Here is a 103,863-nt window from a genome sequence, read left to right as displayed (position 1 = left end):
GAGAGGGAGAGTGGCAGGAGGAAGGTGAGGGGGGGAAAGGGGAAGGAGAAAGGAAGGCGGAGGGGAAAGGTGGAGGGAGGAGGGAAGGGAAGAGGAGGAGGTGGGTAAGGGGAGATGAAAGTAGAGGGAGGGGGAAGTGGGGGAGGAGGATGGGGGGAGAGTTGAGAGGGGCCCCTCCCCTCCCTTACTTGTTAGTCCCTGGGTGATGGGTGTTGTTTTCTCCCCACCCACCTGCAGGCGGGGCCCATTGTCTCCAGCCCAGGGCCCATTGTGTGGGGAAGGGAGCCTCATTGGCAGGATATCAATTTGTGAGGATCTGCTCCCTGCCTCTGATTGGCTGGATGAGAAGGGGCTCTCCCAGGGCCCTGGGACACAGAAGTTTGTGCTGCAACTTTTTCCAGCATGAAGTGACGGAGTGTCCAGGCTTCAGAGTGGAGGTGTGCCCACCGAGTCAGGATGACGCTCTGCGGGACCTTCCTGGGTGCGTACCTCCCCCAGCCTTGCACACCCCTCCCTGGGCCTGCTGACAAGTTTCTGCCATGACGCCAAAGGGGCTAATTAGCTGTGTGTTCCCGTCAGCACTCAGTGCTCTTTTCTGGGCAGCAGAGGAGGTGACAGACACATGCTCCTTCCTGAACGAGGCCAGGGCCCTTGGAAGCCAGCCTGCCACCTCCCCTTCCAGCTGATCCAGTGCTCGCCTTCCGTAGGTTGGAGGTGGGGAGGGCAGCGGGCATGGGGTGTGCAGCCAAGGGGCTGACTGGCTGTGGGGGCAGATGGGGTGGAGGGGAGACCTGCGTGCCCCCCACATCTTTGTGTGTGTGACCGGAGATGTGCAGCTGGAGTAGGGGCTTTGGCTGGGCCACTGCTGCTTGTTCCCTGCTATGCAGTCACTCTGTGTGTGACGTTAACAGTGTTAGAGCAAGCGTTAGTGTGTGAGCCCCACAATGTCCTCCCAATGTGCGTGTGTCCACACAGTATCCAAGGGTTGGTGTGTTTCATGTCTCAGCATGAACAGTCTCACAATATGTCCCGAGTGTGTGTGTGTGTGTGTGTGTGTGTGTGTGTGTGTGTGAGAGAGAGAGAGAGAGAGAGACCCACAGTCAGCCCAGGGTGTTGGTGAGAGTGGCTGTCAGTTTTGTTTGCTCCATCTGCCAGAGCCTGCCTGGGGCAGCGCCCCCCCTCACGCTCAGCTGTTCCTATACAATATTAATGCTGACCATCTCGGCTCCACACACAACGGCCCTAATTGTCGTCTGCAGCTTTAAGGCGGGCGCCCATCTGCAGGGAGGCTTTCAGGAAAGAACAAGAAAACCCTCACCCCCAGCTGGTCACCGGAGAAGGTGGTGCCAATTACAGATGCAGAAAGTTTAGACCAAAATTACTTGAAAGAGTTTTTATGAAGCAAATGAACTGACACTTGGAATGTCTGTGCAGATTTGCACACGTAATTACACTATTTGAAATGATCATTAGCCCCCTGCCCCACAAAGCACTCTCTTAGCAAGGGCTCCGCCACAAGTTCGGTTTTGCAAGTGTCCGCCCCCCCCCCCCCCCCCCCCCGTGTGGAGTCCCAGGCCTCTCCCGTCAGACAGAGATCGGTAACCTGGGGATCTCCCCAAACTTAACGGTCACTTGCGATGTCCACACAGATTTTTATTAAATCTTGAAGGAACAATCTCAATGCTCGCTTATGCAGAAACAAGTCTTTTAGGCTAAAAATGCTGACTGTTTTCACCCGTGTAAGGAAGTTTTCGGTTACCCCGTGCGGTTGTCACTTAGGCGCAGGCTGGGAGCTGGGTCTGGAGTCGGCTCTCCCAGCCCGCAGTTCCGCCCACGGTGGCTGAGCGTCAGTCCCAGCTGCGGCCGAGAACAAAGGGCCGGGCTCCGGACGCGGCGCTGTCCGAAGTGCTGACCGTACCGCCGGTGCTTGGGCCACCCTGACGCTCAGGCTGAAGGAGGCCGCTAGCCCTGGGGACCTGCCGGCGAAGTCCCCTCCCTGCCCCTTTCTTGTAACTGCTGCTTTGTTCTCTTGACGGAGTCAGCTAAAGATTTTGAACCTGTGCTCCTCAAAACCACCTTCAAAGACAGCGTCCAGTGGGCGCTCTCAGGGCTCTTCTCAGGCGCTGAGCAGAAGTTTCCAGCACAGTTGGAATGCTCACCCAAGCTACCTCGTTGGGTCCGGGGGCCCGTTGCTGACCACACAGCTCGGGAAGCCCAGCTCAGCGGGTGAGGTGTGACAGGCTGACACTTAGGTTTGTGCAAATCCCGTTTCTGTCACCTGAAACAATAATCATGCCATTCCGGCCTTTTGTACATATTGATCTCTCCCTGTTGTTACCACTGTTTGTTGCTGTTCCTAGAGTCAGACTGTCATATATCTGAGCTAAGTACTTTCCTCAAACGCGGGTGATTGTTGGGAATAAGGCTGATTCAGCTGCGGCCCTCCCTTTGATTCTATCTTCCCACCGAACAATGGCCTGCAGCCTGCAGCCTGCCGATAAGAGTTTAATAGAATTTCTGAATGCCAAAGGTTTGGGATGTAAGCTATCCCAGCACTCACAGCATGTCCAGAGGAGACAGAAAATGGCTTTTCAGGAGAGCTCTCAGCTGACTGTCCTGTGCTAATGGATATGAGCTTGCGAAAGAAGGAAAACAATGGCAGGCAGTCATTGCAGGAGCCTGCTCTGCTCTCGTTTGGCTAATTAATATTTCATCCTCAGGTTGACCAGTGAAGTCTTGCGTTTATTTCCTTTTGCTCGATCTAAAAGATTGCCCTCAGCACATTTTGTGTTTTATTTGCTGAGAACAGTGTGTATGTGTAGGATGTGAACATACTTGCTTTCAGGATGAAGCTCCTTGGTTTGTTTACATGTAGTGTGGACAGCAGCCCTGCGTGTTAGGAATAACTGCTCATGGAAGTTTTAGCTGATTTTCAGTGCAGAAGGCTGATGTTTTAGTTCCATCTCATTCATTCTTTTGGTTGCCTGAGACTTTAGTGCCAAATAAGTGGGGGGCGTTGTGTTCCAGAATAAACTCCCAAGAAATGGTATTTGCCATCTGCTGAAATCTGTGCACTGAACTTCTGAGCTGTGACACATGGGCCGCGACCATCGTCCTTTGCAGGGGTCTGAACTTCAGTTTGTGTCGCGTTTCACAGAATGGTTTCTAACAACCTGAATATGATGGTGGACAACCGTTGGCCTGATTTATCATTAAGAAAAGGGCCCTGGAATAGTAAGCAAGAATACCTTGGCCCCTGGGTGCCCTCACTGAGGACACCCCTACTTTTATTCCTGTGCGTGGAAAACAACCGCAAACTGACAGATGAGAAAGCAGGTAACTGGGTTGCCTAGAGAGTGGGTGGGCACTTCTATTGTGTGTGTGGTGGGTTTTTCTCCTCTCAGTTTTCATTGGACAGCTCCTTGCAGGCAGTTTTAAAAAGACTCAAAAAGAGCAGAGAACTCAGCAGCAGCGTGTGCGTCCCTCTGGCTGGGACAGCCCTCGTGGTCTGAGGGCTCAGAATGCGCATGCCTCAGGGAAGTACCCACGCTCTCTTGGAGAGGGTTTCACTGTTTTAAAACTCAAAACAAAAGGGGATAGTGTGATAAAAGAAAGATCTTTTTTCCTGATCTATTCTTTGTGTTTATGATTGTATTTTCTGGTCTGGGCCATAGGTATTATTTATGTACTTAAAAAAAAAATCCATATCCATTTAAGTCACTGACACTTGAATATGCAGATGAGCCCATGGATAGCCCCCCCCACCCCCACCCCCGCTTCCTCCCCCTTCCCCCCAACCTGCATGACAAATCCTGCAGTCCGTTCTTTATGGCGGTAGGTCACATCCTAACCACCAATAAATATTGTGAAGTACTTTGGCTGCAGCCGTGCTAACCCAGGGCATCTGTCATCCCGGTTGCTGCTATTAGAAATTATTGGACTGAACCACCGGTGGACAAAGCAGAGGGGGGTGAGCATAACGGTTCTGACGCTCTCTGCCCTTTTGTGTGTTTTGCACTAAAAAAACCCCAGTCATGCTGCATATCAATTATAAATCAGTGTGGGCAAATACAGGCACCTTCTTTTGGCTGAGTCTCTGAGCAGGACACAGGGGATCTGCCAGCCTGGGCACCGCTCACTCCCCAAGTCAGCAGATCCATCTTTCTGATGCCGTACTGTAAATTTATTTCACCTCGGAGAGTAAACAGATATATTGGAGCCCCAAGGGTTCATGGGTAGCGTATTTACAAAGGAGCCTGTCTGCCAGCCCGTGCCACCGCTGCTAATGAGAGCGGTCATTAAGTAAATGAGACGGCGCCTTGAGCTGGCTTAGGAGTTCGCACACCAAGGGGAGAAGATATTTAATTGAAACCCGCACACAGGCTTCCCCACATGTGACCGCTGTGAGGAGGCAGCTGCCTTCCCCCTCCTCCGCGGTCCACCCTGCACCCCCCATGTAAATTTCATGATTGCTTTCCGTGATGTCATTTGGAAAGAGGACAGACAATAGCAGTGGGGAAAGGTAAGTCAGTGTTATGTTCTTTCGCTGACAAAGGCAGCTGTCCAGTGTTTGGCTTTTGCCCTTGGACGGAGACAGGGAGAGGGCATGCGAGCAGTTCATTTCTAGGATGAAGGCTTTCTTTGCAGGAAAAGCAGGTCTGGGGATGGCTTTTTAAAGCTGCTCTGTTGGACCGAGGCTTTCTTCTCCTCCTGGCTCTGCCTGTGGCTGTTTCCTCCTCCTTCTCTGTCCCCCCCTGGCTTGCTCACCCCCTTGGCCTGAGAGTCTAGTGGACGTGGTGTGCGTCTGACAGAAAAGGCATCTTGTATCAAGACGAGAAACTTTGCGTGCATTTCTGGAAGCAACACAGACATATCAGCAGCTGTAGGACCCAGCGGCTACATGCTTGGGGGTTCGCCGGCACTGTAAGCAGAAGACCTCTGGAGCGGGGATCTCGGAGCCGGCACCTCGTGTGCGGCCCCCCGCCCGAGACACGGAGTGGAGATGGTCATGTGAGCATTTTGTCTTTGCATGTCACATATTTCTAACCTTAAGGGACGACACCAAGGGTGCATGTGTCTGTGGGATAGGTGTGCAGAACTAAATCGCGTTCCTCTCAGTTCCTTTCTTGCTACGTGGTGGGGTCACGAGACAGAGTGGTTGTGTATGAGTGTAACTGGACTTGCGTGTTTAACCCTAAAAATCAGGGTTGGCCAAGCCGTTGGTGTGAGCTTTCAGCCCCGTCATGTTCTTGCCTGTAGGGTAACGTGTTTTAGGCTGTGGACTTTGTTCTGTCCACTGGATTCACTTCTTTGTGAATCAGGAAAATAAAGGAGCCCACAGGGATTCTTGTGTGTGGAGTGCTGGGTTCTCACCACGAGGGTCCCACCTGCTCTTTCTGAGTCACTATGGGCTTCCTTGTCTCAGCATCCATGTCGTCGATGGACATTGCTGGCTGTAAAGTTGTGTTTAATTTCTGGAATAAAACATCTGTGAAGTGGGTCTGGTAGCAGGGTGTGGGCTCAGTCTTGGACCATCTCACTGTGTCACTTTTATGGCGATGATGACATCAATTATTATTATTATCCTTTTGGGAGACAGAGGTGAAGAATTTTGCCCCGGTGGTTAAAAAAAAAAATCAGAGAAACCTGAGAATGTCTCTGAAGCTAGTGGCTCAGTGAACAAAAGGCAGGCGGGTGTCGGGCAAGCCCAGAAGAGGTGAGCTTGGTCTCTGCCTCCCGGAAATAATGCTGGCAGAGCCCATGCTCTGTCCCTGGCGGGGGGATGGGGGTGTGCTCGCCACCAGGGCTCCCCTCCCATTGGTCCTTGGCTGTGATTATCACCTCCTTCCATATGGTCTGTTAATTAATGGTAAACAAAAGAGTGGGAGAGCAGGGATTGGAGTTTTGTGGTGCCAGTGGGGAGGGTGTCACCCACGGGCAGGCCCTGCCTGTCTTCCCAGAGTTGTTTACTGTGCAGAGGGGGCCAGGTCAGGGTTTAGAGCACAGTTTGTTTGCAAAGAGGAGGAGGATGTTTCCTGAACTTGCTGCCCTGTGGAGCTGGAGGCCCCCACAAAGTGTCCCCAGCCCCTGGGCTCCTGGCAGCACTGGACCTCACAGGTGTGTCTGCTGACCCAGGGGGCTGAGCAGGGGCCTTGGAGGCCTTTCTGTCCTGGAACCACTGGGGCTCCAGGGGACCCACGTGTGGGCTTGGGAGCTCGTGCAGGGCAGGATGCTGCTTCTGACTAAAGTGTGACTCAGGGGTGTTGAGGGACCCCTGGACATTGCCCACAGGTCTGGAGGCAGCCCCAAATACCGAGAGCCAACATGCCTTCGTGGAAGATTCTGGCAAAGTCAGCAGTCACCCGCGCTTCGAGTGCTCCTGGTGCCTGAGGGAGGGAGATTCCACTCAGAGACGGCCCCACAGTGGGCAGAACCTTTGTGGCTGCAAGGTTGCTCTGCCTCGGGTGTCACGGCAGCTTTCACTGGGAAGCCCTGTCCGTGTCCCGAGAGTCCCGGAGAGGCCTGGAGACAGAGCTGCTTCTGGCCGGAGCTTGGCCCTCTGTGCGGGTGCTGTCCCTGGTGCTGCCCAGAGCCAGGGACGCGTCTCTCTGGGTCCCACTGTCCTCTGGCCTCGGGTCCCTAAATGTGCCCATGAGGGCCTGGGTGACTCTGTGTGAGCATGTGGGGATGACAGGAGTCTGTGCCAACTCTGGTCAGGAATCTGGACTGTGCAAGCAGTCCAGAGCCCTGCTGACCTGCCTCGCAGTAGCGCACACGCCTCAGAGATGGCTGCACAGTTTGGAAAGCTGGTTAGCATGGCCCTGCACTGGGCAGGAGAGCAATACAAGGGGTCTGCAGACTGAGCACGTGCAGCTGCCCTGGTTGCGGTGCGCACGCAGGTGGGGCCAAGCTCCTCCTGGATGGACTCGGTGATGCGAGAGGCTCATCTGCTGTGCTGAAAAGTGAGCGAGGTGGAGCTGCTGCAGCCCCCACCTGGGTGGGAAGGGTGAGACCAGGAGGGGCTGCAGGAGGCAGGGGACTGGTGGGGGGGGCTGCCGGCAGTCACCTGATCTGCGGGCAGGCAGGGCACTGGGCAGCCAGTCAGACTTGTATGTCACTCGGGCTTGCTGGAGAGAGAAACCTGCGTGTATCCCAGCCCTGGAACACTTGGTCTAGATCCTTTGTTGGCTTTCTCATGTAGGAAGCTGGGCAGGAGAGCCCAGGGCGGTGCCTGCCCGAGGGCCTCCCTCCATGTCCCCCAGGTCCTAGCCCCTCCCCATGCTTTCTTTGTGGTCACTCATGAATAAACCAGAAGTTGAGTGTACAGATGTACTTTTAACGGGAATTTTGTGGTGTGAGTTTACAGGAAAATGGTCTTTGGGAGCCAACCTCGTTAGATTAGTCAGCCTGGAAAGTGCTGTTTCCCAGAGGGGATGAGGGCAGCTGCCCCTGGTCGGCTTCCTGCTCCCTGAAGACCCCACAGCCTGTCCTGTCTCGAGAGCCCTCTCCGGGCAACCCCCTGCCCAGCCCAGAGTGCTTGTGGGGGCTTTGGGGTGGTGTGTGTCCTGGTTCTCAGCATATTTTCTGTCTTACATGGACATTCTCCACATGTTGCTTAAAAAAACTCAAAACGAGAGAGACAGAGAGAGGATTTTCACCTGACTTGAACACTTTTGCGACTGCCGTGGAGGCCGCTTTGGAGAATAGAAACACTCACAGTGGAGATCTTGTGATCAGAGACCAAAGTTGGTGCCCTTGTGCCCTCATGGGCGTCAGGAGCAGGCGGGCTCCACTCATCGCTTCACCCCTTTTCCATTTTTAAATTTGCACTTGAAAAATGTAACGTTATTTTAATCGGAGGGAGTGAGTACTTCAGAGTACATGTTTAACCATCCCTGCCAGGCTGTGAATAGAGCTGCCTCTGTCGGATTAGTGGGGCTGCAGGGGAGAGGTGGTCCAGTGGGGGGGGGGCGTCTGTGGCCTGGTGGCCACCCAGGCCCCTCGCTCAGGGCTCTGCGTCAGCAGCCCCACCTTCAGGCACCTTCTGGCAATTGCAGGCGCTGATTTGCCCAGGGGTGGCTGGTTTGAAGTTGTTGTGAGGTGGGGTGTGCTGTGGGGTTCATCTGGGATTGTGGCTGGAGCGGGTCTGTAAGGAGGGTGCGTGTGGGATGGGCCCTGATGGACTGGAGTTCTGTGTCGCTCTGGGCGCCGGGCCAGGTGCGCATGTGCATGTGGGACCTCGGTGTTAGGAGGAAAAGCGGCGCTGCATCTGGCCAGAGCTGCTGACAGATCAGCCTGCCTACCCCACCCCATCCTCACACCTGGCTTCACCCCTTGCTCACGATGGACATCCGTCTGAGGGCTCCAGCAGAAGCCATCTGGGTCCTTTCCTTTTTTCTTGTTTTGCTGCCTAAAAGCTACGTTAGAGGAACAGCCAGAGTGACCGCTCCGGAGCCCTGCGGCCACAGCTGCTGCAGACTCAGCTCATACACCCTGGGCTGAGCTGCCCCCACTTGGGAGGGATGAGGGTCCCAAGTTCTCTGTGCCAGGCGGGAGCTTGCACACTCTGTTACACCCCTGTCTGCTTACAAGGTCCGAGAGACTCCCGGGGTCCCAGACCTCAAACCCACAGCAGCAAGTGCCTCACCACCACAGGGGGCCCGTGCTGGGCCCACTGCTCCAAGGGCCCCAGGCCTCCCTCCTCCCCGGGCGTCTTGCTGAGTTGAGTTCTTGAAGCCTTTGTTTTCACCCTCAGGGTTTGTTGAATTACGGAAGTAAAATGTTTGCAGTCGTCCTCTCTGGGCAACCAGGTGGTTCCAGGTGGAGGTGCTGTTGTCCCCCATGCGGCATTTCAGAGGCTTGGGCTTCGCCTGTGCCAGGTGAGGGGCTTCGGAACGAGGGCCCCCCCAGCCCTCCCTTTCCAGGAGCAGTAATTGTCCAGGCCCCCTGCCCTTGACATGGTGGTTCAAAGTGGACTGTCAGTCACCAGGCTTAGCTGAACGATTAGCTGGTGTGCCAATCACAGGTTTGCACCTGGAAATGTGTGATTTCTCACACGTTCCACCCTCACCAATGCTTTGTATCGGCAAAAACAGGGACTAGAAATTGGGAGGGCTTACTACATTCGACGTTTTTCCCTGACACTGCGCCATCACCTGCAAAGGGGGACGAGAAATGTGGCTCTGGTCGTGAGGGGCAGATGGATACATTCGACGCTGCTGTTTCAAACACTGTGCCTGGGTGCCGCTGGCCCCTTTGGTGCCTGTGAACAGGCCGTGTGGACACACACCGCCACTGCCCAGTTTCCTCAGGCCCACAGCCTCCCAGGTGAGAGGTGCGGCAGGGACACGAAATGCTTCCAAAGGGGCTGCCCTGCATGGCCCCGAGACCTGCTGCCGGCAGCCTGATGACGCAGAGGTTGCCCTTGGGCTGCAGTATGACCCTCTCTGTGCCCTGGCTACCTGCTCACTGCCCGGGAGATGTGCTCCATCTGTGTCCAGCCGGCCTTCCACGTTCTCCATCCCCAATGTGCAGCTCCCTGACCTGCCTCCTGGCCCCTTTCATCTCCTGCAGCTGAACTTTTCTTGTCTTTCAAGGCTCCTCGGAGCACGCCCCACGTGTCACCCTCACTCTCCTGGGCACTTCACTCTCAAACACCTCATCCCTTCAGCTGGTGGGTCACCTGTCAACAGGCGTGGAGTTTTGAGTGCTGGGAGGGGTGGCCAGGGAGGGCTCTCAGTTTGGGTTCTGAGGTAGGAAGAGGGAGGGGTTCGAAAAACAGCTGAACTCTTGGCCGAGTTTTCCATTTTCCATCCACAGCGTCTCCTGCTGACGCTGAGCTCCGCCTTCAGGGAACAGAGATCCATGCACAGTCCACGGGACAGACTCAGACCCAAAGAGCCCTGCTGTCACTTTTTCATGGCCCGAGTCTGTTCACTGGAGTTCGGGTTTCTGTGTGATCTCCTGTCCTCAGCCGAGCCTATGCGAGTTGTGCCATCTCCCGTTCAAGGGTTCTGACACTTCCAAGAAAAGCCCAGAAAACCCTGCCGCTCCAGTGGTCAGCCCCAGTGGTCAGCCCCAGTGGTCAGCCCAAGGGCAGAGGGCAGGGCTGTTACCCGAGTGGCTTCCAGCAGAGCCTGTGGGCCTGGTTGTTGGTTCCAGGGCTCCCCCACCCCCACTCTGCTGTTCGGCTGCCAACCTACATGCAGTTTCTAGCTCAGAACCTGCTGGGGGCGTGGGGCTCCCCACACCTCTGGCACCTGGAGGACCCCAGATGGGCTCTGATGGGAGACTTAAGGTGCAGCCCTTCTTGTGATGTGGGCTGTGTTCCCAGGGGCCTGACGTCGGGACTGTGGGGACCTCCCTTCCCCACCCGTCTTGGTGAGCTCTTTGCTGCCAGTCACTCAGGGGCTAAAAAGGCAGCAGACTGTGGTGTTGCTGGGCAGGACCAGGGCTGACAGGAGCCCCCCCAGGGGCCACTCTGAGCCCCGGAGCCAGGTGACAGGGAAACTCACCAGCGAGCAGCTGCCTGAGTCAGCCCCTGGGGCTCAGCTCGTTCTTCTCCCCTCAAACATAGATGCGTCCATGTCTTGAGTGAGAGTAACTGAGGGTGGGAGAAGCGCAATGGGCTGGTTGTCCACTCCTCCCGGGGCTTTGTGGCCCGGAGCTGCCTGGCCTGGCTGGAGTGTCCTTTCTGAAGTGGACCTGAGCAAGGGCACGGACAGACCCTACAGGCAGCTTTTTAAATTCTGTTTGTGTGCGAGAGCCCATTCTAGTCTGCTCACCTTGAGGGGCCTCAGTCAAGAGTGGTTTTGAGGCAGGAGGAAGTGGCCATTCCTTCTTACTGGGCCTCAGAGTCCTGATAACGGGTTTCTACGACAAGTGGCACCGGAGCAGAAGTCCAGAGAAGGCCCCTCCTGGTCACAGGAGGTGCATGTGTCCTCTGATGACCCCAAAGACCTGCAGAGAGGGCCCTACAGTAGCCCTTGGACGGCTCCCGAGCTGCTGGATGAGGCCTGCCAGCCGTGTCCCACCCACTGCCTTTCTTCTCCTCTGGGCTCTGCTCTGACCAGCGTGTCTGCCACTGGCTCAGCGAGGCATGCGGGTCACCTGGCCATCCACCGCCCTGCTTTCCTGGGGTAGCCCAGGCTCTGGGCCTTGGGGGCAGCAGCCTTGGTCACAGGAGATGAGTGGGAATTGCAGCATCCCTGGGAGCTGTGGGCTGTGCAGGAGACGCCTGGTCTGTGGCCTGACTTGGTCAGTGGCATGGGTCAGGGGAGTGTGAAGGAGCCCCCCACCCTAATGCCTTCTGCACACATGGTAGCTGAGGCCATTTTTTCTTGGGGCACCCCCGGCTTCTCCTAGCCTGGGTGGTTGCCTCTCCCACTTGTCTTCTGAGCTCTGAGTGTGAGCGCGCTGGAGCCTCACCAGCCCAATGCAGTTCCTGATTGGGGTCAAGGTGTTGAACCCCACTGGGGTTGACAGTTCTCTGTGGAACTCTGTGGGCATGTGGGTGGAGTGAGCAGAGCGTGCTGATGGTTTGCACCTGCCTAGGCACTGGAGGCCTTGCCCTGCGCCTCTGAGGTGGAAGCTGCTGCCACTTCTGTGGCCCTCCCGGGACCCGACCCTTGGCTTGGCCTGGGGCTGAGCACCTTCTCCCCCATCAGGCTGGGACCCTCCCTCCCCTGCTGGCAGACTCGGTGACAGGCCGCCTGGAGAGCCGTCCTGTGATTTGGTTTGGAAAGTCATTATTACTGCTGAGCAGTTTAGCTGTGGTTTTTACAGCATTGAGGAAGGTTCAAAGAAATAATAATAATCATATAAGAAAGACTGCACACTAACTGCCTGCAACATGCTATTTGCATTTTTAAGGAAACACTTCTTTGAGACAGCCTGGGTGGAAGGTCACTATTTGCATATAAATGGAAAAGAAAGTTGGAAGTTACATCTGTATTATTTTCTCAGCGGAGAGCTGCTGTTGGAGCCGTAAAGGACAGAGCTTGCATTTGGCTTTTATTGAAGAGAGAAAGTACCAGCCAGGCTGATTTAGGAGCAAAATAATGAGAGAAATGTGCAAAGCTATAGAATTGCCAGTTCCCCCTGCCCCCACCTCTCTCTTTTCTCGTTTTCACCTAAACTCAGCAAAAGCAGGTCTGTCTTTGCTCCACTCAGCAAGTCTTCGTTTTACTCCTCACTGAATTCCAGATCTAAAAAAACAAAAAGGAAAGAAAAAGAGCAAAACGTGCCTTCCTTTGCCCCTCGGCCCGGTTTGCGTTTCTTTCCAAAAGCTGGTCCATGGGTGAGATGCCAGTGCTGCCGAGACCCCTGAAACCCAGGAAGGCAAATCCCCGCAGCCGCTGTATATTCCAGGGCAGTGGACAAGGGCATGGAGGCCGGGCTGGAGGGCACCAGGTCCGGGAGCTCCTGGCCTGGAGGAGAATCTGGGGATGCATGTGGGGTCTTGAGTGTGCCCCACCTCCCCTGCAGCCCCTGCCTGGGACCTGCCATGTCCAGGGCACAGGTGCCACTTCCTTTTGGACTGTGGCCATCAGACTCTCCTGAGGGCAGCACCACGCAGGATGTCCCCCCCCCAGGTGGAGCCACGTCCCGGGGGGAAGCCAAGGATAGCTGGCTAGTGCTGGCTATGGCAGACCCTGGGCTTCCAGGAACAGTCATGGGACTGTGGAAGGTAAGGAGCTGCAGCCAGAGGGGCCTGCGACCTCCACTGACCACTCTTGCCGAAATCACACCGCCATGTCCCATTATATTTAAAAATATCTTTTGAAACAATCTCAAGCTTACAAAAATGTTTCAAATACAGGACAAAACTGCTTTTCCCTGAGCCACTTGTGGGTCCATTTGCCAAGGCTGTGCCCGAAACCCAGAACGCTTGTTTGGGTATTTGCTCCAGAACCACCTTCACCAGCTCTGCCGTCTGGTCCTCGGTGGCATTCGGTTTCGTCAAGTCGTGGCCTTCCGTTTTTGTAGAACCTCAGTTTGGATTCCTCAGCTGTCCCTGCGACTGGACCCAGGTGTGAGGTCACTGGGTTGGATGGTGGCAGCCCGCAGCTCTGGCTGCAATGATACTCCCTTCGCCAGCAGTAAACACGCGGGGGCGACGCGGTGAAACCACCTTGTTTTTCATCAAACTGCCGGTTCATTCCTTGTTGCTGATATCTGTGAGGACATGATTTACTTATCCAGGGGGTTATAGTCATGATTTGGATGTCAGATTGTCCCTGCTGACCTGCGAAAGCCGCCAAAGCTGGCTCCACGCCCTTCTGATGCATCTCGCACCTCAAATGCTCCCTTGCTCTCCCCACAGCCACCCACTTGGGCTGCTCCTCTGTGGGGGCCTGGTACTGGGTGTGCCCCCGCCTCTCAGGGAACGTGCTCACATACGTGCATACGTACACCAACGTCTGTATTTATTTCTCAATTTCTCAGTACATTGAAACCTCAAGTTCACACTGAAACCTCTGATTCTAAAGCCCCCATCAGGCATATTCTAGATCTCTCCCTTTCTGTATGTATGACTTCTTCCCCCAACAGTGAGAAACCTGGTATATTTACTTATTGGCTCCCCCTCCTTTCCTCCACCCAGGTGCTCACAGCCCTGGCGGACCCTCCTCCCCTTGCTGGGCCCACACCTACTCTTCATGGGCTGCCCTCACTCCACTCCAGGCCAGGCGTTCGTGGGGACACCTTCTCCCTCTGCTTGGGGTCTGGCACTAGGGTGACCCACAGGCTGTGGGGTTCACAGGATGTGGGACAGGACAGACCCAGCTGGGCACGCCCTGGGCACTGGGTTCTGGGCTCTCGATCCATCACAGCAAACTGCCTCCTTCCTGGCACTGAGTCTCATCCTTGCTCATTGATTCCCACTGCTGGCCGGGTACCGTGTGTCCCCGAAAATAAGACCTAGCTGGACAATCAGCTCTAATGAATCTGTTGGAGCAAAAATTAATATAAGGCCTGGTATTATAGTATATTATATTATATTATTACTAAAGACCCGATCTTCTAGTAAAATAAGACCAGGTCTTATATAAATTTTTGTTCCAAGAGACGCATTAGAGCTGATTGTCCAGCTAGGTCTTATTTTTGGGGAAACAGGGTGTCTGGACCCGGATTCTTTGGTACCATTTTGTGTTCCTTGTTGATAATTATCCCCGCCCCTCCTGACTTACTTTGTGCCCTGTGGGTGGGTTTGAATAGTCTCTCTGGAGGGCTTTTATTCTGTTTCCCTTGATTGACATTTTGTCCCATGTTGATTTTCAGGCGTGTGGCTTTGGAAGTCTTGCTTCGCTGTTGAGAAACCTGATACCATTACAATAACACCTTTCCTTTGTAACCTTTACCTGTGTAAACTTTTAGGACTCTCTCGCATTCTTGGTGTCTCAGAACTGTGAAGAGGGTCTTTTTTGCATTCACTGCGCTGGGCACATAATGGACCTTTAAATGTAAAAATACAACTTTCTTTATTTCTGGGAAATCACTTCTCATTGTTTATCCATACTTGTCTTCTTGTTTTCTTGGTTCTCTCTTTCCGGAACTCAGGAGTCAGAGGTTAGCTCCTCCTGAGTTTTTTTTCCTTATTTCCTATGTCTGTGTTTTTCTTGTTCATTTTCTAGTGTATTTCTTGGACTCTATACCCCAACTCTTCTATTACATTTTTAATTTCAGTTTTATATTTTATTTACAAATCGGAGAAGAAAGATGTGAGGGGTTTAAGTCTTCCCTAATAACTCCCACGCCAACCTCCACTGCCCGCCACATCTGCTCTGTCATCTGTCACCAGTTCTGTCCTCAGTCCTGCCCACCACTGTCCAAAAGCAGCCTGCCAGGGCCTCCCGAATCGTCCCCAGACAAGACCTCACTGACCAGGCCCTGGCCTCGGGGCTCACACAGCACGGCAGGAGGCCGTTCACTCTTGTTGGGCAGCTCCTGTTGTCAGGAAATGACTGCTGGACGAGGGCACCCTCTAGACAGTTCTCCTGAAGCAACCGAGATGCCCTGAATGCCCCTCCTGGTTCAGGTCCCTCAACACCTGTGCTCCAGTTCCTGGGTGGCTGGCTCTGGAAGGAGCAGCCTCTGGGCTGAGCAGGACACTGCAGAGGCGTCTGACCTGCAGGCCACTTCCCTCTTTCGAGCTGGATGTGGCCCCTGTTCCTCCCGGAACTGAGCGTCCGCAGTGACACTATGTGGGGAGCACGCCGTGACACCCTCACACTTAGGTCCCTTGTGTGTACCACTGACTTAAAAACAGCTTTATTGAAATATAATGTACCCATCAGAAGTACACATTTCAGTGGTCCCACATGTTACAGAGCTGTGCGTCTGTCACCACAATCTAATTTCAAAGCACTTTCATCACCCCTCCCTCAGCCCCACAGCCCCCGGTGCACTTCCTGTCAGCCTGTTTGCTGTTCTAGACGGTCCATGAATATGGGACTGCTTCACCTGCCTTCTTTCACTGAGCATGACGTTTCTAAGGTCCCCTCACATTGAATCGTGTAGCAGCGCTGTAATCCTTTTACTGCCAAGAACAGGTCAGTTGTATTTTGTACCAAACTTTCAGCCCCTGCTGGACATTTAGGTTGTGCCGTTTTGGCCGTTAGGAATAAAGCTGCGATAAACAGTGTCTTGGGTGCAGTTGTTGGGTCGTGTGGTCAGTCTGTTTCCTATCTGAGGCAACGCCAGACTGTTTTCCAGGGTAGGTACCATTTTGCTTTCCCATCAGCTGTGTGCGAGGGTTCCAGTGTCTCCACGTTCTCTGCAACACTTGTTATTGTTTGTTTCTTTCAAAGAATTAGAGCCACTTCAGCACCTGTGTGTTGTGCTTTTGATTCGCATTTCCCTGGTGACGAGATGTGCAGCATCTTTCATTGTGCCATGAATATGTGGTCTTTGCAGAAACATCTATTCAGACCCCTTTGCCCATGTTAAGAATGGGTTGTCTTGTTATGGGGCCCTAAGAGTGCTCTGTGAGTTTCAACACCAGCCCCTTATCAGATACATGACTTGCAAATATTTTCAATATGGGTTGTGTTTTCACCTTATTGATGGTATTTGATGTATATAATTTTAAATTTTGATACTGTTCAATTTATCCAGTTTTTCTTTTATTGCTTGTGCTTTTGGTGACATATCTGAGAAACTATCACCTAACTAGGTGTCAGGAAGATTTACTCCTATGTTTTCTAAGAGTCTTAACTCTCATATTTATTATTATTATGTTTTTAATTTTTTTTTTTAGTTTTTTTAATGAAGTCTACTTTTATTTTTCTTTTGTTGTTTATGCTTTTGTGTCATATATATATTTTTTTCTTGGGGACTATTGGGGAACAGTGAGCTTTTTCAGGACCCATCAGTCGCTGTCCTTCAGTCTAGCTGTGGAGGGCGCAGCCCAGCTCCAAGTCCAGTCACCGTTTTCAATCTTTAGTTGCAGAAGGCGCAGCCCATCATCCCATGCGGGAATTGAACCGGCAACCTTGTTGCTGAGCTGTGCTCTCACCAGCTGGTCCATCCGGCTGCCCCCTAGCTCTCACATTTAGATGTGAGATCCATTGTGTTAATTTTTGTGTGTGGTGTGAGAGGGGTCCAACTTCGTTGTTTTGACTACTCTATGTTCCTTGAAATGTCATTATAGAATCGGTTTGTCATCTTTTGCAAACAAGACAAAACAGCTGGAGAGGCAGAAGTGGTCAGATTCCAGTGAGACTCACAGTGGCATGACCTGAGACGATCCTGTGTCTGGGCTCCAGGTGGCTGAGACAGGGGAGGAAAGCTCGAGTCCTGTGAGAAGCCAACCTGCTGAGCAGGGACGTGAATCAGAAGAGGTGTCTGTGGGGTGGTGGGTGGCACAGAAGGAGCCTGGGCTCTGGGGAAGCAGGGAGCGAGTGTGCAGTGGGGAAGTGACCCGTCAGGAATGCCTGTTTTGGTGAAGGCCATTGGGAGTGGGGAGTGAGAGTAGAGGCAGCAAGCTTGGGTCCCTTAAGAAATATGGTTATGATGGCGGTGAGCTGAGAAGTTGTGGGGCTGGGTGGGCTCCACACAGATGGTATTTTAAACGTGGATGTCTGCAGCTTGTCGGAGAGCCAAAAAGCCCCAGGAAAAGTCCAGTTGAGAGGAACGTGGGGAATGGTAGATGCCCCTGGGACCCTTTAGTCAGAAGTAGGAAGGAGGGGGTGTCAAGCCTGAATAGGAGAGGTCGGCTCAGCCAGGATGCAAAGCCCCCCCCCCCCCCCGTGGGGACAGAGGGGCAACAGGGAGGGCTGGGCTGAAGGGGCTCTGGGTCTCAGCCTTGCTGGGTTGGTCTTGGGTCTGCAGTGCCTCCCAGGGGGAAGGCAGGCTTGTTAAGAGGGTCATAGCCTGGGCCTTCAGGAGACGTCCCTCCCCTGGACCTGCATTGCTTTTCAGAACTTGTCTGCAAGCCAGAGTCTTGTAAAAGTGAGTTTTGGGCCTCTGAGGGGACAGATGGGTCAGGGCCTGCACCCCCGTCTACACCACCTGCTCCTAAGCGGTTTTTTGCTGTTTGAGTCCATGAGCAGGGATTCAGATGAACTCGTGAGAGACCTAAGAGCCCAAAGCAAGGACTCGTCTCCAGGAAAATGTCCCCCTCACTTCAGAGTGCTGTTATAAAAACGGCAGTGACGTCCTCGCACACCTACTGTGCTCCGGAAGCTGAGCGGACAATGTCCCCACCTTCTCTAAGTCTTCCCTTCCACTTCCTGCTGAAGAAGGTGGCAGGTGGGTCGGGGTGAGAGCTCTGCCCCCCCCCACACCCCCCAGGCAGCATCCAGTGGCAGCGTGACTCCTGGATGGGGCATCTTGATGGGACCCCCAGCCTGGGGAATCGGCACTTGTTTTGGTGTGTTGGGGCTTCCTGTGCTCCCTCTGTGCAAGCCGGGTGTGGCCTGTTCCCCAGCCAGGGGGTGAAGCACTCGTGGTGACGTGGTGACGACAGTTTGCTGCCAGAAAGGTCCCAGGAAAACAGAGGACTCACCTCCAGGTGGAGCCGGGCCCGTCAATGAGGGTCTGGTGTCACTTGATGGCGTTCAGCACCCAGGGGCGTGAGGTCGGTCACCGAGTATGCGGGGGAGGCAGGAGGGGTCTTTGAGGTGATGATGCTCTTAGGGCCCAGCAGCGGTGGGGAGCCCAGGGCGTGGGGGGATCCACAGGGGCGAGAGCCCTGTGAGCGCATTGTCATCCATGACACAGAACCAGAGGCCCCTCCGCTGGGCTTCCCTGGGAAACAGGAGAGACTGCGAAGAGAAAAGGCTAAGGGGTCGCAGAGGTGGGGGGGCTTCAGGGCACCCTGCTGGGGGGCGGGGGAGACAGTCTTGCTGGTGGCACAGATCCCAGGATGTTAGGTACGTTCCTCCAGCTGTCACTGACACATGCCATCGTTATGTCACGTGGTTACGTATGTCACTGTGACAAGAAAGCCACTTGAGCCTTGCAAACCAGCCCAGTGCACAGGTTTCTGTGGTGTCTTCTCTCCACAGAGGTGCCTGTGAGAAGTTAACCCCATGTGCTTTGCAGCTGGGGGTCTTCCAGCCTCTGCTGTCACCACTGTCACCATCCAGCAACACAGCTCTCACCTGTGCCTTCCAGTGACTAGTCCCCTGAGTCACCTTCCTCCATCCCTCCTTGCAGCCTCGACCTTGTGAGCTGTGACTCCCGCAGTTCTACCCCCACATAGGTTTGGAAATTTGAATACCTATGGGTGGGTCTGGCCCCATTGAGAGCTGATGACCTGTGGGGACGGAAGCCAGAAGAGTCCAACAGCTCACAGCTCCCTAGTGCAGGCCGGTCCTCACAGGGGTCCCCAGCACAGTGCGGGAGGCGCTCGGTAGGTACCAAACTGCTTCTTTGAAGACCTTGCATTTGGCGTCTCCTTGACAACCAGTCTGCTTCTCGGTGGTTGTGCCCTGGAGGTCACAGAAGGTCTTTAAGGGCTTGGAGGCAATTCCAGACAGAGGAGCTGTGGCTGTGGAGCCCCAGGGCTGCCTGGGGCAGGAGTGGTGGAATTCTAGAAACACAACCTTTGGGAATGCACGTCCAAAACGAGGGGAAGGAAGATAAGGAGCATAAAACTGTGCCTGACCTGGCCCTCAGCACAGTGCAAATCACTTCCAAGGAAAAGCAGAGAGCTGAGTGCGGGAATTTTCATTTCCTGTTTTTATTGTTGGTTACTTAATGACCTTCCTGCTGCTGCGGTGGTAGAAAGCTGGTTGTCATGGAAACGGGGAGTGCCGAGCAGGGAATAGGTACACAATGAATTTCTTTGTCATGTCCAGCTGATGCCTTCAGCCTCTGTGTAGACATGTGAATTCATAAGAGGAACTGAATATTAACCGGAGGCCTCGCCCTGCAGAGAGGCAGAGACCCAGAGAGGAAAGGTGCTGGGAGCCAGGGCAAAGGGCAGCAGAGTGCCGGACCTAACCGGCCTGTGCCAACTCTCCGAGGTGCTGCCGGAGGCATAGCTGCCAGAGCCCCTCTGCAGGGTGCTCTTCCTCAAAGGGCTCCAGTCTCTCGTCCCTGAACTGCCAGGGGCCAGACCTGGTGTGCCTTTCTGTGGATTCCAGAAAAGGGGGGATTGCACACTGCCATGTAAAGGAGTGACCCACGGCTCTCAGCCTCTGCCCTCCGGCTGTGTAGCTGGCACTCATTACGTTTCTTTTCCGACCCTCAGAAAATGAGTTCCGGGGTGAGCTGCTGAGTCAGAGGTGGACATACGGAGACAAGGCCAGCAGCTGCAGGACCTCGAGCCTCTTGGACGGACGCGGCAAGGTGAGGAGCTCGGAGCGCAGCCACGCCCTGGGCCCAGGTCTGGGCAAAGGTCCTTGTCACTGCAGGCATGCAGCACAGAGATGCCTTTTGGTCCAGGCAGCGTCAGTCTAGATTAGGCAAAGCACAGGAGGGCTAGGAACATCAGTGATCTGGTCATTTTAAAATGAAAGGGAGGAGAGCGAGTGAATGGAGTAAATCTACAGTGTGACAGTGGAGTCTCACTTCTGTCAGGTCCCTGCTCTGAGGTCAGGTCACACCAGTGCCTCAGTCACTGTTGTCATTCTCCCCGCTGTGACCTGGGCAGGCTGCCAATCCCTAGGGACTCGTGAGTTCTGATGACCTTGTTTATTTCGATCTCCCCAAGTGGAGGCAGATGGTGCATGCCTGTCACTCACTGACGGTGGTGAGTCGGGGCCCCTCCCAGCGCTGCTCCCAAACCCAGGAAATCACACGCGCTCACAACCACGCCAAACACTCTGGGTGAAGCCAGGTCCCCAGAGTCACGTGATTCTCAGAGATGGAAGTGGAGGTGACAACACGTTGGTGGGCATCCGTTCTCAGATCTCAGAATCTGGACTTCCATTTTCCTGACATGCAGACACTCACCGTGAAGGATTCAAACCGTGACCCAGGGCATGGCCAAGATGTGACCGCCCAGGGTGCAGATGGGAAGGGCTATAGAGTTTAGGCAGCAGCCTCATTTGAGGGTGCTTGTATCTTACTCTGGAAGCCCTGCGTTTTTCTCTCTAATGTGGGGACTGTTATGTGCATTTTGGTGGGTCTGGGGAATCAGATTGCCAAGCAGCACCACCCATCCCCTTACTCCTGTGGGATTGTCAGTGTTCTGCCGCCATTCTGGGGCCTGAGGCACAGGAAAGGCCAGTGATACGAATCACATCTTTATTTAAATTTTTGGCATTTTGTTCATCATGGATTTTTTTTGCATTAATTTTGATGTTTTAAGGTATTGCATTAAACTCTTGTTTAATCTCGGTCACTGAGTTCTTGTTTCCCCCTTAAATTTGCACCTGGGTGAGTGACTCACTTGCCTTAGCCCAGCCCAGCCCTGAGCATCTAAACAGAGATCCTGAAACCGAAAAGTTTTGGTTAGACCCCAGTGGTGTTGTGGGTCCAGTTCCAGGGCAGCACAATAAGGCAAGTCTCACAATAAAGTGAGTCACATGAAATCTTTTCACAGTCAGGATGCACATGACATTTATCCACTGAGTTTGCTGTCTTATGTGGGCGAAGTCCACGACGCCCAAAACAGTTATAGCACTGACATCAAAGGTCACTGACGCACATCACCATGACAACTATAATAACAGTGAACGAGTTTGAAATATTGCGGGCATTACACAGAGACACAAAGTGACCAAGTGCTGTAGGAAAAACGGCGCCAGAGGACTCACTGACGCAAGTGCCACAGACCTTCCAGCTGTGAAAAGCGCAGTGTCTGCGAGGCGCAATAAAAGGCATGCCGTACCCGATCCATGCGGGCCTCTGGGTGTTGCGTGTGTGCCATTGTTAGAGCTGGGTGCGGGTGGGCAGGAGTGGCTGTCTCCTGTGGCTCCAGCGCGATGAGCTCCAAGGGTGTAGGGCCTGCCACGAACATGTCGGTGGCCACGCTCAGGTTTCCTGGCAGTGTCGCCCTCACAGGAGCCCCACTGGGGAGTCACGCTCCTTTAGTCTGGGCAGACAGGGGCTGAGGTGCTGTTCTGAGCAGAGAAGCTGAGATGAAGAGTGGGTCAGACTAGGAGGGAACGTGTGCCTGTTGAAAGTGTTGCTTCCCAGGACTGCAGGGCTGGGGCAGCTGGTGGCTTCTGACTGAGGATTCCGAGAAGGCCGCAGCCCAGAAGTGCTGGCATGGACAGCGGGTCTCTCACAACAGCGGCAGAATGGCTTGCACGGCCTTGGACAGAGTTCTGTGGGAGGTGTCTGTCCACAGGGTCAGCCTTGCATTCAGCACCAGGCATGTGGACAGCTCAGAGGTGGTTCAGCAAGGGCCCTTAGAAGAGATTAGCAGGGAGCGCTGGGTGTGTGTGTGTGGACATGTGTGTGTCAGTGTGTGTGCGTATTTGTGTGTGTGTGTGTGTGTGTGTTTGGGGGTTGTGCTGGGTGTGTGTGTGTGGTGTTTACACTTAGGAGAACAGGACTATGCATTGATGGTAGGTCCTTAAATCTCTTCTTGACCTTGAACAATGAAACACGTGGGCCCAAGTCACAAAATATTCAATGGATGACCAGAGAGATGCAATTGAAGGAAAGGCTGACTGCAGGCTGCTCGGCCAGACCTTCTTCCTGCTGCCTTGACCAGATGGTCCTGATGAGGGAAGGAGGCAGTACCGGGCATGACCTTCCTGGTCTATCTCACCTGATGTGGCCAGGTTCCTACCTCTGGGTAGGTAGAAATTCTGTTTATGTTGGAGTTTCAAGATGGCCCCACACATGGCTGCTGTATCAGGGTGTCATTATGTAGCTCTAATGTTTAATTTGGGGGTTGCATGAGCCATGCAACCCATGCAAGCATGATCTCGTGCTTGCAGATGTTAGGAGAACCCTTCCCAAGACACGAGTTAAATAATGCTCCGTGGGTGTCCTTTCTACAACCCAAGGAGGAGGCTGGCATATTCAGCTGCCGGTAGGTTGAACAATGGGTGGGATGTCAGGAGAATTTCAGACACACAGTGGGACGCCCCCAAAGTGGGGACAGAACTGTCATTGCAGGAACCATGCTGTGATGGTTGTCATGGGTGCAGGGGGTGGAGGGGGGGGTGGTATAGCCCCAGACACCAGGGAATGGGAAGTAGGGTGTTTGCTCTACATCCCTAAAGCAGAGGCTGCCAGTGGGGCTGACCCATTTCCGGTGTGCAGGGACAAGCTCAGAGGAAGGGAAGCAGGAAGCTCTGCAGGCTGCAGCTGGGCCTGGGGTGGGGGCTCTGAAGGTTTCCATGGCAACATTTGGTGGGCGAGGAAGCAAGGAACATAGTGAGTGCTGCCCTCAAGTCCCTCAATGGAGCGTTTGCCAGTGTTGGGGACATGGCTGTACCCCAATACACGCAGTGTGGCCATATCTGCACAAGTGAGAGGACAGAGCCAGCCCAGACTGGCTCCCTCCCCCTCTCCTCCCATCTCCTGGACAAAAGGGAGACTGGGCAGGTGCTGTTGGAGCTAAGAGGACGGGTGGCAGCTAGTTCCCTGCCACCTCTTGTTATGTCCCCATGTCACTCTTTCCTTCTAGGCAGGGCTGCCTGTGGTCTCGTGGGAACCAGCAGATGACCTCCTCCTTCCTCTCTGGGAGGAAAAGCACCTTCACTCTCCCACAGGGACTCTATAATCCATATAATCTTGTGGATTTAAACAATTGTCCTAAGTCCATTCTAATTCTGCAGCATTGCTCGCTGTTGGAACAAATTCTAAATAAATGAAACACTAACATGTCTCCTCCTCCAGCTCAGCGCTCAGGGGCCTGGACCCCAGCCCAGCTGCAGGCTGTCAAGAGACGTCTGTCCGTCCACCCATCCTTACATAGTCTGCACTGAGCAGTGATGAGGCCATAGCAATTCACTTTCTGCAGGAGACACAGTTACCTCGGAACAGGAACAAACGAGCTTGTTTCAGATCAAGGTGGGCCGTGAGTGAAAGGAGCAGGTGCTGGCCACCCAAGGGTGCTCCTTGCTCCCAGCCTGAGGTGGCCCTCTCTAAATATCCTCTGTTTTCACTCACCCGTGGAGCCTCCTCAACCTCCACCCGCCCCAGGCTCCCAAATCTGGGCTGTTCCCTGACATCCCCCTTCCCTGGAGTGAGGGACCCTTGGGCACCAAGGATAGTGCCACTTGAGCAGGGGCCAGGGCTGCTGCACAGACTCTGTTCTTTGTCCAACCCTTAGCCACCTGTGCCGACGAGGGAAGGCCTGGGCAGAACCAAGAAGAAAAGAGAGTGCAGGGAGGGGCACCCCTCCAGTGAACGCCACAAAGCCCCTGAACTTGGGCAGAAGGAGGGCAGCCCTGGCCTCTGGCAGTAAAAGTAAAGGTTGGTGCAAAGCCTGTTGGGCGTGGTTGCACCCTCATGAGAAATGTCTGAGTGGACATTTTCAGACACCGAAGTCCACCCCCCCACACACTTTGTCCCTGGCTGTGTGTTGGGTTCTGAGTGTGTTTCTCACCACCACAGACAAATCTACAGGTTTTGAGGCTGCTGACCACTTTCGTTGGCTGTTTTGGTTCCTGAGTCTGTAAACGTCCCAGCCAGGGATCTCGGGTTTGGCAGTGGTGCTCTGCGGACGGGTCTGAAAAGAGGCTGGTTTTTGTAGCTTGTTGTCGCGGGAACCGCTCATACTTAAAAAGAGCTCGTATGGTTGATCCTGAGTTTACTAAGACACAGAAAGTGGAACAAAGCCTCTGGAGTGAGACCACCCTTATGTGATCTAATAAAGCAAGTGCAATGGAGGGTGGGGACACAACTGTCTCTGGTAGGAGGTGTGTATTTGTGTTTGCGAATTATTCTCCACCCCATCGTTTCTGTACCGAGGACGAGGACGGGACTACTGAATACTGACAGAGTGAAGAGATGCGTGAGGCGCCAGGGAGGGTGTGACACGCCTGTGGCAGGATATGACAGGACTGGCCCAGATGGTGATCTGGAGGGAGCTCCAGGCCCTTAGTGAGAGTGGGGATTGAGGCGGCTGGGCTGTGACAAGGGGGCTGTTTCACCCTCAAGGTGAGAAGACACTCACTTACTTGTGTGCTGTCCAAAAATAGGGATTTCAGTAGCTTGTGCTTGGAGCAAATGAAAGGCTTTTAAAAATTAATCAACGAAAACTTGGGAAGTGCCTCCTAGTCTTGGCACAATGTGGTGGGGGCTGCCAGGCCGCCCTGGACTCCCTCTGGGACATGGAGCAGGGACGTGCAGGGCAGGAGGGCGGCAGAGAACCCCCCTCCGACGTGCTCCGTGTTCTCCGAGGAGAACCGTGTACATTGGCGTGGTGAGTTTTATCCCAGCTCTGCTCAGAGCTTCCGAGGCAGCCTGAGGGCTGGTTTCAAACGGCTCAGAAATCAGTGTCCTGCTGTGATGCTGACGTCCTAAGTTAACAGGCTCTTACAAAGTTACTCGTGATAAAGAGCTAACCTGTTTTTCCTCCGCAGTTTGGTGTTTTCCCTTTTAAAATCAGGGCCACGTGCACTGCAGAGGACGCCTCACTTACTGATCATTTGGTGCAGATAAATTGCCAGAGGGAGGTGCTCAGCAGCACAGCTGCAGCTGTCGGTCTCTTGGGGGAGGGCTCGCTGCTCACAAGCCCCGCCCATTGCAAGCCCTGCCCACCACCTACCCTGTGCCTTCCCATTCTCAACTCTTTGAATCATTAATCTGCGGGGAATCCAAGTTGCCAAGGGATGCCTTAACCTAGCAGAATCCTGGCAGCTTCCTTGGGAAACTGACATAAATAAGTAAATAAATAAAGCTGTAGATTGCATTTCAGCTGGAAGCAGGCGCCCAGCAATCAGCCACAGCACCTGCATGTACGTCCTGCGCCTCCGTGCGCTGTGCATAGGGCGCCGGCAGCCCCAGGATGCAATGAGCCCCTCTGACAGCTGCTCCTCTCTTCACTTTAAATTGAGCCATCAGTCCAGGGGAACCACCGATTCCAACATAGAAATTGTAGCAATTCTCTTCTGTGCTGTTGGAAGGTTGTAGCAAATGCACTGCTCATCTCCCCCGCGGGAGACAGGCTGCATAAATCACCCCAGGCCTTGGTTTTTCTCCCTGAACAGATCACAGAAATCAGCCTATTTTAGCCCTGCCCATGAAGCAGTTTCGCTTTGCAAATTCCGTCTTACTAATTGTGGGAACTCCTTTTGCATTCTTCCTGGGCAGTGCCTTACACACCGGCTGTCCCTCTGGCAGCCTCAGCGATGGCCTGGGATGGAAGGGCCTGCTCCCACCTCCCCCTGGCCACTGGGACAGGTGGTGAGCCCCTGCTCTCCTGGGGCCTCCTGGGGCGTAGGGCCCAGGCAGCAGTTCTGCCAGCACAGGCCTCTCTCCCTGGAGAGTCGGGGCTCCCACCACCTGCATACATAGTCGTCACCTGCCTGCCCAGCTGTGTCATGGGTGACACAGGTCAAGGATTCTGTGTGATGAGCTGTCGCCCATGGGTCATCCCTTATCCCCAGGCTTCACCCTCTTGGGGGCTGTCCCTCAACTCCCTTGAAGGGCAATGTGGCAGTGTCCCCCACAGAAATGGGTGAGGGGCAGGGAGTGTCGGTGGGGAGGGGTGACGGATGGGCCAGTGGGGCAACCAGAGGATGGTGGGGTTAGGGTTAGGGTTAGGGCTGTGCGGGGTGCCTCATCCCCCTCGGGGACTCCACTCACCTGCTCCTGGGAGAAGTGACCGCCCTGGGAGAGTGGCCTGTGGGTCCAGATGACCATTGGGCTGCATTCCCGCCTTTGCTTGGCTCTCACCTGACATGCGTCCTGCCTCTGGAGCCGTGCTGTCCAGCACAGTGGCCACGGCACTGGCATGTGTGGCTGGTCACGCTCTGGTGTCACACTGGTCACATCAAGGCTTCTAGGTTATCACAAAACAAAGTGATTCACAAAAAGTGTTCACAGTTTTTTATATTAATTATAGAAATGATGATGTTTTAGATAGATTGGGATAAGTAAGTTGAGTATTAGAGCCAAGTCTAGCTGTTTCTTTTTACATTTTCAATGTGGCTGCTAGAAAATCTAAAGCGATCCTGTCAGCCCTGTGTCTTTGGGAACACACGCACTAGGCAGCCGTCTCACGTTGGGCATGGCCCTCAGCTCAGACCACCTCTCCTTGGTCTCTCCCTTGAACAGTGCACAATGGAAACCGAAGCCGTCCCATCTGTGGGCAATTCGTGGGGTCCGTTTGGGCTCCAGCCACCTGCTTCTAACAGGGCTACCCTAGCATGTGACTCCCTTTCCGGGGCAGCTGGGCTCTGGGGTGCCCGCATCAGCAGAGTCTGCGGTGACCACCTTCCCGGGGACCTTATGCCCAGGGCCCAGTGGGCAGTGGGTGGAGCAAGGGGGGGGGGCCCAGGGGCGGGCGGTTCTGCCCTGATGCCTGGGTCCCTTGTCTGCTGCTCCGAGTCTCAGGTCTCTCCTGCCCTGTGATCCCGGTCCTCGTCATTCTCTGTCACTAGCAATGCTTGAGCTAGAAAATGGCTGGAGGTCCCAGCAAAGCCCTTCACGTTCCCGTTAACATGGCCATTGTGTTGCTTACAGATGAGCTTGGAGACTGAGGACAAGCGAGCTCGCACGCGATCCAAGGCCCTCCGAGGTGAGTGCGCCCTCCCCTCCCGCCCTGTCAGTCCAGGCGTCTTGGGCGGGTGGCAGGTGCGCGAGCTGCGGGTGTCGCTTCCCCAGCAGTTCTCCTTCAGGGAGCAGAGCCCCTAGCAGTGTGTAGCCCTGGCCTGTTCCTCCTACGCTCGGCACCTGCCCAGCGGCCTTTGGCCCAGATGAACCTGTGTGGGGCAGAGATGAGGAGGCAGACACAGCTGCATGGAAGAAAACTCAGTTAGACACCATCTGCTTGGAAAGGAAAGGCTGCCAACCTTTCGTCACTAGCCTCTTTGCCTCCCAGGGTGTCAGCCTTGGTGCTGGTGGGGACCAGCAGGTTGCATGGGCTGAACTGCAGTGAAGTGGGGAGAGAGGGGCCTGTGCAAGGACCAAGGCCCGTCCCCTGGGCCAGCTTCAGCTCCTGGACACCACAGGGCACACACCGGGGGACTCCTGTGGCCCCATCACTGAGGGGCCAGGCGCTTGACCCGTCTTCTCTCCTCTTCATCCAGCCTTATCTGCTCAAATCCAACTTCTATGTGCAATTAGACAGAGATGGCATCCCAGCCCTGGAGGCCCAGAGAGCCTGGCTTAGGTGGGGCGTCCATCCCTCCCCAGGACCGCCAACCCCCTATGGGGAGGGTCTGGTGTGAGCCCTGGTTGGAGGAGGCTGCTTGCTCCACTAGACCATGGAGGCGTTGCAGGCGCCAGGAGTAGATGGGTTCAGTCCTCGGTGCGGGGGCCTCCACTGTTCACTCCATCCACGTGATCAGAGCGGTGTGGCTTTGCAGAGCTGACTCCCACATGTGTGTCCCTGTCTCTCTTTCTCTCCCTCAGCACCTCCAGAGCCTGTAGGCGCTGACCTCAGGTAAGAAACCCGTTAGCACCTGGCACTGTGTGTGTCTGTCACCCTCGATATCCTAAATGTCCCACACTGGGCACTACGGATTGACCAACTGTGTCCCCTAGGCCCCTGCTTTCTGTAATGAGGCCACCTTTCTCCTTGTCACGTGCCTCTGCCCTCTCCCCCCTGTGCTGTCCCCACCATGCAGCCAGCCTCACGACAGGGACACAGATGTGTGCATACCTGCTCACCCCCAGGACCTGACTGTCACCACAGTCTCCAGCCAGCAACAAGCTGCTGGATTAGTGGGCTGTCACAAATGCTTCTGTGCTGGCCACTCCCAGCCTGACTCTCACTGACACGAACGCAGGCGGGGGCTATGCTGGTGATTCTGCAGTGGCTGAGCCCTGTGACTTTCCAGGTTCCAGGCCACGTGTCACAAGGGCTGAGGTCCTGGGGAGGACCTCCCACAGCAGCGACTTGCTGGGTTGAAGTAGGAGGGGCCAGGCCCTCCACCCAGAGGCAGACTTGTCCTGCCTGCTGGCTTCTATCCTGGGCGCCGCCAAAGCCTTTGCAGGTGTGGGAAGGCCAGAAGGAAAGCCATCCAAGGCCCATGTTGGGCTGTCCATGCAGCACCCCACATGGCTCTGGAGTTCAGACTCTGTGGCCTGGGCTCTTCTTGGGTCTCCAGGGCCAGCCCCTGGTGCCATCATGCTCTGGCAGCTCCGATGAATGGTGTCAGGTAACCAGCAAAGAAAGCTGGCCCCCAGGTGCCCTGTTTTCTGAGGAGGGGTAGTGCTGATGTGTTCTTGCTCAAAGCACGAGAGGAGGAGGGGAGGCGGTGCTTGCCGAGGGTCCCCAGTGTAGCACGTGGGCATCAGGTGCCCACTTAGTTTTCATAACTTCCCTGAGTGACAGGGCCAGACTTGAACTGCAGCTGACACAAGCTATCCAAGACTCCTCCCTGGAAGGAAGAAAGGGTTCTGCCGCCCACCCCCAGTATCAGCTCTGGTACCCCAGCCCCCGGTGCCGAGGCAGCTGACAGGTGGGCTGCGTCAGTGGGGGCTGTGCCCATGCGCAGGGTCAGGTGACAGCCCAGAGCAGCTGTCCACATAGTCCACGGTGCCAGGGCCTTGGCTGCTTCTTAATACTGAGGGGTAAAGACTCTCACTAAGCTGTGAACAAACCTGGGGCCCCAACTGTTGAATTTTTCACCAGATATTCGTCAAATGGATGGCTTTTGCCAATCGGGAAACGAGAGGACCCCAAAGTATCCCAGAGTCCCTCTAACCTGTGAGGTTGGAACTTGGAGATGGAAGGGGAAGGGGTGTGAGTGGGGGGCCGGAGGCTCACACCCTGGGCATGTGGCCTCACAGCTCAGCCTTGATTTTGGCGACCCTTGTGGAAGCACTGCCTGGTGGTATTGTCCCACTGTGAAGTGGGGAAACTGAGGCAGAGAGGGTTAAATTTTATCCAACCAGAAGAGCGAATCACACGCTGAAAGCCCAGGCCTAGGTCACGGGATGGGGGTGGGGTGAGGGGTGAGGGTGGACTGGCAGCCAGACCAGGTCAGCTCCCTGGATAGAGGCGCCTCCGACAGGCTGTCCCCAGGTCGTGTGATTCTCAGAGCGGTGGGAGCGCAGGGCAGAGAGAGGCTTCCAGGAGGGGGTGCTTCTTCCCCTGGGCTATGTGATGTTTTGGGGACATGTCCCACCTGGGGCCAGCCTGGGGACAATGAGGGGGCGGGTCCTGGGCACTGACTCCAGGAAGCTCCATGCTTTGATAAGAGCAATTAATCCTGGCGACATGATGCTAGGATGAAGTTGGAAAGATAAACCCAAAGGGCTAAGCATTCTCTTTTAACTGAAACATCAGAAGCAAAAATGATTCTCAAAACAGATTTCTTTGAAATATTCTAAGAGAGGACCCAGCCAGTGTAAGCGAGGGGCTTACGTGATCATCTGGATTTTGTCCACCTTCATTAATCTTTTTGGTCAACCTATGTACTTGGTGACAGTGAGACCCTTCTAATCTGTGTGGGGAAACTACGGACAGACCATGGACACCTAATGTTCCAGCTAACAGTGTCTTCATGTGTCTGAGTTGAGGCTTGGAGGAAAATGGAACAGGAAATCACATTCCACGGAAGGTGCTATTCCTGCCTGTGCTGTGAGCTGCACGCGGGGACCTGAGCTGTGGCTGCTCGTGGCTCTGTCTCTGCGGCGGCCACTGTGGGTGCATTTCCACCACACGAAGGGCAGACCCTGCAAGCCAGGACTTCCCTTCAGGTGCAGCCCAGGCTGTGGTTAGTTACGCCAGTGGACGAGACCCTTGAGTGCCAGCACAGGGAGAGTGACCCAGAGGGAATGCTGCTGTGGCCAGGGAGAGGGACATCATGGTGTCACACAGCTCCCGTGGAGTCACCCAAGTGGCCAAGTGCTATGTGCACGACTGACTTCATGGATGGAGGACTGACACCCCATCGTCCCAGAGCCCTGTGGCCACCCTGCCCCCGCCCATCCCATCCCAGCTCAAGCAGAGCTCCCAGGAGCCCCTGTGCTCTGGGCAGCGGCATGGCCACTGTGACATGGTGAACTAAGGACAGGAAAGGCTGGGACAGTGCGTCCCCCAGTTGGTGAGTTCAAGCGTCTGAGAGGAAACAAACGCATCTGGGGTTCTTCCCTTCGCACCGCTGAAGAAGCGTCAGACGCCTGCACCGCATGTTAGCCTGGCCCGTCTGCTGTCACATAACGTACTGCTTACATTTGGGTCCCTCACAGTGGTCACCAGGCCCTGCTCAGCGCTGCGTGCAGGCCCTCTGGGCACCTTCCTGCCCAGCTAGGCATCCCTGTTGAATGCTCCCTGGGCTGCTGTGTGGGGAGCAGGGACCCAGGGGCTTTCGTCTCCCAGAGTGGCCCTCACACGTGGGCTCACAGCTGTCCTGCCTCCCTCCAAGGCCGGCTGGAGGCCAGGAGGTGTGTCTTGGAGCAGGTGACATGATTGGGGGCAGTGCCAGTGCCCCACAGGCCTCCACAGCAGCTGTCACCTAATTGCCTGATTAACTTGGTGATTAATCGACTAATTGGGACCTCAGCTTCAGATCCCCACCAACAAGGAGCTTTTGTGAAAAGTCTCAGAGCTGCTTCTTGAGAGAGTGAAGGCAAGTGTAGGACATGGACCGGAGCCACAGGCCGGGTACAGCGGCAGCCCTGCCTGTCTGGAAAGGAGACCTGCGGCAGGGAGCCGCGTGTCCTCCCTCTCTCCTTTCCTTCTTCTTCGTAAACACAGTGCAAGTCAGCACAGAGGCCAACCAGGAAGCCCCCACACGGAGGCTGCAGGGAGTGTCCCCATCAGACACCCCTACCTCGAAAAGGTCACTGCTGAGCTGAGGGTGCTGCTTTGCCTCCATAGCCTGTTCTGTTCTCCCTGACGGGTCAGTAAGTGTGGCCTGCACGGCCAGCTGGGCACACAGCCTGCAGGACCCTGACCCACACCCCACACAGATCCTTGCTGCCCTGGGAGCCATCCTTGGAAGGTGGGCTGGGTGGCATGGCCCGTGGCCATGACCAGAAGTTTGCAGAGCCACCCACGGCTGGCTCTGTGGGAGAACAACAATGGTGAAGGGTGAGGGGCTCCTGGGGTCTCGCCCCATTGCGGTCTCACTGGCAGCCGCTGGCTTCACCTCCCTCCATGGGAAGCTGGGACACACACGAGGTCATTGGCTCTGGAGTGGGGTCTCTGTCAATGCATTGCGCCCACCTCCTGCTGGGGAACTGTGGCTCTGGCCAGGTCTGCGTGTCACAGGGTTGCACATTCCTGGCACTGGCCTGGTTTGCCAGGCGGAGGCACAGCTGGCAGGGCTTAGGGTCATCAGTAGGACCCACACGGAGTCCGGTGTTTTGCTTCTTCTTGGGCCAGCCTCAGGCAGTGGTTCTGAGGACCCCAGAGTGGCCTGTGTCCCAGCTCCTGGCAGCCTGGTGGCTGTCTGCCTGCAGTGGGCACACTTATCTGAGCAAAAAGGGAGCCATCCAGATGCTGATGTTGGGAGCTTTGTCTTATACATACAGATCTTTAATTAAGCACACTCGTAAAATTGTAATGAACCGTTCATTTATTTAAATGGGGGAGTTATTTCATTAATTTTTAGCAAACTGCACGCAGCTGTTCTGAGGTGAATTGTTTGGAGACAGTTTTCTGCTCCCCAGGGTGAGGGTGTGGGGTGGGTCCTGATGTGAACCCTGTCCCCACCCGGGCGGAGCCCATGCCCCAAGTGACCGCGACTGCTTGTCCCCCCAGCTGTCCCACCCCAGGATGCACGGGCTCGGGACACGTCCGAGGCAAGTACTCCAGGCACCGAAGGTAAGGAGGCGTGTGGGTCCCACCAAGGTTCCCGGGAGCGAGGGTGCGCTGCTGGGGCACTGGAGCCCCCCTCCCGCTCTTGGCCCTTTGTAGATCTAGAACCATCCGTGTCTGCCCACGGCTGCCAGGTGCAGGGTCATCCCACATGACCCTGTTACCACGGGGACTTCACTGCTGAGGCCGAGTGGCCGTGGCGTGCGTCCTGGGAAAGCCTGGAGCAGACCTGGTGCACAGTGGGGAGACTCAAGAGACTTTGTCATCCCGGGGGGGGGGTCAGCCTGAGCTCAGGGGCCCCCACTGCAGTGCCTGGTTCAGATTGGCTGGGCTGTGAAGGGCCTGGGGGTGTGGCTCTGCCCGGACCCACTTGCTGGGCCAGGCCCCACACTCGGGGCTACTGTGGTGCGGGGGCCCCTGAGGGGAAGTCTCAATGAAACAGGAAATGCCGTCAAGGCACAAGCAGCATCTGGAGACGTGCACAGTCCGTGTAGCACCTGAAACACATCAGCTTGCCATGTGTCTGGCCTGCGAGGGAGGGATGCAAGGGGACGCGCAGGGGAATGGGGGCGGGCAGGAGGGGGACCCCAGGAGGTGCTGATGGGGTGGCCCCGGCCTGGGCTCCTTCCTCCCAGTTTGCAGAGCTGCCCACTGGCCAAGAAGAGGAAGCTGGAGGGCGCCGCGGCCCAACGCCTGGTGTGCAAGCGGAAGTCACACCCCCTGAAGCTGGCTCTCGACGAGGGCTACAGCGTGGACAGTGATGGCAGTGAGGACGCCGAGGTGAAGGATGCCTCTGTTTCGGATGAATCGGAAGGAACTCTGGAGGAGGACGAGGCTGAGTTGTCAGGACAGGACGAGATTCATCGCCCTGCGGCAGCTGAAGGTGCTTTGTTGCTCTTTCCTGCCCAATAAAGGCCGCTTAGTGCTCCTGGTGAATCAGCCTGTGAGCAGGGGCCCCCCTCCCACCCAGAGAGCCCTTCCTGAAAACAAGTGACATCTTGTCCTGACACCGGCAGGGCTTCCTGGAGAGGGGTGGGCACAGCGAGTCTGGGGCCTGTGGGTGCGTGTGACACAGAAGGACACGTGGGCGTGGGTTGTGTGTCAGCCTTTGGGAAGAGCCTCCTGGGCCGGGTGAGACCATGGAGCCACCCAGAAAGCCAGGTGTGGGGGGCACTAGGGGGTCCCCCGGCCTGCTCTTTGTCCCTGTGGGGCCCTACAACCCGTGGTGAATGCTGGTGTGGAGGCCCGAGGTGCAAACCTGCCAGCACCCCCTGGCTTCTGGTATCTTCTGATCTTGCAGGGTCTGAGGTGCATTTTTATTTTATTTTGGAGCCAGTCCAGGGGGCCCCTCACACCTGCCTACCTGCCTCCCTCCTGAGGCCCTGGTGGTGCCTGAAGCCTCCTGGGCTCCAGGTAGAAAGGTCCGGCTCTCCTGCTTCCTCACATAGGGTCCGTCTGGGGCTCGGCTGACGGCAGGGCTGACGGCAGGGCTGGCTCCTGCGGCCTGAGTGCTTGTCGAGGACCCACGACATCTTAGTCATGGCGGATAAAAGTTTTAAATTTGAGTGTTTACTGCTTTTCAATTGTGGAACAATCTTTTAACATCTGGTGTATTCTTTGAGCTCCGTCATGTGGAATGCAGGTTTGCCCGACTCGAGGTGCATAATGGCTGTGAAATGCAGCAGCAGTGGCCCATCTGCCTCCTAAAAATCAATGCCCGTGGCATCCACTTCCAGGCAGAGACACCTTTCCGGGGATTTCAGTCCCCTCAGCTGTAGAGGGGTAGGGTCCAGGGGCCAGAGGCCTGTAGACCCGGCTGTCTTCTCACGTGCTCCTGCCATGTGGCACTTCTGATTTTGTGCAGGAAGAAGCCCCATCAAGTCTCATTTGGGACCTAACCCCGTCAACAGCTTCACGGGCCCCTGCAAGGGCGTCTACAGCAGCTACCAGGAAAGCATCGCGACTTCACTCCTGAACTTGGGCCAAATCGCTGAAGAGACCCTGGTCAGGGAGGAAGGCAGACCGGGCCCTGACGTGGTGAGTCTGGTTCAGGGTGAAGCTGAAGAAGGGGCCACAGGCGACGAAGGGGACAAGGACGTCTTTATCCAGCCAGAGGACGCAGAGGAAGTCATCGAAGTCACCAGCGAGCGCTCCCAGGAGCTGTGTCCCCAGTCCCTGGAGGATGTGACCAGTGGGGAGTCCAGCGAGCGGAAAGTCACCCTGGGTAATGAGGACGAGGACGAGGAGGACGAGGAGGACGAGGAGGACGAGGAGGAGGACGAGGACGAGGCCGGTCCCAACGTGCTCTGCGAGGAGGACGCCCCCCGCGGCCCCGCCCAGAACGCCCCCGAGCCTGAGTACGCGGTCATAGTGGAGGTGTGCTCTGACGACGGCAAGGACGAAGACTCGCGCTCCCAGAAGTCCACGGTCACAGACGCGTCTGAGATGTACGACATGATGACCCGCGGCAACCTGGGCCTCCTGGAGCAGGCCATCGCGCTGAAGGCCGAGCAGGGGCAAGCCAGCTGTGAGCCCGGCTGCCCATCCACCGAGCAGGACCACCTGAGCCTCGGCGAGCCGGCCAAGGTGACAAGGTCCCTGGATGCCAGCAGGAAGGCCTGCTGCAGCAAAGGTAGGGCCGGTGTTTGGCACCCCACCTGCCCGTCACCCAGGCGTGGGGGTGAGGCCTGCGAGACACAGCCTGAGGCCCCTTCCTGCTGGGCACAGACGCAGGCCAGAGACGAAATAGCACCTGGCCACAGACTGGTCACTGAATCCAAGGAAATTGGCTCACGCCTCTCACGTAGGGTGAGCAGGGAACTTGCACAGCTGAGGCACCCAGTGAGAGGTGGGTGGTGGAACAGTGAGCTAGGCCCGTAGCTCAGTCACAGCCTGGGGGACCCACCTGGGGCATGGAGGGAATTGAGGGAGCTGCTGCTCAGGAGACCGCCTAGCTGATGGGGACACATACCCACATTTTCTGGGAACATGGACTCACATGAGCCCAGCTCAGTGCAGATATTCAGGGACACAGCTGAGGGAACACAGATGGGCCAATTTTAACCTGGAGGGCAGCTACTGAGGGGAGCCCCGTCAGGGTGGCATAGATTGGAGGGATGCTGTTTGGGGCTCATATTCAGACCAACACAGCCTCAGGCACAGGCCTTGCAGGGACCCCAGTGTTGGAGCGTGTGTGGGGTGTCCGCCAAGGGGTGGGCTTGGGGCCCAAAGATCAGTGGGACACTGTTGGAGAGAGGCATGACGGGGACATGGGGACATAGACAGAGTGATAGCCCCAGGCCAGGTGTTCAGGATTCCTACCTGTGGGACAAATATTAGGGGACCTAGATGCAGGGTGTCTTGCCTTCAGGGATAAAGTCGAGGGCATGGCCCTAGGGGGCAGAGCATCGGGGCGATGCAGGGCCCGAGCTGGGAGCATGTGGGCCTGACACTGAAGTGCTGACATGGAGGGTGCCCTGGACAGTGGCCCGGTGGCAGGTGAGCACACAGGCCTGGGGAAGGACTTATGAGCCCCTTGGGGCAGGCCCTCCCCATGAGTGTGGCTCTGTGACTTCTGGGCTCTCCCAGAGGGGGCGGCTCCATCCAGGACATTCTGAGGGACATCAACTGTGCTCTGTGATCAGCGGCCTGACAGGTGTTCCCTCTGTCCCCACACTCACTGGTGACCGCGCTGTGCCAGACAAGGCCAGTAATGGATCTGCCCAGGCCTTTCTCAGTCACGTGACTTTGGCAAGTTACTGAAGTTCTTTGTTCTTATTTTGTCCAATCCAAAGGATATGTCCTGGCAGGGACCTTGTCACGTGCCCTCACTTCTCTATGCAGAGGCCAGACCTCGAGGCGTGGGGCTGTTGGAGGCGCGCCCTCGTACGGAAGCCAGCAGGAGGGCAGACAGGGCACCAGGGACATGTGGGTGAAAACGCTGTACCTGCTGCTATTCGGGGCACCTTGGGCAGTCTCTTGGCAGACGACTGGTGTGGACCAGTTTCTCCAGGGTCACCTCACTGTCCAGCCCCTGGTCCTGCTCGGGCTCTTGGGCTGTCTGGCCACACTCCTTTCTGGACAGCAGAGTGAAGGACCAGGGCCTTGTCACGTGCCCCACAGCTTCCTGGCCACCCACTGACCTGTCCATCTTGTGTGTTCAGATTCCTCGAGAGCTGAGAAACGGGAGATCAAGTGTCCGACCCCTGGCTGCGACGGCACTGGCCACGTGACTGGACTGTACCCTCACCACCGAAGCCTGTCTGGCTGCCCCCACAAGGACAGGATCCCTCCGGAGAGTGAGTCGGTCTGCGTGGCTCGGGCAATCTCTGGTGTTTGGATGGTGTCCTCACGGAGGAGTGGCCCCTTGGGGACAAGTGCCTTCAGACTCACACTGTCCAGATGCCCAAACTTGAGCCTTACAAGGCTGGGGACACGGAGTGTGCCCGGTCATCCACCTTGAGATCGCAACTTGGGTCAGGGTCCCTGCCGCAGATGCAGGCGTGCAGGAGGGCACCCAGCCCGCCAGCTGGGGAGGGCTCGACGGAAGCCTGCCTCAGCTTCTCGGCTGCAGGCAGTGACTGTGAACATTAGGTGACAGGAGTGAGTCCCAGAACAACGAGAGGTTATAAACCTGCATTGGTTTCCACCCCAGGGAGGCAGGGGGCCATGGTGGGAGGGGTGCCTTGCCCACAAAACTGCAGCCTTCAGACAGGGCTCGCCCACCCTGCTTGGCTGTGCTCACTGTCCCCTGTCCTCCTGCAGTCCTGGCCATGCACGAGAATGTGCTCAAGTGCCCCACCCCCGGCTGCACAGGCCAAGGTCACGTGAACAGCAACCGCAACACACACCGAAGGTACTTGGGCTGCCGGGCGTGGTGGGTGCTGGTGCTGGGGCCGGGGCATGGGCCTGCCGTGCCCTTTGGGGCTGGGGCAAGATCAGAGCTCCTGGACATGTGGACCCTGGTGGTGTTCCCACTTGTGCCCTGTAGTGAGGTTGCCAGAGATCCATGGGCACACAGGCTTCCTGCCATGGGGACAGTGGGGGAGACGGCGTGCTGCCATCACTGGGGAAGCCTCTATGCATTTGGGCTATGGGCTGCTCTGTGGGAGCCCTTGGACCTGGTAGGAGCGAGGTTTCCAGCTCACTGGGCTTTACTTGTTTGTTGCCTTCCACGGTGACAGGTGAACATGTCTGCCACCGTCACCTGGCTGCCATGGATGGCCGTGATGGGGTGTGTCCCTGCTTCTGCAGGCACACGCTGAGCTGAAGGCATGGTCAGAGCTTTCAAGGTCACACCTTCTAGGAGAGGCTAGATTCTGAGCACTGCTGTGGTTCTGTCACCTGTCCAGGCTGGCAGTCGACTCAGTTCTGACAGAGGAAGCTTCCTGGGGAAGGGCCTCACCCTCCTGGTGTGACCCTGGGGCCAGCACCCTGGTTGTGGCCTGTGTGTCCTGGGCTTCTCCGAGTCAACTGCCAGAACTAGAGCTGGACGGGTCCCGAATACATCTCTGGTTGGTGGCATGGGGACAGGGAGGTGAGAGGCAGGCTGGTTGTCAGACCCCCCCAGACCCACACAGACCCATCCAGACTTGCTCAGATCCACTCAGAGGCGGCGCCTTTGCTCAGAGCTCTAATGGCCGTTACAATCTCGTCTGTATGTCATTGGCTTAGAATTTCCTCTCTCAGAAGCCGCCTGAGCTGCCGGGACAGTCAGGGCTCCACACAGAGCAGAGAAAACCCAGAGGTGACGGCCTTCCTGGGCTCCTGCTGGTGCCAGTTCCCAGCTCCCACTGGCACGGCTGGAAGAGAGGGCTCAACTGTCCTTGTCCTCTCCCTAGTCTGTCTGGGTGTCCCATTGCTGCTGCAGAAAAGTTAGCCAAATCTCACGAGAAGCAACAGCCGCAGACGGGAGACCCTTCTAAGAACGGCTCCAGTTCAGACCGCATACTCAGGTGAGTTGCAGGGGCCGTGGCACAGAGGCCGGTCCGTCTCTCTGGGCTGCATGTGCGTGTGTACATGTGTGTGTGCGGTTTGCACATGTGTGCTGAGGCCTCAGGTTGCCATGAGGCCCCCAGGCACACAGCACAGTCATGTCTGCCGCCTCTGCCAGAGGCGCAAGGTGCACCCGGCCGCCCGCCTTGCTCACCCTCGAGGTTGTCGGGGTGTTTGTATAGGTGCTGGCCTGGCTGGAGGGGGCAGACTGCCCAGCTGAGGGCCACCGCCGTCCAGGAAGCACTGGGAACTGCTTGTCCCTCCTGTCCAGCATGCTGCCTCCGTGGCCCCTGAGGTCGTGAGACAGTAGCAGGTGTGTGTGTGCTTAGCTGCGTGTGCCTGTGTGTGAGTACATGTGCATACGTGCGTGCTCACGTGTGTGTGAGTGTAGACGTGACTCATCGATAAGGGGCCTTTTCAAAGAGCATTCAGAATGCATCTACTTGGCGTCCCCTCCATCCATGTGACCCTGTGAAGTGGGTGCCACGAGGAAGGCCAGAGGCTCAGGAGCTTGGCCAAGGCCACACTGACCAGGCCAGGGAGCCAGTGTCCGCATCACCAGCTTGGCTTCAGAGTCTTGCCCCCGACCCCGACTCTCCAACCAGCAGAGGCCCTGGGGCACGCAGTGCCTACCTGGCTGGGGACACACTCGCCCTCTCCTTTCCCTGCTGTTGTCCTCAGTCAGTAGACACCCTGCTCCCTGTTTCTCCAAGGAACCGGAAGTCACCATGTCTGCCCCTCCCGTTTCCCACTCCCCTGGCCCATGTCTCCCTCCCGGAGGACAGTGTGGGCCACGGGGCCACTGTCCCCGCCCAGGCCCAGCACCTGCAGCCGTGAGCATGGGTGCTGCCACCTGCCTCCTTTCAGGGCGACCCCACCCCGGTCCCTTTCCTGGCGTGTGCCCGGGAGTCTCAGCTGGAGGAAGTTGGCCGCCCACCATGGCCTGCTCCAAGGGTCCCACGGTGGGGTTTGGGACGGGGTCTTGCCTTCCTGCACTGGGGCCTGGGCTGCACCCACAGCCTTGTTCACAGGGCGTCTGTGTATCCTATCACTTCCTCCACCAGCTAGATGTCATGATGGTTGGAAGCTGCTTCTTTCATCTATGTTATTACTGTCCCTTCCAGCTTCCTGTCCCCAATTCGGCCCCTTTCCTGTCTTGATCTAAATAACTGATAAAATGTGAAGCCACCCAGCAGGTGAGGCCCAAACAGGCTCCAGTGGAGGCTATGCCTGGGAACTGTGACCTCAGTTTGTAAAAGTGGGACAGCGATATCATCTGATGGGCTCCGAAGTTTCTCACAAGGCTGGAAGGAGCCCGTGACATTTCAGGCCCCTGGGCAGCTGGTGAAGAGCCCAGAATGGCCATGACTGTGGCCAGGGTGTAGAATCCTTCTGTTCATGTTCTGTCCATTCTCTGTGGCCAAGCTTCTGGGTGTGGGAGTCTGTGTGACACTTTGTGGCATCACGGACACCATGCTGCTGGCTGAGGAAGCCGTCATCACAGGGTGCCGATGTTATGTCTGGGTTTGTTTTCCTGGTGCCTCCCCAGCACCATGTGCACACGCCGCTGCCCTCCCCCCTTCTCAAGGAGGAGAATGTGGCAGCTCTGGTGCCATCTTGTTCTCATGGCCTCTCAGGGAGGCCTCGCTGTGGTGCAGGCTCTTTCCTCACAGCGCCCGGCACTTTGGGACACTCACCCATGACCCCTTCCTAGCCAAACCCTTTCCAGACTGAAGCCATCACTTGCCTCAGAGATGGAGCAGGGGGGCTGGGGCGGGGCTGGGGCTCTCCTGCCTTCTCCCCTTTGTTCCTTCTCTCTGAGCTGTCCCCTGGGTGGCTTTCCTTCTCTGTGTCTTGTGTTGTCGGCGGCGTCTTCATGCCACCTCTTGTGCATTTAAAAGTCTGAACTCTTCCAAGAGCTTTAGTAACAGGAAATGGAGCGCCTGCGCTGGCCTTTCCACGCCAGTGACTAACCCTCAGCAGCCCCTCCAGGGCCCTCTCAAAGGTCCCTGCGGGCCAGAGGGGCTGCCTTGATGCCTGTTCTCAGAAATAGCCATGTCCCTTCTGCGCACCCAAGCCCCCTTGCTGGGAAGCTCTGCCTTGGAGAGGCTGGATAAGGGCTCCCGCTAAGTGTACCTGAGCTGTTGGAAACCTGCTCTCCTGAGTTCTGGGGGAGAGTCTCTGGCCCTTCTTCCTCTGGGCCCTGCTGTCTGCAAGGGGACATGCCATTCCTCCTGACACAGATCAGGCCCCGGCACCCTTTGCGGGCACATGGGGGCGGGTCCCCCAGGTCTCTGTCCACACTGGGTTCTCAGGGGTCGCTGTACTCGCTGGGACAGGGCGATGGGGATGACCAGCATGGGGTCCCTGGGCCCTGTCCTCATGGTTCTGTATCTCTCTCCTGCACCCCAGACCTATGTGCTTCGTGAAACAGCTTGAGGTACCTCCATACGGAAGCTACCGGCCCAGTGTGGCCCCCTCCACACCCAGGGCCAACGTGGCCAGGGAGCTGGAGAAGTTCTCCAAGGTCACCTTTGACTACGCAAGTTTTGATGCTCAGGTTTTTGGCAAACGCATGCTTGCCCCAAAGATTCAGACCAGCGAAACCTCACCTAAAGCCTTTAAATGTAAGTTGGGGACAGTGGCTCCTGGGAGGTGTGGCCTGAGGAGCAGTGCAGGAGGGTCCCCTGGTCAGGAGCATGTGGGGGTCTCGGCCCCCTGACCCCAGGGCCCTAGCTGTCCCAGTGTCCATCGTGGGGCTTTGTTGGAATCTGTGTCTTGCCCATGTTGCCGCCTCCATGTTCGCCATCGTGCCTGAGGGAACCCGTCACCATTTGTGACATAAAAAGGGTCCTTTGTGGTGTTGGTGCCCAAAGGGTTCAGAGTGACTGGGCCTCTCCAGGCCACCATCTCCGACGAGGGTGTGTGGTTTGTGGGGTGGGTCATGCAACCCTGTACTGAGCCTGGCCACCTGAGGGGCCCATTGTGCTGGAGGCAGTGTGTTATCTGACGTTAGCAACGCATTTCCTGAGTACTTGTACTAACAAAAGTGAACCTTTGAGAACAATCCTTCCTGTGCCTTTTGTCACTTACTGCACCAATTTGTGGGTTGCAAGCCCATGAAGCCAATAAATGCATTTGAAATGGAAAAGCACCCTCAGTGCACACGTGGCGGGAACTGGCATCTCCTGCTGTGTATCAGCCCCCAAAGGCAGCAGCGAACAAGTTCCTGCATGTTAATAATAAAAACACTGATGACACACTTGCCAGCTGGAGAGCGAGCACCTTTCCCACTTGCTGGGGCCTCGTGCACAGGCACCCACTTCCCAGGTCCGGACATTTTCGGGTGGTGCTGTGATTGCGCAGCCAGACCAGCATGAGCCATTTATGGCTGCACAGTCAATACAGTAGATAACATTTTATGCCTTCACTTGTCACGTTTATTTGAACAATGATGCTACTTTATTAAAGATGGACTATTACGGGGGCACCCAAACCAGCCTTTGGAGAGCTGTTCCACAATTGTCCTACGCTCGTGCTGTTTACAGAATTCTTTAGTCTTTCCTTAACTGTTTGCCGGCAGACAGCTTAGTTAGGTTTGAAATCTCAGGGATGCTGGAATGTCTTCAAGGGCTTTGCTCTTCACAAATTTTTGTCAGGCCAGAAATAGCCTCCCCAGCACCAAACAGGGGCGAGTGGGAGTGGGCTGAGTGACGGATCCCTGAGCCCACCTTCCATGCAGTCCTGCCCTGTGCGTCCCAGCCGTCCTGAAGTCCCCGTGTGTCTGCGTGGCTGCGTTCCGGTCCACCTCTATAGCAGCCTGGTGTTGTTCCCTTTTTGCAGCCAAACCTTTCCCAAAGGCCTCTTCCCCCAGGCACAGCTCCCGCACTGCATCCTCTCCCGCAGGCTTCGATTACACACATGACGCTGAGGCTGCCCACATGGCCGCCACCGCCATCCTGAACCTGTCCACGCGCTGCTGGGAAATGCCGGAGAACCTCAGCACGAAGCCGCAGGACGTGCCCAGCAAGGTCGGTGTGCCCCAAGGAGCCTTCTGAGTCAGGGATGGGTGGCCTCCAACCCCCAGACCCGATGTGCTGGGAACTCCCAGGGTCTACTTGGTGCTTGGCACTCTCACCTTTCCTCCCCCTGCCCATGGCCTGATGCCCAGAGAGCTCTGTGGGCTGTGCCCAAAAGGACACATGGCTGTGCACACGCACATTCCCTGCATCTTCCCAAATCTGAGGGTCATGCACGTACGCTCGTCCCACCATGCTCACCGCCTCTCCAGGAGCTGGTTCGTGGGTTTGGGGAGACTTGCAGGAGAGTCTCAGGACTCCTCCTGGAGGCTGTCACGTCTTGTTGGCTCTGCTCTGTCCGAGGGACAGTGTTCTGGACCCTCGGCCAGCTGCCCTCAGTCCGGGGCACCGTGGGAGGCTGCGGTCACGAGCACAGGCCCCCACACCACAGGCTGCAGACATCGAGGTGGACGAGAACGGCACCCTGGACCTGAGCATGCGCACTCACCGCAGGCGGGAGCACACCCTCCCCGGTGGGGGCGGCGGCGGCGGCAGCCCGGGCGTCAAGTCCCCCGATGCCTCCCAGCGTCAGGGCGGCACCAGCGCCCCCAGCAGCTCCATGACCTCGTCCCGGTCCAGCCAGGCATCCCGCCAGGATGAGTGGGACCGGCCTCTGGACTACACGAAGCCCAGCCGCCAGCGAGAGGAGGAACCTGAGGAGGTGGGTGGTGGCCGCAGGTCTGAGGGCTGGCGTGGACGCACCTCCTCCCCAGGCAGCCTTGGGGTCACTTGGATGAGTCCCGGGGCTGTGACTTGGTGTTAGGCCCCAGAGCAGGGGCGCCTCCCAGTCTGAGCCCCAAGTGCAGGGAGGCTAGCCTGTCGCGCCTGCCTGGGGCTGTGGGGGCGGTTTCCTCTGGTTGGCGGGAGCCCCGTCTGCCGCAGGTGGGGCCACCGGGGCACTGTCTCCATGTCTGCTGTCATCCTTGTTTCCGCCCTTGTCCCAGTGATCCCCCGGCTCCTTCCCTGCCCCTTTCCTCATCCCCCAGCTCAGGCTGGTCTCTGTGGGCTGCATTGCCCCTCCCCTTCTCCCTTTACTTGTCCTCTGAGTATCCTCGTCCCCTCCCAGGACTGTCACCATCATCTGTGGGGTGACCTGGGTCTCAGAGGTTTCCGTCCCCTGCAGCCTGCCCTCATGCTCCACCCTGTGGTCAGCAGTCCAGTCCCCAGTAGTTGCAGCTCCCTCCCAGACCCTTCCTGTCCTTCAGTCCCCTCTCCAAAGCATCGCTGCCCCTGTCCTATTGGGCCACCCCCAGAAGTGCCTCCTGAACAAGGCCCTTTCCGTCCCTGCACCACAGCCCTGGATTCCCGACTGAGACCCTCCTTCCAGCTCTGCCTGAGGCTCGTGACCCCTCCTGGGTGAGGCTGCTGCCCGCACCATTCAGCCTCACCTCCCAGCCTGGCCTCACTGTCCCGTGTCCCAGGCCTCGGGGATGCTCTCCCTGCTCTGAGCTTCTGGGAGCCCCTACACATCCTGGAGCCTCAGCTGAGGTAGAGCAGCATCTTCCAGCTCGTCATGAGTTCATAACAGTGACCCATAGAGCCATCCTCATTCTGGACTGTGGGTTCCCTTTTGTCCTTTGATCTCCAGACATCCTGATGGACTGCCATTGTCTCCAGTTTCAAAGTGGCACTTGGGCCCCAAGAGGTTGAACAACCTGCCTGGGGTCTGAACTGTGACCCTCCCTAACTGCCTGTTAGGGACCAGCCCAGGGCATCGGCCTCCATGACTCTTGTAGACCCCCCGCGCCCCACCTCAGTAGCAGGGACTGTTCTTGTTCTTCCCTGCGTCCACAACACCCTGCACTCGGGCGGTGATTGAACCCCTTCAGACCCATCTTTCAAGTTCAAAGAGCTTATTATGTGCCTGCTCACACTGGGTGGGGACGTGCGGCCAGGTGGTCCCAGGTCACTGGGATTAGTTGCATTACGCTTTGTACGTTCTTCCTGTCTTGTGCCATTTCGTCATCATAGCTTTTTGACAAACACTTTTTAGTGCCCGCTGTCTGCGGAGTGCCCTATGCAGAGCTGCACTGTGTGGCATGCTTGTGTTTAGAAGGTGGCCCAGCGGCTGTTGGGTGGAGGTGACCACGTGCCCGAGACTCCCTGCGTTCCTAGGGCAGCTCTGGTGAGGTGGGGGCCCTGCAGCCCCTCGGTGTGCTGTCTTCTGTGTCTGGGGCACTAAGTCCTCCTCCCTCGTCCAGAAGACAGGAGACTGCAGAAACGCTTCTGTGGACACTGCCCTGAAGGGTCCCTCGCCCTCAGCCCCGGGTCGGGCGCCCGGCCCACCAGCGGTTAAAACATCTCCCTGCTGGTTTTTTGCAGTCAGAGCCAGCAGCCCATTCTTTTGCTTCTTCTGAAGCAGATGACCAGGAAGTGTTGGAGGAGAATTTTGAGGAGCGGAAGTACCCCGGGGAGGTTACCCTGAGCAACTTTAAGCTGAAGTTTCTCTCCAAGGACATAAAGAAGGAGCTGCTCACGTGAGTCCCCACCTGGGCCGACAGGCCTGCTCGGAGAAGTGCCGCAGTGTTCCCGGAGCGGGTCCTGGGCCAGGCCTGTGAAGACTGGGTCTGCTCAGTGCGGGGCCTGCCCCTGCCCCGGCCCAGCTCTGACCATCGTCCTGGTCTGACCGCCGTGGTGGGCAGAGGTTGGGTGTCCTTCACGGGAACACTTCTGAGCCAGGCAATAGGGGTCAGGTCCTGTCATCTGTGCACTGCACTGGGCTCTAACATCACCCTCTGAAGTGATTAAGAACGAGGAAGTGCCCACAGAGCAGGAAGAGGGCTGCAGGGCGCTGACCCTGTCCAGCCACAGCTGTGTGCCCAGGCTCTCAGCATCCAGGGCAGGTGTGCACGCTGCCTCAGGACTCAGGCCCTCGCTTCTGGCAGCCCGGCAGCCCCTTTGAGCCAGTCCTCGTAGGGTTCAAGCAAACGTCATTGGAGAACAGGGAGCTGCTGGTAGATGTGAGCCATCCCAAAGCCTTCTGGTCAACCCCCATTGAGAACCACCTCTGTGAGAGGCTGGTCCTGGCACCTGCAGCACAGGTGATCCAGCCCTCACCTGTGATCAGCGTTTGTTCCTGGGGTTCCCTTTTTCTTTGTCCTGAACCCCACTAGCTTTCTCCCACTCTGTATATCCTGCCTGTCCATGGGCACACACAGATGCACACACAACATGTGTACATGGGCACCCTACAGTCCATGGGCATGCACACGTGTACCCACAACACGTGTGCTTCCAGAGCACCCTACATGTTCAAGGGTATGCACATACTCGCACACACAGCATGTGTGCACAGAGGCAACATACATGTCCATAGGCATGCACAAGTGTGCATACACATGTGTGCACAGATATCCTACATGTCAATGGACACACAATATGTGTGCACAGGGGCATCTTACATGCCCATGAGCACGTACACGTGCACACACCCCACGTGTGCACAGATATCCTGCATGTCAATGGGCACACATGTGCACATACAACACATGTACACAGAGGCATCCTAACTTGAGTTTGAGCTTTAATTTCGTTCCTTTTTCCTTCTTGAGTTAAGTTGTATGGGAGAAACTTGCAGTCCAAGAGGCAATGGCTGTGCTCTGAGGACTGAGCATGGAGGAGTAGCCTCTGGCTCATGGGTGAGCCAAGAGCAGGTGCTAGCACCCTCCCTGAGTAGGCTCGGCTGGGGACAGGCCCGGCAGGTGTGCGTTGCTCTCTGTTCTGACGCTCTTTTTCCTTTGTCCAGCTGTCCCACCCCCGGCTGTGACGGCAGTGGCCACATCACCGGGAACTATGCCTCCCACCGCAGGTTCGTCCCCCTCTTGGGTCCGGCCTGGCCGGGGAGCTGCGTGGTGGGTCTTCCTCTTCTTCTCTGCTCCCCTCTTTGGCTTACCCCGGTGTCCCATCTCTTCTCTTTCAGCCTCTCTGGTTGCCCTCTTGCTGACAAGAGCCTCAGAAACCTCATGGCTGCCCATTCTGCTGACCTCAAGTATGTCTGCCCTCCTGGCCTCCCATCTCTTGGGTGGCTCCCTTGCTCTGCTCTCTCCCTCCATGAGGCTCCAGCCAAAATCGGCTATCTCCGGGCTCCAGCCTCAGGCCCCAGTGGGGCCAGGGAGGAGCCGGTTCTGCTTGGCTGGGGCCGCTGCTGCTTGTGTCTCCCTGCTCTGAGTGCTGCCATCGCCTGTCCTCTCTGGCTGGAGGCTGCTCTAGGCTCTCGTGCTGCCGTCTGCCCTGCCCGCCTTTCCGAGGGCCATGGGCCAGGGGAGAGGGGAGCAGGACCCGCCTCTGGCTGCTGATGGCCCAGCCCACCCTCTGTCTCCGGCGACCCCTTGGGCTGCCTGGGCCTGCTCTCCTCACCACCCTTGAGGTTTGGGAGAGGCCCAGCATTGGCCCCGCCTTATAAGTCTTGCTGCAGCTCTTACTGAATGAGCTGGATGCTGACGACGAAAGACAAAACCCTGTGCCCTGCCTTCTCCTGCACCCTTGCAGCTGCTTGTGCCTTGGCCCTGGAGCCTGCCCACGTGCCTCTCCTCCAAGCTCAGCCCCTTGCTTTGCTGAGCACTCCTCTTTCTGCTTCTGCTCCTCCCTGCCCCTAGCACACGGCAGGGCAGGTGCTGTGGGCACCAGCTTGCCTGCTTGGCAGCCCTGCTCGAATGACATGCAAGCACCCAGAGGTTTCCCAGGTATCACTGTCCTCTTGGGGCTGGAGTTGGTGACTGTCGTTGCCTTTGGTTCTCACACTTTCTGTTGAGCTGTGACTTGCAGTGCTGGCCCTGGGCTCCCAGGCTAGGAAGGCGGTCACCCCTCTGCAGGGGGGTCCCTCCCTGCCTCAGGCCTCTGTGTTGGGAGTCCCTGAATTCAGAACACGCTCAGTCCATTCTGGGCCCAGACAGGAGCTGGGGCCCTGGTGCCTGTAAGATGAGGAGCTGTTGTTCTGAAGGCTTCCAGAGAGCCAAGCTGATTCAGAAACAGGGAAAGGGGGCTCTGGGGGCACTTCTGGTCCCAGCAGCCAGGAGAAGAGTGTCTGCCCCTCATTAGCTATGGGCCTTCCATTCCTGCAGACAAGGCCGGGGTTCATCACCAGAATGGTCCTTCCGGGAGTCAGCTTTTCCAGAAGCGTTTCTTGAGGCTCCGCATATCACGGCCCAGTCCATTTCACTCGTTCATTCATGGCGTCCAGCCCCAGAAATCCAGCGGGAACACTCAGTCCTGTTGGGACCTTACTCTTCAACCTGCCCTCTCTCTTTCTTTCCTCTTTTCTCTTCCCTTCATTCTCGTGCTCCTTCCTCCTGTTTGCTTCCCAAATCTACTTGCCTTTCTTCCTGTGGATTTCCAGTTTGAAGCCTGGATGATTTCAGAGCCCTAGATGTGACCACATGTGCGCAGGGGTCCTTCCTTCTTGCAGAGCAATGCTGAGGGCTGCCGGATGGAAAATGTGGGCTTGTTCGAGGTCCAGAAACGTGGCTGTTGGGGAGGGATAGCAGACTAAAAGCCCGTGAGGGACTTAACTGAAAGCACTTTTAGAAATGGCAACTGAAAGCCTTCCTTGTGCTAAAACCAGTCACTCGTCAGCCTCAGCAAGGTGGCCGAGGTGTCCCCAACTCCTTCTGACGCTCTTCTTTCCCTGAGGGTCTCCCAGGGGAGCTGCTACTTGCCCCTCAGGCTGCAGCGCGGGCGTGGCTGGGCACCACCTCTGCCTGGTATACCCACGCTCCCCTCTCCCTCCTCCTGTCCAGCGGCCATCTGGTATGGGCTGCTGCTGACCAGGCTGTGGCAGCGCTGGGTGAAGGTGGCCCGTCCCCAGGGGCAGACACGTATCCTCCGTCTTGCAAACGAGGCTTCTGGTCTCCCTATCATACCTGGGAGCAGCAACAGTCTCGTATGATGTGTTTTCTGTACTTTAATTAAATCTCATGGGCATTTGCTCCTCCCTTTCATGTGCAAGTGTGGTCAGAGGCTGTGACACTGCCACTCAGCCTGCTCTGTGTGAGGACGTGGGGTGCAGCCACACACCCTGCAAGGTGTGCCAGGGGCCTCTGCACAGGGTGGGGACTGGATGGGGCTCAGAGGCCGCCTGAGCTGCAGCTCGCTCTGCAGCTGAGAAGAATCAGAGCCCCAGGTGGTCGCTGAGCAGCTGCCACCCCAGGAAGGAAAAGCCCCACCCTCGCTCACCTGGGGGAGCCTGGGGTGCATGGCGGCGGCACCCACAGCTGCTGTGCCTGGAGGACCCTGGGAGCTGGGACGTTGCAACCACAGCGTCAGGGCTGGTGTCACAGCTCTTGGGCGGCGCCCACCCAGGTGGTGGTGGGGGGTGGTTCCCATTAAAATGCAAAACCTCCTGCTCCAGATGTGTATAGTTGAAAATGTGACACTCATGAGTGGGCCAGGAGCCATCGAAACCGCAGTGGGGTTTGAGGTTCCCCAAAACCCGGCCAGAGGGTGATTTGACCGGTTCGTTGGCTGACAGGCCAGGGAGGTGTTTGATCTGTGGCCCACGAGGTGGTGATGAGGGGACTGCAAGACAGCCCCTGCGGCCAGAGAAAGCTGGGGGGCAGAGCAGGCCCCTGGGCGTTGAGCCCCCCACATTGCCGTGCAGACACGGGGGTTCTCGGATGGGGACCAGGCAGTGCCATCCTGCAGGGGTCTGGGAGGTGGTCCGGACGCTGCGGCTGCTTCTGTCCTGCCCCAGACGCCACACGTGAAGGAGGGCACAATACAGGGATGTGAGCACCTCTGCCGCTTGGGAGGCAGAGTCCGCTGTCATGTTCCAGCTGGGCTTGTCCCCTCCACCCTCTTGGGGCCACTTTGGGACAGAACGGCCTTGGCTCGCACGGTTCTGTCTGTGAGGATGAACCGGAAAGAGCAGATAAGCACTCTGTGAAGGGCGAGCTTTGTACATGCAAGCGGCACGGTGCTGCCCGGTCCCCAGGCTCAGAGCTGCGCCCTCACGAGGGGCACGGCGTGGAGTGGCAGGAGGAGGAGGCCTCCTGTGGCCCCACCTGCAGAGCCGGGCACACCTCCCACAACGACACTAGCAGGAGCACACCGCCTTTTCTCTGGACTTTCAGGAAACAATTTAAGGAAACCCGCTCATATATTGAAGTGGAATTTTTACCTTCTATGTGACTCATTTGTCAAACAATGGGTGTTTGAAGTTGGGCTTTTGTATCTTGTGGCTCGTCTCTCCCTCCGGCTGCCCCTGGAAGCCTCCAGGCATGCCGAGGGGGCCGTCATGGGTGCTCAGTAAACGTGTTCATAGGCTCATAATGGTGACCATGCTCCCTGGGACACGCCCTCTCCCTCCCAGAGAAAGCGCAGAGGGGGACCCAGTCCCAGGTGTTAGGTGGCCTCCCAGAGCAATGTTTAAGGTTAAGGGCCATGTGTGTTCTGGAACCTTCCAGTTCCACCTAGAACCCTGCAGTGGGGCTGTGCTCTCTGCGTGGCACTCCTGGGCCTCCTGAGGTCTGGCTGGCAAAGTTCTGCAGCTGGACGTAACAGCAGAAGACAGGCCAGGCCGGCACTGCATCTGAGAGACCTGGAGGGGGGGAGAGGGGAGGGCAGGCGCTCCTTCTGTGGCCACACGTCCTTAGGGCTGGTCCCAGCTCCGCTGTCCTCCGCAGGTGCCCCACGCCTGGCTGTGACGGCTCCGGCCACATAACAGGGAACTATGCTTCGCACCGGAGGTGAGCCTGCCACGCCCGGGGTGTTTGGGCGCCTTCTCAGGTGGAGCTGCGAGCTCCAGAGGAGACGTCAAGGTTGCTGGCATCCCTGGAGTCTGGTTGTTGGGTGTCCCAGAGCTCTGCCTTCACAGCTGGGGCTCACGGGGACACGTTCTGTCTGTGGCCCCACCGCCCAGCAGAGGGTGCACTGGTGGAAGGCTCCCTACGGCTCCCTACGGCGCTCAGGGCTGGGGAGCCCAGACTTGAGAGAAGGGGAGGCAGGTGGCGTGAGGAACTGTGTTCTGGGCTACAGTTGTGTTTTTTCCTCTTCCACAACTAGCTTGTCAGGCTGTCCTCGTGCCAAGAAAAGTGGAGCCAAGGTGACACCCACGAAGGACGACAGGGAGGACCCCGAGCTCATGAAGTAAGTCAGGCCGAGGGGCCCCCGTCGCTTTGCAGAACGGGGGGCTTCTGTGTTTTACAATGTAGAAAAGTTCCTTCCAGACTTCCTTTCCATTAATACAGCTGACCGATGACAGTCCCCGTCTTTACAGGAGCTCTCCTACCAGGCACGTGGGTGCATGGAAGGCGTGGGCCGTGCAGGTGGAGAGCACACACAGGCCCTGGGCCCTATCTGGCCCTCTCAGTCAGGTGCTTGATGGGCTGGGAGGGCAAAGCACCTGGCAGCCCATGCACCTGGGGGCGACCTTGGCACGGGCTCAGGGCGTGGGGCAGCCCCACAGGACTCTCGTGGGTACTGGTGTCTGCATGACTCAGTCAGGTGCAGGGTTTGAGGAGCAGAGTGTGTTCAGAGACGGCCCGTCTGTGAATTGTGTATTGGCACACTCACACGCATTCGCTGGGAGCTGTTGTGGCGTGAGAGAGCCCTAGAGTTTCACCCTGACCTGGGACCTCAGCCCTGCTGTGGGGAGGACAGAGACTATCCTGGGCCTTAAGTAATTGAAGTCTCAAAGCCTCTTCTGGCCTTCTCACTGGGGGTGCCTGACGTGTCACTATGGGCATGTAGATGCACTCTGAGCATGTGCCCCACTCAGTGGGGGCTGCTATCCTGCATTGCAAGCTTATCCTTCCAGATGGAACCTGTCCCCTGAAGCCCCCTCCCTTGCAGGTGGGGATAAAGACACAGGTGCAAACAGGGTGACCCACCATCCAGTTTTCCTAGGACTTTCGGAGCTGACACGGGGCAAAACTGGCAATGGGTCCTCCTGGCAGGTGAGGACTGTCTGGACAGCTCTGGCTTTCTCGTGGCCCGGTGCCTATGGCTGGCGTGGTGGGGGCAGGCCCGTCAGGTTGAGGGGGAGAATGTGTACCCTGACCTGTGGGCCAACAACAGCCAGACACCGCTGCTGAGGGGAGCGGCCTAGCCCAGGATCTGGTTGCTCCCTGGAGCTCGCACCAGCTGTGCCTATACACCTGCCTGGCACAGAAGAGGGCCTCACTGGGCAGCATTACATCCTTCCAAGGGGTGGTCCCTTGCGCTGTTTGGTGCAGCAGGCTGCAGCTTGTTTGTTCATTTACATTTTACGGTAACACTGTAAGGAGTGCAGAGTTAAGAATGCAAATACATTGTTGCCCATGTGGTGAGTGCTGCTTATTAAGCTCTAGGGTAGAGGAGAGTATTTTCTTCCTGAGAGTCCAGGAGACGGCCCATGAGCATGGAAATGCAATGCTGTGATGGATTTAGTAAGGGTCCTGCTGGTAGGGACGTCATGAGTGAATTGTGCTACTTCTGCAAATAATTAAAATCAAGGTCAGCATTTTTCAAGGTAAAAACGGTTTTCCTCCTTCTAATGTGTTGTCAACTTTGCTTCTAATAAAACAAGATTTTTGCAGCCAGGTGGAGACGAGACTTTAAGAAACAGCTCAGCATTTATAGGACACACGTGTTCCTAGTGACTCTGTGGCGAGGGGAGACCGCAACTCAGCCTCTGGATTGCAGGCTCTGCTTCGGTCACCAACTGTAAGCTTATCTGTAACTGACCAGTGTCTTCGCACAAGTGACAATTGACGGCAGCAAAAACCACAGGTGCTGAGGTCCTGTTGCAGGCGTGATGGAATTTCGTCAGCACGCACAGCTGTGACTCTGGATTGGCTGGTGAAAGAGGAAATCCCATTTCTGACATCTTGTGTCCACACTGTGGAGATTAAGTCCCATCAGCACTTTGTGCTAAATCCCTTTGGCCACAACCAACTAAGTGGCCATCAAAGTCTGTGGAGTTTCCAGTTTGGAGATTGGGAGCTGAAGGCCCATCGCCTGTGGGGAGGCCCCCACTGTCCTCGACCACGCTGCCTCTGAGAAGAGATGCTCCTCTGACCCTGGGGTCCTGGGGCATGTCGCTCTTGCACCCCAGCACAGGCTTGCCCGGGGAGCACAGAAGCCACCCAACTTGGCACCCCGCCCACGTGCTGATGTGAGGTCTCCCAACAGTCCTGAAGTCTGGACACTGGGTGTGGGTGGAAGGAAAAGCAGTGCTACTGTCGACAAGTCTGAATCTCGCTTGTGGGTCGCTGGGAAACTCAGAGGGCCCTCCTGATGCGCATGCTTAGGGTTTTGCAGAGAAAGTGGGAAATCAGAGCTTAGACTCATGTGCTCAGCCGCAAAGTGCTGCCTCTCATTTGGCCTGTTGATCTTGTGCTGCGGCCTTACGAGCATGGAGCCTGTGGGGTCCCCCGGGAGCCCACAGCCAGGAGGTGTCGGGTTTGGTGGCAGAGTACAATGGAACCTCCCCAGCCCTGCAGGGGCCCCGGGCAGTGTCTCTACACTGGACTCTGGGCTGAGATGACCTTTGACTGGCTCAGTGGACGTCCCACACATCTGAGGCCCATGTGGGTGGGACGAGTAAGAAAGAAATGAGAGCCAGCAGAGGGGGACACGTAAGCATGGGTCCTGGCGAGGTGGCCAGGAAAAGTGTCCACAGTGGCCACCTCTCATATGAATACAGGGTCTGAGGTGGCCTTGCTACTGGGCAGCACAGCCGGTCCCTAACCCCGTTGCCACAGCAGGAGTCCCTGGGACGGCCCTGCCCTCCAAGGGCTCCCGGCTTCTCAGTGCTGTACCCAGGATCCTCTCTCTACACTGGGCATTGTGTCGCCTCTTGGGGTCCCGTGTGTTTGCCGCGTGTGCACGTAGAACGTGGGTGACAAACAGCTAAATGAGTCTCATTTGTTGGGGGGAGAGGACGGAGGACTTGTCCCCTGTCACGGGTTGGTTCCAGGTGAGCCTGACGTGTCGGGGAGCTCAGAAGGCCCCGCTGGGAGCTCTGGGTCCAGGTACCTCCCCACAGCCGTGACGGGGATGCCCAGAGCTCTGCACTGGCATTTCCTGTGACCGCACAGATGCTGATGGCAGCATGGGGAGCAGGGACTGTTAACCTCTCTGCCACTTCCCTGTCCCCGGGGAATTTGTTATTTCCATAGGGGACCCTCTCCCTCCCCTCGAACAGCCTGAGCAAAGGGGAATGCCGCCCCAGGCCCCTGGCACAGGAGTCACTGTGGGGGTCCAAGTCCCCTCTTTCCCGCCTGAGCTCTGTGGCCTCGCGTTCTTCTTTCCAGACCACACATTTCAGACGTGGCAGAGCTGGGACATCTGCGGGCATCATGCCATGACCAGCCTCACTCTGGGATGCTGTGGGATGACAGGACCCCCGCTGTCCTGAGCTGCCTGGCTCATAGTGCACTTCTGACCTGTGACTCCTAGGCCCGCAGACCCCATACTTGTGGAAGCTCAGCTGACACCTTAATTCCACGTTGCTGGAGTGACACAGCAGTGACGCTGGCAGCAAGGTCTAGGTGTGGACCCAGAGGTCCCTACGAGCCAGCCCCAGGGCCCCGGGGGGGGGCATGCTGTGGACCAGGGAGAGAAGGCGCTGCTGAGCCTCCATCTGTGCAGGGGACATGAGGCCAAGGCTTGCGAGGGAGTGTGGTGCCTGCCAGCCTCGGCTCCCAGAGGCTCCAACGTTGGCAGTCTATGTGGGAGCCTCCAGCTGATCTCAGCGCCTGGCTGGGGAGGGTCTCTGGGCCTTTCCTCCCACCCCCAGCACCCTCGCTCACCTCTGACGTCTTTGCGCCCAGGTGCCCAGTTCCAGGTTGCGTGGGTCTCGGTCATATCAGTGGCAAATATGCCTCTCACAGAAGTGCGTCTGGCTGCCCGCTGGCCGCCCGGAGGCAGAAAGAGGGTTCCGTCAACGGCTCCTCATTCTCCTGGAAGTCACTGAAGAACGAGGGGCCCACCTGCCCCACTCCGGGCTGCGATGGTTCTGGCCATGCCAACGGCAGCTTCCTTACCCACCGCAGGTAACGGCCCCTGCCCACCCTGCCATCTCCGTGCCTCCAGTGGGGAGTCCAGGGAGGGCCGGACTAGGGCTCAGGTGTGACATGGCGCTTCTTGAGGGAAAAGCGAGGTCTGATTGGTCGCCGACTGCAGAAGGCTACTGGAAGTCTGTTGGGACCAGATGACGGTGTTTGTGACGTGTCACCCAATGCGTCTATTGTCATAAGCCTCCCTGCCCCATCCGATGCAGTCCCCTGACAAGAGGGTGCCCTGTGCCCAGCGCACGCATTCTCGTAACAGGCTGCCAGCTTTTCGTGGAAAACTTTTTCTGTCAAACCTCGTGCCCTGCCCCTCCCACAGGGCTTCTTCTTTGAAGTTTGGGGCCAGGCCTCTGTCTGTTTTGCAAGGGACCTGGTGACAAGACTTTCCCTGTCTGAGCCGTGGGCCTGCGCAGCACCGACTGGCTCTCACCTGCCCAGGGCGGGGGGCCTTGCCTCACCAGCCCTCTGCCTTTCTGTGCCAGGCAGCCAAGGTGATGGCTGACATGCACGGGCCACCACCGGGTCCTGCCAGAAACTGTCTTTTTCTTCTTCTTTTTGCCCTCATCTCTCCTCCTCTAAGATTAACTAACTCATTGGCTCCACAAGCCTTTACTGAGAGTCCACCGAGCACTGGCTCTGGGAATGGAGCAGAAAACGAGCATGACAACTGGCCCTCCTCCAGCAGACGTGGGCAGGGTGGGTGGGGGCCAGACTGCAAGCCAGCAAACAAGTAGAGCGTCCAGTATGGCGAGGGGTGGTGGGCGCTGTGGGAAAACAGCAGTGGGAGGGTGAGGACGGCCCCCCAAGAAGGAGCTAGGAGCTTGCCACAAGACGTGTGGGAGACAAGCCTTCAGGGCAATGGCCTGGGCTGCCGGATGAGGAGTGAGGAGCCGTGGACTGGCCCCAGGGTCAGAGGGCAAAGGGAAATGAGCGAGAAAGTTCCATCCAGGATCCTACCAGGCTGCCGGATGGTGAGCACTTGGCTCTCATCGTGGTGTGTGACCTTTGTTTCCAGCTTGTCTGGCTGTCCCAGAGCGACCTTTGCTGGAAAGAAGGGAAAACTCTCAGGGGACGAGGTTCTCAGCACAAAGTTTAAGACGAGTGATGGTAAGGACACTCCTCCTGCTGTCTCTGCTTGGGACCCTTACAGCCTGGGGTACTGAGCATTCCCTGTGGCTCGGGCCTCGGGAGACACCCGGCCCTGGAGCGAGTTGTGGTGGACACACCCCTTGGCCCGATCCCATGGGTCTCCCGACCTCGGCTCTGACCCTGTGGTGGCCCCATGTCTGGGCTCCCAGCCCTTGAGTGGCGGTGCCTGCCCTAACCCGGGCATTGGGGAGTGCTCTCAGGGTTTGTGGAGCTGTGAACTCACTCAGTCACAGTGAAGCAGGACGCTGAGAAAACCCAGCACCCTCTGAAGAAACTTCCATTTTTATCTCAGCAATTAATACCTGCCAAGGAGATTTATACTTTGCCACCAATGACCCAGGGCTAGGAGGCAAACCGCAGACACGGCTTGTAGACTCTAAGACCACTTTCCCAGCATGAAATGTGGGCTTAGAGCCACCCACGTAGGGGAGCTGGGAAACGGCCTGGGGCCTCTGCTGGGAGGGGCCCCTAGATCCATCTAGAACCCAGGCCTCTGCTCACCCCACCTGCGGGACTGGGTTGGAGGGAGCGTGCCACCGGGTTTCTCCCTGGGGCAGTGCTGGAGAACGACGAGGAGATCAAGCAGCTCAACCAGGAGATTCGGGACCTGAATGAGTCCAACTCGGAGATGGAGGCCGCCATGGTGCAGCTGCAGTCCCAGGTGGGTGGAGCGCTGGGTCCAGCCTGAGGAAGTCCTCGTGTCCTTGGCCGTTGGCCTCCTCCTGTGGGGTGGGAGCAGAGTCTGCTGTGCGCTCTGCCATCAGGGTTGGTAGCTGTGCCAGCGCTCGCGCCTGGTGCTGGTGGCTGTTGGCACGAGTCGTCCCGGGGCGCCACTCGTCCTGGCAGTGGGAGCTGTAGCTCTGTGCGTGTTCTAAGAGCCTGGCTGCAGCCGGCTTCCATTCCTTCACGGCTACATTCTGGCGAAGTGACCTGGCCAACCTCTTAATCAGTGTGTCCTCCCAGTAAAATGGACACAGCAGTCGCAACCAACTCCATGTGGTTGTTGTAAGAATGCGCTTCTAGAAAGAAAGCGATTAGCACAGATGTCTCAGCCAGAAGGAGCTGCTCTTGAGGAGTGATGGGCTCACAATGCACTCTGAGTGGATGTGTCATGTCTCTGCTTCCCAAAGGGAACACCTGTAGTCAGAACAAAGCTGTAAAAGTCTTTGGAAAAGACGACCCTCGCCCACCCTCAGCTGCTGAGTGGGGGCCAGAGCTGAGCTGGGCGCACACACAGTCAAGTCCTTATGGCTGTAGGGACAAGGGGACAAGGAGGTGATCAGGCCCTGCAGTATTTGAGGGCAGAGAGGACCATGGGAAGGTGGTGGGGCTTCTGTCCAGAGGCTGCAGTGTGATGTGTTATGCTACGCTTCTGCCAGCTAACAGGCTGTGATGCCGGCCCCGTTCCTCAGAAACCTGTGTAAGAACAGCCTCAGCCCATGGAGCTCAGGAGGGCTGTGCTGTGTAGTGTCCCCCCAAGTTCACAGGCAGTAGAAGCAGAGAGGGAGTGTCCAGCGACTCAGCGCCGAGACACATGGCTGTGTGCCTGCCACCCTCTGTCCCCTGACCCTGCCCTTCTCAAAGCCCAAGGGCCCTCCCACAGTCAGAACTGTGGGCCAGTACCTCGGATGGTTCGGTATTTGCCAACGCCCACCTGTTTAAAGACAGATTACTCACCAGCATCCTTTTGCATGGACCCCTTTCCCCTTGAGGGAGCTTTGGGTCATGGGCTCTGCAGAAAGGCTCAGAGAGGCTCAAAGAGAAGACAGATCCCCCAACCCATACTCAACACTTTTAAAGCCAAAGGCTTGTCACCGGGTGACAGAAGCGTGATGTTCGTTAGACACAGATCCCAGAGCCACGTGGTCAGAGGAAAGCACGCTACCTGGTCCACAGCCCCCTAAAAGGCGGCTGCCCATTCCACACAGGGCACAGCTCACTGTGTGGCAGACACTGAACTGCGTCCGCCCCAGGCTCCTTCCAGCCATAGTCCAACTGGGGGCTGCCCTCCAAGCACGTCTTCTCCAGTCCAGGTGGCAGGGCAGGCTGCCCACCCTTCCTGCACTGGCTGTGGACCTCGGTTCAGGGCTATCGACCCTGGTGACCTGGGCCATCCAGAGTAGGCAGGACTGCCTCGGCTGCCAGCCTTGTCACCATCCTGTGGGATCCCACTGTGGGGCCCTAGAGCCCCCTTGGTAGAGGCGTTTGGGCTTCTCTCTGGGACTCTTGCTTGCGGGTCTAGAGCAGGTGTGTCTGTGCTGGGAACTCCAGGGCAGGGCTGGACAGCTACACTCGGCTGTGTTAGGCACCCCGTTGGTCTTTCTGGGGGGACCCAGAGGCAGCCGGACATCCCACAAGGTATTCCCATTAGAGACACGGAATATGGAGCATGGCTGCTGGGGGGGCCAGGATTTGAGCTTGGATTTTGGGCCTCTCCCCAGCCCTGTGGGAGCCCCTGACTCAGTCACCGTGTCCCCGCCTCCACCTGGGGACCAGGGCAGGACCAGCCGTCACTGTGGTAGTGCCCCCGCCTCCTCACTTGCTCTGAGACGTGGGATGGGGCACAATGAGCGTGCCCGCTGCGCCAGGGAGGACATGGGCTGGGCCTCCCATGTCTGTCCGTCTGTCCGTGCAGATCTCGTCCATGGAGAGGAGCCTGAAGACCATCGAGGATGAGAACAGGCTCATCGAGGAGCAGAACGAAGCCCTGTTTCTGGAGCTGTCGGGCCTGAGCCAGGCCCTGATCCAGAGTCTTGCCAACATCCGCCTTCCACACATGGTAGGCGGCCAAGGACGGGCTCAGTGGGCGGGCGGGGGGTTAGTCCTTGTGCTTACTGGGCACAACTGGGACTGTGTGCTGCTTCGGCCCAAGTGCTGCCCCTGGACCTGTGGGGCGGCCTCAAGTGGCCTGGGGGGTGCAGGTGGCGTGGGGGGTGCAGACGGCGTGGGGGGTGCAGGTGGCCTGGGGTGGATACAGGTGGCCTGGGGGGTGCAGGTGGCGAGTGGTGGATACAGGTGGCCTGGGTGGTGCAGGTGGCGTGGGGGGGGTGCAGGTGGCATGGGGGGATGCAGGTGGCGTGGGGGGGTGCAGACGGTGTGGGGGGTGCAGGTGGCCTGGGGGGGTACAGGTGGCCTGGGGGGGTACAAGTGGCGTGGGGGGTGCAGATGGCGTGGGGGGTTGCAGGTGGCATGGGGTGGATATAGGTGGCCTGGGGGGTGCAGGTGGTGTGGGGGTGCAGGTGGCCTGGGGGGGTGCAGGTGGCCTGGGGGGGTACAAGTGGCGTGGGGTGGATACAGGTGGCCTGGGGGGTGCAGATGGCGTGGGGGGGTGCAGGTGGCCTGGGGGGGTGCAGGTGGCATGGGGTGGATATAGGTGGCCTGGGGGGTGCAGGTGGCCTGGGGGGGTGCAGGTGGTCTGGGGGGGTGCAGGTGGCCTCGGGGGGTGCAGGTGGCCTCGGGGGGTGCAGGTGGCCTGGAGGTGTAGGCTGTGTGGGGGGGTGCAGGTGGCCTCGGGGGGTGCAGGTGGCCTGGAGGTGTAGGCTGTGTGGGGGGGTGCGGGTGGCCTCGGGGGGTGCAGGTGGCCTCGGGGGGTGCAGGTGGCCTGGAGGTGTAGGCTGTGTGGGGGGTGCAGGTGGCCTGGGGGTACATCTGCTGTTTCCCACTGTGGCCCCTTATCTCTGGGAACGTGGGGCCACAGCCTGGTCAGGACTGGCTAAGCCACTTCTTACTCCAGGAGCCCATTTGCGAGCAGAACTTCGACGCCTATGTGAGCACCCTCACCGACATGTGCTCCAAGCAGGACCCCGGGGACAAGGACCTCCTGGACAGCATCAAGCAGGCCGTGCGTGGCATCCAGGTCTAGGCCTGGCCTCGCGGATCGGGGGTGCCCAGAGCACCCCACTTGGCTCCAGCATTTACCTCCCTCGCCCTGCCTTCCCGGTGGAGAGTCCCCGCTCACAGAGGCAGCCTGGCAGCCTGGGGTGGCCTTGGGCGCCTGCAACCCAGTATGTTCCTCTGCGCTTGCCAGGCTGGGGGCCTCGGCCTCCCGTGCGTGTGTGGGCTGCCAAGAGACACAAACCGACTTATTTTTGTTTCCTGGAAATAACCCGAAGAGCAGCTCGAAGTCTCCAGGGGAAGCTGATGGACAAGGTCTCAGGGAAGTTTTGGAGTTTGCAGCCACAGTATTCCTGTCTGTCGGGCTGGGTGGGCTGGGGCACAGCCCGGCATCTGCTCAGCCAGGCCAACGCGGCACTGTGCTTTCTGTTTTCCCTCAATTCAGTTAAGTGTGAAGATGGAAAAAGGTACTGTTCCAGGGATGTTAGGAATGTCAGCTCCAGGGGTTGCAGCTGGGATGCCCCTGAAAGTCAGCGTTGCCTGTGCATTGTAGCCCAGGAGACTGGGCAGTGGAACCCCCGAGCCTGCAGACACGTGCGGCCTGGGGTCAGGCCCCTCCTGGGGCCGTGGCCTTTAGACCCAGGTCGGGTCCATGCTAGGGCCTCTGGCTCTTTGCGTGCCCACCCAGGCTCGTGACCCTCACTGCCGAATTACTGTGTCACAGCCGAAGCGAGGACAGCACCAGCGAGGTCGGGGGCACATTCCTAATGGGATACCACCAAGGTTTCACTTCTTTTTAGATCTAGTCAAGATGCGAAAAAAGGTAAATTTTAATTTGATGTGTTAAAAACACAACGTTCCTACATGTAAATAGAGTCAAAATTGATTGTGACTGCAATTCCAAGTTAGTATTTAAAAGTAGAGAAATTGCTCTTCCTGGAAGAAAGTAGTTAGTTCAATTATTCTGTAAATTATTTAATTTTGTCAAGATGTAAGTATTTATATTCACAACCTCTTATGTTAATGTTTGCTATTTATTTGACATTTTTATTTATTAATTTTATACTATTTCAACTAGACCCCACACCAGGACACCATGAGAAAGAAACAAAATGTAAGCAAAACTATGTGACTATGAGACAGGCCACACAGAAAACTCTTGCTGTAACTTCCAGTTATAATTTTGATGCAACCAAGTTATTTTTTATATATTTTGTTATTTATTCTTTTACTACTGGAATTTTTAAAAAAGTATTTTGTAACAGGAATTTTGATAATGTGGGGACATTCTCCCCTTGGTCCGATGGAAAGGAAGGTTTCTGGTTCCTTTTTCTTTATCCCTGTGGCCCCTTGTTTCAGGCACGGAGAACAGCCGGCAGCATTGTGGCCGTGACTTCTGTATGTGTAGCGCAGTGGTGTGTGCCCGGGTGTTTCTCGTGTCGCGTTGTGTGCTGATCGCAATGGCTCAGTCTTGTTGCTGGGGGAGTGCTGGCCGCGCAGCACCGAGCCCTCGCCGCTCACCAGCTCTGTCCCCTGGCAGCTCTGATACTGTGACCCTCCTTCCTCAGGAAATGCGTTGAACCCACAGCACAGCGTTTCTCGGTGTGTTTGCAGGGAGATTTCCTAATAAAAGTCCACTCTGACTGTGACGGAGCCGTGTGTTGTGGGGCCGCCGTCTCTGTCACCGAGAGAGCTAACAGGCTGCCGAGCCGCCATCCTGGGCAGTAGGTGGGTGTACACTTCCCTTTCAGGCCTGGCCCTGACTCCACATTAGGAACCCACATCTTTTCCCTGAATATGACACTCAGAGCGGTCACAGCTAGGAACCTGTTTGCACCACTGAGGTCCTGAGCAACTAGCCTCTTGGTATGTTGTTTGCTCACGGTACAAGGAGCTTGTGTGTTCACTGCAGTGGGGACCAGGCAGTTCTGAAACGTGTGGACGGACACCCCCGCCCTCCCCGCAGCTCAGGGTTCCTGGGAAGGTGTCCCAGAGGCCTTGGTGCGAGGGATCCCGATGTGGCTGGTCGGCTTCAGGCCCCAAGGCCCACTCACTGCCCACAGCGCTCTGCCTTAAATGCCATCTCCACCCCCCCAATCATGCTGGAGGTGCCCTGGGTCAGCTTTCAGCAGTGTCATGGTGCCCCTGGGTGGCCAGTGGCATGGGGGAAGGGGCTGCTCCCTGCATGTTAGAGCCCAGGGTCAGGATTGGGGACCTTCAAAGATTGTTCCAGCACCAAAGCCCTTTAAGTGGAACGTGTCATGGGATCTTCACCCTTGTCTGGTGAGGTTCAGGGTCAGAACTCTGGCCTTGGGCAGATGCCCAGCACCTTTGAGCATGTCCAGGTGTACCCTTCCCAGCAAAGCGTCCCTAGTGGCTCCTTGCCAGCCAAATGCAGAGCCTTGGAGACCCTAAGGGGACATTTAGCAAAGCACAGGATGTGTGCTTTGTAGGATGGGCGGATCTGTAGGGATGGGGGTGGACCCAGAAAGTGTGTCTGGACGGGGCTGCAACCCGATCTGAGGGAGACACACGGATGCGAGTTAGGGGTGTTGGTCGAGGTCCCCCTCATGGGGTCTCCTGGTTTCTGTGCAGAGGCACAGGTGGCAGCGCTCTGGGCTTGAGCTGGCCGTTCTCATATCTGTGGACCTTCCGCAGGTCACTTCCAGCCTGGGTGTCTCAGTTTCCTTCTCTAAAAAGGGTCCACAGCACATGCTAATGAAGGAGGGAGGGGGAACCCAGACCCCACGTCACGTACCCTCCCTGACACTCTGGGAGCATCGTGGAACCTGCTTCCCCTCCCTTGCACCTCCCTGCTTGTACTACCTATCATGCCTGGTTCTGAGACTTCTACTACCTACCATGCCTGCTCCTGGCGGGTCACCAGCCACCTGATGTCTGACTCAGCTGCTATCGTGTTTCCCCGAAAATAAGACCTAACTGGAAAATAAGCCCCATCATGATTTTTCAGGATGACATCCCCTGAACATAAGCCCTAATGCGTCTTTTGGAGCAAAAATTAATATAAGACCCGGTCTTATTTTCAGGGAAACACGGTAGCTGAGCCCTGGGTTTGGAGGTGCCACCCAGGGCCCTCCTGTCTGCATCCAAGTCTAGCTGCCACCCACCTGGTGCCCACAGAATGCGTATTTCTGCTACTGCCACCTCCCCTAGTGACTGGTCTGGTCCACCAATGCTGTAGCCAGAAGTTCCGGGGTTTGCTCTTCCCTGACGGGCCCCACTTCTCCGAGGCTGCTACCCTCTCCTGTTCTTCCGTCAAGCTTTTCCTTTTGTAAGTCACAAGAGACAGTGAGGAGTAGCTGAGCGGCTGGCTAAGGGAGACGGGACCCTTGAACTGTGGGATCTACATGCTCAGAAATGTGGTGTCAGCTCCTCAGGGCTTTTCCACCCCAGGTGTCCTGTGGACAGACCTCTGGACCCTAGTATGACTCCACTTCTTTGTAAGGGCCCTGTATTAGGGTTCTGCAGAGAAACAGAATCAGTAGATGATTGATGATAGAAATAGGGAGGTAGATAAATAGATGATAGATAGATAGATAGATAGATAGATAGATAGATAGATAGATAGATGATAGCTAGCTAGCTTTACTTTCACGAGCTGGCTTGTGTGACTGTGGGTCCTCGGTCTGAAATTGGCAGGGCAGACTGGGGACCTAGTAAGGTTCATGCTGTAGGGACATCTGAAGGCAGAATCTGCCCCCCCCACACACACACATTATGGAGGATAATTTTCTTTACTCAAAGTTGACCGATTTAAATGTTAATTATGTGCAAAAACACGCTCATAGCAATCTTGTCACTGCTGTTGCCTTAACATCTGGGCGCCATGGCCTGACCAACTGGATGTGTGAAATTAACCATTGGGCCCTTCTGTTCCTGTGTGTTGCTCACTTCTTATTCAGGTGGTTTGTTCTAAGTTGAGGAATTGTTTGCATCAATCCCTTCCCAACCTCTTTATAAGACTGTAGCTGAGTTCAACAGTATTTCCAACCCAATGTCAAACTGCTGTCACCAGGGCAGTACAAAGAGCAGGGCCACTCTGATACCCACATCTGAACACTTGTGAATTCTCTCTGGGGTACAAATGCCTTAAATGAGGATGAGGTATCTGTTCCCTTTCCAGAGGACCTGGGTTGGACCTGCGACACCGCAGCTGAGCTGTGGCGACGCTGGGCCCCCGAGGCGGATGCTTCCTGGCTAATTTTATGCTTGTCAGAGGCAGGAGAGAGGGCCCGGTATCAGGCCACCCATTGGGGACCCACCAGCCAGCTCCTGGCCAAATGGTGTTTGGTGGGCCTGTGGGCAAGGAAGCCCAGGACACTAACAGTGGGTGTGAGACTGTCCATCCACTGGAGATGTCAGTGTGAGGGGGGCTGCCCAGGGACTGCTGTCCACGCACCCTCCATGTCCTCTGCGTCAGGGACTGAGGGTGGCTTTGGCAGCACCTCCTGCCTGACATGGGAGCAGAGACCCCCCCATCATGCAACATCCAATAAGGAGACAAAGAAAGTAGTTTTGTACAGCTGTACAATGTGTTGCAAGCTAAGTGTTATTACCAAAAAGCCAAAAAGTTAAAAAAATTAAAAAGTTTATACAGTAAAAAAGTTAAAAGTAAGCTCAGGTCACGTTATTGTTGAAATTTTTTTTATAACTGGAGTGCAGCCTAAGTGCACAGTGTCATAAAGTCTACAGAGGTACCCGGTGGTGGCCCAGGGTCACGTTCCCTCACCCCACCCACTGACCCACCCAGGGTAGCTCCAGGGCTGCAGCCTCCGGTCACGTGAGGCCCTGTGCAGGTGAGCCGTTTTAACCTTGTATAAATGCTATTCCCGTGCCCCTTCTGTGCTGAGGGGGGTTTGGTTGCCCGCACTTACCACTGTGCTACAATTGCTACAGACCAGCACAGGAGCCCACTGTGCACGTTGCAGTGTGTTTGTTCATTGGAACTGAGGTCAGTGTCAGTTCTGGGTCAGTTTCACTTGACTGATTTTTCTCCTCATTATGAGTAGGAGTTTCATCCTTCTTTGTATTTCTGACAATTTTAGATCGGATGCCAGACACTGAATTCTATCTTGTTGAGTGCCGAAAATTTTGTATTCTTATAAATATTCTTGGGCTTTGTTCTGGGACACAGTTACTAGGAACAGTTTGATCCTTTCACGTCTGTCTTTGATTTGTTAGGTGGGGTTTGAGCAGTGACCAGTGTGGGGCTAATTATTTATTCCTGACGCCTGTGAAAGACCCTCTGTGTCCTCTGCACTGTCAGGTTTCCCAGTCTGGCTGGTGGGAAGCGGCACCACACTTCTGCCTGTGCGACTGCAATCAGTCCATCATTTCCGGTGGTTATTCCTGGGCCTGGGTGTCCCCTCTCACGCATGTGCTGATGAGTGCTCTGCTGAGTACCTGCTGCAGTCTCCAAGCTCTTTCACACCAGCATGCTGCTCTGTGACTGCTGGCTGCAGTGACCTCATTCTGTTTGGTTTCCTCAACTCAGGGAGTTCTCCAGGCTCTGCTGGGTTTCCTGTCTGCACTGTACCTGGAAAATCCCATAGCAGTAAGATGGGGCAACCCATTGGATTCTCATTACACAGGGGTCACTGAGCTTTGCTACATAATATCCATTGTTCTATGACATATTTTGTCCATTTCTTGGTTGTTTCAGGCATGAGAGCAAGTCCATCACCAGTCCCTCCATCTTGGTCAGTTTCAGAGGTTCTTGGTATAGTTTTAGTTTCGGATGATGAAAAAAACTTCTGGAGATTGACGGTGGTGATGGTTGCACAACCATGAGAACGTACTTAATGCCACTGAACTGTAAAATTAATAATGGTTAAAATGGTAAATTTTGTCACCTATGTATCACCACAATAAAGAGAAACTTAAAAAAAGGGTTACCCGAACCAAAGGAAGTCTTAGTGCTGTACTCTGAAAACACCACCACCCAGACTGATGTCCCACAGAGGTACCTCAACTGTCACGTGTGAGGGCCCATCAGGCAGCCTATGCAGGGTCCTGCCTGGTCAGGAGCGTCCCAAAGCCTGATGCTGTCCCACAATTTCCCTACCCTGAGATCAAGTCTATGGTCAACAGTCAAGGCTCGGCCTGCCAAGGGGTGTCCCACAGGGCACCAGAGCTTAGGCTGGCCGGCTTCACCAGGGCGCCCTGACACACCTGGAGATGAACCAAGTGGGCACGCCTTGCGCGGGACCTTCTGTGTGGGACCTTCTGTGTGGGACGTGCGCAGGCACGTGCGCATACCCCCGCCCCTCTGGCTGTCTTCTAACCCACTGCCACCCAGAGGCCACGCTGCAGCCAGCTTCCTTCTCCTTCCTCCTGTGCAGCTAGGGGCTCACATCCGCACATCACTCCTTTGCATATCACTGAAAAAGTATGACCCAAATAAATTTGGCCAGTTTGCCCCCTTGCAAACCCCACCACGCCCCATGTCAAAATTAATGAGACTTCAGCTCACACCGGTTGGGAGGGTCGGCAGGAGGAGCTCTCAGCGCGTGAGTAGCGAAAGCCCTACAAGAGGTTCTCCCGACTGTAACTGCGCCCCCATTTCCTCTGCTTTGTTCCCCCAGATTGCAGACAACTCACTGCGGCGGCACGTACTGAATTGCAGCCCCCCCCCCCCCCAGAAGTCCTTTTGTTTGCAGTCAATATCTAGGAACCAGACCTTTACAGCAGTGCCTCTCGTTCCTTCAGATTACACTGAGCTGGCACTCGGTGTCATCTGCCGTCTTCACTGTCCGTTCTGGACAAAGCAGCTGCGCAACACTGTTCTGGCTCACAGCTCGCTGTGCGTGAGGGCGTTTGCCGGGCCTGTGCCCAGCGCGTCTTCCGGGGCCCAGAAAAGAGGTGAGACGTGTGCGAGACGCAGGTGTGGGAGGTGGCGGTCAGCGGAGGCCCAGGGACAGCGGGTGGGCCGGTCCGGGCGGGCAGGGGCCTGTCCCCAGCGTCCCTCCGGCGCCGCCCAAGCCACATCAGCCACCGCCGCGTGGCTGTGCATCACGCTGTGCTTTCATGTCTTCTCACCTGCCGGCCCCTCCCTGGCGCGTCTCTTAAACAGCGGCAGGCCCCGCTTAGCGTGCTCTCCGAGGGGTCGCGGCTCGCGGTGGGGCGCGGAAGTGATGCTCCTCCCTCGGCTGCCCTTTGACCCCCGCATCCCCGCCGAGTGCAGGGCACGAGCCTCTCCTCTCTCCGAGGCGCCTGGTGTCAGTCGACCGGCCGCGGTCGGACCCAGGAAAGGGCCAGGCCCGCGGCGCGGCGGTCGGGGCCCACCGGACAACGGCCGTTGCCCCTTTAAGCGCCGGGCGCAGGCGCAGTGGGGGCGTCGCGCGCGCAGACGAGGTGAGGCGGCGGCGGTTTATGGCGGCGCCGACGGACCGCGCGGGCGAGGGGCGCCGAGGGGCTCAGGGGGCGCGCGGGCCGAACGCGGAAGGGGGGGACCCGCGGCCGCCCTCGGCGCTTCGCTGCTGTCCGCCTCCCTCCCTTCCCCGCGTGTCGGGCCGGGCCCGGTGGGTCCCCCGCGGCGCTCGCTGCCCGCGCCGGTTGCCGACGCCCGCGGGCCCGTCTCCCTCCTGACGCGCCGCGCCCGCCGCCGGCCGAGCGGGAGACGCTTGCGGTTCCTGGGCCGGCGCGCCGAGCGCTGGCGAGGTGAGGGCGTCCCCGGCCCGGCGGGACGTGGCCGCGGCGCAGGACGGCGGCCGGCGCGCCTCGGGGACGCGGAGGGGCCGCGGGGCGAGGCGTCCGCCGGCGGCAGAGGGCGCGCCCGGGTCCTGGGTGCCCTGCGCGCGAGTGGGGGTCGCCTGCGGCCGGTCCTCCCGTCAGTCACGTCCTGTCGTCGTCGCCTTCGCGCGTTTCGGCCAAGTGGCGGCTCCGGGAAACGGTTCCGTTCTGGGTGTTGAGCTCGTTGCCACCGGAAAACCAGCGGAGTCCGAGTCGTGCGAACAACTGCGAACTCGCGGCCGAGCTCGGACCGGAGCCGGCCGTCGGGGACCGGGACTTGGGCGGTGCCGGCTTCCGCTCCCGAGGCCGCCGGTGCCGGCTCGTCCCTGGGGCGAGACTCCGGCCGCGAAGGTCCGGTGCTTGCGGTTCCAGGCGCAGACGGCCGCTCTGCGTGTCGGGTACAGACGTGTCCCGCGCGCCGGTCCCGCGGGCCGGGCTTCGTCGAGCCCAGGAATGTGTGCACGCGGCAGCCTCTCAAGTGCTTGAGAAAGACGCGTCTGCGTGTCTCGGAAGAACGCAGGTCATCTCGGCGAGAAGCGGTTCCTTCCTCCGGCGGCGGTGTGGCGTGGGGTCCTTTCCCACTGCGTCGTGCACGCGAATTACTGTCCCCCGTGGAAAGGACATTCCCCTTGGCACGTGGCCCCAGCTGCGGAGTCTGACAAACCACAGGACGCAGGTGTCACCCCGTGGTCGTGGCTTCCTGCTCTGCTGACCCCCGGACGCCAATGGTGAGACCTGGGCTGGCTGCTCCCGGTTGGTCTGGTGCAGGTTTGGGAAGGAGCAGCGTCAAGTGGCATTGCGACTGGTCAGTCCGTGGTCAGTCATGGGCAGTGACTGTGTCCAGTGTGAAGGGAGTGTTAGGCTCCCGGCAAAATTGACAGTGAACATTAGGCCTTACAGACGGTTACGTGCCCACCGGTGGCAACGGGCAGGGTTACCCCACAGTTAGTGGTTACGTCATTTGGGGCAAAGGTTACTTAGCAACGTGTCACGTGCTGAAGAATATTGCTCCCTTGGGAACCGTTAGAGCTGCGTTTGTTGTGGAGTAAAGAACGGAGGACTTTGGCCGTGCAGTCCTGCTTTGAATCCTGTCTACCTCCTCACACATTGATAAGCGATTTGGAACAAAATAACTGCTCAGTCCCAATGTGCCGTAAAATGTGGTGAAGCCAAACTGAGGTTGTGACTGGCCAGTGATGCCTGTAAAAAGGTTGTAGCTATTTTTACTAAAACAAAAAACAAAAAACGACCCTTTGCGTACGGAATACATTTTCAAAATGAGGCAAAGTTAAAAATAAGTGATCGTATTTAGTAGAAAATAAAACATACCCTATGTATAGTCCGAGTTTGCCTTCTGGAGATAGAACGATGGTATTGACATAGTGATGAAACGTCACTGTGGCTCCTGGGTGGAAGGTGGCTTTCAGATCCACGCGGAGCATGTGTGGTTCCAGGCCTTCTGGTAAGCAGACGTCGAAGCACCCAAACACAACTCCATTTGTAGCCAGTGACCCAAAGTGTCAGGTACTTGGCCTGGACTAGGGGTGTAGACTAGCTTCAGAACCAAGTGGCTTATCCAGGATTAAATTCTACCTCATTAGCACTTCGCCCCTCTGGCTGTTAACTGGCTGTGGACCAAAACCTAACAAAGACTCTGAAACCGAATGGTGGTAAAAATGTAATAATTGGACTGTCCTAGTGATGGAACATTCAGCTCCAAAATCCTGGTGGTGAAGATGAGGTGTCCTCACCATAAAGTGGACGAGCCTTTGTATAAAGCCCCACCTTTCACACAGTTTGTGTAAGAAGCTGAGATTCATTTGTGGTCATTTGTTTTCATTCCTGGGAAATCCTCTCCCAGCTCCATTGCCAGTTGTGTGAGTGGGGTATGTTAGAAATCCAGAGGACTGTGAGGGGAAAACAAGGATAAACTTTGTGATAACAAAATTATGTTATTATGGAAATTGCCATGTTTCAGTCCTTGTGTCAGTCTCTGTGAGCTCATGTGTTCATCTTTTTTCCCCAACGATTTATCAGGTGTTTTGTAAAACGTTACCATTTTATGTGAGGTAAACCATTATTTAGAAAAAATTACATGGAGTAAGAATAAAATTGCAAAAGATGTGTGTGTAGTTCTAGGAAGAGTAAGACCTCTGCAAAGTATTTTCCCCATGGTGAGGTGAAGGTACACTGCTCTTTATTGACTGGCCCAGAGGGTATTTCTCTTTATTCCTGAAGGCATTTGGGAAGCAGGTAAGACGTGTACTTTTTACTGCTGAAGGTCTGGAAAGGTGGCACAGCCGGTAAGTTCAAAAGCGGGTATTGGGGTGGCGGCTCCTCCCACTCCCAACTGTAGGCGGAGTCAGATTCTGCATTTGTTACAATACCGTGTTTGTCACAATGTGTTCTGTTGGGTGAGACGGTTTTGCTGATACTGTCTTTGCCTGAAATCTGTACATCAGAAGATCCAGAGCAGCAGACGGATGGGTGGCTGCTGGCATTTTTGTGTGTGGTGGGTGTGGGGTCGCCAGATGAAATATAGAACACCACTCACATTTGAATTTCAAATAAATATTGAGTAATTTCTTAGTATTTATTTACCTCAATTTCAAATTTTTTTTGCTTTAAAGATTGAAAAAAAAAGACATGCAACACTTGAAATATTCAAAGAGAGGTTGATATTAGAATGATTTTTTAGACATGCCTGCTCTCTTACCATATTTACGTTCAATGATTTTGCCATATGTGGACATAGCCCTGTTAAGGCAGACCTATATTCAAGATCATTTTAATCCTAAAATGTTGACTTTCTAGGTTTTGACAATTTTTACTAGTATTGAATTCATACTTTAATGGTGTTTAAGTTCTAGGTATCTCAAGTTCATTTGAATGTAGTGCTGCTATAAATTACAAACTTCTGGATGGATATAATTGAATTTCAAATTTAACTGCATTTTTTTTTTCCTTTTGAACCTGGCATCCTTGTGGGTGTGGTGGGTGTTGACAAAACATTCCATCTACATTATTTTCACAATTCATAATTTGAAACAAGTAGGTGTTATGAAATTTTGTTGTTCTGTTCTTACCTGAGATATGAATCGCTCTTAAAAATCATTGCTCGCAGTGCTGCCTGAGCGAGGTCTTGGAGGTGGGCTCTGCACAGAGTGCTGTGGAGGCAACGATCTGAAGGAAGCGCAGTACATCCGGACCCCACTGCTGCAGCAGGCTTCCCAGCCTTCCAGCGCGCAGATTAGTGTCTTGAAGAATTCAAAGAAAAGTGTACAAGGACTTGGCGTGGAAGCTCGGCAACATCCTCGTTTCGGCTCCCTGCATCTACTCGGAAGTGATGGAGGCCCTAGACCTGCAGCCGGTCTGTCGTTCCTAAATCTGCGCCGTGGCACTGGCTCCCTCAGCAACATGGTGGGGCTCGTTCCAGGTAACTGCAGAGAGCCCGGGGAGCACTGGGTCTGGGGACAGACAGGAGTCTGCGGGCACTTTCCTTTGCAGGGACCGGGGCCCCTTGCCCTTGGCCTTCCCAGCAGTTGTCCCGGCTTGTTTACTTCTAGTCGGTGGGTGGGCTGGTGAAGGGAGGGCCCTGGGCTTTCCAGACCACCCTCCTGTCCCCTGTCCCTTCCCACCTGTACCTCTGGAGAACAGGACCTAGGGAGTTCTAGCAGTCTGGACCTCACCAAGCTTTCTGATTCATCCTGTCACTCGGCCTGCCCTGTCACTCTGTCCTTAAACTGAGAATAATTAAAGTCCCCTGAGAGTTAAAGTTCTCTTAGGTTTTGATGGCTTTTTTTAATACTGAAAGAGGTAATGCCTGTAAATTGTTTACTTTTAGATAAACTCCAGGGAGGAGAGAGCTTTCACAGGTTATCTTATTTTAAGTCATTTAGTCTGTTTTCCTCAACAAATAAGTTGTGAGACTGTATAAATATAAATATTTTTAATATTTGAGCAACACTATCAGACAGATGACGGGATTAATGTAATTCCTGCCTGTGTAAAAGGTGATCGTGGGGGAAAGGCGTGTTCATCACTTTCATGGCCGGAAGCTTTCCTGGGGATTAAAAAAAGGGTTTATTGAGCCATATGCTGGCCAGAAAAAGGACCAGGTCCTGGGGTCCTTTTATTACAGAGAGTTTGGAGAAGTAAAAGGACGGCAGTTGTTTTGAAAGAATTTGCATTGCTGTTGGTCACAGGGAGGGAGGAGGTGAAGGGGCTAGCCCCGGGCAGAGTCCCTGGGAAGAAGGCTTACAATTGTGGGCGACATTCCGGAAATTCATGTGTCAGCCAGAACAGGGGAGTGGTGGTCAGCCGGCCCTCTAGACGGGAGCTGAGTGGCCCCCTGGAAGTCGAGGAGTGGACTCGACACTCAGGACCCTGAGCAGTCTTCTGCCTTCAGCTATTAACAGCTGGACCCTGCAGCTGCTGTCGTGTCATTTCGGACACCTCAGCATTCTTGTGTTGTCAGGCAGGCGTCTGTTTTTACTGAGTGAGGTGGGCCTTCTTGCCAGAGGCTTGCTGGGAGCTGGTCTGGGCTTTCAAAGGCTGCTCTGAGGAAGGAGCAGGGCTGGACCCCAGGTGCCGGTGCTGGGGGCTGTGTACACTTGTATGTCAGGATTTGCTCAACGTGGAAATTGTCCACAGAGTGTTTGCATGAAGTATCTTAAGGCTATAAGATTCTGAATGTGGGAGATGTCAAGTTTTAGATCCATTTTAGAAAATCTTACCAGTAACACTTGAGTTTTGTGTATATGGAATTAAATTTTTGGTTTTTTCACAAGTTTTCATAAACTTTGGAATCTGATGAAATTTTGAGACTGTAGCTAATTTGGTGGGGGGGACACTCAAAATGTATATGCAGATTTTCAACGGGGGGGTGTGTGTGTGGGCACCCCTAAGCTGGGCGTTGTTCCACCCCTAAGCTGGGCGTTGTTCGAGGGTCAGCTGTCCTGGGAATCTCAGCGGTCTGGAGACAGGCAGCTCTGTTTCGGCTGCAGTGGACAGTGTGTATGTACCGCTGTGCTGTGTGCCATGGCGGTACCCCGGAGAGTTTGCTCTCATGGCGGGCGTTTTGCAGCTGTGGGGAGAAGGCTGCACTGGCTGGACTGCATGTTGCTCGGCCTCTGCCTGCACTTCCTTCAGCCTTAACCCGCATCCCGCAAATCGCTCCGGAGGTGAGAACCTCCTTGGCCTCCCCGTGCCTGCCCATGTGAGCTCTGACTCCTGCATCTGACACACAGGCCCTCACTCTTCCTGGCCCTGGCTGCCATTGTGCAGCGGCCCGAACTGTACCCTTTTCCCACCGCATCCCAGCCTGTGCTCGTCCTGTGGTTCCCAGTGACAAGGGGAGGATACAACACCTACTGCAGAGACAGCGACCCTGCTCTTCACTCACCCGAAAGTGCTGTTGCTGTGGGAGCCGCTCTGTGGGGGACCTCGTGGGTCTGGCTGCAGAGCTGTGTCCTCTGCCCCCCTGTCCTCCGTGTGGTAGTCCTCATGTTATTAGGGTGGGTAAGGGGATCGGCACTGTTCCTCTGTTGGGTGTTCTGCTTCTTGGGAATAGGAACTACGCTCTGTATCTGTTCCTACCGTGTTTCCCCGAAAATAAGACCTAGCCGGACAATCAGCTCTAATGCATCTTTTGGAGCAAAAATAAATGTAAGACCCGGTCTTATTTTACTATAATATAAGACCGGGTCTTTAATGTAATACATAATATAATATAATGTGTAATATAAAATAAAATATAATACAATAATGTATAAAATATAATATATAATATAATGATATAATGCTGGGTCTTATATTAATTTTTGCTCCAAAAGACACATTAGAGCTGATTGTCCGGCTAGGTCTTATTTTCAGGGAAACACGTACAACTCACTCCTGAAGGGTTTTGATTAAAGATGAGGGACTGACGAAAATGAGAGGCAGGTCTTCCTGGTCCCCGGCACAGTGCTGCGGTCGGTGCCCCAGCAGTGACTTGGCAGAGAGGCTTGAAGGTAGAATAATTTGGACTTGATACTGTGTTTCCCCGAAAATAAGACCTAGCTGGACAATCAGCTGTAATGCGTCCTTTGTAGCAAAAATTAATGTAAGACTCAGTATTATATTGTATTGTATATATAAGACCAGATCTTAGATTAATTTTTGCTCCAAAACATGCATTAGAACTGATTGTCTGGCTAGGTCTTATATTTGGGGAAACACTGTATAATAGTAAAAATGTGACTTCTCAGGTAGGTTGTTTTGATGAGACAGTGTTTCAGCAGTGACAGATGTTGGCAGAAGAGAGCAGCAGGTGAGCTGTCCAAGTTAGGGCGGGGCCTTCGCCTGGCGTACTGGCTGTGCCAAGAGGGGAGCGGGAAACCCAAGACGGAGGCTAGGTGGTCGCTCGTTTACCAGTCTTGCCCTGTGACTTCAGCACGTGTGCCCATGCGCTCTGCAGATTGTCAGAAATCAGCTGTAACTCACCAAGCGTGCAGCTTGGCGAATTTGTATGTGGGTGTCCATCCCCCCTCACCCCCCAAGCACACCCAGAACAAGCTGCAGTGGAGTCGGCCCCAGGGCCTGTCATGCCCCCTCCTGTAAGTGGGACCCAGCCCTGCGGGAGGGTGAGCACTGGTCCATCCCCCCTCAACACACACGTGTATTGTCTGTTTACAAGCTTCATGTAACCGGATTCCCACAACACAGACTCACCTAAGCTGTTTGCATCGGTAGTTCTCCCCCAGATTTCACCTGGAGGGAACGTGTGCATTAGTAACTGAGCTCCCACCTTTTCTCACAGCTTTATTTCCGATTACTGGTAAGTTTCTTTTATATAAAAACGTATCACTATGATTTGTTTTAACGATTAAAACCTACTTTGTGAGGATTATTAAAATACCCACATCTAAGTGTTTGGGGGGACCTCTTACAGAAAACAGTCCTGTGTGATGTTTTATTTGCAACTACAGGCTGCTTCAATTCATTCATTAGTAAGACCTTGAATGCTTGGTTTCAGACTTTGCCTTTTTACATTTTCAAATAATTCTTTAAAAGTGAGACAGCAGGCAGGCTCAGGCTGTGGAAAGTTGTGGAGTCAGTAATTCAGAGAGAGGAGGTGGGGACCCTGCGTATTTTGAGATTAGTTCGGATAACATGGTAAAACTTCAAAACTGTGGGAGTTTCTGTAATTCCACATGCTAAATCAAAGTGTTGCAGGTGGTAAATAAAGAGTAAGGGTTGTGCTCTAGTTCCAAGTTCTCTCGTTCTGGACCCTGCAGGCCCTCTCGGCGTGAGCCACGGCGTGGAGCCCCATCCAGATGTCACAGAGGATACGGAGCAGAAGCTCAGCTTCTTAGGATGAGCAGTAGCTCTGACAACGAAGCGTGAGTCCTGTGCCCTGGACGCAGGCGTGGGTGTGGCTGCGACTCTTGACAGGGAAAGAGGTCGCTCGTGGGTGCTCCTAGCAGCAAGCACGCTTGGAGGTGGCGGGGAGTCAGGGATGGAGGTGTGTTGTGATCACTTAGACAGATTCTGTGGTTTTCAGGGCTCGAGGTCTGGGAACTGATATGTAGGTGAAGGTAATTTTTCAGCAGCATAATAACGGAAGGACATAGAATGTTTATTTTGTTAAATTTTCTTTTTTCTAATATAGACATTCATCATCTAATAGTTTATAAAATAGAATTGTTGTGTTTGTCTTTAAACAGTATTTATAACTAGCACTTGGCATTTTTATACAAGCACTAAAGTTATTTTATGGATCACAGTTTTTAGAAAAACCAAGTGTAATATCCCCCCACTTCATTGTGACATACTAAAGTCGCTGACATTTCTGCACACTTAACTGCCAAGGTCTCTTCCTGGAAGTTCACATATATTTTTCCTTGTATCCCTTGTAACAACTCCATCCATGTAACACATGAGGAAACAGCAGCAGGGGGTAAGGACAGCGTAGGCAGGGCCAGGACCTGGCTCAGGTGGGCGTGCCACTGCCTCACTGGAAGCCTGTCCCCTGCCCCCTTCTCCCCCCTCCCCTACAGCTGTGCTGTTGTGCTCGCTTCACTGTTACGATTATTATGTGTAAAAAGTATCAGTAATTCTTCTGCTTTTTAGTATAACTGGGAAAAACCATGATGTTCTTTCACGGGGTCCCTGGCTTGGTAGGAGTCTTGTCCACATCAGCTGTTTGTTCATGTTACTGCATGGTTTCGATACTGTGTTTCAGGGGGAAAAATACAGTAGTATGTGAGCAGAGCAATCCAACATGAATTGGTCGTCAGAAAGAATGCCTCCAGTCTCAAAGACCTGGGAAAAACATGACAGAAACTAGGATTTTTGTTTCTCTCTCTCTCTCTCTCTCTCTCTCTCTCTCTCTCTCTCTCTCTCTCTCTCTCTCTCTCTCTCTCTCTCTCTCTCTCTCTCTCTCTCTCTCTCTCTCTCTCTCTCTCTCTCTCTCTCTCTCTCTCTCTCTCTCTCTGTTGCATATGTTACCTTTTAGCACTTTTTAATTGATTTGAAAAGTAATCATCCATTTTAGAAAACCCAGAACAAATGAACAGTAAGAAAAGCTGCTGACTCCAGTGGCCAGATGTGTGAGCCATGTCTGTGTCTCTAGATTGTTCTCTTTTTAAAATAGGTTACTGTAGGGGCTGGACCTGTGGCTCAGGCGGTTAGAGCTCCGTGCTCCTGACTCTGAAGGCTGCCGGTTCGATTCCCACATGTGCCAGTGGGCTCTCAACCATAAGGTTTCCAGTTCAATTCCTCAAGTCCTGCAAGGGATGGTGGGTTGTGCCCCCTGCAACTAGCAACAGCAACTGGACGTGGAGCTGAGCTGCGCCCTCCACAACTAAGACTGAAAGGAGAACAACTTGAAGCTGAACGGCACCCTCCACCACTAAGATTGAAAGAACAACTTGACTGGGAAAAAATTCCTGCAAGTCCACACTGTTCCCCAATAAAGTCCTGTTCCCTTTCCCCAATAAAAATCTTAAAAATAAATAAATAAAATAAATAAAAAATAAAATAGGTTACTGTACATATGTTCTAGAAGTTACTGAGACAGGTTAGCTAGCATGTCTCTAGGGAGACAGGGAGGTCCCTGGTGGAATAAACAAAAGACAGCCATAGTCTAAAACTCCATGTTTTGACATCATTCCCCGCTCCAGGACAAAACAAGGCCTTGAAGTTAATCATAAAATTCCTTTTGGCCTGACCAATGGAACAGATCTGATAGATAAGATGGGTTGCTTTGCTAATTCCTTTAGGATGGGAAGCAGAACAAACCTGGTAGACGAATTTCATTAGAAGGTTGCAGTTCCCTTCAAACAGTTACCTTCTTCAAACAGCTCCCCTTCCCCAAGCAGGCAAGGGAAGGTATAAAAAGGTATAAAAGAGCTTTTGCCTCAATCACAGCGCACCCCCACTTGGGACCCCCTCCCGCTTGGGAGCTCTGACTCTTTGCTTTCAATAAACTATCCTCTTTTTAAAACTCTTTGCCTCTCTTGGGTCCGTGTTTCCATTCTTCAGTCTCACGAGACACCATCCGGCCCACACGAGAAACTGCCGGCAGATCCAACATCATCTACATCAATTGGGGAATCACAGGAAAAGTATTCCTACATCATTACAATATTTTACTTTGGGGAGTTCACGAATATGATTTAAGTCATTTAGTGCATATATACTAGCCTGCTGAATCGCCGATCCCAGGTTATTATCTGCTTCCTATACATATAAGGCTGTGTGTAGTTTTTCACTTTCTATTCTAGAAAGACTTCAGTGAATGTGCCAAATTAAAAAATTATCCATAAATATTTCAGTATGTATCCGTAAAAGATAAGGGCTCTGTTTTTTGTTTGTTTTTTAGCATCACAAAACAATTATCAACCTAAAAAAATAATAGTAATTTATCAATGTGGATGGAAAAGGGGGCACAGGTTAAACCTGACAAACTCAGGAGACTGAAAACCACATAAGATGGTGCGAACAGAAGAATTCCTATCTAAGGTGGGCCTTGGGGGGGAAGTCACATCCTTGGCCTGTCGCTTCCTTGACAAAGGTCAATCTCTCCCTTAAGTGAGTCTGTCATCTTTTTTGCATCTAAGATAACACACCCTTTGGAATGTCAGAGTAATCCCTTTTTCTGGACCCCCCAGGCGGCACAAACCACGCCAGAGCAGGAAACTACAGAATCCCTCATTGTCCTCTTGTTCCCCAAATACCATCTCTATTTGCTGTAAAATGCTTTTAACTATCCTGTACCTCCCAATGCAAAAGAAGCGTGTCTCTCCATTTTGCTTTTTATCTAAACCCAGAGATTTCCCCGCTTTGCTTTCTCCCACCCCCTCAATCTATAACCAGTGGATTTCATGTAACATTCCTCCTTTGATTCTAATGTATAAAATAAGTTGCAAACCGGCCATTTTCCAGAGCATTTTCTCAATCCATTGAGACTGCTTCCTGGCAATTGTTGTCAGTTTGGCTCAAACAAACTCATAAGCTTTCTCTTAGGCTGGATGTTTATTTGTTGATAATACCTTCAAATGTCCAACTAGTGTTCAAATTTTCCTGATCGTCTCAAAATTTGAACACTTTATTTAAATGATGTTCCACTTAAGGTTTATGTACCGAATTTGGCTGATGTATATCTTAAGTGGTTTTTATCTGTATGTTCTTTCCTTAAAATTTATTTGTTGAGGAAATCAGGTCATTTGTTTTACTGAGCCTGGATTTGAGATTACCTCTCTCTGTGCTGATGTTTTTATATTCTTTCTGTCCTTTATTCCCTGCAAATTGGTGGCTGGATTTTTTCACATCTTTCGTCTTATGTCAGTGTCACCTTTCTCTCATACTGAAAGTCCTGGTCCCCAGCCACCTGATGTACTGTTTTTCTAGAATACATGGTATCTGCATTATCACCAACAGTCTGATTTCCAAAACTACGTCAGGCTCCTCTGGCAGCTTTGCTGGAACAGGCTCCCCCCTGCACAGCTGTGGTAGCTGGACCTGCCCTGGGGGTTGGGTTAGAGCCCCTCAGCTTTTCCCTGGCATCAGGTGTCTTGTCCAAGGCCGGGTCCACCCTCAGGTCCAGAGTGCTGGCCTGGTGTGGGAACTCCAGGCTCTGGGGGGCCTAAGGGCATAAATGGAAGACCTGGGAAAACAGTGCAGAGTCAGCCAAGGACACCCCAGGAGATCCCAAACCCATAGGCCACGCACAAAGTCAGCAACCGTGGGCTGGAAGCAGCTCAGCACCCCACGCCCCACATTGTTGATCTATTTCTGTCCCTGTCTGACCTTCTCCTTCAGTCTCTGTCAACATCCGCCTTTGACTAGGCAGCTTCATTTCTAGCTCAGGATGTCTTATCTACCCACGTTCCCTTTCTATCTCCCTCCCTCTCCTGCAGTGGGGTCTCTGATTCTCTCCTGTGTGCGGGGTTCCCATATGTATGTATGAAATCTGTTTATTTTCTCTGTTAATCTGTCTCATGTCTATTTGATTACTAGAGCAGCCAGAAGAAGCTTGAGGGTCAAGTTTCTTTCTCCCCCAGCTAAGCAAGTAATCACTTATTCAATAAAAGGTGAGATTTGGAGTACAGATTCTCAGGACTGACCGATTAGATCAATGAAATATGGAACAAGCTACCAATTTAACTTCTGGATGTGAAACTGTATTAAAGTTTCAAAGGTGGGACTGAATCGGACCAAAATGTTTGCTTTTGGGCAAATTGACTTTAAGCTGATTGTTAGGAAACAAAAGACTTAGAAACAGCCTTTGACCCTCCCCCCTTCCTGTCTAAGAGATTCAGATGGAAAGACCTGGTTTAGGGAGGGAACCTTGGCATAAACTCCTTAGCATAAGGCGGGAAGACGCCCAGTGGAGACTGCTGACCACCCTTCCCCCACGTCCCTTTAATTTCTGGGTTGACTACCAACAATTTACCACCTGTGAGTGTGCCCCTCTTCCTAAATTACCTGCAAAGCACCCAATCTGACCTCGCTGTCTTAGTAATTTTAACGTGTTTGTGAATTCCCCATGCGCAAATGCTAAAATTCGATTTTATGTTAGTCTGATTGTTTAATTTTAGATTAGCTCAGCTAGAAGAAGTTGTTATTATCGGCAGAGAGCAGAGGGCCAAGGGGAGAGGGGGGAGGAAAGGAAGGAAGGTGTGAGGGGAAACAAAAGAGGAGATCATTTGTAAGAAAAGGTGCAACTATAGCTAATTGTAATGGGTTATAACCCTATTAGCATTTCAGGCAGGGAAAAATCTCCACCCCTTGTGTCCCCTTGACAGTTCCTACAAGGGAATCCCTCCTCCAACGGGAAGGAGTGGGCTTCAACCACACACCTTGGGAACACACTGGGATCACCTGTGACTCCACCCCTGAGTGTTTCCCGCCCTCTTTCAAATGTAATCCTAAATTTTCTTTGTTCCAGCACAGTCGGTCTTATTCCTGGGCTTGCCCAGTCTTGTGTTTTGTGGATATATTTTCTTTCTTCTAGTACTTCCTTGGCCTGCTTGCCTTTTCATGAGGCGTTGTTCCTACATCCTGGAATGCCTTCCTGTGTTGACTCCGACCTGCTCTCCGATAACACACTAGGTTAGAGCAAAAGAAATAATGTTTAAAGCCCCCACAGTATTGGGGGAGCCTGAGAGGAGAATTACTGGCCGGGGCACTGCTGGCTCCTGGAAACTGACGCAGCTGAGAGCTCAAGGATGTCTTCCAGGAGAGGTAAGCGGTGTTTTTGATCCCTCTGTGAGCCTTCCCGCTCTATTTCTGAGGGGTGGGGAGAATCTAGAAGGGCTGCGTGTCCTTTCCCTCTGTTCTACATGTAGACTGGCAGGAAAATATATTTGTGAAGCTGGCTTCTCGGGAGTAGCTACTCACAGGTTTTCTTCATTGACTTTTTCCTCCCACAGATGGTAATTTTTTGTGTCTATGTCAATAAGGAAATACCAAACAGACAGAAAGCTTTTGGCTTCCTTGGTTAAGCTGTGAAAAGGATTATTGGTTTGAGTAACTATGAAAATCCTACCATCAATGGCCAGAGTGTGGATCCTTTGAATTGGAAAAATTTCTAAATTGGAAAAAGGGTTACAGAACTCTCATGACAAACCACTGTTTAATTGGACCCTAGAGAAAGACCACATTTTTAATGCAAAGGGATACAAGGAAATTTAACTATTCTTAATCTTTTCAGTGAGTTTGTTTAGTTTCCTGGGTCCTTATCAGATGCTAATGTCAATAGTAGGTTTAAAAAAGGCAGAAGGGAAAATCAATAGATGTGCAAATGTTAAAAATCTTTCTGGAGATTTAAGATTTTGAGAACTGGTGTGTTGAAACAGGTTTTAAAGGAGTTAATAACCAATCACAAACTTGACAAAAATGGAAGCTGATTTTTCAGTCTGTTAGAAATGAGAAAGTCTCTTCATCTGCCCCAGGCCCTCAGTGGAGTACATCTGAAAAGTAAACACAGCCCACAACTGCCCTAAGCCCACTGAGCTAAACAACATATAAAAATTTCAAAAGGGGCCGTTTTAACAATACAAGCGTCCCTCATCCAGCCTGGCTCCCCTTTTCCTGTCTCCTTAAAGACTGAAGCAAAAATAAAACCCTGAGCACAATCCCTTTAGCAGTAGACAGGAAGACTCCATGCAGGAGCCTCAGAAATATTTACCTGCCACGTGTGTTCAGCTTTTCCTGATTTACCTGTAAATCTCCCATTTTTACATCTAAAATCTAAGAGCCCACTCTCACCCTTGTCTAAAATGTTATGTTTACCTGAGTTCTCCTCACTGTCTTTGGAAATGTCATGCTTATGTGAATTCTACGTGCACATGTATTACAATTCCTGGTCTCTGTCTGTAGTTGGGTAGAAGTTAGAAGGGGTGTGAGGCCTTTGTCTCTTCTGATTTTAGATAGGCATAAAAATTATCTGTGAACTTCTTGCACCTAGAAACTCTAGGGTTTTTATTATTTCCTCCCAGAGATGTTTGTTTTTTCCTGTGTCTGTGTCTTGCGTGTCATTTGTCCTATGAAGGAACTACCACGGGGACAGAACACAGGCACAGGCTCCCGTAAGCCTGTCGTTGGAGCCGGACCCACAGGCTGGGGAGTTAAGCGGTTCTCTCCAGACCAGCGTCTGCGGAGACAAACTTAGCTGTGGGTCCCTGTGTAGAAACCGCATGAAGTTTTTCTTTCCTTCTCGTTCTGTGTCCTGGGAGCTTGGCTTTGTGACCGAGGAAGCTAATCCTCTCCGGTCCCCAACCATCGGCCAGGTGGACTTACTCCATTGGGCCTGGTGGCCAGTGGGAGAAGCTGGGGTTCCCAGTGCGCCTCTGCCTGGCTGTGCCAGCTCCCAGGGGAGTGTGTCCTGAGGGGCCTCTGCCCATAAGGGGCACCTGTCCCCCCAGCCTTCCTTACCCTTCAGTGCTGGACAGATCCCGGTCCAGTAGCACCTGCTGGGGCCACAGATTGGGTTTGGGGCTGGAGGTGCCTCACATTTTGTGGGAGACCGGAGACACCCTGTCCACTCCACCATCCCTACTGCCTGTGTGATGAAGGTCTGTGCTTTCTCTGATTGTCTTTGTTTACCATGTGCTCTGGGGGGGCTGTATTCTCTGCACTCCGTATAGAGGGGCCTCTGGCTTCCTGGCCTGACCCTGAAAAACTTTTTGTATAAAACTAGGAATTTTTGGTATAAAGCTAAATGCTTTCTCACATCACACCTTTTGGTCAAGTACTTCAACTGAGAATACAGGTAGGGAGTGATTGAAATATGAAATACCACAAAAGAAGTCTGAATACTCAGAATCTTTGCTTATGTTTTAAAGTATTTGATAATACGCAGATAATATTGTCCAGGATCCCATGTATGCAAGCTCTACTGGCCCATGTGGGCCCATTTCGGTCCCGGTTTTGGACTCAGAACTGTGTTAGAATCACTCTCCCGTTTAATTACCTGTGCATGGAGATACTAATTGTTTCTGCCTTTTCTGTAAAATGGGACCAGTAGGTGAGCTGAGGCCTGTGAAGGGCCTGTAACAGGATTTATCTCAAAGAGAATGTAGTCCCGGGGCCCGGATTCTCATTTTAAGGGCGGTGGGCAGGGAAATCCTCTCTGCTGCCATCTCGTGTGCATATGGGGAATAACACCTGGTTGCAGGTGACCATGAAAAGTTATTCTCTGCTGCCATCTCGTGTGCATTTTGGGAGTAACACCTGAGTGGAGGTCAAGATAAGCTCTTTCCAAAGGCTTCTGAGCCAATGTGTCACACCCAGGGCTGTGCCCTGGAAGCTGCCCGCTGGAATGTGGGGTCCTGGAGGTGAAACCCGGCGCACGGCTTGGCACACCTGAATTAACTACCTTCTCACCTGGCTCTTACCTATGCTGCCTTACGTCACTCTCTCCTCTTGCCTCCCGACCTTCCCGAAAGCCATTTTAAAATTAACACCGTGTTCAGAGAGCCTCTGTAAGACACCACATCTGGGGGAAGTGCGGTGCAAACTAAACATTTACTTTGCACATAAAAGAGGCAGCCCAGGAGGACCAGACCAAAAGGTCTGAGAGCCGAAAGCCTGGGCATAGAAAGACCACGGTGAGGCCTGCATGAGCCAGACTGCAGCCCCAGGGAGAGCTGGGGAGGCAGGCTGTGGTGGGATCCCAGGGTCCGGCCTGGGCGCTGGGGCTGAAGGGGCCTTGGGGCCTCCACTCCTGGTGCAGCATTTGCAGGGGGAGCTGAACACCAGGCTCTTGGGGCAGCTTTGCTGGAACAGCCACTGCCCTGCACAGCTGTGGTAGCTGGACCTGTCGGTGGATTGGGGTAGAGTCACTCAGCTTTTCCCTGCCATAAGGTGTCTTCTCCAAAGGTGGGTCCACCCTGAGGTCCAGAGTGCTGGCCTGGTGTGGATACTCCAGTCCTTGGGGATCTACGGGCTTATATGGAAGATCTGGGAAAACAGTGCAGAGCCAGCCAAGGACACCCCGAGGGATCTCAAACACATAGCCCACACCCAGTCAGTAACCATGGGCTGGCAGCAGCTCAGCACCCCACACCCCACATTGTTTGTCTATTTCTGCCCCTGTCTGACCTCCTTTAGTCTCTGTCGACATCTGTCTGTCTGACTAGGTTCAAGATATTCATGAAACATCTGCTCTTGTCATCATCCTGCAGTGACCCTTTCAAGCCCCCAATGGACCTTCATTCCTAGCTTGGCATGTCTTAGCTACATAGGTTCTCTTTCTGATTCCCTACCAATCCTGTATGTGGGGTCTCTGACTCTCTCCTGTGTGCGGGGTTCCCATGTGTATGTATTAAATCGGCTTATTTTCTCTTGGCTAATCTGTCTCATGTCTGTTTGATTATTAGAGCAGCCAGGAGAAACCTTGAGGGTAGAAGACAGTTTGTTCCTTCCCTCCACCTGAGCAAGTCACCTAAGCAGGGTCGTTACTAAAAGGTGAAATTTGGGATTGTATCTACATCACTGCATCATGAAATAAGATCCAACAATTTAACTAACTTATTCTCCGGATTGAATGATTAGATCAATGAAATACGGAACAATCTACCAATTTAACTTCTGGATGTGAAACTTGTATTAAAGTTACAAAGGTGGGAATGAAGAGGACCAAAAGTTTTGTCTTTGTGCACATTGACTTTAAGCTCCTTGTTAGGGAACAAAAGACCCTGAAACAGCCTTTGACCCTCCCCCCTTCCTGTCTAAGAGATTCAGATGGAAAGACCTGGTTTAGGGAGGGACCCTTGGCATAAACTCCTTAGCATAAGGCGGGAAGACGCCCAGTGGAGCCTGCTGACCACCCTTCCCCCATTGCCATTATTTTCTGGGTTGCCTAACAACAATTTACCTCCTGAGAGTGTGCCACTCGCCCTAAATTACCTGCCAAGCACCCAATCTGACCTCGCTGCCTTTGGAATTTTTAGACGTATGTGAATTCTCCATGCGCATATGTTAAAATTCTATTTTACGTTAATCTGATTCTATTAATTTTATGATTAGCTCAGCTAGAAAACATTACCATAGGCAGAGAGCACAGGGCCACGGGAGATGGGGGAGGAAAGGGAGGAAGATGTGAGAGGAAACAAAGAAAACAGAAATGCAATGCAATCATTCGTAAGAGAAAGTGCAGCTACAGCTAATTGTGATGGATTATAACACTATCAGAATTCCAGGCAGGGAAAAATTCCTAAGAAATGCTACAGCTACAGCTAATTGTAATTGGCTATAACAGTATTAGCATTACAGGCGGGAAAATTCTCCACCTCTTTCACAGTTCCTATAAGGGAATCCCTCCTCCGGGTGGGAAGGAGGCATCAACAAAGACAGGCCCTGGGAACGCCCTAGAAACGCCCATAGATCACCTGTGACTCCACCCTTGAATATTTCCCGCCCTCATTCAGATATAATCCTAACTTTTCTTTGTCCCGGTGCAGTCACTCTCCTCGTGGTCTTGTGCACTCCTGCATATTGGGAATATATTTTCTTTTATTAAATCCTTGGCCTGCTTTCCTTTGCTCATGATGCATTGTTCCTACGTCCTGGAATGCCTTCCTGTGGTGATAGATACAAGGACCTCATCTCTAACACACAAGATGAGAGCAAAAGAATTTGTTTTAAGCCCCACAGTATTGGGGAGCCTGGGAGAATTACTGGCTGGATTACAGTGCCTGGAAACCTCTGCAGCTGGGAGCTCATGGACATCTCATCTGCAGGCAGAGGTAAGTGGTGTTTTTGTTCACCCTGTCATTTTTCCTGGTCTATTTCTGTGGTGTTGGGGAGAATTTAGAAGTGCTGCGTGTCTGTTTTCTCTTTTCTACATGTAGATTGGCAAGAAAAAATGTTTGTGAAGCTGGCTTCTTGGGAGTAGCGACTCAGGTTTTCTTTATTGATCCTTTCCTCTCAGAAGTGGTCATTTTTTTCTGTGTCTGTGTCTTGTGCCGTTTGTAATCGAAAGAAAATACCAAGGGGAGAGGGGGGTGGTAGATGAGGGTAAAGGGGATCAACTATATGGTGATGGAAGGAGAACTGACTCTGGGTGGTGAACACACAATGTGATTTATAAATGATGTAATACAGAATTGTACACCTGAAACCTATGTAACTGTACTGAAAATTGTCACTCCTATAAACTCTAATAAAAAAAAAAGAAAGAAAGAAAATACCAAGGGACAGAAAGCCTTTGGTTCCTTGGTTAAGCTAGTAAAAGGGCTTTTTGGTTTTAGGAGCTATTAAAATCCTATCATCAATGGTCATACCACAGTTGCTTTTAATTGGAAAAACTGCAAATTTTGAAAATGTGTTGGAGAACTTTCATGGTAAACAGCTGTTTTATAGGAACCTCGAGGAAGACCACATGTTTAATACAAACGAACTCAAGGAAATTTAACTTTTGAATTAGTTCTTCAGCTTGTCGGGTCTTAAAAATGCTAATGTCAACATTAGGTCTAAAAAAGGCAGAAGGGAAAATCAAGAGATGTGCAAATTTTTAAAAACTGTATTTCGATCTAATATTATGAGAATTGGTATGTTGGAACAAGTTTTAAGGAACGTAATAACTGATAAAAAACTTGACCAAAATTGAGGCTGGTTTTTCAGTCTGATACAAATTAGAGTCTCAGCATCTCCCCCAGGTCCTCTGCCGAGCAGATCAGAAATGTACACACAGCCCACAAGTGCCTGAGACCATAGAGCCGAGCAAAGGAAAAGAAATTGCAAAAGGGGCACTTTTAACAATACAAGCCTCCCTCATCCAGCCTGGCTCCCCTTTTCCTGCCTCCTTAAAGTCTGTGAAGCACAAATAAAACCCTGAGCACAATCCTCTTAGCAGTAGACAGGAAGACTCCATGCAGGAGCCTCACAAAACTTTACCTGCCACGTGTGTTCAGCTTTTTCCTGAATTACCTGTAAATCTCCCATTTTTACATCTGAAATCTAAGAGTCCACTCCCACCCTTGTCTAAATGTCATATTTACCTGATTTCTCCTCGCTGTATTTGGAAATTTCATGGTGATGTGAATTCTAGGTGCGCATGTATCATAATTCCTGGTCTCTGTCTGTGGTGTTGGGTAGAAGTTAGAAGGGGTGCGAGGCTTTTGTCTCTTTTCTGAATTTAGATCGTCAGAAAAAAATATTTCTGCAGCTAACTTCTTGCACCTAGAGACTCTATATTCTTTCCTCCCAGAGGTGTTCGTTTTTTCTTGTATCTGTGTCTTGCATGTCGTTTGTCCTAAGAAGTCACTACCACGGGGACGGAACACAGGCACAGGCTCCCGTAAGCCTGTCGTTGGAGCCGGCCCCACAGGCTGGGGAGTTAAGCGGTTCTGTCCAGACCGGCGTCCCCACCATCGGCCAGGTGCACTTACTCCATTGCACCTGGTGGCCAGTGAGATAAGCTGGGGTTCCCAGTGGGCCTCTGCCTGGCTGTGCCAGCTCCCAGCGGAGTGTGTCCTGAGGGGCCTCTGCCCATAAGTGCCATCTGTCCCCCCTGCCTTTCTCACCCGTTAGAGCTGGACAGATCCCAGTCTAGTAGCACCTCCCGGAAACCACGATTTAGTGGGATTGGGGCTGGAGGTGCCTCCCATTTTGTGGGAGACCGGAGATACCCTGTCCACACCTCCATCCTGACCTCCTGGGTGACGAAGGTCTGTACTTTCTCTGACTGTCTTTGGGGGTGACCCTTTGGCTCTGGGAGGGCTGCTTCCTCTGCACTCTGTGGAGGGGCCTCTGGCTTCCTGGCCGGAGCTGTAAGGAGGCTGGTTGGTTGTCTCACTATTTAGTCCTCACTGTCCACGGACAGACGATGGGTCCCGGAATAGTAAAAACTTCTACATTGAAATTGTGTTACAGAGCTCTTGTGACAACCAACTGTTTTCTTGGTGAACCATCTTGTGCGTTCTCTAAAGTTATTACTAATTCTGTTAATTTGTGATCCCTGTGTGAAACCAGTTTGTGTGTGGTAAGATGTTTTGTATCTGTGGATGGTGTTACTAGTGTAATATTTGATCGGTTTGAAGAAATTAAATGCTTACATAAATTAAGAAATAAAATACAAACTGACCCAAATGCTTTTCAGGATCAGATGACGTGGTGAAATATTTGATATTAAAGCTGGTTTTAGTTTGTGTTTATCACAGTCATATCTGTGAAAGTCAGTAACGTAAAATATTTATATTTTAACTGAGTTTCTGAAAATAAGTTTGTTATCTGTGTTACAAAATGTGTCCAGAAAATAGCTTCGGTAATAATTGATTTTGACATCTAAAATTTTTAACTAATATGTAAGATTGATACAATGAAAATAAAAAATATGTAAACTTTTTAGCGATAATTATATTCTACATAAGCACTGAAAAGGTTTTCTACGTGTATTTGGTAATTTGAAACTCAACAGTTTTGCTATCTAAATTAATGATGGATATGCATTTAACGTCTGGACTATTTCCAAATAGGATAAAATAATGAAACACTGATTACTGAAAATAGATTTATCAACTTTTTGGTATTTATTGTAGAGGAACTAAATATATTGGTGTATTACTAAATATGTCTTCTGGTATATTAAAATTTTTGTGTGTGCTATGGGGATACATGTTTCTAGAAATTATTAATATGTTCATAATTATATCAATCTAAAGAATCCTGGTATAGCTACACAATTATTTACTTAGTTTTCACTGCTGATTAAGATGGACATTGGATTGTTTAGGCCTCTGCTGTTGTGAACAGCGCTGCCGTGGATTCATGTATCAGTGTTTGTTTGAACATCTGTTTTCAATTTTGGGGGGTCTACTCCTAGAAGTGGACTTGTTGTACCACATGGGAATTTTTTTATGGGTTAGAAATTCCCAACTAGAGTGCACTCAGGCCACCATTTTACATTTTCAGAAGGAATATTTAAGGGTTCTAATTTCTCCACATTGTTGCTGCCATTTGTTTCATTTTTCTCAATTATAGCCATTCTGTTTCACGTGAAGGGGTTTCACATTGTGGTTTTAATTTGTATTTCCATCATGGCTAATGATCTTTAACATTTTAGTGCCTGTTGACCGTTTGTGTGTCTAATATGGAGAAGGAGCTATTCGGGTCATTTAAAAATGAAATTCCTGTTTCCCCAAGTTGCTCACACACTGAAGTGCTGCAAACTTAGAAGAGCATGAACCGGCACAGGAGCCCCTGTGACATTGGGAAGGTGACTCCTCAGCATCGTCACCATTCCCTTTTCTACCAATCAGATGTTGAAAAGACTCATTTAGTCATTCAGACATTAAGTAATGTGGGTAAACCTATAGACACAACTCTGCTAAGTGTTCTGCAATAAAAGCTTCTGTTTGTAGACCTCTCCCCATTTCCCCAAGCCCTTTCTGTATGCACTACTCTACTTGGTTTTTGATTACGGATTCAATCTCCTTATTTGTTACAGGTCTATTCAGATTTTCTATTTGTTTGTGATTTAGTCTTGGTAGGTGTTGTGTTCCTTGAAATTTAACCAAGACCGTTACTACATTTTTAAGAAATTCCACATACATCAAGATTATGTCCCACTGCGTACATATTCTGTGTAAACATGATTGTAAATGGTTGCGTATATGCCATCTCACGTATATGTCGTATTTATAGACTTCCTCCCGTTAAATCTAGGTTGACTTCAACTATTTCTCTGCAATGAATATTCTAACACTGTCCACACATTTAATATCAGTTCCTCAGAGTATACTCCTAGCTGTAGAGTTTCTGTATAACTGGGTCTGTAAGCATTTTTTCCCGCTCTGACCACATTTTTCTGAGGTGATGCCAGGAAGAAGATTAGACTCAAAGTTTAAATTACCAGTCGAGAAAAGAGAACAATGCATACACACAATTTTCTCAGTATTTTTCTATTCCAGTTCCACTATCCAGTACACTATCTGCTCAATAGATGGGAAAATATGAGTATAAATATTAGTCTTGTCTAATAGCAGTAAGTCTCAAGTACAACTTTATTTAAAAAAGTTTTACCATTATTTTTAATATGTTCACTCATGTGAGTTCTAAGTGTCATCATCAGAACTATTAATGGCACCTGTTCCAGAGGCCTAATGCTGGAGTTCCCTCTCTCAGAACTCCTGCAGTCTCACATGAAGAAGTGACAATTAGAAAAGGAGCCACTCTGGGCTAAGTAACATAAAAGATTTTTTCCCCCCGTGACTGACAAGAGAGTAGGCTGGTGATCAGAGGAGAGGTTGGACTTTGGGCCCAACCAGGCCCCCCCACCCCAGTAGTATGTTTTCATGGGAAATAATCAGGTCAATCCAGGAGCTTGTTCTCTCTCATATGTAACATATATGAGCTCCCACGAGTTCCAATGAGACTACTGGCTATTCTGGTTGTCAGAAGGCCTGGATTCTAGTCCTTCTCTCCCTGAGTATGGGATTTAATTCACAGAGACTAAGGTCTCAAGACTCATGTGGCACAACTCTGCTGCTGGTCTGTGGTCATCAGTGTTTGGTGGTGGCTTTTGTGTGTGCCAAACCTTGGTTGAGTTCATTCAGCTGCTACATGTGCAGACTCAGCACCAGCCCCTCTGGGCCCACTGGCACCCAAGATGCTTTTCTGGAAGCAAAATCTGACCCAGACCTAAGACAGCCTCCTGCTGCCCTCCCCTCCCTCCAGCTGCTGTGCTGCGTTCACAGGAGTAGCACTGAGCCCCAACTTTGAGAGGTCAGCATGTCTGGGACTTGGCCTTACTTGGCACAAGTCATATGTGCGGCTTTTGGAAATATTGTAAGTTTGGAAATACCTCCCCTTACACTGTTAACATTCCTGGGCTGATCCACCGCCTTGTGAGCCCCTGGTTTTCCAGTTGCTTTGGTTACAGTAAAAGCAGCAGTCATTCTGGGCTTCAGATCAGGCCTTTTCCTAATCCACCGAACCTTACTTCCATCATGAGCTGTGCTTTCTGGGTGATACAAAAACATGAGACACTTAGATAAATGTAACGAAATGAGGATGGTCTGTACAGTGAGAAGTATAAAATGTCTCCCTTATAACTCATAAGTTATGTAGTAAGACAAACCAAAAAAAACAAAACAAACAAACAAAAAAAACCACAATAAAAATATGTTACCAGATGCTTCACTTAAAAGAATACATAGGACTGACTGTCCATTAAACCCATGTAAAGAGGCTCAGCATTCATTAGTCACTACGGAAATGCAAATGAAAAGCCAAGGAGCTAGCACTTCACAGTCAGTAACAGAACTAAGATAAAAAGTGTAATAATTGATGAGTACTGGAGCGAACCTCATCCGTGGCTGACGGGATTATGAAATAGTGCAGCCTGTATGGAAAACAGTTTGGCATGTCTTTAAAATGCTAAACGTACAGTTATATGATTCATCAAGTCCATTTATCAAATTGAAACCCTATGTCCATGTAAAGAACAGATGTCACGTATAATAATTCACAACACGTGACTGGATAAACAAATCGGGGTATAGCCATATAATGGAATTCTACTCAGCAATAAAATGTGACAAACTAATGATCACTCAACTGCATGGTTAAATGTGAAAAGCATTCTAAGTAGAAGTGAGATACAAGAGTACACACTCTGTGACTCCCGGATATGCCACTCTAAAACAGATAATGTCTAATGACAACAGATAAGTCCCTGGTTGTCTGCGGCTGGGGGTGGGAGAGCAACGGACTGCAAACAGGACCACCATGGAGCCGCTGGGAGCGATCTGTCTGTCGATGGTGGTGGTTCCGTGACTATTCATTTGCTAACACTTTAAATGGACCCAGTTTGCTCTCTGTAAATTGTACCCTCAGTAAAGCCGATTATAAGAAATACTCAGAAAAACAGGGATTTTGGGGAAACAAATCTTCAGCTCCAAGTGAATGCTCATAACAAGTTGTACTTACCATTGCTTATTTTAAAAACTACAGACACCTGACTATGAGGTACCCCGTCTGCTGATCCCTTTACAGCGTTATTTCTATCTATAACCGTACGAGGAACATAATATTCTCCCCCCTCTAGTTAAGGGAACTAGAGTTTGGAATTTTTAAGTAATTTGCCCAAATTCACATAGCTAGTAATGGCGAAGCTTCAATTGAAAAATAACTGGGTAGTGTGTGGCTGGTCTCAATACTATAATGCCTGGCACATGGCATAGCATCTTATAAAATCGGCTATTCTAACTGAAAAAGTAAATATGCCCTACCATCGTTACTCTCTTGGGAGAATAATAATTCTCTCTGAAAAATCACTCAGAACTCCCTCGATTACTGTCCCGTCTCCCTCCGTCATTGTGTTGATGATCTAATAACTTAAAATGAAACGGCTACTAAGTTGAAGTTAGAATTTGAAGGGAAGAAAGTAATTATGTTTCAAACATCATGTGGCACGTGAGTTACACGCACCACACCATCTCTTTTAAATTTCACGGTAAAGCTGTTCATATGTATTAACGTCCACTTCATAAGCTCAAAGTGACCTGTGCCAGGTTGCACAATAAGAAATAGAGGGGCCAGGGTTCACACCCAGATCACTTTGGCTCCATAATCCAGAGGCTGCACTATTTTATGAAACTCCTTGCTGCCTCCACATCTGGCTAAGGATCTTGGCAATTTACTAAGAGGAATGGGAAAGCCCTGACGAATTAAAAAACCCCAGCATCACAGTGTCCAAAGCTATAGGCACATGGGGGGTCAATGTATCTTAACATTCATCCCTTCATTAAGCATACATGGATGAAACCCATGGCACTGGCTTTCCTGTTACATGGCAGGAAATGAAAGAAATTGATTTAGTTAACTTTGTCCTTAGCCCAGTTCCAAACTAACTATGTTGCTAGTGTCTCAGCAGTTGTACAGGAATCAAGTAAAATCAAAGTAATGGTGTATAAAAACAGGTATTGGTTGCAGTTGGCAAGTTACTCCAAGAATGAGATGAATTTAAGAGATGGATGGCAAGGGAATAGAGATTCCACAGATTTTGGGCTTCAAACAGTTTGAAAGACCAACCGCTTTTGGTTACGTCCATCAGCAATTACAGTTTAGATAATTTTAGTGGCAAAGTTCCCTCAATCACACAGCCCTATGGAAAAAGATTAGATCTAGTGTGTATCACCTTATAAATAAATGAATTCTAGCCTGACTGTCTGTTAAGCATTGAATTGTGTCATCCCAAAACTCATGCTTTGAAGTTATATCCCCCAGGACCAGAATGCGGCCTTTTTTGGAGAAAGCGTCTTTACATAAGTCATGAAGTTAAAGTGAGGTCATTAGATCACCAGTCCGATACCTCTGTTGTCCTTATTTTTTTTTAAAAAGGGGAAATGTGGACACAGACACACATAGAGTAAAGATGATGTGAAGACACAGATAGAAGACAGGTCTACAAGTGAAGGAGACAGGCCTATAACACATCCTTCGCTCACAGCCCTCAGAAGGAACCAATGCTACCAACACCCTGATTATGGGCATATAGTCTCCAGAACTGTGACAGAATACATTTTTTTTTAAGCCCACACTATGTGGTACTTGTTACAGGAGGCCTAGGAAACTAAGGCACTGCTTTATTTAAAATTGCAGCTACACCACTGGCACTGCCAATCCCCTCTAGTTGGTTTTTTCCATAGTACTTGTTACCTTTAAAAAAATCAATATTTACATCATTTATTATGTGTTCCCCTGCCTCGATGAATTTATCACAAGGAACATTAGTTACTGATGTATCTTCTGTGCCTAATAATCGTGGCAGGCTCATACCTGGCATTCGAGAAATATTTCTCAAGTGTTGAATGAATCAATGAAGAAATCAACCTTCATCCAGTGAATCACAAATGGGGAGGTGTCATACATTTATCACTAACCAATAAGTAAAGACATAGTCATCTTTTAGCAAAGAGGAAGGGGAGAGGCTAGTCTTTGGATAATGAAGACACCGCGCTTGGCACATGGAAACACATCCTAACAGACAAACCACAATATACATAAAGGGTGGTATATGTGGAAGTGGGTAATCAGAGTTTAACATGTGCATGCAAGACCAAAGGAATGAAAATAACGGAGACCACTTTGAAGAACAATAAAAACTGTTTTGACCTACTACTTGTCACGGCTCACCGTAATGCTGTAAGAACGAGACAGTGATGTATTGGCTTAGCGTAATTCACCAGGACTTGGCAAACAATAGATCATAGTCCACATCTGTCCTGCTGTCTACTATATTTTCCCCCAATGTGTTATTATGAAAAATTTCACCCAGACAGAAAAGTTGAAAGAATTTTACAGTTATCACTGATAATCCAAAATTTAAGACATTTGTTGGATTTGCACAGATTATTTGCATTATTTCCCTTGATTTGCAAAAACTATAGTCAGTAAAACTATTGCCACTCATGCATCAAGCAAATGGTACTAGAGTTGATTAATCAGTAGCTATGTTATTATTCTTCATGACCACATTCAAAGTTTTAAGAAATGTGACATTTCACTTCAGAATGTCCTTAATGGAGCGTTAAAAAATAATTTTATAAGATCTCAACTTTTGATTACCTGTCTTATAATATCTATGTAACAAATATTCTACAATTTGTATTTAAATTGTCCCCAGAAAGAGCACTTGTGTGATCATAAGATTTGGAAGCTCAACTTTGCATGAAGGAAAATTCATGCAAAATAAATAACAGCGTTTCTTGGCAATATAAAACTGAGCTTCAAATGAAAAACAGAATTTTGGAAAAGTTGTATCTGCCACTGTGAATGTCACAGCTTCCAAGTACTTAAGACTGATGATAGTGATGAATATGATTATTGATGTAAAATGAAATGTGTTCACGTTTGTGAGATCTGCATAGGTCATCGAACCCATAGTTTTTTGAAATAACCAGTGCATGATGTTACAAAATCATGCACGAAACTACGATTTAATGTGCACGTTAGACCAATGGATTGTAATATAATACAGCAAAAAAAGTTTGCCTGTGTAAAAAAAAATACAGACCCTCGCCCAAGACTGGAATGGGGAGGGCATGTACGGGGAGCTCTCACTGCTACACGGATGACAAAGCCCTACAGGAAGAGCCCCTTGGTTATCACAGCTCTCCAAACTCCTAGAAAAGAATCTCTGCTTTTCTGCTGGGGACTGGCAGCACGGCTGTCCACGGCTGCATGTCCTGGGTGGGAATTCTCCCTTTTCCCCCAAATAAACCTTTTTTTTGGTTGTCGAAGGAATATCTAGTTGACTTTTTGTTTAAGGTCAACATCTGTATGATCTCAGGCTGTACATTGCTAGTAAATGATCCCTTGTTCAGTTTTTACTGTCTAAGAGCAATATCCACAGTTACTGGATAAGTATATTAAACTACCTGTCCTTTTTCAACTACATACTTGGGCGTGTCCATATTTCCTTAATGTATTTCCACAAGTACAAGATGTAGATTGAATGCAGAAGATACTATGAGACTCCAGCTAGTTTCTAGTAAGCCTGGCATTTAAAAGATTGTCTTCCATGGCAATGGAAATGTTGTAAATCTTGATGAGATGACTGTTGAAAAACTATCAAATTACTCAAAATCTTTGAGGTTAAAAAATTGCTCTCTTTTTAGGAGAGTTAGTGAAGTATAATATCTATATTCCATACAATTCATCATTTTAAAGTGTATCATTGTGTCACTTTCAGCATAATCGTTCCCATTTAATTATGGATGATACATTTACAGACCCCCAATGGATGCCTGAAACCTCATATAGTACTGAACCATACCTATATATTCACTTAAAGGAAGAACTTTATGGCTTTTCTTTGGTGTGTCAGAATTGCCAGCATCACTATTGTTGTACTTTGGAGCCATAATTAAGTAAAACGAGGGTCACTGGAACAAAAGCACTGCAGTACCGCTGCAGTCCACCTGATAACCCAGGTGACTAATATGCAGGGAAAATATATAGTGTGTGTACGCTGGAGAAAGGCATGATTTACATCCTGGGTGAAAAAGTACGTAATGTCACAGGATGTCATCATGCTTCTCAAAACACTGTGCATTTTAAAACTTACAATTTATTTAGTGGAATTTTCCATGTAATAATTTTGGACCAAAGTTGACCACGGAAAGTGAGAAAACATGGATCTAGGGGACCCCGGTATTCACACAGTTGTGCAAATCTCACCACTGTGAAATTCCAGAACATTATCATCACTCCAAAATGAAACCCTGTCGCCATTCACAGTGACTCCATTCCTTCCCCTATCCCCTAGGTACCATTACTCTACTTTGTATTTTTAGGAGTGTACTTAATCTGGACATCTATATAAACCCATATAAAGAGAAGCATTCTATCGGTGGCCTTTTCTATCTGGCCGTCATTTAGCGTTCTGTCAAGGTTGTTTTGCGTTGGTCTGAGCTGGTCTGTCACGATGCTATTGCCTATGGACGCCTGGGGTCCTTGTCACTTGTCGTGAGCCGCTTTAGATATTTCCCTGACCTGAAGCAATGTGGCCGGACCCGCCCTTGTTATTACTATGATTGTAAGAATGACCTCATCAACAACTATCAGGAAACTATGAGGGGGCAAAAAAACAAGGTTTATAATTTATAGCCCGTGGAAGGTCTGACTGTCCCTGGCCACACGGTAAGGTCCTGGGTATAGAGGGAGTGCACGTGCAGACCTGCGTTTCTGCCTTTGTAGGGGCAGATGTTGGGAGTACCTTGGGTTTCAGAGATTCACTCTTTATTGGGTCACTCTACCAGGCAGAAATTTAGGTCAACTTGGGCTTTTTTAAAGGGGAAGTTTATGGGTGAGGCAGCCTGGCTCTCTCTGTGACTGTGTACCCGCGCAAGTGTATTTTAGATGGATGGTTTAAAGTTGGTGCCTCAGCAACCAAAAGCTTAATGCCCAACAGTTACATTACAGTAAAACAAAACTGAACTAATTTTCAGGCACTTATACCACAAAAGCTCATCTCTGTAGTTAGGTTATTTATCAGTTTATTTTTTTTATGGCTGAAAATAGACTTGAACACACCCTTCCCCATAGAAAACACCAATGGGCAAAAAACACACTCAAACAGATGTTAAACATTATCACTCGTGTAAATGAAAATTGAAATCACAATACGATACCCCTTTCACACACAGTAGAATGGCTATGGTTTTGAAATCACTGGAAAGTAGTAATTCTAAACAACCATGTCAACACCACACCGAAATAGTGGAAAAGACATCCCAGTGTATTACACAGCACAAGCCCTACGCAGACCCAGTTCTCCAAAAGAGGTGAAGCTAACTGCCCTTGGCGTAAGAGGCACTGTGGGGAGACCGTATTAGCGCCTTGGGTAACGTGGATGATCTGGGCTTTGGAAGACAGCAAGATTTCTAATTCCAGTTTTCCATATCACTATTCCAAAAACCACCTATATTAACCAAAACAGGGTGGTATTGGCATAAAATCAAACACGGAGATCAGTGGAGCAGAATCCAGCCAAATTTGAAGCAGCAGAAACGACACTGGGAATATGGGACAGCTGTATGCAAAACAACAGCACTGAACGCTATTTTACGCCACAAATAAAAACCAACAATTTTCACTACTATGTCTTTTCAGTGCTGGGCCCTCTAGTGGCCAACACTGGCCAACACACCTCCCGCGAACAGCAGAGTTGGCATAGTCTCCTTACCTTTGGCTCTCGTTCGTGCCTCCCGGGGAGACAGAGAGGTAAAGCAGGTACAGAAGGAAATCCCACGTCGTGTCCCAGCCGGAGAGCGTCCAGGATAGATACAGTGAAAAAACCAGTTACCTCACAGAAGATACCACTGCAGGACACGAAAGGCATCATGGCGTCTGTCACGGCAGAGGCCTCTCTTCTGATTCTCTAGCGGCCCCAGCTCTGGTGTGACCCTCTGCTCTCATGAGATTCCCACGACCATGTTTATTGTGCAAACTGCTGTTCTCCCTTGACTCCAGTGGCCATGTTTCACGCGCGAACCTCTGCTCTTGCGCGATTTTGGCGGCCATATTTTTCACGCGTAAGTGCTGTTGGGAGATACCGGCGGCTGTGTTTGTGGTGAGATTTCGGCAGCCATATTTTAATGCGGAAGTGCTGTCGGGAAATCTCAGCAGCCATATTTATCGCGAGGTTTCGGCGCCATATTTTCCCACGAAAGTATTGTCGGGAAATCTCGGCGGCCATATTTATCGCGAGATTTCGGCGCCATATTTTCCCACGAAAGTATTGTCGGGAAATCTCGGCGGCCATATTTATCGCGAGATTTCGGCGCCATATTGTCCCACGAAAGTACTGTCGGGAAATCTCGGCGGCCATATTTATCGCGAGATTTCGGCGCCATATTTTCCCACGAAAGTATTGTCGGGAAATCTCGGCGGCCATATTTATCGCGAGATTTCGGCGCCATATTTTCCCACGAAAGTACTGTCGGGAAATCTCGGCGGCCATATTTATCGCGAGATTTCGGCGCCATGTTTTCCCGCAAAAGTGCTGTCGGGAAATCTCGGTGGCCATATTTATCGCGAGATTTCGGCGCCATATTTCCCCGCGAAAGTGCTGTCGGGACATCTCGGCGGCCATATTTATCGCGAGAGTTCGGCGCCATATTTTCAAGCGAAAGTGCTCTTGGGAGATCTCGGCCATATTTATCGTGAGATTTCGGCGCCATATTTTACAAGCGAAAGTGCTCTCGGGAGATTTTGGTGGCCATATTTTTCACACGGAAGTGCTCTTGGGATATTTCAGAGGACAAGTTTCTAGTGTGAAACTCTGCTGTCCCGAGATTCTGACAGCTATGTTTCTGTTGCCTAATTGCTCTCAGGAGACTCTGGCAGCCATGTTTCATTTACCCGTGCCCCTCACATGCAAAAAGAACACAGACGTAAGCTCTGAGAAAGAAGACATCTCCTTAAGTGTCAAGGCCGGCTAACGCCTCAAATTTTTAAAAAGGTAGCCCAGCAGCCATTTTCACACACGGTTTTTACACAAACCACACTTCAGGGAGAGTCTGGCAGGAAACCGCCTGCCTCCCACAGTGCACTGCACATGAACGATGTCTCTCAGGGGCAAAGCAGACAGGACCAGACAACGCCGGAGGTCATGGAGGAACGTAGAGCAGAAGTGTCTAGCCAGAGAGGGAACTCACCTCAGGGTCTCTTCTACTTAAGGCTCCGATGATCCATAATTGAGCTGTAACACTACTGAGCCGCTCCACAGCTATGCTATTCTCACAGCAATGCTGTATCACAATAGAGCTATTTGCACTGAATACAATTTCCATCTTCACCACAACCCCAATTTGGGGATTCCTTTTGACATTGAATCATGGTAAACGATCATAGTTTGACAGACACCTGCTGCCAATGCTAGATTCGGGACACACATCCTGTGTTCCCGAATCTGTACTGGGTACCTAACCATTTTTCCAACGCTGGACAACAGACCCCGGGACATCGATCGGATGTCGCAGAGTAGAACCGGACCCCAATTTGAGCCAGTCTCAAAGCCAGAACACAAGCTAGACACCACGGATGCTGGACACCAACCGCCAGAGCCTCACATGTGATGCCGGACCATGGATACTAGGTTGCAGACGTCAAACCTTGGAGCCAGAGCTGTACATATCCCACACACATGGGCCCAGACTTGAAGCTGGACCCAACCAGTCTGGAACCCCGGATATCAGATGCAGAGCCCGACTAGGGACCGAACCCTGAAATCTGAGCACAGAAAGAATCTAGTGCTATAGAAAGTTTTCCATAACTTTGTAATAACTGCATAGTAATCTATTTGAAACAACCACATCAATACTATGCCAGAAAAGCAGAACACATCCAAGTCTGTCAGAGGGGATAAGACCTATGCAGACCCAACTCTCCCAAAGAGGTGAAGCTAATTAGAGGCACTGTTGGGAGACTGTATCAGTAGGCACTGTGCCTCGGGTGACGTGGGTGACCTGGGATACGGTAGACATAATCAGATTTTTATTTCCAGTGTTCCAGATCACTAGACCACGAAGTATAGTAGCAAAAACAGCGTGGCATTGGCATAAAACCAAAGACAGATCATAGAGCATAAAGGAGCCCATGACTGAACTCACATAAACGGCACTATTAACACTGGACAGCCACATGCAAAAAAATCAGCACTGAATACTTACTGATACCACAAAAAAAACCATGATTTTTCAGACCAATTCCTTTCTATGCCTCGTTTTCAGATAACAGATAAGCTCTTCCCCACCTCTCAGCAGACTATACACACAGGAAGATTCTCCTTACCTTTTTCTTCTTTTCCACAGTTCCTGAAGAGATACTGAAGTAAAGCAGGTACAAAAGCACGTTCCACCTCGTCTTCGAAGACGTAGTACCTGCAGGGTAGATACAGAGGTTTACCAAGTTCCCTCCAAACAGGTTTGGATATTCTCTGAGCTAAGAGTTAAAACTGACGTCTGCTTTGTTAAATACAAAGAGAATTTATTAGTTTCATGTGTTTAGACAATGGTACAAACTGCAGAATACTGAACCTAAAACATTATAATTCAGATGCCCCTTTTTCTACCTTTTGACTTAAAGCTGCAGATGATCCACCTTTTACGTTAAAAATGTGACTAAGATATATTATGAAAAACTTTTCATTTATTGAAGGGCACATCAGTTATCCCAGGAAGGTCAAAGCCCCATTGAATTGCCCAGACTGTAAGTGCACGACAGTTACCAAGAAAAATAGTAGAAGCAGCCATTCTATGCATAGATATCGATGTCTAAAGTTCATCATTTTTGAAGACAAAGTAGAATAACCAATGCTTCCTACCCACCGCATTTGGTTCACTGTTTTTACAGGAGCATCACAGAAAGATCACAGACCACTCAATAGCCTACATGAAGCAGGTCACGATTTGCCCTTGTGTAATTTAACTGTATCATTTTCTGTAACACGTTTACTATCCTGGAGGGGTGAGGCCCTACGAATGTATGTGGGGCCTGGAACTTCCAATCTCCCATCACTTTTCCCGTTTCACACATCTGTTCAAATTGTTAAGTCCAAATATGTACACTTTCACATTCAGTACATTCTTTAGATGACAGGCAGCACTGTAGTATTTATATGAGTATCACCAGGAATGCGTGAATGATGCCTTGTGGTACATTAGGACAGCTAGGACATCTCCAGGTGATAGATTTTCTGCACAATTATAGTTTTCTGTGTTCACGGTGATATGTGCAGTCTCACTGACAGAAATATCACGATGTGATGCATTTCTAGAGACATAGAATGCAACCGAATGAAGACCTCAAAAATGAATGCATCCATCTTCAGTCATTTGTCATAGGAGGAAACCATTCATTTAGGTAAAGAGTCTTTTCAAAAAAATGGTGATGGGCAATGGAGTATCCCCAGGTGTAGGAATCAAATCGTGCCCTTAACTTACACCATAAAATACTGACTCGAGTTGGATCAAAGTCTTACATGTATGAGATTAGATTAAGAAAGCGAAAAGAAAACATCGTGATGAATGTCTGACCTGGGACTTGACCATGGTTTCTGTAATCTGACACCAAAGCAGAAGTAATAAATAATGGACAAATGCTATTTCCTCAATTTTAAGAACTTTTGTGTATCAACAGAAGCTATGCAGCTGCATAATTTGAGTGCAGACATAGTACCTGTAATGCTATTGAAAGTTCACTTTTGAAATTAATGGAAAGTAAATTACAGTTCTATACAATGTCAAAACCAGACCATGAAAGCAGAAAGACATGCATTTACTAGAGTCCAAGCCCTATGCATGTCCAAGTTCACTCAAGGAGGTGAAGCTGTTCACCCCTGTTGCAATCACCGTGTTATTAAAAGTCAATGTGTGAAGACTACATCAGCAGCCGTTGGGCCTCAGGTGACGTGAGTAACTAGAAATGTGTCAGCAGACACAGCAGGATTTTTAATGGACTTATCCAGGTCACTCGAGAAAAGACAAAAAATCATAAGCAACACTGGAATTGACATAAACCACATACATCAAGGAAGCAAAATGGAGCTTAAAATAAAACCTACACGAATGGCAGTGAAAACAGTAAACAGCCGCTCGTAGAACAATGACACGAATGGCAGTGAAAACAATAAACAGCCACTCCTAGAACAATGACCCTGAACCCTGTCGCTTCACATAACAAACACCAGCCCTGGTTCCACACCCAGCCCTGCCTCCGCTCTGTCCGCTGGGGCTCAACACCCCCTTCAGCGACTCAGCAGCACAGGAAGCTCCTCCTTACCTTCTCTTCCCTTGTCCACTGTTTCTCTGGGAAATACTGAGAGAAGCAGGTACAGAAGGCAGTCGATGCTGTCCCCAGAGCAGCAGTGTCTCCACGGCAAACACCGAGCTAAGCAAAGCTCTCTAAACAAACTACACCTCCAGTCGCGGGTAAACATCCTGGCGTCTCTCGCTCTCCTGGCTCTCGCGTGAATATGGTCCGTGGCTCTCACGCTGGGGTCTTGAGCTCCTATCTCCTGAGATTAAGGTTAGGGATAGGGTGAAAGTTTACGGTTTATGTCTAAGGTTAGGGTTAGTGTTAAAATTTACAGTTCAGGGGTAGGTTTAGATGTTGGGTTTAGGGTTAGGGTTTGTGGTGTTTTTTTTTGTTTTGTTTTTTTGAGTGTTTTTTAAAAAAATTTATTGGGGGTGACAATTGTTAGTAAAATTATATAGATTTCAGGTGTATAATTCTGTATTACATCATCTGTAAGTCCCACTGTGTGTTCACCACCCAGAGTCAGTTCTCCTTCCATCACCATGTATTTTATCCCCCTTACCATCATCGCCCAACCCCCGCCCCCCTTACCCTGTGGTAAACACTAAAGTATTGTCTGTGTTTATGAGTTTTTGTTTCTCATTTTTTTTCTTGTGCTATCAGCATTTGGATTTGGTTTCAGGGTTTGGGGTTGGGTTGGGGATGCTGTTTGGGTATGAGGTTTATGGTATAGGGGTTCAGGGTTCGTGCTAGGGGTGTGGGTTTTGGGGTTTGGTGTTCCATTTTGCGGTTTCATTTTGGGGTTTGTGTTTGTGTCCTGTTTTGGGGTACATGTCCTTGGGGTTCGTGGTACAGGTTTTGGGGTTCATGGTTCCTGGATCATGTTTAGAGGTTTGGGTTTGGTTTCGGTGATCTTGTTCTGATTTGAGTTTCTGGGTACATGATTTTTGGGTTCACGGGTTCAGGGTTAGGGTATAGAGGTTTCGGTTTCAGGCTCTGTTTAGGGATTGTGTTTTGGCTCTGGTTTTGGGGTAACGGTTTTTCGGGGTTCAGAGTTTGGGTTTTGGGGTTCAGAGCTTCGTGGTTGAGGTTTAGGGCTTTGTGTTTGTGGTTAAGGATTTGGTTTGCTTCGTGTCTCTTGTTCTGGTTTGAGTTTCCGGGTACAAGATTTTGGGGTTCAGTGTTCAGGGTTCGGGTATCGTGTTTATGGTTTTGGGAATCGGTTTCAGGGTTCGTTTTTGTTGTTTGTGTTTGTGTTCGAGGTTTGGGTACTGATTTTCGGGTTTCATGGGTTCCGGATTCAGTTTCGGTGTTTGGCCTTTAGGTTTGGGTTCAGGGTTCACATTTGGATTCAGGTTTTGGAGTACAGAATCCAGGGGCTTGGGGTTAGGGGTTCAGGTTTCGGGATTGTGTTTAAGTCTCTGGCTTTCAGGTTTTTTTGGGTTCGAAGTTCATAGGAAAGGGGTTTAGGTTGAAGGGTTCTGGGTTGGGGTTAGAAGTTTTGGTGTAGGGTTAGGGTTAGGGTTGTTAGGGTTAGGGTTAGGGTTGTTAGGGTTAGGGTTAGGGTTAGGGTTGTTAGGGTTGTTGTTAGGGTTAGGGTTAGGGTTGTTGTTAGGGTTAGGGTTGTTGTTAGGGTTAGGGTTAGGGTTGTTGTTAGGGTTAGGGTTAGGGTTATTGTTAGGGTTAGGGTTAGGGTTAGGGTTGTTGTTAGGGTTAGGGTTGTTGTTAGGGTTAGGGTTGTTGTTAGTGTTAGGGTTAGGGTTGTTGTTAGTGTTAGGGTTAGGGTTGTTGTTAGTGTTAGGGTTGTTGTTAGGGTTAGGGTTGTTGTTAGGGTTAGGGTTGTTGTTAGGGTTAGGGTTGTTGTTAGGGTTAGGGTTGTTGTTAGGGTTAGGGTTAGGGTTAGGGTTGTTGTTAGGGTTAGGGTTAGGGTTAGGGTTAGGGTTAGGGTTGTTGTTAGGGTTAGGGTTAGGGTTGTTGTTAGGGTTAGGGTTGTTGTTAGGGTTGCTGTTAGGGTTGTTGTTAGGGTTGTTGTTAGGGTTAGGGTTAGGGTTAGGGTTGTTGTTAGGGTTAGGGTTAGGGTTGTTGTTAGGGTTAGGGTTAGGGTTTTAGGGTTAGGGTTAGGGTTTTAGGGTTAGGGTTAGGGTTTTAGGGTTAGGGTTAGGGTTTTAGGGTTAGGGTTAGGGTTTTAGGGTTAGGGTTAGGGTTTTAGGGTTAGGGTTAGGGTTTTAGGGTTAGGGTTAGGGTTTTAGGGTTAGGGTTAGGGTTTTAGGGTTAGGGTTAGGGTTTTAGGGTTAGGGTTAGGGTTTTAGGGTTAGGGTTAGGGTTTTTAGGGTTAGGGTTAGGGTTTTAGGGTTAGGGTTAGGGTTTTAGGGTTAGGGTTAGGGTTTTAGGGTTAGGGTTAGGGTTTTAGGGTTAGGGTTAGGGTTTTAGGGTTAGGGTTAGGGTTTTAGGGTTAGGGTTAGGGTTTTAGGGTTAGGGTTAGGGTTTTAGGGTTAGGGTTAGGGTTTTAGGGTTA

The 103,863-nt window shown here is 52.5% G+C and overlaps 2 protein-coding genes across 16 annotated transcripts; both read left to right on the top strand.

Annotated features, from left to right (window-relative positions):
• Window positions 1–4,186: 4,186 nt before the first annotated feature.
• On the top strand, window positions 4,187–60,991 carry MYT1 (myelin transcription factor 1). 6 transcript variants are annotated; one of them, XM_019753447.3, is made up of 23 exons: window positions 4,188–4,522; window positions 19,700–19,797; window positions 27,046–27,100; window positions 27,937–27,967; window positions 32,240–32,280; window positions 32,932–33,179; window positions 34,161–34,928; window positions 36,460–36,594; window positions 37,061–37,151; window positions 38,137–38,250; window positions 40,703–40,917; window positions 42,134–42,321; window positions 42,761–43,030; window positions 44,692–44,846; window positions 46,115–46,177; window positions 46,289–46,357; window positions 49,989–50,051; window positions 50,368–50,451; window positions 54,120–54,341; window positions 55,375–55,466; window positions 56,066–56,169; window positions 58,144–58,287; window positions 59,242–60,991. In XM_019753447.3, the coding sequence occupies exons 5-23, from the start codon at window positions 32,255–32,257 to the stop codon at window positions 59,368–59,370; spliced, it is 3,180 nt and encodes a 1,059-aa protein (XP_019609006.3). In that variant the 5' UTR covers window positions 4,188–4,522; window positions 19,700–19,797; window positions 27,046–27,100; window positions 27,937–27,967; window positions 32,240–32,254; the 3' UTR covers window positions 59,371–60,991. The 6 variants fall into 6 exon arrangements, with proteins under 6 accessions (XP_088645135.1, XP_019609006.3, XP_019609005.3 ...); XM_019753446.3 differs by having other exon boundaries at window positions 32,240–32,302; window positions 42,197–42,321; XM_019753442.3 differs by having other exon boundaries at window positions 32,240–32,302.
• A 5,091-nt stretch (window positions 60,992–66,082) lies between these two features.
• Window positions 66,083–76,584, top strand: PCMTD2 (protein-L-isoaspartate (D-aspartate) O-methyltransferase domain containing 2). 10 transcript variants are annotated; one of them, XM_074317756.2, is made up of 4 exons: window positions 66,493–66,716; window positions 70,219–70,530; window positions 74,372–74,476; window positions 75,730–76,584. In XM_074317756.2, exons 1-3 carry the CDS (start codon window positions 66,497–66,499, stop codon window positions 74,452–74,454), a joined length of 615 nt encoding a protein of 204 aa, XP_074173857.2. In that variant the 5' UTR covers window positions 66,493–66,496; the 3' UTR covers window positions 74,455–74,476; window positions 75,730–76,584. The 10 variants fall into 10 exon arrangements, 3 of the variants coding, with proteins under 3 accessions (XP_074173857.2, XP_074173858.2, XP_074173856.2); XM_074317757.2 differs by having other exon boundaries at window positions 75,319–76,584; XM_074317755.2 differs by having other exon boundaries at window positions 74,372–76,584.
• The last annotated feature ends 27,279 nt before the right edge of the window (window positions 76,585–103,863 follow it).

Source organism: Rhinolophus sinicus, chromosome 13, assembly GCF_057876585.1.
Source record: "Rhinolophus sinicus isolate RSI-liver-muscle chromosome 13, RSI-T2T, whole genome shotgun sequence".
Classification (NCBI taxonomy): domain Eukaryota; kingdom Metazoa; phylum Chordata; class Mammalia; order Chiroptera; family Rhinolophidae; genus Rhinolophus; species Rhinolophus sinicus.
Note: the sequence above shows the minus strand (reverse complement) of the source record. Positions and strands in the feature narration are given on the sequence as shown.

Excerpts from the sequence above, each read along its gene's own strand:
- PCMTD2 (XM_074317756.2), top strand. The coding sequence starts at position 66,497 with ATGCTCCTCCCTCGGCTGCCCTTTGACCCCCGCATCCCCGCCGAGTGC. Across the intron at positions 66,717-70,218 it reads GCGTCGCGCGCGCAGACGAG|TGCTGCCTGAGCGAGGTCTT; the intron begins GTGAGGCGGCGG and ends CATTGCTCGCAG. Across the intron at positions 70,531-74,371 it reads CATGGTGGGGCTCGTTCCAG|GCCCTCTCGGCGTGAGCCAC; the intron begins GTAACTGCAGAG and ends TGGACCCTGCAG.
- MYT1 (XM_019753442.3), top strand. The coding sequence starts at position 27,046 with ATGAGCTTGGAGACTGAGGACAAGCGAGCTCGCACGCGATCCAAGGCC. Across the intron at positions 50,452-54,119 it reads GAGGACCCCGAGCTCATGAA|GTGCCCAGTTCCAGGTTGCG; the intron begins GTAAGTCAGGCC and ends CTTTGCGCCCAG. Across the intron at positions 55,467-56,065 it reads AAAGTTTAAGACGAGTGATG|TGCTGGAGAACGACGAGGAG; the intron begins GTAAGGACACTC and ends TCCCTGGGGCAG.